The 144179-nt window shown below is 38.9% G+C and overlaps 2 protein-coding genes across 10 annotated transcripts in view; both read right to left on the reverse strand.

Annotated features, from left to right (window-relative positions):
* Positions 1–12572, reverse strand: part of gramd1bb (GRAM domain containing 1Bb) — a 108252-nt gene extending 95680 nt beyond the window's left edge. For 6 of the 8 annotated variants that reach the window (XM_077565654.1, XM_077565653.1, XM_077565651.1 and 3 more), the window contains exon 1: positions 12394–12571. The gene's annotated coding sequence lies outside the window, so the exon portion shown is untranslated. Of the gene's footprint in view, positions 1–12393 lie in introns of all 8 variants that reach the window. The other 2 variants (XM_077565648.1, XM_077565662.1) reach the window with 2 other exon arrangements.
* An 18008-nt stretch (positions 12573–30580) lies between these two features.
* clmpb (CXADR like membrane protein b) lies at positions 30581–115300 on the reverse strand. 2 transcript variants are annotated; one of them, XM_077566759.1, is made up of 7 exons: positions 114953–115300; positions 53927–54078; positions 46239–46443; positions 42145–42312; positions 39829–39951; positions 38121–38262; positions 30581–36162 (listed from the first exon to the last, which is right to left on the reverse strand). In XM_077566759.1, the coding sequence occupies exons 1-7, from the start codon at positions 114981–114983 to the stop codon at positions 35826–35828; spliced, it is 1158 nt and encodes a 385-aa protein (XP_077422885.1). In that variant the 5' UTR covers positions 114984–115300; the 3' UTR covers positions 30581–35825. The 2 variants fall into 2 exon arrangements, with proteins under 2 accessions (XP_077422885.1, XP_077422884.1); XM_077566758.1 differs by lacking the exon at positions 114953–115300 and adding an exon at positions 93321–93546.
* Positions 115301–144179: the final 28879 nt, after the last annotated feature.

Consider the following 144179-nt stretch of genomic DNA (forward strand, 5'->3'; position numbering starts at 1 on the left):
AACAATGTGGGAGGCCTGTCTGCCATTGCGTGCTGAAGTGAGTAATTGCGACTTTGTACACCCACTGAGTGTGGCTTTTTATGAATGCCACTTCTTCATTTCTATACAAAATTCAGACAATGTCACCATTGATGGAGAAGTGGCACAGAAACTTTCCAGTCAAACCAGAATTATTTGGCAATAAAACAGTTTTTTACTGGCAATATTTGGCTCACATAGGAAGAATGAACTTGTTTAAACCATTCAATAAATTCTCCTCCTGCCTTACTTACTGTGTTTTTTGTTTATTTTTTAAATCAAAACTTATATCAACACTATGTTTCCTCTTTTTGCAATTAACATACTATTTTATGTTGATTTATGTATGCACAGCTTCAGCTCCTTTTCAATCATCTGAGGTCTCACCAACCACTTCTGATTGCCTCATGCTACGCAATTAGCATATTTAGCATGGTTAGTGAGAGGCATCAGTCTATTGAGGGGCACGCTTTCTCATAATGACAACAACCTCAACTTACTCACAGACAAATACTACACTTCCTCTATCATTGGACTGCAGTTAGGCCTACCCAATAAATTACAGTGTGGGTCATTCATGAGAATAAATAAATGCCTCGCAACTCAAGCTAGTACTTTTTCTATGAATCACGTTACCACATGTCAGGTGCAGTCCACATGCAGAGCAGGCATGGCAACTGTAAAGCTTTTAGAGTGGAGTTATGCCATGTGTCCAGAATAAAAATGAGATTAAATAAAATAAAATACAAAATGAAACGACTTTGGAGCAGGCTTTGTTCTTTCAGACCCCACTCAGAGACATCGGGCCATTTAGACTGGACATTTAGAAAATGTGGAAATTACTACTGCTTGATGACAACCTCCAAGACCAAATCACACTTAACCTTGAAAAAGCCTTAATACCACACATTTTTAATTGATGGGCCCGTTTGACAGGCAAAAACATAACTTGCACATGGAGGACATTGAAACGATGTATGTGAGCTCCATTAAGGGAACGATTTCAAGTCATTCATTAATACAGACATGTTAAAAATGGAATTTTACAGTTGCTGGAGATGTGATTAAAACCACTGCAGCTTATCCTTACATCATAATAAGAATGGGATTGTTGACTTTTGCTCATGTTTACCCATTTGTTTTACGCTAAGCTAATTAATGTACAGTAGCTAATGTGTGATAAGAGTGCAGTTACAACAAGCATCTACTGTCAGGGAGAGGAATTCCGGGTAGATGGTGTGGTTGTAATGTGCAGTCACTGAGAGTAATTCATGGCACACACTCAGTAACTATGTCTGCCATTCAAAGGCATCACATTGCTGCCAAATGTGCTGCTTATAAAATCCCATCTCAGTTATTCATTAGCTCACATGAAAGGGTCACACACTTTACAACAAGATCATAAAGACTGACCCCAATTTCTCAGTGATCACTTTTCAATGACTAAATTACTATTTTCATCATCTGAACTGTGTGTGTACCATGTCATTATAAATATGGGGCAAACAAGTATTTAGTCTTTATTATTTACTTTTTATTTTGTTGGTTGTTCCTATTATACTGCTTATATTTAAAAAGCCCGAACCATGAAACAAATGAGAGAAAATTCGGATTCTTTATAAATACAGAGAGTCCTCAAGTTACCTATGCTGGCGATGTAACCCAAATTTCGATTTAAGTCAGATTTCCCTGTTAAAGTCGATATTTACATCAAGATAGTTTGTACAGTAATTTAAAAAACATATTTGGGCGACACGGAAGAGCCGGAACCAATATTTTGTGTTTCCGCATGGACATTCATTGCTGACGCAGAAATGTGACGCGCCTGATAACGTCCGTTGAGGGAGGTAACAACAACACAACTTTAAGTAACTTTAAAATGGCGTCATTACTGCGGGAATTTAACAAAAAAGAAGGTGCTACGGATGAGGCACGGGCGGCGTAAAGTCGAAACGACGTAGGTTGCGTACGATGTAACTCGAGGACTCCTTGTAGAGTAGTTATTGGTCATTATGAACAAACAAGCATTGTTGTTTTTTTTTTTTAAATCAACTTCCACATGCATGATTGATGCATCCGGTCACAATGCTTTAAATCCGTACATTTATAACTGTCAAAAATATAATAATAAAGTAAATAATATCGAACATATTAGTATTTCCAAAAATCAGAAAGAACATTTCCTACTATTAATAAGTCCAGGTGTCTCTCCTTTCTTAATTGGGGCGACCTTGCAAGGCAGCTAGAAAAGCCATCAGCTGGGTGATACTGCCCTCTAATGGATTATCCGTGCAATGCATGTGTCCAATCATACACGTCAGGGTTTTAATGGGAAAAAATATATTATACTCATGAATTAGAGGGCTTAAATTTTTTTTATTTAACATTATACGTTTGGCTGCATAGGGTTAATATGTGTATGTAGTGTATTCGTACTGCTGATGTAAAAAATTTAATTTTCCTCAAAGAATGAATACAATATCGATCCATTTGTCATCATCATTTAATAGCATCATGCCTTACTTTCTTGCAATATAGCACTACTCGATGATTAAATACACTGTAAAGGACTTACAGTACACCATACATTTAAGTTCTATCTCATCTCTGTAGCTATTGCCCAAGGCTCTCCTGGGCCCAGTGTGCAATGTTTCATGGCCTTGGATATAACATTGCTGCTGTGTTCTCCACACAGTAGGGAAGGAATCTCTAAGCAAAAACAGAAAAACGCAAGCTTTGGTTTCCAGGTAAAACAAGAAGAAATACAAGGTTTTCCTTTATTTCATATTCTCTGCGAACTGCTGCATGATTCCATGAACAAAAACCGAGTTGATGGTCCAATTCTGTAGCTGGCTGTAGAGAATGTCGGAGCACCATCAGCACCCACTGGTCACTGGTTATTATTTTCATATATTTACAGGTACTCAAGCGCCCCTAAAAAAGGACTAAATACACCTATGGTCTGCTCTAAGTTTGACAAACCCCTCGCTGAATCAGATCTAGCAGTTTCAAACAATAAAGCAAACGCTATGCCGCGAGTGTTCCGGTAAACAAACCAGATTACATTTTCACTTCATTGAATCACTTTCAGAAAAGGTGGAAAAGAAACTGGAAATGTCAAGAAAATGGACATAGAATGTGTGACAAATAGAAGATGTTGATGCAGTTTGAAAAAAGTCACATCCTCGTCATCTGCCATTTACTTTAAGATGCAACTCTATTCCGCCAGGCTGGATGATAAATAATGTGCGGATGTTATTTTCTGCTTCCTACACCCCTTTACTAATTCATGGAGAGACACATTGGTATAGGATTTGCCAACAAAGATTTGAGGTCACGAAAGAACAGTTCAAAGTGACAGCTCAGTTTCCACAGCAACGACAAGACATTTGCTCGCTTCTATATTTAATCTGCCTTAAGTCAAAGTTTCAAGTTCACCTCCTAAACTAATTGTGTTTGTTTTTTGGATGTAAATAGTCTGGCAAAACTGTAACAAAGTTAGATTTGCACATTAAAACTAGACTAAGTGCAATTTCTGTAGAAATTGCGTGGGAATGCTAAAAGCTGAATGCTAACAGCTGAATGCTAACAGCTAAATGCTAAATTGAATGCTTATGAAGGAAATTGAAAGATAGATTATGTGAAAATTACAAAGTATTAGTTGGAGTTGAAATGAATGAATAAATGAAATGAATAAAAATAACACCTGAACTGCAATCTGCCAAAAGTATACACCCCAATAGGTGTGAATTTTTGAAGCAAGTCGGAAGTATTATGTGGGATTTGTGATTATGATTATATTGGCACTTTATACTGTTTTTAATCATAGACTAATGTAGATTTTGGTTTTAGTTTGTATGGAAAATCAACTTTACCAAGACTGTCTGTACGTTATGATGAACTCTGCCTCATAACGGTCTAAACACAGCTCACATCCCTTCTTAGTGGGAGAACAGTCCAATGTTTAGTGAATTATGCTTTTTTTCTTTCGTCCGTTGATCAGTAGTTCCACCCCTAAGATTTAAACTGTATGAATTAATATGTCTGTCTGAGGTTTTAGAAGTGCTTCCCTAAAAGGGCGCAATCAGCTCTTCATTTGACGACTCTGTCACCCGGTGAATAAATCATTTTGTGGATTTTTGGGAGGGATTTCAATTTATGCTGAAAATGTTGCTGAATATGTTAAACTTTTATTCGTTTGTCTCCAGAGTCGCATACACAGAGAGACAAGCTGCTGTCTGCACAATGTTAAAAATATCCTTTAATAATTGGGTTGGAAGTCACATATCGAATGTGTAAAACTTGAATATATGACAGCAATTCCGACCTTATAACAAACTTTAAGAACAAATAACTCTCTAAATGACACGAGCAGCGAGAGCATGGATCAAAGCAAAATGAAGCAAAGATTTATACCAAGTTATTGACACCACAATCCACTGCGCATTCATTACAAGTATTCAGACAGAAAACAACCTCAGCAAGATGTCAGGCAATAAAGAACAACAAAGTAATTAATTGCTTGCTATTTATGGCATCAAAAATTTAACCCTCAATGTGCAGTCAGTGTCTGTACTTTACGATAATAAATGAGTCTCTCAAGTGTCTGACCTTCACAACTTGTCCTTGCTTTACTTGCCTTTATGATATCAATTACAATAATTAAGAAGCAGGATCTGCTCTCTGTATATGCACCGAATGAAGTCCATTCTAATTACAATTGCAATTAATAAGGCTTATACAGATTGGGTGCTAAGAGGGGTTCCCATCAGGCTCCTTCCCAGTTAGGAAAAACAAATCAGCGTTCAAACAGCTACAGGTAGTTAATTATTGTGCTGAGGCTTTCCATATGCAGCCTAGGAAAAAAGAGATTACATTTCTCTCAAAGGAAGTCACAGGTGGAGAAAGGATTGTGTTTTGACTGCAATGAATGTGCTCTGTTGAGTTTTTCTGAATCTTTTGGTTCTGTTATTATAGAACCATTCGTTAAATTGAACAAACTGCGCGATTGATTAATGGTTGATAAACAAACAAGACGTCAAGGACAAAGTTAGTTGAGAAGCGAGACGGAAGCCATTCATCATGTGAGTTACTTGCAGCATTTACTACCCGTAGTTATTGTTGGCTTTTGAAAAATGTATTTAAAGCTGTCCATAAAGCTTTCAATTTATCCAACATATCTGCACCCTTCTGATAAGTGTTTCAAACACGTGTAGTAAAAACAAGATTTTCATATATTTTGTGTTTTCTTCTGAATTGATCAATTTAACTGTCCATGCAAATGAGGCTTTTTGTAACATAACAAAAGTTTAGGGAAGCGTGAAAGTGGGTCTGTCAGTCATGATTGATGTCACGCACAGATGCAGCCTTGCTCAAAAAGCTTGCCTCCTGTTTTTGAAAGAATTTGCTTTCACTGTGGATTTTCATGTAGTCTACAATAAACTATCAACCAAGTGTTTATTTTTAAATTTCTCCAGTCAGCACGCACCTGCTTTTGGTTGCCGCACCAACAAATGCAATGAAATACGAAAGATGAAAAAAATGTAGGGTGTGTCAGAAACAGCTGGGAAAACAAGAATGATAAGATTAAAGCAAAAGTCTTTAGTAATTGTTTTTGTTGGTCTTGCCGCTACCCTCACCCCTATTTTTCGTTTTATTGTTTATGATCAGGTTGGCACGGTGGATGATGTGAGATCGAGTCCAGGTTTCGGCCTTCCTGGATGGAGTTTGCATGTTCTCCCCGTGCTTGCGTGGGTTTTCTCCGGGTACTCCGGTTTCCTCCTACATTCCAAAAACATGCATGGCAGGTTAATTGAACACTCCAAATTGTCCATAGGTGTGGATGGTTGTTTGTCTCTGTGTGTCCTGCGATTGGCTGGCAGCCTGTTCAGGGTGTACCCCGCCTACTGCCCGTAGCGAGTTGGGATAGGTTGCAGCGCCCCCGGTGACCCTTGTGAGGACAAGCGGTTAAGAAAATGGATGGATGTTTTCATGTTGTACACACATTGTGTTGATGAAGATGACCTCACACTAAGATTAGTACCATGGAAGTAAGGGATTGGGAGTCACCAGGGAAAACTCCCTTTAAAAGGAAAAAAATAGGTCGTTTTGAAAAGGTGCCAAATTACGACCATAAGTGTTACGTATTTTAGTTTAGCGACCTCTATCAGGCATGTTAAATAGTGCAAAAATCCAAAAGCAAGATTCGAACCCGGTCCGTCTGGTCCAAAGACAAGTGTTTATCTGACTGAGGTATTTGGCCAGTGATTGCTTAAGTATACTGTATAACCTCACTGAAGCATCATCCTAACCCATTAGTCCGTGACGGCGAATTGACATACATGTAAACAAAAACACGAATCTCATTACCAGGCTTTTGGCTCGGTGAGATAAACGTTTGTCTTCTGACCAGACGACCCAAGTTCGTTTCCCATTAATTTTTTTCGCTATTTAACATGCTACAACATGGCCGATACAGGTCGCTAAACTACAATACGTAACACTTGATCGTATTTTGTTGCATGGTAAAACGACCAATATGGTCGTTATTGTTGGAGGACATGTTGAAAAAAAAAAAGTGCTACTCATAGCTTGCACAGGTCTGCGAAAATACCAACACTTAATCTAGCCCGCTCATGTGCAGATTTAGACCACACCTCGTGCCGGACATGCACTGGGAACATAAATACAGTCAAAGACGGCCACAGACATTTTGGGGGCCAGGGGGCTAAAAAGATAAAAAGAAGACTAGTTGAAATGTATTCATAAATAAATAATAGGACGTCTCTGGCGTCAGGGTTCCAGATTATTTTTATGATTATTATTATGATTATTATGATGATGATGATTTTATTTTTATTTTATTTTATTTTATTTTATTAACTAGGAGCACAGTGGCCTCTATCCTGAAATTTTTGGGACAGAAGTAAAACATGTATGGCTTCACACTGTAAGCCAATTTGCAAAGTAAATATTCACTCCCCGCTTATTTGCATTATACTACTGAAGCGTGAAGCAGATGTTTATCAACCACATAAGAAATATTCAAGAGACAGAATAAAAAATAAATAATTCAGCAAATGTATTGGTTGTAGTCATACATGTGCAAGTACTTACATTGTCTCAATTTTTAGGAGCAAAATGCAACTATTTGGGGGCAGTCTGGTATTTGCCTTACATTTAATGAACCGTCCCACATTTTTGCATCAATTTTTTGGGAGAAATTCAAGCTATTTTTTTTTTAAATCGAGTACTAAATAACTCTTTTGTATTAATAGAGGTAAACCACACAGCAGAACGTGGTGAGTAATTATGGGGCACATGTAACCTGTCCAGTTAACGAAACAAGTTGCAATTATGGCCTTCAGCATGCATGAACATCTGCTGCACTTCCCCTTGAAGCAGCAGCATCTGGCCAGTTTAATGTTATTATGTTATGTTATTCTATAGCTCTCCCTGGCACACATTCAAAAAGCCAAGAGCTGGAGGTGACTAAATGAGCACCGTACATTATACATGTGTAATAGCTGTGTAATGGCTCTTAATAATCACAATTTACTTTCATTCAAAGTTCATGATGACAGAAACTAATTATGCATCACACTTGCTAGTTGTTTACACATTTCCCAGAAGCAAAGTAAACTCCAGTGCCAGAGCAAAGGGAGTACTGCTTGCATTTGCACCAAATTAAAGGATCGATCAGAAAAAGACCCATGCATGTTGATATAAAATATAACTTCTTAATACTTGGAAAGAATCAACTCTATATTTTATATCTGAATTCATGCCAATATGTCAGGGACTGTTGAGTCATAATGAAATTTATGACTAAAGCAAATCTCTAGGTCTGAACACAAAACTGGGTCAATGCGGCTTCCATTAACACCTTCTAATACCAGTAAAGTATGCCAAGTACGCTAAGCTTTTGTAGCCTTTTATTTTTATGAGGGGGTGGGCATGCAGGCGATTAGTGCAGGAATGTTAATAAAGGTTGTTTATTAACAGAGAGATTACTAAAGGGATCTACTTCGAACAGGCAGCTGGAGTGTTCGGCTCTATTAAACATTATGGAACCCAATGTGAGGAAAGACAAGATGACAAATTAGCACATACTCACAGTTTGACTCTTTTAGGCATACGAGAAAAAAGATATCTTGTTCACATGGTAATTGTATCAAGATAATGATAATATTTATATTGTTCCACAAATAAATAAATAATGATAATAATAATATTACATATGAAGATAAAAAAATAACCATGGTTTGATATGTCCTCATGTAACCTCTTATATAAGGATATGTTGTTGTCCTGAACTGTTGTACGAATCCAAGCGCCCAACAATTTGTAAATAAAGGGCGGAATCAGCCTGAGAACTCTTCCTTATTTATACTACAGCCTTCCCTGCTTCGCAAAACATGTTTTCGAAAGTGTCTGAGAGAGGGCTTGGCTAGCCCGGTTTCTCACATTAACGAATAAAAGACGGAGTGGCACACAGTCCGGTCAGAGTCAGCTGTGGGATAAGTACGATCGCCCAGCCGTTTTGCAGCTCGTTCTACCCGGACCGTGGCCTCTCCGGTCGAGTGTCAAGGTAAGCGCTGATGATGATCATATTATGCTGCTTACCGTTGAAGTGTGTTGATTGCTGTTTGCGGGAAATAAAAGGCACCATTATTCTAGCAAAGTGAGCTCTATTTATTGTTGTTTGCGGGGAATAAAAGGTACAATTATTCTAGCACAGCACAGGTGTTGATTACTGTTTGCGGGGAATAAAGCGTACGATTATTCTAGCAAAGTTCAGGTGTTGATTACTGTTTGCAGGGAATAAAACGTACGATTATTCTAGCAAAGTTCAGGTGTTGATCACTGTTTGCGGGGAATAAAAGGCACAATTATTCTAGCACAGTAAATCAGTTTCCGTGTATTCATTGTTACCGCCGATCACTCACGATCCTGCATAAAAATATAAAGGTGAAGTAGTGTTTTCCACAAAACACATATTAAAAAAAAATGTTTATGATGATTACATAATAATATATACTGACCAGACAATATTATGACCACTTGCACAATTGAATATGTCAGTGGTTTTCAACTTTTATTTAGGCAAGGCACCCATTTTAGAAAAGTGAAATCTCATAGCACACCCAAAAAAAGAAAAGAAAAGAAAAAATGAATACTAAAATTAATACTTAATTTATCCAATACTCAATTTACAAATATATATATATATATATATATATATATATATATATATATATATCAACTTGCATGGACACACGGTTTTATTACATTTTCTGCTACCTCAAGGAGGAGGATTAAATTTTTCTGGATGTCACTATATTTAGCTGGAATAGATAGACGAACAAAGGTATATTTGTAATTAATAAATATACATTTTCTTAAATAATTAAGTGAAATTGGATCATTCCTCCATTAATGCTACCCTAGTGGGCCATGGCACACTGGTCAGCACCCCACACAACACCTGGTCTATACATGAATTATTTGATTTCTAAATAGGAATCAGCTTATGGAACAAACTTAATAAAGAAATCAAAGAATCCAATTCAAAAATTACATTTAAAAGAATGAATAAATCCATTTTATTAAAGAAATGTGAACAAGATTAAGTTGGAAAATTATGCCATTGTCATTTTTGTTGTTACGAATGTCAAAAATCAAATTATAAAGCGAGTACAGAGACTGGCTATCACAATTTTATTTAGGTTTTTGTTAGTTTTTTTTTTAATTACTTTACCTTGTAACTGAACTCTGGGGAGAAATGGGGCAGAGACAAAACGACTTATTTCTGCTTCTTTTCATTCAACACTGAATATTCTTTTATTTTCTATTTTCTTTCTTTTTTAGATGAATAAAAATATTTTTTGAATTGAATTGAAATATGTTAACAGCAGGCATCAAATCCTCTGAATCAGTGTATTTGACTTATTTGTGAATTTATTTAGAAATCATCTTACTGGGAGGCACAGCTTTGCAAGGTGCACATGAACGATCGGGCGTGGGGGGGGGGGGGGGGCAGTCTCAAAACTCCAAGTGCATAACTAGTGTTCCGCGTTTATAGGGAGCCGCTTCGACTGGCCATAATTGAAGTCGGCCGTGACCACTTCCAGAGTGGCGAAGCCCTTCGTCTTCTTAGTCATCTGCGAATTACCAACAGCAGTCTAAACCGAGAGATACGCTGCACAACAACATTTAGTAGTACCCAAACAACAACACTTAAATGCTCTTTCATATGTGATTTGATGATCAAGGATGCAGAGGCGGAACTTCCGCCTAAATGTCTAACGGATTTCCACCATATGACTTTTTTTTTCTACTGTATGTGCATTGGTTCAATAAAGCAAACGTAACCTCATTATACGATATTTATCACAATATTATGGGGAGGTTGGCAATATTAAATATTAAAGGCTGTAGAAAACTCATGATAGGTCTATTGTTAAAAAAAGCTCATATTGAAAAAAAAAACTATATTGTATATATTTGCTGGCATTACTGATTTACGGTAGTGATAACCACCGCAGTTTGTCTGCATGGTTAGAACATAGTTTTGTCCATGTGAACAATAATCAGACCAGCTTTTCTCTTTCGACTATTTAATTTGCTTGTGTGCGTGTGGTTTCTAGAACAAAACACTTAAAATAAATTTGAACAGTTGCATGTAAATGTCTATGAAATGCCAATTAAATGAGGTCATACATAGTTCAAATAATACAGGTAACATTAAACTCAATGTCTAATAACACGTGACTTGAGACGCACATTGTGAATCCAGCCAATTTGTGGAGGAACACCAACGTGTTACTTTCCCTTCATCAGGCCATTAGCGCAGGTCTTAGGTGGCCAAAAACATGCCTGATTTAAATTAAATTACACTAATAAGATAACCACCAGAAGGTGCTGGAACTGCACAAATGGAATACAATCTTTTTTTTAAATAGATGTGCTGCTTTAAATGTCGTGACATGACAATGATGATATCGTGGCAATTTTAACCCCGGAGAACCCAAGAACCCTTTTCTTCTTTGGAAAATTATGACTTATACATTAAATGACTGCTATAAGTTCACTGAACACCAAAATATGTTTTTTTCAATTTTAACCCTTTTTTTTAAACTAGCTCAGAGTTGCTAATTTATCAATATATATATATATAACATACTCCTAGGCATTCTGCAACATGATATGAAATAGATTAACAAAAAAAAACAACACAATTTTACCATCTGATGGTTTGCTGATGTTTTTTTTTGGATTGATTTCCAGCTCAACAAAACAGCATGTTGCCAGCCATCTTGTCACCACCACTCTGGCTCATGTAAGTGCAATATTCATCCACTAGATGGCCCCATGCAGGGGTCAGAAGTGGCACTCTGGACTTATGAAGTTAAATTTGTAAAAAAAAAAAAAAAAAAAGGTCTTTGTTATTTGAGTAGCAGAATTTATAGGGGCCAAATTTGACCCCATGGGTTCTCCAGGGTTTAATATCACAATGTCGCAATATTTTCGCTATCATGTCATCACTACTGTACAGTAGAACTAATAACATATGTTGCAACCTAAAGGTGGGAAATCGCTTCAGAAACACCTTTCCTCCCTCCGATTAAAATGCTGACTTGTTAATCAGGTCAAATCAACATTCTGATTGAAGCTTTGTTATGAGGATCATGATAAGTATGTGTGCGTGTGCATGTCTGAGGACACGCTGTATTGTTTTGGGAGCAAACTTCCCTAGATTGAAAAAACTGTCCGATTTGTATTTTCTTAAGGAAATCAAACAATATGCGTCCAACCGTGTCCGATGTTTGGGAGAAGCTAGAACATTGTGTGGAGACTTTTATCAAAAGAAAGGATGGCCTGTATCCAAGTCACCTGATGCTAATCCTCAGTTACTAACAGAGCACAAAGTAGGGGGGGTTCATTCTTCTTTCAAGGCAAATCACATTTATAAAAGTAGACCCTCCATTATTTTTCTCCAAGTGCCAACTGTTGGTTAATGCACTGCAGAGGAAAACACCACTGACTTTATTTATGGCTGTTGGCAGGTGAGAAACACTGCACCCTTCATCTTTACCTCAGAATACCTGACTGCTTACGAGCACCTTTATCTCAAGCCTCCCGACAAGTCAAATAAGTGCACTCAGTTTAGGTGCTGATGAGGTGGTGATGGGGTCAAAGTACTTCCGAGCTATCGCATCCCTTCCTGACACTGCCTAAACATTGAATGAAAGCGTCACATTTGGCTTATTGGCTCATTCGCTCAAGCACATGCAAGCAGGACAAAATGTATGCGACATGCAGCTTTGTATTGTTATTAAAAAGCTGTCAACGGGAGGCGGCGTGATATGTTACCTTGCTGTGGAGTGGAGTCAAAGATCATACTGCCATCTGTCAAGCAGGTTTACAAAAGGAAGTCAGGCTACCTCTTCTTCCTCCGTCCCTTTACATGAGAGGAGAGAAGTGTACTTCCAGCTGAGGGTTTCCTCGTTCAGGCTGGAGACGAGACAGAAGGATGCTCTCCGTGAGGAATCACAACCTCCTCCTGCTCCCGTTGCTGCCCATGCACAATCACCCCCCCCACCCCCCCTCCCCTCACCATTCGTCTCCAGCCTCCTTTCTCAGCTCCCTCTCTCCCTCTACTTCCTCATCCTGCTCCACTTTGGACTGACTCACTCACTCATAGGCGTGCATTCACTGAGGCAACCACAGAGCAGCGCACTGTGCTGTACACACACACAATCATATGCAAATAGCAAAAGGCAGACAAAAACACTCCTGTTAGCTCAGTTATCTACAATCCTCTTGTACACTGGAACACGTGTTCGGGTTAAAATGGATGCCTGGAAATTTGGGATGGTTAAAAATTGCATACAATTTGAACAGAGCTTTATTTCATGTTTTGCATTTCCTTTTTTTTTGGTTCTTTTTTGGAGAGAGAGCTCAGTATTATTCATTCGGTAATCTTACCGATTCGACATGTCATCATCATTGCTCTCTCTCTTTTTTTTCTCTTTTTTTCTTTTTTTTGTATGTGCGTGAGTATGTTGCATGTGCGGGCGTGTGTGTGCGTATGTGCGTGCGTGTGAGTGTGTGCTCATTAATTCAACCTAAAACCTATTAACTCATTCACTGCCATTGACGGCTGGAGAAGTCAAAAAATTCATTTGAACTATTTCTATTAGTTTAACATTTTTTTCCCACTTTTCTTAACAAGAGTATGAAAATCTAGATTTTTTTTTGTACATTTAGAACAGATATAAAATGTGTGATTAATCGTGAGTTAACTATTAAAGTCATGCAATTAATTATAATTAAAAAAAAATGTATCGCCTGACGTGATTTAAAAAAATAAAAGATTATAAAAAATTTTTTATCGCAGTTGAATCACATTACTTCACTAGTTAACTCACGATTGATCACAAATTTTATATTTGTTCTAAATGAACAATAAGAAAAATTCTAGGTTTTCATACTCTTGTTAACAAAAGTGGAAAAAAAACTAATAGAAATAGTTCAAATTAATTTTTGACGTCTATAGCAGTCAATGGCAGTCAATGAGTTAAAAATCCCACACCGTTCATCTAAACCGAACACTTCGGAATCCAACTAGTCATGAGGTTGTCAGGAGACCCGAGGAAGGATCAAAGAAAAGAAAGAAAAGTGAAATCCAGCACCGACCAGACATCACCTACTACCCACCGGGTTACCAACCAGAATCTTTCACCAACCCCGTCCGTCCGTCCGTCTTCTTCCGCTTATCCGGGGTCGGGTCGCGGGGGCAGCAGCTTTAGCAGGGAAGCCCAGACTTCCCTCTCCCCAGCCACTTCAGCCAGCTCATCCGACGGGACCCCAAGGCGTTCCCAGGACAGCCGAGAGACATAGTCTCTCCAGCGTGTCCTGGGTCGTCCCCGGGGCCTCCTGCCGGTAGGACATGCCCGGAACACCTCCCCAGGGAGGCGTCCAGGAGGCATCCGAACCAGATGCCCGAGCCACCTCAACTGGTTCCTCTCAACGTGGAGGAGCCACCAACCCCAGAAACATCTAAATTCCAAAAAATTAGGGACACCTCAAGAGACCAAAGGAAAGACTGAGGAAAGGAAGGAAGGATAGATGAAGAATGTTTTGCATTTCCTGTGCAATTAGATTCTCAATGCGTGTGGAGGTATTGTGAGATGGCTCACCTCAAACAAAGCAGATGTTATGACTCATCTTTTATGAAAGAAGAATTCCCTGTGCTGGCACCAAAATGTGATACATTAGCCTATACGTCCGGAGCTGGTGTGTGTGCAAGATCGGATTGGATGCACTGTAAGGATGTGCTATTTTGAGCTGCTCAGTTGTGATGCATAAGCATAGAACGAGGAAATCTCCCCTAAAAGTACACCACTCACACCCTCCCTTTCACTCCCCCTCCACATCTCCACTGGCTTCACTTTTCGCTCCGTGCAGAAAATTTCCACTCTTTAAGGGGATAACAGCAGGAGGGAGCCGATGAGCGAGCGGTGGAGTTGTCTTGTAGATAAAAATAGTCATGCAGTGACCTGAGCCATTGGTTAGAGTCCACCTGGCAGCTTAATAACAGGTTGACTGAGAGCACTTTTTTTTTTTTAAATGAAGTTCAACACTTAAATGTTCAATTAACAAGCCGTTACATTCACGTTGGATGTTGAATTGTTGTAATTTAAATCTGACGTTTACTATAATGGCTATTAGATTAAACACTGTTGTATCCAGAGGTGGGCACATTAACTCATTCACTGCCATTGACGACTATAGACGTCAAAAATTATATTAGTTTAACTTTTTTTTTCATTTAATTTTTTATGAAAACATTTTGTATTGTACATTTTATAACAGATATAAAAATTTGTGATTAATCGTGAGTCAACTATTGAAGTCATGCGATTAATTACGATTACAAATTACAACGTCTGCCGCCCCTCATTTTTAATATTTTTTTTTAAAATTAGGGGCGTCAGGCGATTAAATTTTTTTTTAATTGTAATCAATCACATGACTTCACTAGTTAACTAACGATTAATCACAAATTGTATATCTGTTCTGAATGTACAATAAAAAAAAAAAAGGTTTTCATACTCTTGTTAGCAAAAGTGGAAACAAAATTTTAAACTAATAGAAATAGTTCAAATGAATTTTTGACGTCTATAGCCGTCCGTCAATGGCAGTGAATGAGTTAATGAATTTTGAACCTCTGTCATTCGCTAATCGTCAACAGTCGGGACACCCTTCCGTCATTTGAAATATTTCAAGCCGAATCAAACTGTATCGTCAATCTATCCATCCGTTATTTTAACTGGGCTTCCGTTATTGCTAAACGACCGCCGCTATTTTAGGGTTGCGGGTAAATTTCATGGCCGCAGTCCGTCAACAGTCATAAGCAAAACAGCTGCCCTTTAATCTGAGGATTATCTCAAGGTCACCTGTTGGCATTTTTACTGGCAAGAGTCTCAAAGCACATTAACATTCTGCTCAAATACTCATTGCCTCATTGGAATGATGAATAAAAGCATACAACCTGCAAGCTTCAGATTATTGGACTGAAGCTGATATCGGACATTAAATACCTTGTGTGAAGGCTGGATTCAATGAAAGAAAATGTCATACTTGAGTGGGACTTTATATCTTTTCAATATGATTTTCATTTTATGATGTGTCAGCAAGATGGACAGAATGTATTTTAAGAAGGAAATGTTAATATATACTTTCCCAAGAACGAGTTTCAGTTTTGCAATGGGCTTAGTCTATACATTAAGACGTCAATACTCCAAAAAAAAAAGGGGGGGTGGGATTTTTTTAGGGCTGCTTTTCTTTTGCTGGACCTGGGAAACTTTGCTTCGCCTTGTGTTTCTGGACAGAGCACTAAAATGCTTTTTAAATAGTTGTACAATGTACATTGTTGCAATACCACTGCTAAGTAATTAATTTAATTAATTAGTAATTAATAATTTTGTGATCGATTAGGTTTTTTTTCCATTGCCTATTCAAAATGAAGTTTTCACAATACATTTTGTAACTAATTAGCACAAATATAATTGATCTGGACGTGATATTTAGTTTTAAAATCCAAACAAATCAGACCACAACACAAAATGGTCTGTGTTTGTATTTAGTGGCTCCACTGTAAATTGAATATATTTGTCTGCCTGTTCACCCTCATAATTAACAAATTATCTGATTAATAATTTTCTGCTCCACTTGTGGGAGAGAAGGTCACCGTTGTCTACCGCTTGTCATCTCACATGCTTCATTATAATGTACTCTGTGTATTTAACCTTTAAAGTGCTGATGATAATGTGCCTCACTTTCACGCCAACGCATACATGAGGTCAAAGCAACAATAATGAGATAATTTTTCAAGATTTATATTTTGGAATATGATAATTAGATTGAAAGCAAAAAAATACTCAGCAATACCAAGTATGTTTGCCTATTATTTCACATTTCGACATGGTGTCCCATCTCAGAAAGCCATATATTGCAATAAAGAAGAAAAGAAAAGAACAAAAAGATTAGCATTGATTATTTTTTGAACCCCTATGTGGTGAACAATTTCAAGAATATTATATTTATATTCAATAAGTGCCAATTCTAATAGCATTGCTTGCTTCTGCCATTTTTTGTGTGCATATTTTTTTTGCTTAGAATCTGACAGGATTTTCAAACTGAGAATGTTAGTGACACGTTTGGCATTTGGACATTGAGCACATGCTGATATTTGCACTGAAAGCGTGTGCATAGATGATTTTTTAAAAGGTTACCACGAAGAACATTTTGCTTGCTTGAATCCACGTGAATGCGTCCACACACAAAAAAAAGTGGCATGACTTACTATTCTAGCCACAAAACCTCAGAGGCATATCAACTTGGATGGATGGATGAACTGTGAACTACTAATTACAAGTTATTATTAATTACTGTGTTCATATGAAAAGAACACGAGTATGGTTTGTTGCCAGTAAAGTTACGTCATTTTACAATGTGCATCCGTATTGAACTTAACAAAATAAAAGCACTCAACGTTGCGCGAAGGAGTCACTGTAGTGTAACACAATTTACAATGCATATATTTGTGGGGACTGGAGTCAAATTATGCTTTACAGTTTTTAAAATGTGCAGAATTTCCCAAGTTACTTCATGTTAAAAATTAGCTAGCTCTTAATATGAAAAGCAAAATAAGCATTGTCTTACAAACGCAATTATGCTATGTAGTGACAGCAAAATGACCAATACAAATCAATGTCACACGTTTTTTTTTACAGTAGAATACCTATTTTTAGTTTTTAACTTCTTTATGACTTGAAATTCCATTTAATTGTCAAATTATTATTAAATATTATAATTTTTACAAAAGAAAAAAAATGCCACTGTCCAAATACTTCTGAAAGAAACTGTAGGCTACGCCATCATTTGGGTTTTGTTCTAACATGATGACCAGATGAGATCATTTCCATTTAACGTCATTTGACTTAACCACTGCGTTACATCGATTAAATAAATGGGCTAGAACAGAATTATCCGCACACTATGTTTATTTGTCAAATAGAATATCTTAAAAGTACTGTAAGCTACACAAGCTAGAACTTTAATAATTACAATGTGTGCTTTTTCCTACCATAACATTTGCCATAAAATGTGTGCGTGTGTTCATGTTGAAACTGTAGTTGTGTTTCTTTTAGCAGTAAACAATGTGTTGTTTTTTGGAACTAAAATTTGAAATGAAATATGACATGTATGTCTAATAAGTTATTTCAACATGAAATGAGTTAAATTCAAAGATTAAATCATTGGAGCATTTTAAGGTTACTTCAACAAAGCAAGCCTTAAAGGAGATGAAGAGTAATGCTGTTGTGCCACCATGTGGACAAAAGTCTCCATCACAACAACAGGGTTTACATCAACATGCACAATTTCACTTACAACATAACAGTCCCTAATTTAGGACTTATTGTATACCTTACCTAATACCTTACCAGAAAAATGTTGGGGCAAATAACACAGAAGGGATGTGACACTATTTTTTTTATTGAATTCAATGTTTTATTTATACATTCAACTGAATATAATTGTAATAACTGCAAGGGAACACTGTGGTCAGAGTTAACAATCATCAGGCACTTTCGCAAAGTGCATCCTGTACTGTACTAACTTTGGTAAACTGATTTGACTGGTTTATAACAATTTATACTTGCCTTGCCATGTGGCACATAAGCAGATTTTTCAAGCACAGCATTGCCTCTACTCAATATGCTCACTAATTGGACTGGAGTCTACTTTTCATTGGTGGATAATTAATGTGGCACTTGAGTGTGAACTAAGGAAATAACTCTGGTGGGGCTTTGCTGAGCCGCGACCCAAGAGACTCTGTGGTTTATCTTGAGCCTGCATAGAAAAGGAGAAGGAGACTAAATCAATGTCCCTGCATTTGCTCATTAACCAAAGACCTTGGCAGGGTCAGCTTCTAAGGAGACACCCTTAGGGAGCCTGAGTTGTGCAGTGAGGCTGGAGATGCCCATATACTGTCCACTGTGGGCTATTTCAGGCTCTGAACTTTAGGTGGCTCAGCTCCTGAACAGAATGTCAAGTAACATTATATGCTGTACATGCATAAAACAATCCTTACTGAAATACTAGGGCTCTCACTATTGAATATTTTGAGAATCGATTAATCTATTGATTATTCGATTGATTAATCAATTGATTAATCTATTGATTATTCAATCGATTAATCGACTAATCATATTCATACATTTTTTTTATTTAAGTGTGTCACAAAAGCATTTTTTCCTTGACTACTGTTTATTAACCAGTGATTGGTGTTTATTTCGTACTTCATATTCGTAAAGTGATTTAAAAAGGGGGCGGGGTGGAGGATTGATTTATGTTGTACCATGTTACTGGTTCGGTCATTGTTTACCAAAGTCAAAACAGATGTTTGCAAATGTCTTATTTTGATTAAATACAGAAGATAATCACTCCTTTTCACGAAGGACTACAGGAATATGTTAACAATTACTGCTGATATGCTGAAATCAGAGGATATGGTAAATTAAAAAAAAATGTCTCTAAGCGATTACGCGATTATTAAAATAGGTTTCAATTAATTTGATAATCGATTACTTGTGGATTATTTGATTAATTTTGACAGCTCTATTTCAGCCTACATTTTAAAATTAGGTGAATAGTGCAACATTCTGCCAGCAAATATACAGTGGCAAAACTTACATACAATAAAGTAAATAAATGCCACATGCCAAATGGTCGCATCCTTTTTACCCCACTAGGAAAACCTAACCACCTGCCCCATCACGAGGCACGGGGTGAAATAAAATAAATGTAATAAAAATGATAATGTGTTAAATGAATTGATTTCTAAAATGATTCAGAGGGTTTGATACACACTGTTGTCATATTTATTAATTAAACGGTTACACTACCTGCGCCAATATCTAGACATGGTATTAGCAGGCATTAATTCAGCCTCTAAATTGTCAAGTGTGCCAGAGGCGTGCCAGGGGAAACGGAAAGGAAACTCAGTATGCCGGAACACCCAGAAAGTTGCAGACTTTCATACGGAAATGACAGTATTTCATTATAAATCCTTCCATCCACTTTTTGGTACCACTCGTCACTCGGTCGCAGATGAACTGGCGGCTATCTGAGCAGACTTGTAACATCATCTGATTATTTACAGTCAAATGAAAACAATAATGCCACTATTAATGCCTCTGACACACACACACGCGTGCACACATTTAGGGCTTTACTATGACATATGGCACAACATAATGCTGAATAACTTGCGATCTTTTGCGATCCAATAAAGAGCTCAATTTTATAATCTCTCAGTCTGCATTTTGTTAACTGGTCTGCCAGTTAGACGCCAACATTACACAGTAAATTCAAGCAGGATTATGGCTTTTGTTGTTTGGATTATATGAATCTAATTACCTTGCAGAGGGCTTAACTGACTCTGTGGCTTATCAGCTTGATTTCCTACGCTGTCACTGAATGCCAGGCCAATTGCTAGTTTCTTCAGAAAAGAGCAGATTAAAGCGAAAATGTAATTATTAAAAGGAAATTAATTTGACCCATAATAAAATCAAAATGGAAGAGCATAAATAAGTGTAGGTCCACTTGTCATAGGGACATAATAATAATAACCTTAGATTTGATGTTTGAGAGTGCAGTTAATTGGCTTTTTTTTTTTTAGCTTTTTTTTTTTATTTTTATTTTTTACAAATATTGGTATGTAATGCAATACAAACGAAAAAGATGAAAATTAAACATTTCAACTTCCATCACAATGTACTGTACAGTACTCAAGCAGCCATATTTAACTCATTCACTCCCAGCCATTTTCACTGAAGCAACCTCCTTCACTCCCAGCTGTTTTACTTGATTTTGACAGATTTTGCAAGGCCCACAGAATATTGTGTTCTATTGCTATAAAAAAACATCAAAAGACAGTTTAGAGTCTCTTCTTTAATCAGGAAAAAAAAGTATATTTCTATCTGTTTCTGTTTTGCAGCAATTAGCATTAGAATATAGCTAAGTTTCATCATTATTCACAAATCTGTTTCGAACGGTGGGTAAAAGAGCTTTTTTGCAACATGGCCCTGGTTAAGGTCTTATACTCTGCTGCCACCTGCTGGCTGTTTTTGTAATAACTACTATTGCTTGAAGCATTATCTTCAGTTCAGAGGCTGTATCAAAGCCTTCTGGATGCTCTAGCATACAAAAACATTTTTATTTTATTTTTTAAACATATAAATACGTCTTTGGGAGCATGGTAATATTTAATATAAAACATATTTATACGTTTTGGGGAACAAATGAGTGAAATGTTTTCCTAGAAATATGTTATAAGTAAATCAAATTAAATTATGCTACAAAATAAAAAACAAACAAACAAAGAAACAATAGCAACCGGGATATGTCCTTATTTAAGCATAACAAGACAACAACTCTTCACTTAATTTACATTACGATTACATTACACATAACGAATATGACTTGAAAATTCCTAATGTTGATTGGATGATTTTGGGTGCAACTGTATATAGAGCAGTGTTTCTTAACCCGGGCCTGATCGAACCCCAGGGGTTCGGTGAGTGAGTCACAGGAATTTGGCGGATGCCAAGACACACACCCGACTCAAATGAATCGTGATGATATGCCCTGTTTGGCCATCATTGGCTGCAGGTGACCACGCTACTTTCCTTGGCCTGTCTGTGCTGCAAATAATTTCAGTAGTCAACTTGTAGCTGTTGTGATGGTACCTCTTGTGAATGCTTTATTTCTGTAATCTTTTCATACTAACTATGTTAAGCAAAAAAAAGAAGAAGAAAGTGTTTGGACAAATAAGTGCAATATGATTTCACATGTATAATAAAATGTGTGGTGTTCTACAGGGTTCAATTCTGGGGCCTCTTCTGTTTTCGTTGTATTTGTGGCCCCTGGGTTCCATCTTAAGAAAACAGCAGTGGTTGTTTTAAAGTGATCTACAAATATTGAGTTGAGTGATGGGAGTCAGCGTCCTAACTGCATGATTTGCAATGCCAAGTCAAGCAATTCTACTTTAACACAACTAGCTATCTAGCTAAACTGAAAGGACACTTCTTTAAACTGCAACAATACAAGAAGTCAATGTTTTTTTAATTCAAGGTGAAAAGAGCTGGATTCCATGAAAAGGCGACTCTCCCTGTTCATTTTGTTCACCAATAAACCCTATACCTATGTCTAGAATTTGAAAAAATAAAGAATTCATATTTTATGTTTCAGTAGAGAAGGGTTCGATGAATGCACGTAGGAAAGTGTGGGGTTCAGTACCTCCAACAAGGTTAAGAACCACCCATACAGAGTATATAATGTTAATACAGTACATCAATATAATAAATGACTGCTGCATGTAAAAGGCCTACTGTCAATAAAGAAGTACAAATAATGTAACTTTTGTTTTCTTTACATGTTTTGAAATACACAAGTAGCAAAAACAAAATTGCATTTGTCATCATATTTTCAGTTAAACTCTTCTCTGTTCCCACAATAAACTGTTAACAAGTTTGTCAAACAATCCAGGACGCGGGAAAACCCGAAATGCATCATCAGACTTTCCTTTCTCAGCATGTTGGTGATCAGAGCTTTTGCAGGGATGAAAGGAAAAGACCAATTTCTCGACTGAGACGTGGCACTTCATTTAGTAGTCAGAGCTTTGACTTGAGTCCTCATTAGCGCGCTCATGCAGACGCAGTATTCACACCGTCATGCATGCACATTCACACACATGCAAGACAAGAGTGTCGGAATCAGCTGCGGTCGCAAACTGACACAAATGATTCAAACAACTCATTCGCTTGCCATATCAAATGTGGCCTGATTACAGACATTCACTACCTGCTTGTGTGGAGCTCAAAGGGACGTTTTCTTCTTGCCAACATTTCATCAGGACGGAACAAGAACATCGACTCAGTAAATTTGGACACTTTCTCAGCTGATTATGCGTTTCTGGCTTTTGAATGAATTTCTGCTGTTATTTCCAGCAAGGGAAGTATTTTATCAATTGCAAACAATGAATAATATATCACAGTTGTTCACTGTTTGTACCAACATCGTGCTACTGGAAGAAATTCAGTGGAATTAAACGCAAGAAGAAGAAGCAGAGAAGGTACCCTACTAAACTGCAGTACTAGTTATTGCTATGAATGTGTTGCTGCTCCATGTGTGTTAAAGTAGCAGGTGTAGGAAGGTTTCTATTTATCGTAAAGCTCAAGGGACAAACACACCAAATGGCAAAATTTAGGTGTGATGCTTCCCTTAAATCCTGAACAGGATAAGCGACCGATATAGAAAATGAATGAATGATTGTACAAGACTTTCTGATAACACAAAGTTGCTTTAAAACACCTAAATACAAATCTTTGTTGGGTCGGGAGGCGTGATGAGAAATGGTCGAGAAGCCGGTGAAGCACTGCTGCCTCCACTGGGACCCTCATCCATTTTTGGAGGCAATCAGCATCTTCTAACACCCCATATAGTATAAAACAAATTAAATGACATGCTATAGTCTAATTCAAAATGATGTGTGGTAGCAGCATGCAAGTCACAGCTGCTTATCAAAGATTGATTAACAGAAATCAATTGCGCTTGGCCTTAAAATGATAAGTTTATTGACTGTTTCATTTGGCGCACCTGTAAAAAAAACTAATCTAATGCTACCTAATGCAAGAACTGTACTATGATGTGTCGTGACTGAAAGTGGTAAAGAGTTGGCTTCCAAGTAAATTTCATCAAATGTAAAGACGGTTTTAAATAACATTCTTAATTGTAATAGAAAGGTAGTGATCCGTTTTTATAGTACAACAAAATAAGGATTAGAGGTTCGGAAAATGGATGGATGAATAGAAAGCTAGAATAAAAAAAAATAATTAAATAAAAAAGTACGTATTCTAGAAATCCCCTGAATCAAATTTGTCAGGATTCTACAATAGTTCCACTTTAAAAACAATGTGTCCTAACAGCCAATTATCAAAATGAAGTTTTCCTACTGATGATAAACATGGCTTCCAGATACTGCCAAATGGATTCACAGGCGTACATAATTGAATGTCTTTCCTCATTTCCATCCTCTGCATTTAAAAAAATAATATTTTCCCCCATTTTGCACATTAAAATACAATCCCCAAGCAGAACAAAGTATCCTCAGCCCAAAAGCTTTCTTTAGAAAGCACATGCTTTGTCAGATCGTTAGCCCCTTGAAGATACGGAACACCATCACTGAGCTGTGTAATCTGGCACTGACACAGTTGGCCAGGATCACAAGAGAACTCTCCAACATTGTCTGATAGGAGTTCAGAAGAGAAAGAGATATAGAAACCAAATCAGTACATCAGATACTTCGTATTAGGCTTCAATATGATTTTGATTGATTGTGTCAAGTCAACAGCTCAACAGTGCCACGCTATAGCATGTTTCTTCATTGAGGTGAATGCAAATTTTAATCAAAGCACAGTATTGCTGAAAACTGCTGTTTCAGAAATAAAAAAAAACTTCCTTTATTTTCTTTGGTCCTTCCTCGGGTCTCCTGACGGCCTCATGACTCTGGCTGGAAGTGTTCGGTTTAGGTGAACGGTATGGGATTTTTTAATAGGTTTTAGGTGAACTAATGAATACACACACACACACACTCGCACGCACGCACACACGCACATACACCAACTCACCCACATCCAAAAACAAAACAAAAAAAGAGAGCAATGATGATGACATGTCAAATCGGTAAAATTACTGAATGAACAATACTGAGCTCTCCAGAAAAAAAAAAAGAAAGAAAGAAAAAAAACTCAGGACTCTTTCACAAAAACATAATAACATTATTGGATTGTGAGAAGTGTACTCACACCCACTTAATTCCGGTGCTAAACGTGCTAGCCGTGCTAATCTTAGGTTTTCTTCGAAATTAGCATGTAGTTTATCTATGTATAGACTAGGTAACAATTACAGGTTCAGGCTAGACTACGAGAGCGGAGGAGGGCTCCTCTTTGTACTCTGACTGAAAAAAAACAAGTTTAAACACGGCTAGTCAATCTGCTGATGGGTGGTTGTGTTATTACTTGCTATCTTGGTTGACAGTTCAACAGCTGTACTTACCAGGTACACCAACTTCAGGCTTTTTTAAAATGCTTTATTTAAACTTTAAAAGATAAGGCAATTTAAAAATTTCTGAAAACAATTAAGCATGTTTTTATGATGTAGGTGGGCAGTCTCACTAATTTATTTTTGGCATTTGCAGTTCTGCATTTTACTGTCCACAATTTAGGTGTTCATGACAGCACAAGGTGAGTAAGGCCTATGTTTGACACCTACATCCATTTCTACAACATTCAGAGTAATCATCCTTAGCACTCACAATTTGCTACACGAGGTGGAACGAAAATATCTGTGTTGACCTGTCATAAGTATCTATCATCTTACACTGGGAGAACCCTTTACCGCCTGCTTGGAGGGCAATCCCCAGTTAAGTCAATACTCCTGATGACTCTTCCTACCTTCAGGGGAGGAATGAGAAAGTCTTGTCCTCAGCAATATATGTGCATCAGTAACAAAGTAGTACACACCTGACAACAATCATCCACAGGTGAATGTTCCCGCTGAGATGCAGAGCTGCTTTGTATGCACAGTTGCTCCCGACAACCCACACTACTTCCTTCTCTGATAAACCTACAGAGGGAGCTTCCAGCATGTCTTCACTTTTTTTTTTTGTATTGGTGAGAACATTTAAGCATTACTTTAGTATACTTTTCTGCTGCACTTGCATGACAGAGCTTAAGTTTTTCAAGCTGACTTCAATCCATGAGGAAAAATGAACTCAGATGGAGCTGCTAAAAGTGGAAGTTCCTCAAGTTGTACGGTTTGATTTTTATTTTTTATTTTTTGGAGGGAAAAGGCACCTCAAAAGTTGTGTAAAACTTTGGAACTGTCAGTGCAAGTAGCTTTCCTTAAGGGAGCTTGGTTAGCGAGAATTAAAGGAATGATGATTCTGTTTGTTTAGAATTTTTTTGGGTGTTCTTAGAAGAATGAATACAAGTTACATGGGTTAACTCGTTCGCTGCCATTGACGACTATAGACGTCAAAATTTCATTTGAAATATTTCTATTTAACATTTTTTCCACTTTTGTTAACAAAAGTATGAAAACCTAGATTTTTATTTATTTATTGTACATTTAGAACAGATATAAAATTTGCAATTAATTGTGAGTTAACTATTGAAGTCATGCGATTAATTACAATTAAAAACATTAAATTTAATTTTCTTATATTAATTAATCGCATGGCTTCACTAGTTAACTCACGATTAATCACAAATTTTATATCTGTTCTAAATGTACAATAAAAAAAATCCTAGGTTTTCATACTCTTGTTAACAAAGGTGGGAAAAAAATGTTAAACTAATAGAAATAGTTCAAATGAATTTTTGACATCTATAGCTGTCAAATGCAGTGAATAAGCAGACTGGTGTTCAAAGCAGTCATTTGCCAAAGGTAGAATGACTTATGATTGTAATGTTTTAAAGTTGTTCATTTAGATGCAATCCGGCAGCTATGGCGAACTAGTGGTCAGAACGTGTGTCACACTGTCGAGAGGTTCTGGGTTTGAATCTTGGATCAGGGAAGTTTTCCTCCCATATCCCCAAAATGTGCATGTTAGGTTAAAGGAAGACTCTAAATTGTCCATAGGTGTAAATGTGTTTGTGAATGGTTGATTGTTTGGATGCAGCCAGACTTGGCTGTGTTTTGCCGCTTACCAAAAGTCAGCTGTGATGGGAAAATGAATGTTTTCTTGAATTAGGCACATGTCAGAATGATAGCTGGTTTACAATTTAAGCATGAGAAAGCAGACCAGCTATTGCTCATCAGTGTGAAGAAAACTCAAGATTAAAAGTGGAAGTGCAGCAATGAAGGAATGTCAAAAATAGCATGCCATTAACTTCTCTGTGGATTCATGGCGACACCATAATTGGATAAGTTGTCAGAGTCAGATAGACTGACGACACGGATCACAGGGCAACATTCATTACATACCAAGTTCGGCTTTTCCATTTCAATGCCCGGAGGACAATAAACCATCAGGTTAGAAAATAAATTATTGAGTTTTAAACAAAGAGATTAGACATTTTGTTATGAAGATGTCAATCAACATTTTTAAATGAATACAAGCAGAACTTAATGGCATAGTCCAGTTGCATCATCAGGTTCCACCAGAGGGAGCTTTAAGCAAAGCCACTCTTGCACAGCTGAGTCCATTCACCTCAATGAGAGCCAAGCACAACAATGATCTGATGGAGACTCAATATAGCAGAAGAAATCACCTCGCAGTGGTTTGTCTTTAGTGGAAAGCGCAAACTGAGTTACCGTGTTCATTATCTTGAATTATTTATAATTAAGGCACCTCACTACAGGCTCCACTCATGTTGATGTTACCTCCAATAGGGAGCATTATTGTGTATTTTAAAATCTATTCGCAGCGCATAAAAAGTGTGCATTTAATTACGAGGTCCTAGAATAAATAAATATTAGAGGTGAATTTTTCATACTCTTATTTACATAAAAGTGGGAAGAAATGTTAACATAATAGAAATATGGTTGCATTTTTTAGTCATTGAATCAAAAATTTCATAACAATTCATATATATATATTTTTTTTTGTTTAATTAAAAATAGGTACTGTAAAAAACGAGTGTGACATGGATTTGTGTTGGTAATTTTCTGTCACTAAATGGCCTAATTGCGTTTGTAAGACAACGGTGACAGCTCAGTGCATTTTTCTTTTCATATTAAAAGCTAACTAATTTTTAACCTGAAGTAATGCACATTTTTAAAATTGTAAAATACAACTTGACGCTATTCACCGGTAGTATATGCATTATTATTTAATTTATTACAGCTAAATTGTGTTATCGTGACTTTGACCGACGTTGAACACTTTTATTTTAATACGTTCTCGGATGCGCATCGATTGTAAAGTGACTTCGCTTTACTGCTAGCTTAGCCAGAGCCGCTCTGCTGCTAACGAGCCAAGAAAGAGCTATTTTTTTTGAGTTGCTGAATAAAATACACCTCACATCTAAAGATCAAGTGGCTTGGGGTCACTCCAACTGACAAGACGGCTCTTGGCTCTTACATGGTTTGAGAGTGCCAAGGACACGTCTTGGAGAGCCGGAGCAACCTAGCTCGTTGCTAACGGCTAACCGAGTGCGTTCTTCAAAACAGGGAAGCTGCGGAAGTGCTACACAGTCCAAAGCGTCATGACTGGAATTCCCTTCAATCGAGGCTTTTTTATTTATTTTTCCAACACTTTCCAAATAAGGGGCAGTCGTTAATCGAGCGTTAATTAGTGCCGTTAACGGCACTTTAAGTTAACGCGAGTTGGAAAAAATAAATAAAATGGGCCTGTACAAAGGACACAAATGGAAAAAGGAAGCATTGAATAAATTTAATGTTCAACAGGACATACAACTTGAATATGAATCAGTATCAGTCCGTGGTGAATCTGGTCCTAGTCAATTTGACAAAAAAAAAAAAGGCGAAAAAACAGAAACCTATATTAAAAAAACAACAATGAAGAATACCCACCTCTGATGCTCACAGAACTGAGCAGCAGTATGACATGACAACAGGTCATAGAATTTGACCTCAAACATTTGGTATAACATTTAAGACATATTTTTTCCCATTCATTTTCGGTGTTAGTTTATAAATAAATATGTTGCTTCTACTGTAGCCTACTTATTGAGAGTGCAGCCCTGCTAAGAATTGATACATGTACTGTATCTTCACATTTGGATTAATTAGACTTTAATTCATAATTAATGAAAAATAATATCACCCCATTTGGTTAATGGTGAAATGATGACTGCAACAGTATTTTATATCGTCTAACATCCACAAAGCTAGCCAAAGTGTAAATAAAACACTATCCGCAATAAATTGGCAAACCGCAGCTGCCAGCAGACGATAACATTGCAGCATATGCATGCATTTATAGGTGTGTGGCTGGGTGTGTGTATGTGTTTGTGATGCTGTTGTCACACATGGCCAATCATGTGGAACAATGGAGGCCAGGAGCAGAGTGTATACGAATATAATCTGGTCTGTTTAAAACATACTGCAGTAAAAAAAAAAAAATCATATAGAAAACAGCATTGTTTTGTGGTATTTCTGCTTCAAATAAACACAACTAGATATGATCTAATCCTGCTAAACAGTCAACACAATACAATACAAAACAACACATTTGGAGGTTCTTGTGAGTACATTTTAGTGGATAAAGTACATTATTACTCCATTAAATTCAGTGTGTGTCATTTTTCGGTACTTTTTGGACTATGTCAAAATTTACCTGTGCTAAATGCATTCATTATTCTGCTAACAAGCGTGTTGATGATGTAGATTGCGGGGTGGGGGAAATAGTTTCCAGATGCAGAGATTATTCTTCTTTATTTGATTTTTTATTGAATCACAAAAGACTCAATTAAAACCGACACAAGAGTTAGAGGAACTACTGTAAAAAACAAAACAAAAAAAACCATTTAGCCTACAAATGGTCATAATATAGAATGATGAACACTTATTTGAGCATTAGAGTGTATACATTTAGTATGGTACTAATGATTTTATAAAAACTGAAATGTGTCAGGAAAAAAATCAAATGCATATTGGGAAACAAGTCTAGATAATTTTACCAATAATCTGTCACATCATATTATTGCACCTCTCGAGTTGAGATAACTACATGTCAAAAACACAACTGTAATAATATACAATGTGTACTTTGAAGTGTGCATTGCATCACGTGATATCAAACTGAAGCACACACAAAAGCAACAAAAAGACTTGTCTTTGCTTGCAAGCTATTAAATTAGCTTATTAGATAGAGTTACATGTTATCACTATTTTACAAACAATATTTACCAAATAGCTCAATAATGTATAGTGCATACCTAAACTCGAGCAGAAAGAAAGGGAATTTATACTAAATGCCTACGAGCTGTATATGTATAATCTATACATATATCGTATAGTTTATATCCATATATTCAGGGCCAAGCTAACGAAAGGGTAAATTTGGGATTATTTAGCTTTACTGAACCTTACCTCGATAAATTGTTTCAGATTGGACGGGGAATTCTTGCAGGCGGCTAGCTCGTGGACTTTAGGTTTACACAGGATACAATGCATTCGCCATGAATTGTTCTTCAAGCCGACCAAGGTGAACATTTCCCGCAGGTAAGGCCATGGGTGGGCGGACTTAGTAGCCAGCTGACTTGCTAGCTCTCTCAAAGTCGCGTCCATAATGTTGATAGTTTTAATCTCATTTCAACTTGGACACTCTTCATCGCGTCATCTCATAGGTTGAGATAGAGCCTATCACAACCGGGGGATGTTGGGGACCGTGTGTAACGCTTCATATGATTGGCTGAGCCAGGAACATTGACTGGAGTTTTCGCGCTCCTCTTTTTAATCGTTGTCGTGCACGTGAAACAAAAGTAACGACCCTCTGTTTTGAAAATGTATCGAGTAAAAAGTACAGATAATACTGTTTTTAAAATGTAACGGATAAAAGTCAAAAGTATTCTAAAAAATAAATACTGAATTATAAAGTAGTGGAAAAAACTACTCAAGTACAGTAACGAAGTATTTGTACTTTGTTACTTCCCATCTCTGGAGTTTATACATAAATGTTGTCTTTTTGGAAAAAAACAGTACTGTTTATTGTATTGTAAGCACTGATGACGGATTGGGTACACTGTTATAGGCTACTGTACAAAACAATATTTAGATTTTTGCTCTTGCTCTCAATAAATTGCATGTGTTTAAGTGTGTTTATATTATTTGTGTGTTTAAAGAAATTGTCAGTCCTGTCAGCCTTAGAATTGTGCGTAGGCCTTTTTGCACTAAAAAAAAGTTATATTATAGTATTTGTAACATTGTAACAGCCAAAAGAAGACACCAAAACTCCAAGTAGGTTGTCATTGAATATTTTATTTGCAAATGAAAGAGTAATAACTCATAAGTCGTAAAAATATACATTTTTAAAATTGTGATATTTACATGGATTGTTTTGTCATCAATCAAATGAAGAATTCTGCACGGTTACTCAAAATAGAACAATAGCAGAAACAAAATGAATGATTGCCAAAGGAAACCAAAGTGTTCTTGCATGTCCCCTTAAGTAACGCTGTGCCAAGCGTGTCTGCCCCTGACGCTTTTGCTATGTCGTCGAGGAGAAACAGCCGACAACACACATCCCACACGGACCCATGAGTGTAGCACACGCAAAAGTGCAAAGTACATGAATGGAAACTAAAAAAAAAAAAACGACAAAAATAAAGCTTCATGGATTTTTCTGTGAATATATTTACAATTGTAGAGTTTTTTTTTTAAATTCCTTATCCAAATACAGGTATGATACATCAAAGCAAAGCATTCTCATTCCTTTGCTCAGTTTCTTATGACATGCAGGTTCCTTCGCATCCCTTTTCCAGAGTGACTTCAGCACCGCCCGCCATTTTTTTGGGAAAATGCATCACATTCCGAGGCCCAAAAGCCCGAGCATCATTTCGCTCTGCCCTCAAATCAGAATAAAACACCTTAAAACAAACGTAAAAACATTGTGGCTATCACACAGCACAAGTTAACATAATACTTGAGTGTTGATGATGAGACAATACACATACACTGTCGATGGAATGCTGTTCTAAAAGATGATAGAGAGTGTGTGTGCGTGTGGTCTTTATTCCCCTACTGAGCTAATGGAAATCTGTTAAAAGAAAGCGCCGCACATGAGAGGGTGAAGTCAGGGACTTGCCGCCTGAGTCAAAGCGCTTGGAGGAGTTTTCACAGCTGGAAGACTCGCATCCATTCCAGCACCTCCACCGTTGCTGCCGCTATTGTCGCTTTCATCGGCGGCGGAGGGAATTTCAATGTCAAGAGCCTTGGCTCGATATCAATCGCGTTAAGAGAAGTGCCTGCTGATTCCCAGCGCTGCGGTGCTCTGACAGACTCTTGTGACAACCGATGTCTTGGAGGACGCGCCTTTGTTGAAGCATCATTGCTTCTGTTGGTTAATAAAATTCAAACCACCATACTGAAGTGTGTGTTAGCACCCGTGTGCTTGTGGAAATTAGGACTGGGTTTAAAAAAATGGAATAATCAATATTGAATCGATTTTCCTTTTTGAGCTCAATTGGGGGAAAAAACAATCAGTTTATTTAAATATCTGTTTTTTCCCTATGAATTCTTAATAAAATATAATTTTAAAAGCCAATTATTTTATATCTTAGTGTTTGTTTGAAATTTACTGTTCATATGAATTTAAAAGCATGTTCTTACATTTATGAAAGATTTATTGCACTCGAAGACAAAAAATTCAGTTATTTGGACAAAAGTAGCAGGACAGCAAGGAGAAGTTATAACCACTTCCAGTCTTCTGGTAACTTACACAGATTTCACAGTATCTCTGCCAGAAAAATAAGAATTTCCAATCTCAAGTGCACAGAGACACAATCGGAATTCCTCTCAAGTAATCTGATGCTACACTGTGAAAAATGTTTTCTGTTGTACTTGGACCATATTAGTCTTTTATGTACCTTTAGCTCATAGGCGTGCTTTTTGTTTGGCTTTGAGATCGGACATCAGGAGTTTCAAATGAGACATTTCTTACTTCCAAGCAGCATCAGATTGACAGGGATTTAAGAAGCGGAGCCCAATTTTGCTATTACATGAATTGATCAAGAGGTCGGCGACGTCCCATGACTTTTGTCCACATGCAAATTGCTTAATATAGTATTTGCATGTGCATAATATTCTCATGTATGTGCACCCATGGTCAAGTGTAAAAACATGAACGCCCAGTTATGAATTATGTACACGCTTGTCTCAACACACCCCTCCCCCACCAGCGAAAACATGGCTGCCGCTTGCGAGGCCAGCTTCGATTGACTTTGGAGTCCAAATGAAAATAAATACTGTCAGTCTGCATTCATGTCATTGTTAAATAAAGGCTACTTAGCCTGGCTCGATCCCCTCTCATTCACTGAATGGCTAACAGTAGAGCGTGTGGGTGTGGCCCGAGGGTTTATACTGTATTAACATGCACGCACCCCTCCACCGTACACACTCACACGCATATTCACATGCACACACACACTAGCTTCCCTGGTCAGATACGAACTGCTGTCTATAGTTTAATATAAAAGGCATCTCTCCCAAGTCAGATGGGAAGCCCCACGTGCGAAGTCAAAGTACATGTTTATTGATTTGGAACACAAAACATGTCTTGAATTCACCTTTGAGTTTTCCATTTGACTTTTAGCGGCGTAGGGAGCCAATCACCCCTCGCATACCCTAATTTATGAAATTAAATGACATCATGTGCATATATCTATCTGTATGTACAATACAAAACAATACTGATTACATAATGTACAGTACATTGTCCCGTGGCGTGGGATTGCTCTCTCACAATGGATAGTTTGCATTGCTCTCAAAGTCTCCACTTTGGGATGCCGGGGCGACTTATTGAAGCGGCATCGATATTTGCCGCAATTGACCTTCCGGGCCGTTGAGACGTGTGCTGAAGATAAGGAAAAGAAAGAAAGTGTGAAAAGGAATAAGGGATTGCAAAGGCACACTGATAGAAAAGCTACTTGCTCTATTTTAAGCTACGTTCAATCAAACTGCACTGGGTCTGTGACTATGTGACAAAAGGGGCATTGGCTGATAAACGATAACAATAACACACCAGCACCCGCTGATTCATTCAGACAGCCATTGAGTGCCGTTCCATTATTACGGAGTCCTGACAATGACACCATACATACATTTTCCCACTGAAGTGATCATACTGCACAGTCCTTTTATCTGGTTAAATTGAAACCAGACTTGCCTCTTCTTTGGGTTATCCTCACTAATCCACAGCATAATATAGTAAAATAGGTAAGGTATTGCACAGAAAGAAGGAAGCAGATGCATCAAGAAGCTGACAGAGGCAAAAGATTTAGTAGTAGGCTAGCTTGCTAACGTGCCTAACAACATAGTAGCATCTCAATTCCTGGCAATGAGTCTGATGCTTGTGCGAAAAAGTAGCTCCATGAAAATGAAAAACTGCTGAGGAAATTTTTTTCCATTAACATTTATCACGGGGTTTTACGTGGTCCCGAGTGCTGAAGCTCACAAATCTCTCATCATGTTAGGATCTGTCTATTTTCTTGATTTGGTGAGTTTTACTTGGAGGGCTTCACAGCAACCATACAAAGCAACGCACTCGGTTGCTGCCTGGTGTGCTAAGGCTAGCATGTCCTTAAATTGCCTCCCATAGCATCTTCCAAACTTTCAGGTGGTGTTTTTACCTGCTTTCATCAATGTGTCTACAGTATTACTTCTGATCTAATCAATACAGTGGAACTGTGCCGTCATACTTAGGGTGACCAGATTTTCAAAATTAAAAACAGACGGTTACATTTCAAATAAATGTCACCAAATTTAATCACTAGTCAATCTTCATTACCGGGGGCGGACGAGTGATGGGGTTTGGGCTGGGGGCTGTGGGCGATCGCTAATGCTAAATGCTACCTTGGCTGCTAAACAATCTATAAACTCACCATTATCCAATCTTTTGGCGGCCATAGTGGATAGTAGGACTACATTTCCCATGATTCTTCCGGTCAATGCTTATTTACCTGCTACCTAGTAGATCCGCAGGTAAATAGGAATACAATTAACAGTTACATTCCCTTTTAATGGGCTTATCATAGGAATCGCTATGGCAACTGTGTGATTGACAGACGCACGGCAAAAACACACAACGCAGGGACGAGACCTGCGCAATATCGGGACAAAACAATTGAGTTTGGTGAAATCCGCCGTTTTGCAAGAACCAAGGCTCAAAAACGGGATGTCTGGTCACCCTAATTATACTGAAAGACGTAACAATTATAAACAATAGAAAACTATAATGCTCAGTTCATCTTCGTTAGGAATCTCTTCATGTCTTACTACGAGTGAAAACAGGTAGCAGAAGTGAAGATAAACACCAGTAAGAGTGCACAAGCACCCCAAATTAGGCAAAGTTTTAAGCGCTTATTATTCAGTACTTTTCTGGGAATGAAAACAATGACATCCTCAGCATCAATCACACATTCATGGTGACACATTTTGGTTTGACTTCTAAAATGCAGCACGTAAACAGACAAACAAACAAGCAGAAAAACATAACCCCATTTTAGAGATTGACGACACCACTTATGACCACACTGTCTGTCAACCTTTCGGCCAGCTCGAATAAAAGAAACACATAAAACCGGGACGGAGAAAAAAATACTCAACTTGAGCTAATAGATGCTTATTCCCTATATTGAAAGCATGGTCTGTCTATAGGCGTAGAATATGTATTTAAAAGACGTAAGGTATTCAGAACCAGAAAAGAGGTGAAGACTCCACTGATGTGACTCCATTGTTAGTGCTACATCCTTATACCTGAAGTTTGCCCTGCTGGTGGTAAAGCAGATTGGCTGTTCAGTCAGATGAGTGAGTCTAAGTAGGTTCCTCGTGGGTTTCTCATGAAAGAGGCTGATGATAAACACACAAATACACACACACACACACACACGCACACACGCACACACTGAAATACTGTGCCTGTCCGCACGAATGGGCACAATTGGGTCAACCCACGGGTGGCAAATGGGTTCTGTGGTTTTGGATCTGGTGCTGGAAGAAGATGACATCACCCTCCTGCTGGAGAAGAAAATATCTGCAGTCGCCATCTCGTACATCTGATGGTGGGAGGGGGGGCTACTTCTACTATCACTCAGCTTTGAATGTTTCATCCGCGTTTTACCCCTTTGCTCCATTACATGCCTAAATTTTTGATTAGATAAATACTCGATAAGGGGGTCCCTCCAGCTTGCCGCACACAGTGCTTCCTTCCTTGAGTCACATGACACAAACAGTGCCTCGTCTCTGATGTTGTTTTTTTTCTTCCCTTTTATGCAATTCAGTAGAGGGCAAGCATTTCATATTTCCCTTTTAAGTATGCATTCATTAGAAGTAGTTTTGGACTTATAGTATTGAATTTTTAATTACATCCTTTTAACTAGTTGCATTTCTTTGTTTATGGAAGAGTCTTAGCCTTTGGGAAGGGGGTTCAAGGTTGTGGGGTAGGTATGGGAGTCTGGTATGGATGCAAGAAGGAGTTAATTGCAGTCCTACACAGTCTGAAAGGCCTTGGTCTGGGCGGGGACCATGAGGGTCGGGGGTGTCGGTCCAGACAAATTCCTGGAGTTGAATTTGGGAGTGGTAGGGGGCTCGGGGGTCTTGGACGGCACCGCTGTCGTGTAGGCCATAGGGGACTGGGGATAGCCCGGAGGGTGTCCGTTTTCCTTCAGTGCTGCAACTGCAGGTGGGCGGGGGCGGTGGCCGCGCTGGGCGCTGTTGTGTACCATTGACTGGGTGGAGGAGGCACCTGAGCGCGAGCTGCCAGAGCGGGACGAGGACAGGGAGTTGGGTTTTACCAGCTTTGCCTTTGGAGCCTCGGCATCCTCTCTGGACAAAAACACAGGCACATGACAAATATTGCAAATCTCACAAAATTCAGTACTTCTCTCACAACTTTGTAAATATCTTCTGAAGAAATGTGATATTTTCATACAATATAAAGTAAATAGTCAGTGTACAGCCTGTGTAAATGTGTAAATTTGCTGTCTCCTCAAAATACTGTAACTCAACACACACTCATTGATATCTACACCACTGGCAACAAAAGTGAGTACACCTCAAAGGGAAACTTTCCATGCTGACTTATTATATAGTCACAGGTATGAATGAGAAGCAGGTGTGTTAAATTTGGCGTTACACTCTGGGAATCGGAAAAAAAGTAATTGTTGCTCTACCTTAACTCATTCACTGCCATTGACGGCTATAGACGTCAAAAATTCATTTGAACTATTTCTGTTAGTTTAACATTTTTTCCACTTTTGTTAACAACAGTATGAAAACCTAGAATTTTTTTTATTGTACATTTAGAACAGATACAATTAATAATAATTAATCGTGAGTTAACTATTGAAGTTATGCGATTACAATTAAAAATTTTAATCACCTGACGTGATTTAAAAAAAGAGAAAAGATTATTAAAAATTTAACAGCGTCAGGCGATTATATTTTTTAATTGTAATTAATTGTATGACTTCACGAGTTAACTTGCGATTAATCAAAAATTTGATATCTGTTGTAAATGTACAATAAAAAAATTGTAGGTTTTCATACACTTGTTAACAAAACTGTAAAAAAAAAAAGTTAAACTAATAGAAATAGGTGAAATTAATATTTGACGTCTATAACCATCAATGGTAGTGAATGAGTTAAGATGGAGAAAAAAACTGAAACTTTGGAATTATCAGTCACTCAAGGGCAGTCTAATCATATGCATGGGTGGAGTTTTCTTTCTTTTGGTATTTTGCTGGACTAGCACAGATAGAAGAGGGCGTTTGCCACATTGGGCGCCGTTGTGGGAGGGAATGCAGCCGACTTCTGGCCAATTGATGCAGCTCCCCTCGTTCATACATTTAAATTCAGTGCACAGTCTACATGACGGAATTATCACGCCCATAGTCGGAGATCGTCGTGCGTAAAGTCAATTTACAATAAAAGGTACCGCAAGAAGATATCCTCTTGCGGATGGTGTAGTCGGGCGCGCATGTGACATTGTCACCCCGATCGTGCATCCGTGGGTGAGAAACAAATATAATATTTTAAATGTTTATCAGGCACTGACATCACATCAGCATTTGTGCGCATTGTGAGGCTCATTCGAGCATCTGTATCGTGCTTATGAGGGATTAGTGTCGGCTTTTCCACAGAAAGTCAAAAACCTCTCATGTATAAAACGTTGATGCAAAACATATCTGGAAAAAATCTTAGAAGCAGAAAAATATATAAATAAAGCAAAAGTAATGGCTTGGGTTTGTCATAAAGCTCACACCCAAGTGGTTGTGGTCTGTCTTAAGCACATTGCCACTTCTCACATGGCATACAAGTAGAAAACACTTCATCTCATCTGCATTATTTACTGAAAGCTGGCCCTCCAACATGCTACATTATTCATGGCTACATTAGTGAATGTGCACCTACACCGGCACAAATCAGTCACAAAAAAACAAATTTTTTTTTTAATGTCATTTGGTTTCTGCAGGCGGACACATCTGCAAAAGCTCCCTATCAATATTGACATAAACAGTGAAATTTATATTGTGTACAAATAACAAATACAATTGCCATACTTTTTCAGGCACTGTTTTGAGGTGTAGCTTTTTTTTTTTTTTAAGTGTACAACTTAAATTAAATACAATTAATTGGAAAATGTCTATTCGAACAGAGGTGACTATTTAAGGAAATACATTATATCCCCAATACTGTCATCATCAAAGCCCTCTATTGAACATGCCTGTTAGAACACACACACAAAGAGAAGTAAAAGTCAGTGAAAATGAGGAAGAACAAACCTTATCTCATTTGGAGTCTCCTCTTCCTCATACTTCTTCTTCTCTTTCGTTCGGAAGACAAGCCAGATAATTAATATGACGATGAGCACACCCAGGGAAATTCCCACTACTGCGCCAGCAACCTTGCCCATATCCCTCACATCTGCCAAAAAAACAAAACAAAACAGATTCCATTACAAACATTGGGTACCACTAATTCCTCAAGAATTAGATATTTTTAGGCCCAAAAAAAATCATCCAAAATGAGGGAGTATTAGCCATTAGTTTATGAGAAAAAAATAAATAAATTTGGCACAATGTATAGACTTTTATTGGTAGTTTAGGGTTACGAAAAGGGTGTATATTGATTATAATACGATATCTAATCAACGTTTAGCTTTAACATGGATGGGTAGTTTGTTCCACACGGGTTTTTGGAGCGCTGGACATCTTGGTTATTTCCTTTTTTTTATATCCTCGGAGCCTCTGTAGTTTTTCACTAAGTATGTTCCGTAAAGTGTGATAGACCTTACGTGCCACAATGCTGAAATTTGGCTACTTACCACCAAGAATCATGACAAGATCATGAGTGGATTTTTTCCAAATCATATCGGGTTAACTAGTAAAGAACTAGCAAATGGCCATAGAGAAAAATAAACAAGTTGTCTTGTTTTGTTAAAAATGGGTTCTCCAGACAACAAGAACTAGTATTTTTGTCAGCTCATTGATATTTCACAATGCTTATGCGGGTCTTTTTATTTATTTATTTTATTTTATTTTTTCGTTTTTTAAATTTTTTTTTAAGGAGAGCTTTTATTTATTTATTTATTTTCTTCTTTGTTTCATTCTTTGGAAGGCTCGAACCAACGTGCCTAAGTGGCGGCCATGTTAAGGAGTTTGACGTTCCCGTCAAGGCAATGCGTGGACATTTAATTGTTAAAATAGTTCTCCGTTTTATTAGGAACTGTCAGAGAGGTATTCATCTCGTTGTGATTATTTTTCAGTAGTAGGCTATAGAAGAGCACAGCATCATACAATACTTACAAATATTTGTGATATTTTCCCTCAACGAGTTAACATACACTTAAAAACAACCAAACCAAATTGCCATCAGTACAATTTCTATTCTCTTTTTATCAATTGACTGCAAACAGGCAATTATACTTTGCTGTATACCAGAGTTCACCAATTTCGGTCATTGAGGTCCGGAGTCATGCGGGTTATAGATGTTGCCGCCTACCAACACACCTGATACAAAGATCAGGATCGTTATCAGGCATGCTGATGAGCTGATTATATGAATCAGGTGTGCTCGTGAGCAGAAACATCTAAAACCTGCAGGACTCCGGACTTCGCGGACCGGGATTGGTGACCCCTGCTGTATACCCTTAAATCAAATTTACCATGATGTAAATCAAACAGTTTGCACAGAGCTACAAGACGTGTCAATTTGTTTACTTGTGACCTCAACCGCCCAGCTTCTCTAGAAATGTATTAGCGTGACAGTGAAACACAGGCGGCGACTAGTAACCACCGGTTCGTTCAGCGCAGTCCCCTGTGTTGGTGCATTGGGAACGTGTAAAGGGGGTGTGGAAACAGAGAGGGGGAAACAAATGTATTTCCATCTGCAGTTTGAAACAATAGCCATCAGTCAGTGTGACAGGTGGAGGTGAGGTGAATGCTGCAATGATTTGCCAGTTGAACCCCCTCTCACCCTTCAAACACTCACGTTGCATTGTGACTTCAATGGTGCAGTTCTCTTCGCCCACGTCATTGCTGGCTGTGCATCTGTAGACACCTGTGCTGTCCATGGTGAGGTTTCTCAGGGTCACCAGTTCAGGGTTCTTCAGATCTGGACAGAAGAGAATGGTACAAACCCATTTAAAAGTATTGCTTATGATCCGGAGTACCAAGTAAGTATGAAGTTGATCACATTGAGATATAGAATAATACCTGAAAGTTTGAAAATATCAGTTTAGACTAAAAGTTGCTAATGAAAAAAATAAATAAAATAAAATAAAAAGAGAGCAATGATGATGACATGTCAAATTGGTAAAATTACAGAATGAACAATACTGAGCTCTCCAGAATAAAAAAATAATAATAAAAAAAATAAAAATAAAATAAATAAATAAAAGTTGCTAATGACATTGGACTTTAACTCAATATAGCCTGCTCATTTTAATCCAGCATATGCTGATAACGTCGGCTCTGTAGCCTGCTACTCTTGCTAACAGAGGCAATAAAGTGGAGTCTTTAAGTTACGGCGGAGTTCCGTTCCTACGCTGGCGATGTAACCCGAATTTCGACTTAAGTCGAATTTAACCGTCAAAATACTTTGTACAGTAAGTTTAGAAAAACATATTTGCGCAACCCGGAAGATGCTGGAACCGATATTTCGTGTTTCCGCACCGACATTTATTGCTGACGTGCCTGATTTTGAGCCGACCTGCCAGATGGACAGCCGTTGCTGGAGGTAACAACAACACAACTTTAAATAACTTTAAAATGGCGGGAAATTAACGACAAAGAAGGTGCTACGGACGAGGCACGGGCGGCGTAAAGTCGAAACAACGTAGGTCGCGTACAACGTAACCCGAGGACTCCCTGTATTATTCTTTTTAAAAACCAAACCAATAAAAAAAAGAAAATTCAATAGTATGGGGATTCGTTCTATTTGTTTTTAAGGGGGGAAAACAGCAGCTTTCTTAAAGAAACAACAAAATATATTTTATATTGATTTATATATATATATATATATAAAAATATTTTTGTTTGAAAAGTGATTCTTTCTGTTACAGATGTCTAAAATCTTGACACATGTCAAGATGCTAAATTATCTCTGTCACGTAGCGCTGATGCTAAGTCCACAAGCTAGCAAAATGAGTAAAAAAAAACAACACACCAATTTAGAGAGAGCATATGACTAAGAATAAAGAGGAAGGTGCATTCACACACAATAACAAAATACCTACTGGAAATATATATTTATTTGATTCTTGATTTTGCATTATGTTGAGTTACCCTGTTTTTTTGTTACTTGTATCATTCATGTTAAGAGTTACCATAGCGGCCGTTATTGTTCCCTTTTTTATGGCGTTTGTGCTGCTATTATAGGTACATAAAACACACAGTGAATTTGCGTTTGTTGTTGTAGCATTTATTAATAAGCCCCCCGCCCCACCACCCCCACGTGGTTGCTGGTCCGTGAAAGTTATGGTCTTTTATGAACAGGTCCATGGTGGGAAAAAAGGTTGGGGAGCACTGTTATTATAGATGAATGCTATTAGGAGTTTGAAGAAAATCAATATTTGATTCCAGAGTCCAGCAAAAAAGAGCTTATCGACAGATGCTACAATGCGGGCCAACCCTCTCCCCCTCCTAAACAGTCAAGGAGGCTTGATTATAAGCAGACAATGTAGAAAGAAGTAACTGATGATTTGGGTTTATGCTGTAAAATATTTGTTTTGCTATTGAGTGGCATAGACGTTGTCTAGTTATTCTCCAATCCAGGATGAATGCCATGCAGTATCCACAGTATGTTAAATTAGCTCCTTTCAACTTAGTCTGTAAGCTTTCATGTATAATTCACTTGGACTATGAGCTATCGTATCAGTGCCATAGATATCTTCATTTGATCAAGACCAATCCTCATGTATATATAATTTGCTGCTGCGGATTACAAGTGGAAATCATCCTTGGGAGAAAAAAAAAAGTTCTGTATGCTTAATTTGAAGCACAGCTATTTTTTGTTATCAAGTGGGGGTAGGAGTAGTGCAAAGCCATGCAAAACATGTAAGTCATGCGGAATCAATGGCCTAATTGTGACAATTGAAATGCTCTGAGCTCAGCGCTGCATCTTATTATGAAGCCCTTGATGGCATTACAAACATTACTTGTAACGTATATGAAAGGATTAAAAAAAAAGGAGACTTCACTGGATAAATGGAGGCAGTAAAAAGCGCTGGCTGTTATGAAAATGGATCCTTATAGCACATCTCTGCAGACATCTTTAGTGGGGTTAAACGGTCATTATTTTTCTTACCTATCAGTGCCAGGTTTGGCAGTTTGCCCAGGCTCTTGCCTTTGTCTAGCACTCGCTCCCACTTGTAGTTGATGGGGTCAGTACCGTCGCTAGACTTGCAGTGCAGTTTGACGTCGCTACCTTCTAGGAGGTCGCCGTCCATCCAACATTTGGGCGTTGAGGGTTTCACTGGAAGAATGGCAAAGGGACAACTGGTATGACAAACATCAGATGTAGCAAGATGGAGTTGATATAAGTGTTTGATATTAATATAATTTTTTCATTAGAGGGTGTTGCTGAAATTGCCAATATGTGCTGATGTGAATCTGTGATCACAATCTCTATCTGCATTTTTTTATTAGAGTGTATATTTTTAAGTTATATACAGTATATCCAATGGTGCATCATCCAGTTCAATTTATTCATTCCTAGAGGGTGTGGCCTCAACCAGGTCACTGGTGAGCTGGATTTACCACCATTTCTTTCCGTGTGGGAGAAAGGCGGAGCACACAGAGAAAACCCACACAAGCACAGGTAAAACATGCAACTTCTACACAAGAATGCATGAGCCGAGCATTGTAATATTAATCTGGTAATATTAATAAATAACAGAAGGTCCTGTGCAATCCATCAAGTTTCTACTATACTGTACTTAATTCAATTAATAAAGGACATCCAGCATATTTAAAAAATTCTATATCCTGCTTCGTACCAATGAATTAAATTATATAAATATAATAATAAAAAAGAAAACCCTGAATGCTACTCATATTATTAATTTAGTAGGGGAAAAAAACAAAACAAAACAAAGAAACAAAAAAAAAAAGAAGAATAATATGAAGAAAAAAACACCTGGTGATATTTCATGATATTTAAATTTAAAATTATCTCATAGTGTCACTGTTCAATAAAAAACAAGGCAGATTTTTCTTAACATTAAATAAAACATAATGTTTCACCAATTGTTTATACAAAAATAAATAAACAAACAAATAAATCATAACATTTGGTACATGTACTCTAATTCTGATTGGTGACCTATATGTTCATCAACCAAACTTAGAAATTGATATTTATTTTTAGCTGCAGCAGCCAGGTCCTCTTGTTGCCTCTTGTTGACATATTTGGCAGCTGAAAACAGATACAACATAACTCAAAAATGTAACACCATTTATGTACTGTTATAAACCTGTAAAATGTCAACATCTTCCAAATAAAACTGAAACTTATTGTTCCTCTGCGGATACATTTTTGTGGAAGCATCAAGACTATAGTCCAACGTATCTATCGGTGGTAAAAGTGAAGCAGTACACATTTTACTCATTGTGGTGACCCGGCACCGACCCATTTCCCAGGCTGCCTTGTGAGCTGATCAGAATGCTTGCAGTTACTCTCATCGCTTGAGCTCTATTTTTTTCCACTCGCACAAAACCCATAGATATATAAATAGCATGGGTGGAAGCCAAGGAGTTTAAATATGTAACAAACAGTTTGACTTTGTCAATATTTATCCATAAATGAGGAATAGAAGGGCTCAGTTGGAGACTACAGAGAATTTAAGCAGAGTCTATAGAGACTTGTTCAACGTGACTGCTAAGCTGGCTGTGAATGTCCTTTTCTATTTTTTTTCTTCCTGCCACAGCTCAAAGGTTTCAGTCCAGCAGCTCAACACAGAGAACACAGAAGAGAAATGCTGGATGCTGCTGAAACGTGCACTGCCTCTCCGTCTTTAAACACGCCTGATGGCTTTGCTGAGCTATAAAAAAAAAACGAAAATAGCTTGGCTTCCATCCCAGCAGTGTATTTTTAGATCAGTGGCAAGCTATTTTTAAACGGCCCTTTTCTATTTTGTCGTAGTCGCAGTGTCGGCTTTTCTGCGTTTGGCTGGGGCTGATTGTCTGCAGAGCTGCAGCATGTCGCTAAAGGGAGTATGTCGACTCTTTGTCTGTTTTCGATAGGGTTGTTTACATTACACTGAAAACACAACAATTTGAAAGTGGTCAAATAGTGAATGTTTTTACTTAGCATTTTCCAAGTAATCAATTTTTCAATTAATTTTTTTCAATGAACAATCAATTTCCAAAATAATTGATAATCGCATCTATTGAAGGGTACTTAAACAGCTGGACACCAGATAATAACAGGGCATATAGAGAAACAGACAAGCATTTACAGTCACATTCACACAATTTATTTTACCCATCTATCAATTCCACATACTGCTTGTGCTCATTAGGCTTACAGGTGAGCATTTGGGTTGAATAATCTTTTATAGCCTACGCTTCAGTCTTGGGGAGTAACGAATTATGTCATGGGATTTTGTAATCTTATTACATAATTTATGAAACTGTAATCTGTTAAATTACAAAGCAAACTTTTTATAATTACAATTGAATTTACATTTGAATAATCGCCCCCAAAACTCTGACCATGATTCTTTTTTTTCTTCCTTTTTTTTTAATCTTCTGCTTTTGCCCCTTCTAAAGCAGAAGCTTCTGAATCACAAGTTGTGATTGGCTGTCCCTGGTCATGTGCCATTATGCCGCTCCTCTTAATCGACTTGTTATGGTTACAACAGTCACCTGCAAGTTTGCAACACTGAGTTGAAAATACAGTAAGCACTTCAGAGAGAAAAAAGATAAGAAGCCCGAACTTATAGCAGTGCAAAGACGGTTTGTCGGCAGTAGAGGTGCTACGGTGCCTCAGAGAGACCACATTTCGCAAAACCTAGCAAGGACTAGCTGGAGTGGCTAACAAGAGTGCAGTGTTGCCAACTTCCCAATAAGGAAAGTAGCTATTGGCAACCTAAAAATCGCTAGAAGATGCTAAATAAAGTAATTGCCTAATTTTTATAATTGGCAATTTGCATGTAATAGTTAGTAATGGGCGCCGTAGGAGAGAGGAATAACGTTGTGAGAGAGGCAAAAAGTGAGTTAAAAAAAACACACTAAAGCACACCAGAAAAAAAAGTCACTAGATTTGTCGCTAGTTGCTTTTGGGGAAAAAAATGTCACCAAGAGTTTTTGTAAAGTTACCAGATCTAAAGGAAAAAGTCGTTAATTTGGCAACACTGGCAGTAATCCCAGTTGCACATACACATGCATCTACTACTGAACGGCTCACAACATACAGGACATGCATGCACTCACGTTTCAACATTTAAATCCACAATAAGGTTTGCTTTTGGAAACTGGCTCATACAAACAAGCATTCACAATTCACAGAAGGCAGGTGCATAAACAACCTGCTGGCACCCAGCCTAATATCTTGGGGAGCCAAATGCAAATGTCCGTCTCTCTCAAAATCGAAAGTGTCACCACAAAAGCTGAGGGCAATTTGTAAAAACAGAGGCACTAACTCACTGAAATGTCTTTATGGAAGAGAGATGAGAGCGAGAGGATTAACAGACTGTTCTATTAGAAAACCAATAACCGCGGGCCAAACTAATCTCCCATGATGTTTTAATAAATCGCCAGCTTTTTCGTCACTGAGATGATCTCACACTTCCCGCCGGACTTTGTGCTTGGCTTGAGTGGTAGGCCTGCTACCCCCTTTTTGCCAATCGTCCTTCAGAATTGTTTTGCTATGAGCAGGCAAGAATGAACATTTTCACTGAGCTAGCGCTAAAGCTTGTTGGATAAACGAGGAAAATAAAAATAATGAAAAATAGAGGGATGAAATAGACAATAATGAATTCGCTGAGGATTAGGAGGCCAAAACAAGCATGCATAAATTGTGTAAATAATTTTCCTAAGAAGCTTATGTGGGGGTTTAAGGGAAGTCAGTTGTAATTATAGACTTTCGCCTTAAACATAGGGCACATTTTCCTCAAAAGCACACACAATGCATACACTTGCAAAGTTACATTTGTTGAAAATCAAACTCATAAATCAGTTGCATGTTTCTGGTCTCACCTCATCAACGAGCTAAAAGAAGAATCCAATCAGTCAGTCTGAATCAAATTGAATCATTAAATCAGTCAGCATGGCAGAGGAAATGTGTTAGGCTAATGACCCATTGGTGAGGTCTGTGTGTGTACAGCCAGCAACATCAGCGTCTGAGAGTGTGTGTGTGTGTGTGTGTGTTTGCGTGTGCGTGTGTGTTAGGACCCTTACCCAGCACATTGAGGTTGACTTGGCTCCAGTGGTACTTCCCTCCAGTCTTGACCTTGCAGTAGTATTCCCCGGAGTCAGTCAGCAGCAGGTCACTGATCAGCAGGGAGGCGTCACCCCCCAGGTACTCCCCAGCAAAGGACAGGCGGCTGGCATCAGTGCTCGTCGCCTCGTAGGTGAACACGTTGCCGCCGAAGAATGTAATGATCTAGAAATATTGAAGAGAGACGCATCAGAGAGTGTCATTAATGTTGCTTAGTGAGCTGTGTTCGAGGCTTCGCAAGCAAATTTAGCTAAATGGTCCCCAACCACTGACCATACATACGGAACGTCCTCATCTTCATTTTTGCATTTTAGGTCTATGGGAGTTTTTAAGGGATTTTATTTGGAGTGAGATCATCTAACCATTGGTGTTTTTCATTTTGTCACTGTTTTAATGCCGGATAAATTAAGCCCCAAAAAAGTTACTTAGGGACGGAATTTCGGAACAGATTGTTGGTGGGCATGTTGTACGTGATTTACTCGAACTGTAATCTTTTACTAAGATCCCAAACAGTGGTTGCTAAATTGCATGTGACCTGCATGATGTTGGCAAAACAAAACAGTGGATATGTAATACAAAATTTAACAGCACAATATTCACTGTTATTTTTCTCCTTTTTGTGTTGAGTTCAAATAACGCTTCTGACAAGCAACGAATTCTTCTGGGGATGACCGAGATCTTTTTATCCTTAAAACCACTTAATCAGGAATTATAAATCAGGAAGAGCCCAGCTTGTTGTCTCCGTGGTGAGTGTTTTGCACACGCGAATCCTGACAGCACATATCCCATATTAAAAAAAAAAAAAACTAAATATGGCAGCACGGTGGCTGACTGGTTAGCACGTCCGCCTCCCAGTGCAGAGGACGTGAGATCGAGTCCGGGCTTCGGCCTTCCTGGGTGGAGTTTGCATGTTCTCCCCGTGCTTGCGTGGGTTTTCACCGGGTACTCCGGTTTCCTCCCACATTCCAAAGACATGCATGGCAGGTTAATTGAACACTCCAAGTTGTCCATAGGTGTGATTGTGAGTATGGTTGTTCGTCTCTGTGTGTGCCCCTGCGATTGGCTGGCAACCAGTTCAGGGTGTACCCCGCCTACTGCCCGAAGCCAGCTGGGATAGGCTCCAGCACCCCCCGCGACCCTTGTGAGGAAAAGCGGTCAAGAAAATGGATGGACAACTAAATATTTAAAATTGTCCACGATGGAACATTTGGGAGAAAACCTCCAGTGCAAAATATTTGATGTGATGGAATTGGAAGTGTTAGTGGAAGAGGCCTACCTAATCAACTGATCGCTACTAAAATGTCCGGGAAGCCTGCTATGGGGTGGATGCCACGGAGAATGCTGAACTTCCGACTTCCTGGTTCTCACACATCAGCTTTGTGGGCCGCGTCCCAGTTCTTGCGCTCCCGTCTTTGTGCCCCTCGGTTGCGCGTTCCCGTCGACGAGTGCGAGTGTGTAGTGTGTCTGTCACAGTTGTCCGATTCATTTCAGAGCGTTGAGATGCCCTGCGCGCTCCCGCCGATGGGCGGGAACGCTAAGTTGGGAGGCGTAAGGGTGGGGGTGCGAGTGTTGGAACTCGGCCATCCGTGGCCTGAAAAGACACTGATGTGCGAAACCCGGAAGTTGGAAGTCCGTGGCATCTACCTCATAGGATGGAAGCCGTGCTTTGTTTCAATGAATTCGCCCTGCGTGCTTGGCAATTGGATGTCACTGTACAGATATGGGGCCAACCTGCGTAACAGTGTTTGAAACTTGGAACTTTATTGTCACAATGCGCTAAAATGACCAATGCAGACGCACGAAAATGCAGAGTTGAAAGGAATCTTGTCGGGGTATATGGTCATACACAGTAGGAAAAAAATTGATAAAGGTTGTATGGCATGACTGCTGACTGTGACTGCTCGCCTTTAGAACATTCACAAGGTTAAAAATTGTATTATTAAATACATAAAAATGCTGTTGTGTAGGCATGATGACACATTTTCGGCACTCAAAGAGAGTTCTGCTATGTCAGTGTTATGATGTCCTGTCTGACTTGTAAGGCTTTGTTCGCACCTGTACTCGTCATCCTGTTCCCTGTGTTATCCAATCATCTCCCCCAGCCACTTGTGTCTTGTCCAGGTGTCTCTCGTTGTCTCGTCAGTTGGCTTGTATTTATTTCCCTGGTTTTGTTCAGTCTTTGTTGGATCATTGTCGCTGTCACCACTCTTGTGTTTTGCTGTTACTTTGATTTTTTGGTCTTTTTAGAACTTTGTTGGTTTTGTTTACCCAGTACTCCTGGTAGTGTTTTTATTAAAATAAATTGTTTTCAGTATAACATGCATCCCTGCCGTGGTTCTCCTGCCTCCCTGCATTTGGGTCCTCCAACTCGAACCGTGACAGTTAGAGTGCCAAATACCGGTCGAAATGCTGAATACCAATCAAAATGCTTCCATGTGTGCTAATTTGAAAAATGCAATTCCTTAACAGTAAACACAAACGTGAAGCTCCAGGAATAAAGATGAATCGTTAAAGCTGGGGAAATCAGTTTAATCTGAGATAGGAGTACCTTGTACCTGTTTTTTAAATTTTTTTATTTACTCGATATTCAGACCCAGAGGCTACTTCCACTCTTTTCTTTTTTCTTTTTTTTTTATCTGACTGTCAACTTTAAGCCATAACTTTTGTATGTATCACGTTGAATACAAAAATTGTTAATATGAATAAAAGTTGCCTTTACATTTCAACTGTTGAAGTTCAAAGAAAAGTGACAATTTCCTTCTCTCTATCTCTATCTGCTGTAAATCTCTCCAAGTCTCTCCTTCTGGCTGCATGCATGGCCACAAACACAAACACAGCTGTCACAGTGGCCTATTACTCAGGGCGAGTGAGAGCCTGCAGATGGGACCCACTAAGTGCCGGTGCCACAGCGCATCACTTGCGACCAAACAGGCGCCACCTGCCGTAACCACAGGTGACGACTGGCCGCTTGTATCCACCGAATGCCCAAGAAAATACGCACACTAAAAATCAGACCCTGGATACAAATTGGTGTACTGTACATTACAGAGTCACAGTTTCACAGACACAACGACCAATAAGCATATCGTATGCCTCTTGTTTATTTTATGGCTCCTGCACATTTACTGCTCACAGGCGTCTGAAAAAAATTATTTACTATCTTTGTGCACAGATGTAAAGATACATACTATAGAAAGCGAGAACATCAAAGTGCCATTTAAGGGAATTTTTGCAAAATGGCTACAGGCTGTTGTTTTACAGCTGCAATGACGACATGCTGACATGGAGGGTTTACGTCCTTTGCAGGCTTTTTCAACATTTTTAGAGGACGTATTTACTTGGGAAAAAAATACAGAAATGTAATTCATTTAAATTAATGCAGATATTTAGCCTTTAAATTTATAGAGAAATGAAATGCTTATGCAAAAAATAAAATAACAAATAATATATAATAATAATAATAATAAACACATATATTTAGTCACACTAAAAAGTACAATTACAAAAATGTAAAAACAACTGAAATTCATTTTACAATAATAGTAATCAGTTAACTCAGAAAATTAAGAGACATAGTTACAATGTAGTAATGCAAAACAAAACCCCAAAAAAAACATTTTAATAATTGCATATTACAACAAATATGCCCCTCCCTTTTAAAGTTAGGATTTTCCAAAACTGTACTAAAGTACAATGGTTTCTACTAGGGGTGCAACGATTGATCGGCTGGCCGATTTCCTTAGTTTTGGGGGATCGGGGATCGGTTGATCCCTTAAATATAAACCAATCTTTTCCACCGATTTCATCTCCCTCCTCAGATGTCTGAAAAGTCAGCCACTGTCCTTTTCTGCTGAGATGACAATAGGCTTTTCATTTTTATTTCAGAGAACTACTTACTTTGCAGTTAAAACAACTCGTTTGTATTATTTCACAGATGTTTTCCAATTAAATAAGATTGGAACTCTGGAGGTGTATGATGCTTGTTATGAAAAAAATCTAAATCGGCCAAAATCTGGATTAGCAGGTCAGAATTTTCTAAAGATCAGAGATCGGCCAGAAAATTGTGATCGGTGCACCCTTAGTTTCTCCTCAATATGCAAATATTATTCTTGTTGTAATACAATAACATTAGTAAATTGGAAAATAAACAAAAAACAATTATTGTAATAATGTGAAAAGTTCTCCAATACTACAGAATTAAATACATTTCAGTTCTTCCTCAAAAGGTTCATTAAAATAGACTTTATTTTGTATTTTATTTTGTTTTAATTTACCAGCTTTTTTGTTGCAATATCTAGACTATATATGGTTATTATTATTTTCATTTTAGCTTGTTTCTAATAGTTTTTAAAAATATAATTTGAATGAATGTGCATCTCGGAATATTCATAATGACCTCTAAATCTATACTGAATGTATAAGACTAGGTTATGTCAATGGTTTTAAAATTTTAATATTGCTTGAAATGTTGTTTTGATGATGACACTTCATGGGGTACACGTACAAAATATAAATATGCTCATTGATTGCCACTGTCTGAGAGTAGTAGTATTTCTGTAAATATTAATTTATGTTTTATTGTTATTGTGGTTTTCAGTGGTGTAAAACTGCCTTGCATTATACTAAGAACATTTAGCAATATTATGTAGCTGGAGGCACTTCTTTTCCAGTGCAAACTACAACCCCGACAACAAATTGAAATAAACTGATACAGCTCTTATATTTGATTATGCACACCTAATGTTGTGATCGATGAGTGTATTTTAGTGAGTGAGAGCGTGACCTTGAGCCTGTGGTCTGGCCCCTCAATGATCCGAACAAATGTAACCTGCACAATAGCTAAGAGGGGCTAAATGTTGCAGAATGCACTTTCTCTCTCTGACAATACAAAAGGATGATTTATTCATTCGGCTACAGGCGCAGTCTCTTCAACCTAATCAAATTTTCAGATGTTTGATTTTAATTAATGGCGCCTTCAATGTTATCTTCCCGTTAAATATTCATCGCAATGTGGCAGCCCCCCCCTCACCCTGAATCATTAAAGCTTCAGACAGACGCTTTCATTCGACAACTCTGTTCCCTCCTTCCTGTTCTCTTCCTGCTCTTTTCTTTCTCACCGTGTTGCACTTCCATGTGCTAACGCATCAGGACACAAACAAACGACTTCCAAATGGAGTATAGAAGAAATCACCTCAATTCCTCCACAAGACAGCCAGTAAGATTTCACACACTGATGTTGTGTTTAGTTTGTGTGCAGAGGGTTTCTAAACTCAGGACTGCTCAGGTTCTTTAAGATAAAACAAACCATTGTGTCATTGCTCAAGGTTGGAAGATATCAGACCCTATACTGTAGTATTAATCTTTTTTTTTAACTGCTTTTTGGCCATGCACAGCAGAATACATTCCGTTCTATGATACAGCACAAAAACAAGTAATTTCCTTCAGACTCAAACATGTTCCCACTATTAAGTCTCTCAATGTAAAACACATATAATTGTCACGAGTCAACAAATTACTAATAAAAGACCTAATTTTGAAATCATTCTTACGTGACAGGTAGACTACAAGGTGGTTCATCGACACCCTTCCTGTGACATTTTGGATATTTCAAGATGTCACACAAGGCATCAATACACGTGAGTAAAATTTGACATAAATGCCTTATTTTGTTAAAATGTTTGCAACATATCAAGATGCGTGCATGTGCTGCAAGAAGAACAGCAGAATAAATCAGACTGATGAAATCATTGCCTGGAGACAGCGTTTGGGTCTCAGCACATCCATTATGATTCTATTATGATATGTTCGTACATACTAACAAGGGTCAAAATGTCACCAACATTGAAGCTCATGTTGATGTTTGGCCTGCAGCATAAACAAAAATGTTTTATAAGCCCACTAGAAATGAAATCAAGTTTGTTTTCAAGTCATTAACAGTCACTCTTCAGCACTCGTACTTTTTTCCGATACAGATTCCTCTCCAGACTCGGGGTAGTGAACTGTCCCTCACCTGCAATGCACCTTTATGATATTAACATTATAATACTGCTGCCTCTCCCAATATTTAAATGTCACAAAGTGGCTCCATTGACAACAGTCTTTCATTACTTATGCAAAACAAACAAAGGAATACGATAACTGTTATTTGCATTTTTGCATTCATTTTGACAGCAAAAATCTATATTTGGCAGCCAAGTCATTTCTCCCAGCACGTAGATATTTATTGATTAATTTTATGAACTGCAAATCCTCACTAGGGTCACAGGTGTGCTGGAGCCTATCCCAGCTGACTTTGGACATGAAGTGGGGTACACACTGAACTGGGCACCAGCCAATCATGTCATATATAGACAAATAAGCATTTGTACTCATATTCACACGTACGGACAATTTAGAGTTTGGAATTAAACCACCGTGTTTTTGGAATGTGGGAGAAAAGTGGATATTTAATGATATATAAACTCAGTCATAATCGGTTTGTGGTGTACTGTACTTAGCTTTTTTTTGGAGTGTGATTTTTTTTAAATGGCATTGTGCCACAATGTTTACAGATAGAAATTGAAATAGACAATACATAAATGAATCCAAATAAGAAATCATGTATCAAATCGTCCATTCTATAATTTAATTGTGGAATCTAATATTGATATTAGGCCTTCATCTATTTAAATAGTATTTGCATTTTTATTATATTTAAAGGGATCAACCCACCCCCAAAAAATATTGACAATAATATGTTTTATGCAGCCCCAAATACGGTATTTTGGTTAATATTGTGTTAGTGGAATACAAGGTTATTTTAGTTAACTAAAACTAACGAAAAAACTAAAACAAAAATGAAAAAAACTATTTCGTTAACAAAAAAAACTATTTCGTTAACAAAAAAAACTAAACGAAAATACTAAAAAAAAAAAAAAAAAAATTACTGAAACTACATTTTATGTTTACAAATCTAACTAAAAGTAACTATAATTATAGCAAAAATCTCCTTCGTTTTAGTCTTTGGTAATAAATGTAATGCATGAGCCTTTGGGGATGATTTTAAATCAGATTTTAAGTAGATTTATTTTGATATTAACCGGAAGAAGGACGTTTGAAAGTGTGTCACACAAAAGTGACGTCATCTAGCAGCAGCCAATAGAAAAGCCCCTTCAGATGACGTAGCTCCCATGGTGTTTTTTAAATATTGTACACAAGTAATACACATAAAAAAAAACAATACTAAAACTAACTAAAACTAAGGTAAAACAAAGCATTTATGATATAACTAAAACTAATAAAAACTAACAGAACCACCTTGAAAACTAATTAAAACTAACTAAATTTAAAAGCCAAAACTCAAAATGAAATAAAAACTAACTAAAATGAAAAATTGTAAACTATAATAACCCATGTGGAATATGAGTTAAGCAGCAAAATCCAGCTGTTTTTATCCATATCAGAAGGCGGCCATTTTGCCACTTGATAGATAAAAACGGCTGGAATTTGCTGCATAACTCATATTCCACACATGTAATATTAATCAGAATGGCATGTTTAGACCAGTGAAGTCACAAATAACATATTATTGTCAAGAAATGTTTAAGGTTGACTTCCGCATTCTGTGCTAAATTGTGAAAAAGAACGGATGGTAAATATGTCTTCTCACCACTTTCTGTTTGGAGTTTGGTTTCTGCAGGAGCCACTCAATGTCAATGGAGCCAGATGATTGGAACTGGTAGTGGCAAGGTAAAGTGGCGTTGTCCCCGACTACCTTCTTCATCTCGGTCTGGGCACCTCCTGACAGTGGACAGAGGAGAACTGGAGGCAGAGAGGGAAAAAGAAGAGGCAAACGTCAGCTAGCTCACAAAGTGGAAGACACGACACAGAGCTTGCAAATTGGATCGAAAAAGCTTGCATTCAGGGAAAACGGTGACAGAAGGCACACGGAGAGTTGAGACGTCGGATCTCAATTACTGTCAGGAAGAAGCTGAAATGTGGAAAAAGATGACAAAATGCAATTGTTTTCACATAGCCATTTAGGCAGTCATATGTAAGCATTAAAGCAAAAGTAATTTGATTTATTTTTCTACAGCACTCCACTCAAGCGTCATTAACTTCAACATATATTTGTAAAACGCCAAAAAAAAGGTCCAAAAGTACAAGAAGAAGACAGTGAATAAAAGACACACAGTATGGCATGCTCACCAGGAAAAGAAAAAAAAAAAAGTATGGCATGCTTCGCAGTTTCCAGGTACAATTCCGAATAATTTGCAGGAAAGAATCACCCATTGAAATGAATAAGCCACAGATCCTGATGCTAACGATGGTTAGCACTTGATTGGGGATTTCCAGATCCCAGATGTTCAGGATCAAGAAACAAACACCGAAGCTGGCTTTTCCCCACATTCATGACTTTTCTTGGCGTGTCATCAAAATTAATTAATTCAACTAAATCCAAGGAATACTTTGAACAGCAACGTGACCATTTTTGTGGTATTTAGCAGTGGAACTTAATTGGTGGATATTTTTCAGCTGAAAGATGTCAGCTAATCGAAGACGGTGTTCGCCGAGTAGCAGACAAAAATAAAGGATCAATTGTAGTTGTGAACATCCGTACAACAATGGGAAAGTTGACAGAAAATGTTGCCTTTGTGGATGAGTAATCACACTATTGATAGGTTTCAGTGTAGTCCTTGAAATTTATAGCAATTGATATGCAAAATCTCATTTGGATCATACATAGAAATGAGTGATTTATATAGTCCATCCATTTAAATAAAACTTTTATGCTAATTATGTTAATTAATGTCTTTAAATGAGAATTGTCATAAGAAACATGTTCAAAATGCAAAATAATGAAGTTGTACTGTTTTATTCTAATTTGTAAGTGTTTTTTGAACAGATTTTCAATATAACACAAACATGTTCCCCACACAAAAACTCAATTTCTCTGGAACCCTTCGCCTGATTTTCAAAATTGTTGGCAAGTTGTATTCAAGTTAACCCTGGAGAACCCAAGAACCCTTTTCTTCTTTGGAAAATTATGAATTATACATTAAATGACTGCTATAAATTCACTGAACACCAAAATATATGTTTTTTTAAATTTTAACCCTTTATTCTCTAATTTAGGATTAGAGCGAAATTTGACCCTTTTCGGATTTAAGGGTATCATTTTGAAAAATCTGAATAACAAAAACTGTCAGTAAACTATTTAGAATTTAAGAAAATAATCAATTAAATACACAGCTACATTGAACAATATAATTTTTTTGTTTTATTTGTTGCATTTTAGAACTGGATTTTGAATGTACAAACACACTTTGGCCAATGGAAACAAGAACACGGGGACAACACTACTGCTGGAAAAAAAAAAAAGGTCCTTGTTCTTTGAGTAGCAGAATTTATAGGGGCCAAATTTGACCCCGTGGGTTCTCCAGGGTTTTAAAGTGGCCATTTCCAATCAGATTTTGCATGGCAGATTTTTATTTTCCTACTTTAAACCAAAGTCCTAGATAAGCTTTATTTTCTCACTTAATACAAATAAAACAAACCCCAGGCTACTCTGTGAAGTGCTCACGTTGCAGTAAAAAACAAACGTCTCTATAAATACGCGTGTGTGTGTGTTTAATGAGTGACTGTGGGCACCGGCCAGGTTGTCGCGTCGCAAGTCTCTGTCAGGGAGCAGCAGTTCTAATTTACAACAGAACGTGGGACTGCATGGTGTGCTTCAATAGAATTAGCCAGAGGCCTCACAGAGGTGTGTTGAAAATCGTTTTTGTGCATCCAGAGGGTGCGTCCCACCACTGAGATAGTGGACTACTAACACCTGGTAGCCTATAAAGATTGTTAAAATCATGCAGAGCTCCAGCGGGCTCACGCTCTAAAATGCGACAAGATATTTTTGTCTCTTCAACATTTAACTTAACTACCTGCCTTTAATTTAATTGCAGTGTGAGTCAACAGTTTGTGGGGCTTGTGAGCGCTTAAAATAAAGTTATCCGCCCGAGCAGATGATCATTTGGTTTCAGGCTGTATGTGTTGAGTATAAGCAGCTTCTTTTTTCATTAATATGCTGATTAATGGTTCCTCCTGTTGGCAAAGAACAAATAAACAAGGAGGAGGAAAAACTGCTTGAAACATTGTATGTCTTGCTAATTTTGCTCTATGGCCAGAATTCCTTACAAGCTGCACAGTGCAGAAATGTTATTTTAAAAAAAAATGCATTTATCAATTTCCACTAGCAAAAGTTGTAAAAAGTATAGGAATTCAGTAAACCAAGAGTTAACATTGTGCCCCCCCAAGAACCACATACGTTGCAGTAAAAAATAAATAAATAAAATGTCAGCAGTGATTGCACATTATTTCCTTGGAATGTTTTAAAAGAGATTTACAGAAATTAAATGTCGCATATTAATATTTATCTGTTTCCTTACATTACTTTGGGAAACCATTAACATGGTCATGTGTTTCCATACTCCCCCCCCCCCAAGGTTCTTATTGTTACTTACCCCTTTAAAGGAGCCCAGATTGGGCCTTGTTTTTCTCCCCTACCTTCTTCCTCAAGTTTCCATTTTCTTACATCCAAGAAACTCGGGCCACTAATTAGCGAACCGCCAGGCTTCCCCTTCCGTCTCCCTCCGTTGGTCATTGCTATTTTTGTGGTTGTTATGGTGAAGACAAATTCTTGTGTGTTTTCGTATACTTAGCCAATGAATCCACCTTTTTCCAAATTGTACGATTGGATCGGTAAATCATGACCGAGCTTCTCTTGCTGTGTTTGTTGGAAGTAGCATCAAATCTGTCAGCTTCTTAGTTAGCCATCATAGCAGCATGATAGTGTGCATTGAACTTGTCAATAACTTGAACAAAGAAGATCTCACACCTATGACGGAAACCATGCTTGATGTAAAACTGTCAAAGAGCCAATGTGGTCTGAGAACGCTTCAGGACCCAACGGGCACCTGTCCACTCGAGCAGTCCCACAAGTGAGCTCTGGCCCAATGAAAATGTCAGCTCAGTGCTGCGAAGCCAAAGTGTCAGCGCTGACGCAGGACACAAAGGAGAAGAGCAGCCGCCCATAAACAGCTTCTTCAAGCATGCGCATGCCATCGTTTGCTTGCTTTCAGCAGTTTTTCGAGTTTTGTTGCATCTCTGTTTGCTTTTTTTTTTGCAGTACAGTCACTGTCAATCCAGCTGAAAAGAGAAAGAATACTTGACAGCGGAGACTTTTTTTTGTCTCTCTTGACAGGAACAGTTTCTGATGTCCTGCTGTTATTGGACCTTTAAATTACCAGTCAGCAGAAAATATGGGACATCCATTCCCTGTGTGGATGTCTATGACTTTTTGATGCGGTGTCATTCCTCCTCTGGGTTTCGGGTTCCTATATTTCTAAAAATATGGGTTTATGTGTGTGCGGTGGATTGAACATAACAGTAGAGGTTAATGGTTGATGGTGGGGGTCTCGATGCTGTGTCGACTGTCTTCCCTTGACTCCTCAGTCTGTAATCAGCCGAGTACGTCAGGGACTCAGTGCGGAATCCCGCAGTGTGCCAAAGGCCTGATAAGAGCCCTCTGTGCCCCCTTTTCACCTCCCGCTCTGACTGTAGGCTCTGTATTATCCAGAAGTCTCCCAATAGATATGCCATGGTTGACTGGATAAAGCGGGGGTATGGTAATCTTTTTCCAACGTGACAGTAAAACAATTTCCCTGAACCAACTTTTCAAAAGGGCCTCAAACTAGAACAATCAAGGTCAGCTCCTTCACGGTCATTTTAAAATTGCATTGACCATAACATTAAACACAGCTGCAAAATCCAATTGAACCCAACAGCAGATCTGTATCAAAACGTTTGCTTTTCAAATGTAATATTTACTCACTTTAAACAAATTATCCACAAAACCTTGGCTGTAGATGACCACACCCAATGCTTGATACTTAGTTTTGTTCAGAATTGATCATCAACTGAATTTTCATCGAATTCAACACCTTATTGATACGTGAATGTTGTCTTTGAGATTCGCTAGTCAATATGAAATTAACCCTGGAGAACCCAAGAACCCTTTTCTTCTTTGGAAAATTATGAATTATACATTAAATGACTGCTATAAGTTCACTGAACACCAAAATATATGTTTTTTCAATTTTAACCATTTATTCCCTAATTTAGGATTAGGGCGAAATTTGACCCTTTGGGATTTAGGGATATCATTTCAAAAAATCTGAATAACAAAAACTGTCAGTAAACTACTTAGAATTTAAGAAAATAATCAATCAAATACACAGCTACATTGAACAATACAATTTTTTTGTTTTATTTGTTTCATTTTAGAACTGGATTTTGAATGTACAAACACACTTTGGCCAATGGAAACAAGAACACAGGGACAAAATCACTGCTAGAAAAAAAAGAAGGTCTTTGTTATTTGAGTAGCAGAATTTATAGGGGCCAAATTTGACCCCGTGGGTTCTCCAGGGTTAAGGCAATTGTTCCAAAGTTTTGTGCAGCATTAAAAGCAAGCATCCACATCTATCCACTCCTTCAAAATTGTTTACAGAAACCTGGTCAGCTAGCTTAATTGTGAAATCAAAAGCTGACAGACAATCTAAATAGCATGGAAATGAACATGTCTGAGAGGAAAATAGAGCAGTTCGGTTATTTTAAAGACAAGGTTTTTGTTTGATACAGCTCATGTATTAGCTGTCATTATCTGCTGTATCCACTGCATGTTGATGCCGAAAATAATTTTTGACAGAAAGAAATCACACTATTTGCCAGGGGGAGTTGGCAGACAAGTGAGAAGTGAGGGGGTTTGGTCGGTATATAATCACCTCTCCCCAGTTTGCCAGTTATTTATGGTGGGGAGGGAGGGAGGCTTTTGTGCTGTGGAATGACTGACGCCACACTGCCAAAATAAGCTCGCTTTGATGCGAGTTTGCGCTCACTTTGGCCTCTTTCATAGTGTACACAGCTGGGACAGTTGGACTGCTGGACCCCATCATTTGTGTCAACAGCACTTGATGCTGAATTTCCCCGTTGTGACATCTTTGCGCACACAGTATATCAAACTATGACAGCTTTCGAAAACAGTAGTCTCTAGGAAACCCAAAAACAGTAGCAACCTGAAACACACTCAGTAGTTTGTACTGTGTATTTCCTGTAAGGTGTAATGATTGTGGTATACATGTAACTGTTTAAAAAAAATAAGAAGTTTTTAGTATACAGTACTTTGTTACATGCTACAGAAGTGCAATGTTATTCATTGAAAGTAACAACAGCAACATGGTTGAAATACAATCAGCTCTTTTTGTGGCTTGCACAGCAACACTTCATAGTCACATTTGACCTTTACAACCTGGCCAATGTAGAGGCGATACAGGACTGTACCAGGGGCAAATAGTCATATGATGGAACTGATTCCCATATATTTATTGATGATGTGACTGCTGACGAAAGCAGAAGGATGAATTCGGAAGTGTTTCAAGCAATATTATATGCTTGTATTCAGCCTAAAGCTTCAGAACTTATTGGATGGCGCTTCACAGTGCAGATGGACAATGATCCGAAGGGTACTATGGAAGCAACCAGAGTTTGTTTTAAGACAAACAAATGGAGTTTTATGCATTGGACAAGTCAATCACCTGATCTGAATCCGATGTATTTCACTTGCTGAAGACAAAACTGAAGTGAAAATGCCTTAAGAACGAGCTTCTGGTGATGTTTATACGTTTCAGACTTCAGGTTGTAATTGACTCCAAAGGATTTGCAACCAAGTATTAAAAAAAAGTAAGTTTGCGTTATTAAGTATTATTTCATCCCATTGCTTTTGATTTCTTAAAGAGTGGAAGGCATATAATGTCACTGTCAGCAGGAAATGCTGTATTTTATCCAAATATGATCAATTTCACATTTTGCTTCACAAATCAATACAATTGGTCTGTCCTCACATTGTGTACTATTTGTAACAAAAAACAAATCTCTTAACATTCTTGAATGTCAAAATGTCTAAATTTGATGTCAGCCCAAAGATGTTAGCACAAAGTTAACTAGGATACGTTTTTTTATTTATTATTATTATTATTTTTAAAGCTGTCTTCTTTTCCCTTCGGCTTGTCCTGTTAGGGGTCGCCAATGAATGATTCTTTTTCCTCCTCTTCTGCAACACAAACTGTCGTCATGTTTTCCCTCACTATATCTATCAACCTTCTCTTAAGTCTTTCTTCAGCTCTTTTGCCTGGCAACTCTAACCTCACTATCATCTACTGTAAATCTGCTCTCTCTTGTCTGTCCCCAAAACATCTAACCTTGGTCGTCCCTCTGATGAGCTCATTTCTAATCCTGTCCAGCTCAGCCTCATGTTTTTTTGAACGTAACTTTCAATTTATGACAATATTATAGCCTCCAAATTGTAATGTGCGACACTGCTTCTGTTCACTTTGATTTACTTTCGCCAAAACAACCATAAAACAGACATTTAACTTTAATGCACTCACGCTCGTGCTGATGATGACGGGAGCGCAACAGATTGCAAATGATACAAAAATTATAGACTGAACTTTGTACCTTATTATGAATTTATATAATGATTATTTAATTGTAAAACGTTTATTTCCAATCCTCCTGATAGTCATTTTTAGAAAATGCCTTTTAACCAAACAGCCCATTTCTTTATTTTTCTTTTTTTTTTGGGGAGAGCTCAGCATTGTTCATTCGGTAATTTTACCGATTTGACATGTCATCATCATTGCTCTCTTTTTTTTTTGTTGTTGTATGTGGGTGAATATGTGTATGTGCGTGTGTGCGTGCGGGTGTGTGTGTATTCATTAGGTCACCTAAAACCTATTAAAAAATCCCATACCGTTCACCTAAACCGAACACTTCCAGCCAGAGTCGTGAGGCCGTCAGGAGACCCGAGGAAGGACCAAAGAAAAGAAAGGAAAGTGAAATCCAGCACCGACCAGACACCACCCACCAGGCCACCAACCAGAGTCCTTCACCAACCCCAGAGACATCTAAATTCCAACAAATCAGGGAGACCTCAAGAGACCAAAGGAGAGACTGAGGAAAGGAAGGAAGGACAGACAAAACAGCCCATTTCTGTCATCACAACCATCATGCTGTTATAAATGGATGACATCTAATGATGCATCTACATTGAGTGAATATCAAGTCTACAGTATACGGAAAATAGAAAGGCTTGACTTAAATATCATATATCACAGTGTGAAATGGAACAAAAAGATGCAAAATGAGTAAAAGACCAGCCGGGCGTTTTAAATGGGCTGTAAAAAGAGGACATATCTTACAGAAAAGACAATGCCTCGTTACCAGATTAAAATGCAATAACTTAGATTGTAAAGCATATAACATTACTTAAATATTATTAGTAAGGATTTAAATATGTTAACGCAGAAAACCATTTGTTACAGAAATTGCGTGTACAGCTCTTTATCAAAACTTAATGTGATTTTTTTCGTTGTTATATTATAATCAGCCCCCCAAGATTACATGAGTTGCTATCAGATACTACATAGAGCTTCTCTCAGCTTGTCTCAGCAAACAACAGGCTACCTCCAACTGTTTCTCTCCTTGATTCAACTCATTATTCCAATAGGCACCAACATGTAATGGGGTTACTTGCCACCTTTCCACAGCCTTTTATGAAAATCAGTGATGTAGTTTGCGTGTGATCCTGCTAATTTAACCAGCTAACCATTACCAGTACCATTTATTTTAAAACATAATGTAGTCATCGTCATGTTAGGGAATTTGCATGTCTTTATCAGATTCCACAAGGACAAGTAAAAGTTCAACTAAATGGATGTGGTTATGGTGAGGGAGAAAGTTAAATGTCGAGAAGAGTTGTGAATACTTCCATGTCCCAAGATATGTCTACTTAAACTATGGTTCAGATTAGAATGGCCATTTAAGTCCGAGATTAGGATTTCCTAACAATAAATTAGGAACAGTCGCAAACAACAACGGAAAACTGCTTCTATGCACAAGGTTTGCAAAGAGCGAGAGAAAGGGGAATAGACACAAAGGGTGGAAAAAGGGAGGAACCGACTTCTATGAATAGGCCCTAGGGGGAGTTGTGCTCCAGTAAATCTGCCTCACAGAGCCCTGCAATCTTATTATAGTGTGACCAGAGAGACAGACAGACAGACGGAATGACAGGGCAGGCCTGGATCTTTCACACTGCCTAAAGTCAAGCTCCATATCCCCTCAGTCAGCAGCGAGTGGACGCGGCCCGCGCCAACTCCAAAGCTCGTGACCTCTGGTGCGCTCGTACATCAAAGACGGCGAGCTACCGGGAGGAGGGTGGATGGTGCAAGGTCTGACTTCCTGCAGACCTTTTCAAAGTCACAAGTGTGGAGGGAGAATTCCTCCATCACAGAGGGAAGATTTGGACACAGGTTAGCAGACACAAAAGGAGGAATGGGACAAAGGCGTCATGCGTGACAACACTTAGGCGTCAGAAAGACTTTTCCTGCCTATCTGCATAATGGAAACGTAAGGGGTAAAACAGCGCCTTCGCCACTGTATTCCGTGATTTAGAGTGCAGCTGTCACATTTGCACAATTCACTTTTCTCATCTCCTTCCATCAGCACCTCCATGCTTGTTAGCAGAGAGGAGACATTTGGAAAGGCTGCCTTCATCAAAAAGTCTACCGTGACCTAAATTAGACATTCAAAGGGCAAACATTAGGTCCTATAAATACCGCTATTGTGGCTGCAAGTTACACCTTCCATCATCCCGTTCCCTCTTTCGCTGCTGCTATCTTCACGGGATTTCAGACAGCACTGCTTGAAAGGCAGAAAAGTCTTTAGATGTCTCAGCAGACAGCAGGCTGCCTCCAGTTGTTAGTGTGCACTGCAAAACCAAGCCGCATGCTCGTTCTGTAAGACTTCTCCTTTTTCATCTGGGCTCTGCTTCTTTTTTTAATTAGAGCTTCTAAAAGGTTAAGTCTCTTAAATGTACTCGGTTACTGTGCACCATTAAAACACATGTTTTGCATACGACCTGCTACTTGTTGCTCCGTGATTCAACTTGTGAGATTGCTTCAGTAAAAAATCAAACGTTTTCTATTTCCTTCATTGGAGACTGGCTCGTTGATGAGATCAGGTCTGAAAACCCTCCCTGCCTAGCTAGCGCTAGCTGTTGGCATCCACCTTTTGTCGTTAACAACATATAAAGTCTCAAACAATGAATGGACAGGTCAAAATGAACAGATAACACCTGTTATTAATGAATCAGTTAAATTCCAAATTACAACGCACACAATAAATTTAATAGAGGAAATTTTACTCTAAAAAGGCTTTATTCGGTCCCACTCTAAACAGAGTTTACACTTGGAAGAGAGTAAAATAATAATTAAAAAAACACAACAAAAACACTCTCAAGGATCGAGGATTGATCTCACAACCTTCAGCATGGAAGACAGCCACTCTACCACCTGAGCCATGTGAGATGTATTGTTATTTTACATATTGCTGATGTGTTCAAAATGAGACCAAAAATGGATGTACGAGGATTCCACCTGACACCTGTGATATATTGACACAGAGCAGGAGTGGAATGGGACAGTGGTTAGATTGGCTAGCTCCCAACCTGAAGGTTCTGTCATCGTTCCTCAACTGTTGAGTTTTTAAAAATATATATATTTTACTCTCTTCAGAGTATAAAGTTTACTGTTTACCGAATATAGTCTTTTTCAGAGTAAAATGTACTCGACAAAATTTACTATGTAATTCTTACAACATTGTGACTTAATTCTTGCAATATTTTCATAAACAAACGGCCTCGTGAGGGGCGTAAAAATAGCCTCATCGTCATTTTCATGCAAGTGTGCGCGTCACAATTTGTGGATGGAGTGTCCCACATAGATACACCATCGCGGTGCAAGGCAGTCTCCAATTTTCCATGTCACAAGATCTTGCCGTTTATCTGTATAAACAAATTTTGCATGCCATCGCTCATGTATGTACATATACCCCCCCCCAGTGAGTCTTGGGTCTGTGATGTCAAGGACTGATATTAATGGGAATGTGCGGAGCTGCTTCGATTGGTCGGCTGCGTTTCATCTCAGAACGGCCCACAACTGCACAAAACACCCGATTCTATCTGTGCTAGTCAAGCAAAATACCCCCCCAAAAAGAAAACTCCACCCATATGCACAGTTATATTCTCTTGACTTTCGCTGGGCATGAAAATAGGGCCCCTCATTTTCACAAGGAAAAAAACCCTCCAGATATTACTCTTGTTAAACAATGTAAATAAATGCTATTCATCAGAGTGAGATAACAGGTATACTACAGTAGGGCGGGTGAGTTTTTGACCCAACCAAATCAATACACGTACCTCAACGGACTATTAGAGTCAGAAGTAACAGTTTCTTCCTTTCCAGCGTCAAAATGGAACAAGTGTGTTCTCAAGCTGTAGAAGTCAAGTGTCAAGGGTATAAAAGTAGTACCACTATGCTTCCAGCACTTAAAGGTACACTTCATACAATTTTCAAATTATATGTGAAAAAATATCTTCCAAGTGCAGGCTTTCCCTCCTCATATTAACCTTAGCTCAGACATTTCTCAGAGCTGTGACTAGAGAGGAAAATAAGGAATGCAATCATTCTCAAGATAATCCCTTGAAACGGGAAGAAAGAGGTGCAGGTGAAAGGGAAAAGCCAAGAAAGACCATTGGGAATGGGAAAAAAAGGCGGGGATGAAACACCTCAGATGCCGGAATAATGTGAGATGTTCACCTTGCGTTGCTCTCGTGCCTTCATTAGCATCGCTTTCAAGCTGCGGCAGCGCTGTAATGTTGTGCGAGAGCAACGCCTTCCCGTCCTCACATTCCCACACTGGATACAAAATTAGTTCCACGACAGCCATTTTTATTGTGCCCCGAGTATTCAGCTTTTTTTCTCTTTGCAAATTAGGGGAATGCAGGAATAAGATGGCGAAGGGAAGTTAATTACACCATTCCCCATGGGAGGGAAGGGCAGTAAAAGCTGCTTACAGGGCTATACACATTGTATCAGCACTGTATCTGCTGGAGCCTCCCACACTCTTGGGTGGAGCTGTCCAAAATGCTACAGCTGCTCCATAAATCTTCTGCTTTTAGACTTTTTTCCCCTTTTGCGTAATGGTCCAAAAACACAATTGAAATAGATGATATTTTAAGTTTCTGATAAATTGGTTCTTCAATTAATCCTGCAAATTCAAGTTAACTTGGGTTCATTTTAGTGAATTTTTACAACTTTTTTGTAGTAATGTTGAAGTAAAACATGCAGAAGCAGAGAAAACGAAAGTAAGGATGAAAGAAAAAAGTGAAAATAAAATCACCCTTTAAAAAAAGCTACTTACATTTTTATGTCAAGTGGTTTCATGCAATTTCATTTTGCTAGTTTAATCTTAATTGAAAATGAACAGTTTCGTGGAACAGCTTGACATAAAATATAGTAAGTAAAGCCAGCTTTTTTTTTGACTGAATAAAGTAGTAATATTCTGATAAAAATGCACTGTAACAAATTGACTGTAGAATTTACAGGAAATAACTGGCAAAAAAGTTGCCAGCTAATTCTTGTAAAATCTCAGTACATTACTGTATTTTTATATATTTTTTTACAAGTATTTACTGTACACAAATTACAGTTACTTACTGTGTTTACTTTTACAGCAATTCACTGTAAACTGGTTTACAAGCGTTTCTTGTATTCTACGTAATTGACAGTAATTTACTGGCAACTTTAGTTCCATTTTCTTAACTGCTCTTTCCTCAAAAGAGTCGCTGGAGCCTATCCCAGCTGGCTTTGCGCAGTAGGCGGGGTACACCATGAACTGGTTGCCAGCCAATCGCAGGGCACACAGAGACGAACAACCATTCACACTCACAATCACACCTGCTGTTTTTTCTAGGATTGTAATTGACAACATTAACCACACTTCTTCCATTTACTTGGTCACAATACTTCAAACATTTGATTGGTCTGGCCATTGTGAAGATTGTCTCTTGGCCAAAATCATGTCTCCATTTTTCAATCCCAGATGGATTTATGCATTTATTTATTTATTCTTCTTCCCTTCAATGAGGCTGCATGATTAGCGGGCTGTTCAATGGTCTGTTTTGCAGCAGATAACATTTCTCACTTTCATGGAGCACGATTGGTATAGTATTTTGAATGGATGTTAAATAGAGGACATATGAAACTATGAACATATTTTAATGTATATAAAGCAAAAGAAAATATATCCGTCTGTCCGTCTTCAATTCGGCTTATCCAGGGTCGGGTCGCGGGGGTAGCAGCTTTAGCAGGGAAGCCCAGACTTCCCTCTCCCCAGCCACTTCACCCAACTCCTCCGACGGGATCCCAAGGCGTTCCCAGGCCAGCCGAGAGACGTAGTCTCTCCAGCGTGTCCTGGGTCGTCCCCGGGGCCTCCCGCCGGTAGGACATGCCCGGAGCACCTCCCCAGGGAGGCGTCCAGGAGGCATCCGAACCAGATGCCCGAGCCACCTCAACTGGTTCGTTTTAACGTGGAGGAGTAGCGGCAAAAGAAGATATATATTTTTACAAATTCAACTGAGACTCTGGCAGGTAAACATTCATTGGGTTTCAGAAGTTTTTATCTAAACATCTCCAAATCCCATGAAGGAAATATATTTACAACATATAGAAAATTTGGTTCACTTTTGCCAAAATAACATTCCTTATACTCCTGCTCGGTGTGTTTTCCGTATCCATAAGTATTCAATAAGGCTGAGCTAATTTCTCGGTCTGAGTGGCATGAAGTTCTTTTTGTTGGTAAGGGTTTAAGAGTAAGGGAAAATATTCGTCATGTAACTCTTGAACAAAAGCCGCAGTGTGCAACTTTTAAACCCTGAGAAAAGTTGCTCTTTTTGGAGAGTAAATTTTTTTGTTCAACCCTGCATGCCCGACAGATGGTACAGTGCAAAAGAATGTGAGCAGTATTCATTAACGCACGCTAGAAGACAGCTTTGCCTGCTGCTGATCAGCTTAAATCTATCCTGTTGGGCATCAATATATAGGGTGTACATCAGCAAAGCGCTGCCGGTGGGCGGGACAGATGGTGCCCGCTCAGATATAAGCAGCCGTAATGCTCGCAAAAGCGCATGCAAACAACCTTCCTCCTCAGGTAAAGTACAGATCAGGACACGACGCAACTTCTCGAAATACCGCCCCACCGCCCCCCTCCCCACGCTCATTATTTATGTGTTCTAATCACAATTTGTGGCTGGCAAGCATTAGAGTGAAGCCCTCTCACGTTGTTGGCACACACCGAGACATGGGCACTGACCTCAGCGGATCAATACTTAATAAACTTTTGTTCTGCCAAGTCCATTTTGCTGCAATCCGCAATTTTTTTTTTTTTTATGTCCATTAGGTCGAAAATAGAGCTGACTAGGTGTATGACCACAGGAAGTGGAAGGCAGCGTTTTCACCCACATTCTCGCTCATGATGGATGCTTCACAATAGCGTGGGATAAATGAAAAGTTTGAATTCTCGCCACCTCATGCGCTATAAAGGCATTACATGCCTGATTTATTAAGTGTAATGCAATACACTACTCCATTTGAGGGGTTCAAATAAACATTTAACAGCCTGTGTAAAAACTACAAAGTGTACATGGTTACATTTGAGAGTACATGAGGAAGAAGGAGTGATGGTGCAATAGCAAGCAAGCCCAGAGTGCTTCATGTGGTTCGAGGCTCGTCTCAGGTGGTAATAGGCTGCATGTTAATCAGATTCTTATAAAAACACTCCACCATAATAACAAGTAAGAACCGCTTCTAGTTAATAGGTGACATTTGGCTCCACATTCTGGACTCTGAATCCGTGGAATGTAGTCAATTGTCCGAGGTTGCAAGAACAAATCATAGTTTGTTTTGTTTTTTAAATTAATGACATATGAGGCCCTATTTTTATTTTATTTTTTATTTTTTTGCCTAAGTCTAGCACAAAGAGCAGTCTAACAATGTCCATGAGTGGAGTTTTCTTTCTTTTGGTATGGTCGCAAATTGGCCCAGAGAGATGAAATTGGTGCGTACAAAGTACATTTGTCTTGCCTTAAAGGCTTTTTACATATGAATAAGTTCGTCCCTTTAAATAATAATGCTCAAAATATGTCTATGGCATTACAAATGTTTTTTCTAATTGTTTGGATGGATGATTAAAATGTTATTTACATTTAAAGAAAAATTTGGCTTTGCCAAAAAATGTCCGCCTATATCGAGCAGTATGGAAAATGTTATCCAGTGTCATCCACTTTTAATTATCAGGCAGGAATGCATTAAGTTTCATTTTATTATACTTTATACATATGAGTATGGACATTAATTTCAATAGTTTAGGTTTGTTTGCAATGGTGCTACAGTGTATGTAAGAGATTGACTTTATTTTTGTATTTACAATTTTCACCACATGCTTATGAAGACAATTTAACACGCTGCAACTAGGGTCTTCATTTGTGGTTTATGTCGGTGTCACTGAGATCTCAGTTGAAAACACTACAGCGTTTATACAGGTAAACTGTAAGTTCTCCCCTTGCGGATGTTGTAGGTGTTTGTGCATGTGATGTGGGGAATAGGAAACTCCTACCCACCACCCCGGTTGTGAAGGGCGGTTGGGTGGATGATTAAAATATTTTTAAGATGATAATGATTATAATTTCTTCAATGAACTGATTTCTACAATGATTCAGAGGGATTGTCCCACGCTGTTGTCATATTTTTGAATGAAATACGCTGACATCCACCACACACGTTCCAAAATCACGTTCTTCCATCTGCACCATAAGTTAGACGTGGTTTTACCCAGTCTAAAATCTAGAGGCGCAACACAGCCCCATAGCGGCAGACTACACTTGTGCCTCAAAATGAAAATGAAAAATGAAAAGTTATGCGCATTTTTACACTGAGCGCACGGGCGCCAGTCTACCAAAATAGGGCCCATAGTGTCAGCATTCCTAACTATGTCATGCTAGTATGCTCTAACACTAATTACAAAATCAATTACACACAATAACTTGTCTCTGTTTGTCTTGTCTTTGTTATTTCTGAAAAAACAACAGCAGAGAATGTCATCATGCCTTCCTCGCCTGGTTTAAATTCCATTGTTGACGTCAGCATGAATATTCGCCACTATCACATGAAAAACACGTATCGCCGATTTCCATCAATTTGGTGAGTTTTCATTTCAGCCGAAAATCCCCAAGCACCTACCAAACAAACAATACTGCACTTGTGTTACGTTTTGATAGTAACAATCAATCTTCTTCATGTCTTCCCCGGCTCTCTGCACACATGGATTTGATTCCATTTCATAGGTCAGTGTGATTATTCGTCACTCTCCAAAGTCGTACTTCAACTGGGCTCGGACGGTGAAGACCGTCTCTCTAATTTACTTCCCTGAATCCACGTGAGAGATGGAACCGAATACGGCAGAGCAGCTCCCATGTTGAACATTTCAGCAGCTAATTGAAAACAGACGGGACGCCGCTCCACCTCGCCATCCGCCCAGCTCTGCTGCTCACTGCATCAATGACATATTAGCGACGTCGCCCATCTAATGGCATGCATATGACGTTTCATACCAATACCAATGGAGCCTACCACGGGAATGAGAGCATTCTCTTGTTACAGCTGTGTCACACTGCAGCTGCGGAGGACAAAGAGGTAACCTATCTATCTGGGAAAAAAACTGAATGATGGCTGTACCATTTCCCCAGAGGTGAGCGGATGCCATGTGTGTTTTGGCAGCTGTGTACTGAGAGGTGTTGACTTGTGGGCTAGCTGACAGAGTGGCAGTGGCTACATGACGGCTGCGGAGGTCAAACTGGGCTGCAAAGCTTCCAGGAAAGGCATCACCTTGACTCATTTAGCGGGGCTAATGGAGCAACCACCATCTGTCCTTTTGTTTTGTCCATCCACACAGGACTCTCGTTTATTCACCTGCAAGATGTATGGGGAATAAATATGGATCACTGCTTTAGTCAAGGGGAGTGTTCAGCTGTATATCTTGTAAATCATAGAGGAGAACTCTAAGTGATTGTGGTTTTTATTTATAACCTAAGGAACTACAGCTGTTACTAGGAAAATTGTAAGCATTGCATATTACTAGTTACTAGAGGTGTAAAAAAAGAAATGGTTTGGACAGGAAAATCGTTTTTGATTCAAAGGATGCGAGTGCAACGAACTGAACCAAATCAAATTGTTCCGCTTTGAAATATATTGAGATGCGTATCAAATTGTCTTTTATTGGAAAGATATAGCTTATTAGGAATTGGCACTTTAACGGTACTGACAAGTTAATTCAACTGTATGTAAAATGACAACAAAAAAAATAGGAGTGGAACCGCAAAATCGTATTGTGATTTAAAAGATGTGAGGCCATCGAATTGAGCCAAATCGTTCCACTTTGAAATATATACATATTGAATCGTCTTTTGTTGGAGAGATATATTTGATACATTTACAGTACTGAAAAGTTCATTTGAATATATGTAGCCCCTTCAGACCCGCATTTTTTTATGTTGAGCAAAATGTATTTATTTTTACTGATTTTGACTCGTATCCCACCTAAGAACATTATGGAAATGTTTTTTGGGAAGTTAGCTCATGTTGTTATAGTGGACGACGGGATAATATGGCTGTAGCGTGTTGTAATCCTATAAGTTTATATGCAACATTCTTAACATGAACATCATGCAAATCAACTTGCGATTGTGATTGGTTATGTACGATCCAATCATGAACTAGAGGTGTTGACGTCATCCAAAGTATGCGTTTTATTGGTTTAGACATGTGACTATGTTATGTCCACTGGAACATGGCATATGAGTCTGAAGGGGACAACGAGAAAGTAATTTCATCATACCCTCTCGAACTGAGCCGTACCATATCAAATCGAATTGTACTCCCACTGAGTCGCACCGTCCTTGAATCGTTTTGCACCCCATGTATCAAAAACCGTATCGAATAATCTTTTGTGGAGAGATAAACGTGCCTACTAGTTACCCTCTTTTGAAAGTAATTAGTTATACACTAAACCCAGTCTATTTGCTGGGGATAAGTATTGATCCTTGCTGTAAATAAAAAAAAAAAAAAATCAATTATGTTTATAATTTACTATATTAATGGTTGAATCTGTGAAAAAAAGAAGAAGTATGAAACAAATCCGAGAAAGAAACACTCATTCAAACATACATACGCTTGTCCTTTGAGTCCTAGCCTGCACAAACACACACCCACACACACGCGCACACATCTCCAGAGTCTAGAAAAGGAATGTCCACATGGCCTCATCGCAAGGGTGGAAAGAAGATTGAAACCAGATGAATGGAGCTCTGGCACAGCCTGCTCACCGGGCCCATATTTCACTCCCCAAAGTCTGATTAAAACGAGGCGAGGCACGAGCTGGGCCAAGGCGGCTTATTGTGGCTCTGAGAAGGACAATTGCTTGCAGTGACACCACGGGCAGAAGAAACAGGCCGAAGGTCACACCTTAAGTCCGCACAATTTGTTCACATTGTCCAAATAGAGGTTTCCTTAGTAAAGCAAAACTCTCATATAACATCAACAAACAGAACCTCCTTTAAACGTCAACTTGAGGTTTAAAGGAAGAATTGGTTGTATTCATTTTGGGGCTTAAGCAGCGGAGAAGGTCTAATTAGGACAGTGATCTGGAAACTGTTAACTGGAGTAGCAAAGAAAATGAGGGCAAACCACAAGAAAACATTGTTGCAGTGCACATACAGTACACCAGTCCAAACATAACCATTACACTACATTACAGTATATTACCCACATAAATCGTCATCGATTACATATTTTTGTGGTAATTTCACTTTCAAAAATTATTCCATGTTTTATTCATTGATTAAACTGATTTAGGATTCATCAAGATTGTATCCAATTTTGAATGACATGACATTTTTATGTGCAACACTGAATCTTAGATCATGTTTGTGTGTGTTTGTGCTCATTAAGCAAAACATGGAGAAGTTAGTTTGAAATTTGCACTACATCGAGAGTTAGTTCTAATATTAAGACTCCTTCACATGAACATCACAGTAGCGAGTGCAAACCTCTATCACATAAGAGATCTGTATAGAGCATGGTAGCCCTCCTGTGTCCATGTTCATGGGTCACTGTGACCCGTTCTAATGTTTAATCATTAACTCATTCACTCCCAGCCATTTTCACTAAAGTTTGTAAGGTAAACTAAACCCTTTCACTCCTGGCTGTTTTTTACTGGATTTTGACTGATTTTGCAAGAATATTGTCTTATATTGCTATAAAAAAATGGAACCTACCTAAAGAAAGATTAGAGTCTCTTGTTTCATCAGGAAAAAAAAAAGTAGATTTGTATCCGTTTCCGTTTTGCAGAAATTAGCATTAGAATATAGCTAAGTATCATCATTATTCACAAACTTGTTCAAAACACTGGCAAAAAAAAGCTTGTTGCAACATGGCCTTAGTTGATCTCTTATTCTCTGCTGACACCTGCTGGCCGTTTTTTGTAATAACTACCATTGCTTTAAGCGACCTCTTCAGGTCAGAAGCTGCACCAAAGCTTTCTGTATGCTCTAGCATCAGAAACATTAAAAAAAGGTTTAAAAAAAATGTTTTTGGGACCATGGCAATATTTAAAATATAACTTTTTAATACATTTTTAGGAGCAAATGAGTTAAAAAAAAAAATCACATAACGCAATGCAAAGTTTCCAATATTTAAAAAACAAAAATAGAAAAACCGAAGGCCAGCAAGTTTTTTCTATATTTCCGAAAAGGTCATTTTGACCTGCAACATCACAGGAGGGTTAAGAAAATAGTATTATGTTGTCATGCGTTGATCTGTGCAGATGAAAAGATTGCATAGCGTTAAATGACTCCCTCCTGTCTTAACTTATTAGTAGGCTGCCAGGCTCATCGGACGTGTGGCATCTCGCCATGGGTGGTGTCACAGGTCATGTGACATGTTTGCGAGTGTGTGCACTGGTGGGGGTGTCATTTGCGCGCTTTGGATATGTATATAGGGACAAGCCTTGAGGGAGTCTGGCTACTTTGAGTGTGTGAAGCCTAACACATGTGCAAGTGTGACTGAGAGATTAGCGGTGTTTTCATTGACTGTCTGTGTGCCGTCTGTCGTGCGTATGAACTCTTGGTCTGTTCGCAGCTGATTTGCCCTGCATGCCTCTGTGCCAAATATATTCCTCATCTACATCCCCTTGACATTTTGGCTATGTTACAATCACAAGAAGTTGTGGTACAAGTAAATAAAAGTCAGTTCATTCCATTGCCCATTTTGGTCAACGGGAGGTTAATCTCATTAACCGTGTGCTAAACGGCATGCTTGGGCATCATCTGACAAGATGCAGGCAAGTTAATTAAAAGAGAAACTAAAAAGAAGAAAATGATTTTGTGGAGAGCAGAGTTCTGCTGTAGCACGTGACTAATAACAAAACCACAAGTGTTTCAAACTAACCTACGGCAACAGTTGTGGTTTACTAACAATGAAAGGCCTTATTAAAACAAGCCTTGGCACACAATTGCTGTTTGTCAACAAGCAGAGTAATTGCTTTTCAAACAAAGCTAAATAACAGAGCATGTGAACAAAACACTGTCTATGCAAATGTGTCAGGACAAAATTGTACAATATCAAATTGGTAATAACATCTTATTTTTGTGTGACATACAACTGTTAAAATTTTTAGAAGTGGTGTCTAAATTATTAATGACATAATAAACTCTTGGGTATATATATATATATATATATATATATATATATATATATATATATATATTTATATGAAGTAATGAGCAGATTTAATCGTGTTTTTATTATAGTTACTTATTATAGTTACTTTAGCTAATTACTAAACCTGTGAGTGGCTGGTGATCAGTTCAGGGCGTATTCCACCTCTCAACCAAAGTCAGCTGAGACAACTCCAGAAAAGTAATGTATGGATATAATATAATTACTATTGTGCTTATTAAGGCGGTTAAACCAAGACATGATCATTTTATAACTTATTGTTTTATTATACTTACTCATTTTATAATAGGGATGGGCGCGTACCAATACCAGGTACTCACGAAGGGGCCTCTTTAATTAGTAATTAGAAGAAAGAAAATTGCCATTAGTTTTATGCAATTTTAAGAAAATTGCTATATTAGGATGTATAGGTCTTTCTTTAAAATTAACTGTCATTGTTTTGGGGAGAATTTTATGTACAATCAGTATCAGTATTTGGTATTGGTCTGAAGAAAAGTGGTATTGAAGATCCCTACTAAATAATGAATGAAGTTACTCTTATTGCAAAGTATTTTCACAGTGTGTGTCTTGGAGAAGCTGGGTTAAGGCAAATAATAGTCATGGAAATAAATTATATAATACAATGGAAAAAAAAGTACCCAATTATTTGATTAACATTATGTGCTATTGTTACATGTACACTGGCCCACCACATAAAGATGAAACATATCTTCTAGTTTAAGCAGTTAATATACTTCAAGCACGTCAAAGGGCATACAAGTTGAGGCGGTGGAAACATTTGTAATTCAGATGACGACAAAACATTTCAGCTTCATCCACCCCCTCTAAAAACATTTAAATACAGTACACAGCGTGACGTAGGATTTGCATCAACAAGACTTACGGCCTGAAACGTGTAATGTGAACGTACAAGAACGCTACCTCCGCATCATCTCCGTGCGCATACAAGGAGGCGAAGTAGCTGTGCAAGTAGCCTGCTAGCTGCCTACCCTGTGGGCACCACTGGCGGCTGCGGCCTCCCTCCAGATGAATCATAAACAACTCCCTCGGCCTCCGTGACTTAATCCCCTGTGACATCGCCACAGGGAAACGGCAGAAACGAGAGAGGGGAGAAAAGAAAACAATGCCCATGCTAACTTTCAAGTGAATTAGACATTGGAATGAATGTGTATGAGGTGTATCCGAGGATATGTCACGGAGGTGAGGTCGTAATTTAACAGATGATAGCGTATGGTTGCAGGGGTGGACATTTGGAGTTTAATTTTGGCCTTAATAAAAGCAGGAGTCACTTCATGTCATGCTCTACCTTCCCGCCTCGTCTCTTTGTTCATGTGTGCATTATGTAAATGAGGCTTTCATTTAAATATGGCCACACAGCTTGAATTTGTGAAAGAGACAGAGGGTGGCAGCTAAGGCCATCATCAGAAATCGTGCTTCTTCATCCCCTGAAGAAAGCAGCTAATTGATTTATTTTAGGAAGCAGAATCTGGAATCTTCTGGTTAGACATGCTATGTTTTATCCTCCAGGCTTCTTCTTCAGCACACAGGCAACTTTTTTTTTTTTAAGAGAATGAAATCAAGGATCAGAAATAGGCAGCTTGCTTGAACCAAGCCAAGGTGCCGCACTTGTGTTCTCTGAAAGTTTCCAAAATGATTTGCTAGCACTTTTTCGGCTTGTGCTGATACAAGGAGCTTTTGTGTTTGAGATTAATGAAAGATGTTTTGCTCTTTGGCATTTTAGATCCCACGCAAAGGTTAAAAACAGCCCCCGACCAGCAAAAGGTTTATGTGACGTGCCGCCGACAAGGTTCTGCTCACTACGAGAAACAATTCTGTCTTGTAAAGCTCTGCTGTATTTTGTAGGTTATGATTTTTTTTTTCCAATTACATCTGTCTCTGTATTTCTGCTGGAGACAAGGTTCATTTCAGTCTGCACAATAAAAGCCACCTGATGAAATGTTACAGTACGTATAAAGCATTTTACTGTTTCTGCGGGTGGCTGCAAGGTTTTGGAGCGCTCATGTGGTAAATAAGAAGAAGCGTTTTTTATATATGTATTTATGCCAACTGGTGCGTCACAACTGCATGTTGTTAATGGAACACAAGGCCATGACCCCACATTTTACTGCACATCCAAATCTACACCTATATATATATGGCCGGTACTTATATTTATAAATATAGAAAAGAACACTACAGTAAGGGATCTACCATGGGTCTACAACTTCCATTTTTTTTATTTTTTATTATTCTTCTATATTTAGTTTGATGAGTGATGTTGGCCAATTGGAGTTTATAGGCCTCATCTGTTAGTTCACATGTTTAGGTGAGTTTTTAGTTCTAGGAAGTTGAATTGTGCAAGATTTACACTGCTTTTGAGTAACCATTTTTCGCACCGCTTATCCTCATAGGTTCATGATTGCCCTGGAGCCTTTCAAATTTGACTTTGGGTGACAGGGAGGATACACCTAGAATTGATCCCCAGACAATCACAGTGTCCATGTAGCCTACAAAACAACCATTCACCCCAACATTCACAATTTATATAGATTAGATTAGATTGACACTGCTACTTAACGCAGCTTTCATTTCATTAAAAGTTTATATATTTATTTTTTGTAAGACGCTGCTCATGATTACCACAAGCATTGTCATGATGCGCGTGTGATACTTCTACCCCCATGTTGGAATGTGGTGGTCATGACAGGTGTGGTCTCATAATATTTAATAGCATAAAATAATGGTGTGGGATTAGTCAAAATAGCATGTGCATAACTTACTCCCTGTACTGAATGGCTTCGGTGGGGAAAAACACATCAACTGCATGCCCGTCACACAGAATGCCTCTTGCCTGCTTGTCTGAGAATCCACAATGCTATGATGCCAAAAATGCTTGGACCATCCCGGCATGATGACAGTATTCTTCTGTAAATCATTTCAATACACGCACAAAACATTTGGCTCAAAAGAGTGTGGTCTTAAAAAAATTATCATTCTTCTAAATTGGTATAACATTTTGGATGGAACAGAAGTTATATGACATTAGTTAGCTCACATTCAAGGGATCACCCTCATATAATGTGCTATTAAAGTTAAGGCACATTTACAGTTGACAATTAAGAATGTTGCAAAGTCAGATGCATGATGTGCATCTGCGACATCACACATCAATACCAGTGCAAACTACACCAAAGTAACAATACCACTCGAGCTTTTGATACATAAAATTGACAAATATTTTTTAAGAAAGACCTATACAAATTGAAACTAATAATCCAGTGGCCAGAACAAATCATATTCAAAATATATGGTTGTGCATCTTAATGGGCATTTGTCAGACAAGTATACCTTTAGTTCCTGATTGTAAAAAGGCTACAAGAGGGCAGCCAATACTGGTATTGACTGCCATCGTGAGTTACCGTTAAGGCCGGGTATCGAACCGGATACCAACACCTGCAATCAGTACACACCCATTCCTAATTCATCCCACCCTCCATTATTCCATCCATCCATCCAACCATTATCTGAACCTTTCGATCTCAATTAATTCTGATGTGAAATGTTAACCTGGTGGTAAACTAGCACCTTGGAATGTCTTCAACCATTGATAGGTTTAACCGCATATTATGGCCACCTTTGCCAAACAAGTGTCACCTGACCTACGATCAAGGTCAAGGTGCAACTTATTTTATAGCTGTGATAAGATTTACCAAAAAGAAGGAAAAAAACAGCAAGAAAGCCACATGCTGAACGACACCAGTGAACCTCGAATAGGGTCCATTTTTGACAATATGTACAAGAAACATGAAATATTGTAGAGCGCGTTGACCTCATATGTGTCTGTGGTTCAAAAATAAGTTTCAAATATAAGATTTAAAACAAATACTGGACTCCTTTTTAACTGTCAAGTCGATGCTCTAGACTAAACACAGCAGTGGAAAAAAAATCAGTCCCCTGCATCGTACATTCATTTGTAACGGTTTATTCCGCCCAGTGTAGCCAGTCAGGTAGAATTTGTCTCCTGTCATCCTTTCCGGATTAGCCACTAATCAGTATGCCGAGTAAAGAGGTCAAAAGAAAGATTTTCTTTGTCATCTTGCTCATATTAATACTTTCATTAGGAATGCCTGCCTGTCAGTGATGCAGCGTGACACTTATGGCTCCGCATGAGAAGCCAGGCTAATAATGGGATAAAGGGAAAGGTTAAATTGGAGAGAGCCAGAGCTGCCACGTATTCTCAGTGCATTTGTGTACAAACACTATACAGAGCAATATGTTGAGTGTCTTTTCTATGACCATACAGGAAAAGTGCTGCCCCCTAATGTAATCGAGTGAGTCAGCAGTACATTGAGGAAGGCAATGTATGATGATTATGTGATGGAGAAAATATTTCTTTTTGCTTTAATGAGCAGAAGAGTTTAGCCTGGAGCGAGGTCTTTCGGAGAATTGCACAATGTCCTCTTCGCTTTCCCCATACCCCAACATACTTAATTACACACCGGGAAGCACTAGCGTAGACATTGCTGAGATTATGCATGTCTAGCACATTCCTGACACACACACACACACACACACACGTGTGCACGCACGCTTGCACGAGGGAGTAATGCTCGCCTAAGCATTGTGCCACCACCTCGACGGCCGCGACCTTCAAGCCCCAATGTTCTTCGTCCCTGAGGTGTCCTTGATGACTCCCAGTGCAGAGTGAGAGGGGGCGGAAGGAGCATCCGCATGATAGTCGGGATTTAACGGGAGAATGGGTGGAGCGAGGTGAGAGGGGGGCGGGGCGGGGGTTCTCACATCCTAGCTTGCCATACTGAAAATACCAAGTGTCCTCTGGCTCTGATGTTGCAGCTCTACTGAGAATTAAGCGAACGCATCTCACATGTTAATGTTCTCGGTAATACAGCTAATTTAGATTCCGAACACAGCCCTTTCATCCGCTAGCTACCCAATACAGTATATGTCGATTACCTCAGTAGCAAAGAAACAAATGAAGGGAAAAGCCTAATGACATTTGAAAGGCCGAAGCCAGTGAATTCTTGAAAAACCTTGCAGATTAAAAGACGGTCAGTGAACGTCTGCGCTCCAGTTGGCTGATTGATGCTGTAGCGCTACTGGGCTTTAGCGCTGCTGAGTTTTAGCGGGAATTAGCTATAATGCTATTCTGTATGCTAACCAGAATGTCAGTAGCATTTCATTGGCCGAATCCTGTGATGGCTATGTTATTCTGTAGCTAGGAATGACTTGATGTAACATTGCATGCTGAAAACATCCATAAGCTTTTGCATTTGATTATATAATGACTGGACTGATGGTTGATTTTCAGGTGGACTGTACTATTATTCATAGAGTGACCAGATGTCCCGTTTAAATGGGTCAATCCCGATTTTGAGCCTTGTGTCCCGGGTCCCACAATTTTGTTACACCGTGTCCCGATATTTTTTTCTTCTTCTTTTTTTTTTAGTCCAGTCAGCAAGTCAATTGTTTGGGCCTATGTATGCCAATGACACCGTTGTCATAACAATTAATATGATAGTCCAATTAAAACCAATTAAAACTGAATTAACTGTGAAATTCCTTCCTATTTACTTTCACATTCACATTTGCGTCACACCGGAACTAGCTTTCGTGTTTAAGAATCATGGGAAATGTCAGACTGAATGCGAGCTGAACGTTTCTGGCGGCACGTTTCCAATGTTACGATGTGGGAGATATATTGTGCTAATGTAATTATCCCTGAAATAAAATTGCATCCCTTTGCAAAAAAAAGTACTTATATTCAATGATCGATAGCTGCATGGAGAAGAAAATGAAACCAAGTATTGTCCTCACTCACATTCGGCAGTTGACTCTAGGTGTGTTCAATGACCACTCACACAGTAGGACATCTCAAACATATATAGAAATACTCATTGAATGCACCACCTGGGAACAGCAAAAATCGGGATTGACATGTCAGGCTTTTTAAAAATCGGTAGGGCTGGACTGGCTAGCTAACATACCGGGCAGATGCCCGGTGGGCCAGCATCTTTTGGAGCCAAAGCAGTGCTTTTTAAGTTATTATTTGCCTCCATTTTAGCCCAAGAGACTGGCCCACAATTTAGAGGGACTATCCCATTAATCAATTTTGAATATAGACAGCAAACTGAGCCAACATCAGTCAATATCTGTGGCAGAACAATGTGTTAGACAGGTACGGTCAGGAATCGGGCCGGGCCGGTGGGCATAAGTCAAAATGCCAGGGCCAATTTTTTTGTGCCAGTATAGCCCTGAAAACCAAGGATCGGTGCTGAGCCATAAAATTGTGATTGGTGTACCCCTAGTCACCAGACTGACTAGCGATGAAATTTGATATAAATAGTACCTAGTGTGAATTTATTGCATAATTAATTTTCTGATAAATTGTAGTGTCCCGGTTTTTAATTTTGAAAATCTGGTCACCCTAACTATTCACAACTTCCTCTTTGCTAGAAAACATGAATAATTTCCTTCTGTACCCATGCACCATTAGTGACTCAAACAGTGAAGAGTTAAAATAATATCATGTTTTCACACAGACAAGGCCTCCACAGAAGTGCAAAGAGGCCAAATGTCTGTGCTAACTAACACATCAACCAACAAAAGCACATCATGTAAGCAATACAAGAATTCCTACTTGAAACAGACATTTTAATTTGTTTAGTGTCATGTTTCATAGCTGGATTCCAACAGTGGCTGTCGGACTGATTTCCACCTAATAGCCCATTCACATCAAGTTGAATGGAATAGGGTGCCGTTCTTTTGTCAGCCTGGACAGGATAACTGGCATAGAAAACAGGGATAATGATGCTACTTATAATGATTTTTATATGATTATTATAGTTAACTTTTCATACATAATCCTGCTCAATTCTCATGACAACAGTATTCTGGATGTCAAATGGTTGATTGTGCCAATTTTGGGATACAGCTACGGTACGCTGGCAAAAGACTGAGTTTGAGCATGTGCCGTTGTAAATGGACCGTCCTCTGCTGCTAATGGACTGCTCCACTGCTCCAAAGTTTCATTACTGCCACGAGTTCTACTTAATGAAGAGGAAGGAAAAGTGCACAGTGGATAAAAGTGCATCTTTCACCTCCCAAAAATGTTGTTTTCATTATTATCACATATAAAAAGCCTTTCTGCAGTCCACTTCAAAGTTTTATAGCCCTCCAGTGGTGCAATCCCAGCTGACATGGGATGCATTATGTATTTGTATTTCCTCTGCAATACAATCAAGAAAGCATCAGTCTATGGAGGCAAAAGGTGGCGCCTGGGGATTTAGCCCGAGAATAAAATATTCAGAGGTTAGAGGTCAAATCAGTCACAGCTGCTCTAGAGTCCATGGTCGATGGGCTCGTGGGACACGTGGACACTAACCAGACACGCACATTCGTTCTCTTTCAAACACATACATACTCATACAAAGCCAAAAAGGGGCATTTTATGCAGCACGCATGATGTAAAGCAATCAACAAAGTGAATGAATTAAAGTAGGCTACAAAGAGTTATAGTCATCCTGCTGTGTTAAGTTGCTATCGCTATGTTCCCTGTGGCTACAGATTCTTGCATGGGTGCATTTAGCATTTAGCATAAACACAAAGACAGACTTTACTTACCAAGCTTTTTCATATCTTATACCATCAAATTCATTCAGGTAGCTATTTGATGATAATACAAAGTGAGATAAGTATCAAGTGATTGCTCTTAAAAAAGACAGATTTCACATATGAGTGATATACCTGAGTCAGGGTAAGACTCCAATGAAGCCACTTTGGTTTAATATTCCTCACGGGATAAATATATCATCCATCCATTAATCTCGACTTTACTCACTTACTGTTAATTTCCCACTTCAGAAGAAACGGAGAAAACTATTCAACACATTCAACGGCTGGATCACATTCACACTAAAATCAATGCAAGAGAAAGAGGTTCTACTGTATTCACCTTGTAGCATGCGACTGGCTGTAAGAAAATAAACCCCCGCAGCAAAGTGGAGAATGTTGTAGACTATAAAACTGCGCTAGATCGCCACAGCAACAGATCAAGATAACATTAGGTATATGTATATAACATGTATATTATTGTCATTGCTCGCCGTTGATTATTAAAAGTTACAATATTGAATCAGCCTGAACAATAAACAATCAGCAGTGGTTTGTGTTGTTCATATGGTATTGAGTCATTATGCTTGGAACCCTGGCTAAGCAGGTATTTTATATAGTTAGGCGGATTGGTGCAAGTAGATTATAATAGCATGACATTTGGCACATAGTTAGAAAACAGAGGAATAATTCTAGCTATAGGACCATTGCAGATTTTACTCCTGACCCAAATGGCAGCCATTAAAAAAAAAAGATTGTATTCTTTGGTTTACAGTCCATCTCCAGTTTAGGATTTTATATCCAAACATATGTTTTCCGACCCAAATATTAAAATAAAGCCAATGTTAAAAAATATATTTACAATTCTTTATCAGCATTGTAGGTGAAGTAAACATTCAGATGTTAGAAAATATGACGTTTCTGGAGGCCATTTAGGAAAATGGCTGCTCGGCCAACGGTCAAATTTGCAACGACCCTACAGTTGAACCTTCCCTATAGGATTTGTTCTATGTTTACACAAAATGTCATGCTTTTATAATCAAATGAGCTTTTTTTTTTTTTTTTAGGAACCTGCGTAGCTAGTAGTACCTGGTAGTGTGGTGGTGACCCATCAGATCAAATGGAGATAGAAAATATTTGTGATGTGTGGCTGTTGACATGATTTTTCATTTCATCACTTTAAGAGAACATGCTATCCTAGTATTTTTAGCATGTTGGAGGATGCAAACTGACTTTGCACCAACCTTTAATCTATTTTTTTTTATATAATTACCAACTAGATCAGAAAAATGCTGAAAAGTGTCAACTGGATACTTTTGGATTTTATAGTTGTTGTTTTTTTGTCAGCTGACTGTGAAATGTGCACTCACTGGAAAATGCAGAAGATGCTGAAGCCTGGTTACAGACAGCCTATAAGCCTCCCTTTGGCTTAGGCCAACAGTCAAGTTTCCAAACCTCTGGTGCAAAATTTTCAACAATCATTCGGAGGAAACAGCAGCTCCGCTGTCAGCGGTTAGACAGATGCTACAGGAATCTGAAGAAAGAGCCAAACGGGAATGTGTTGTTCAAATGGAGTGGATTAAAAAAAAAAAAAGAAACAGTATATGAGGTTTCCACTTTCAGGAAATGAAATGGTTGTTTTTGTAAACAGACCTCCGAGTCTCACAGGAAACATTCGAGTGCTTCAATTGCAGACACATGCGGACAAAATGCAGTGGTGCTTTTCTTTCTCTTGCACACGCACGCACACTCACACACACAGACACACGACCTCCCCCCTGTCATCCTGGTTGACCCTTTGCATCTATGACCAACAGTGACATTCCTCACTCGGGCTGTCTGAGCTCTGTTTGGATTAGCTGAGAGGGAGCAGAACCCCCATTCAGTCTCATTGGCTGGAGCACACCGCACGTCCGCACACACATACACAGATCCCCAAACCTCATGTGCACGCCACAGAGGTGAGTACATCTCAGAAGTCCATGTATATACACACACAACCGCTCACACTCGGACGGGCTAGTCATGTGGCCTTATACAGGCATGGCGGCGACCCATTGCCTTTCATGGGAGCTGACTCCATGACATCCACTCCTCAGGCAATGTGTTCACTGCAGGGGTGGGGGTGTGGAGATAAAAAGCTGGATGAGGGCGAGCGAATAAAGGAGAGAGAGAGAGAGAATGGGATCGGGAATGTGATGAAAGCAAGAAGGAAGCAAAGGGGATGAAGTGTACTCTCACACTGTTTAGGTTGCGGACGTCTGGCACTCGACTCTTCTCGCAAAGCTCTCGCTTCACCTGCGAAACTCATGCTGAATGACGACAGCGGAATATACAGCTCAGCTTCTAAAAGCTTAACCTAATGCACAACTAAATCCTGTCTCCGTCTTCATAAACACGCTGTCCTCCATTCACAGGCGAGCGCCGTTTGACACGTACATACATAGGATGGGTTGTTTTGCACGTAAGCAGTCACATTGTAATGCAGGATAAGAGAACAAAAAAACAAAAAAAAAAGATTTACACTGACAGTCATGAAGCAGCAATTAGACCTGGCACTTGTAGCTCTAACATGAAACAATAAACGACAAATAGGAGCTAATCAGCAACTTGTTAAAACCATCCAGCCTGTTTAAAAATGCCAATAACGACTAAAGTAATGGGGGTAATTGATGACAGTTACAAAGAATGCTGATGCTAGATCATTCCAAATAATTAAAAAGATGGTAAAATCTGCTAATCTACGCATGGATCTGTACTTTAATGCCTTTGACAACATTGATGGACCAGAATGTGAAGTTTACAATGAGATAAGAGCGATGTCACATGATTTCGGACCCGTCGGCATGGTTGGCATTGGGGGTCTGTGCTCGCCCTGGCTGTGAGGTCTCGCCAACTATCTATTCTTCATTGTACTATAATGTGTGTATGTTGTTGGTTTTCACTGTTTTGTTTTTGTACCGCTTAGTGGTATGTTTAAATTTTTCTGTAAGCCTGTAAGCTTCATTTGTTAATAAAGGGAAAAAAAAACTTAAACTTTTGCTAATGGGGTAGATGCCACAGACTTCCGACTTCCGGGTTTTACACATCAGCGGCGTTTCTAATAATAATAATGCAACTTAAAAGTTGCAAATTTGCATATTTCTGGATTTTCTTCTTTTTTTCAAAATTATTTTGGTCTTGTGTGTATATATATATATATATATAAAACATGTATACAACATATATATAAGTTGACCTTCCCTGTCAATAAAAACACACCCTGAAATGTTTCAATGGTGCAAAGTTTGGAGATTCAACCCTATTACAAAATCTAACGTATATATTTATAAAAAAAAAAGCAAAAAAGACTTGCTTAGTGATGATAACATGCAAAATAAATGCACATTTAGGAAAAAAACTTTCTTTGTAGAAAAAAAGTGTGAAAATATGAAGAGACTCTTTCCTGACAATAAACACACTAATTCATTTAACTTGGTTCTCAATAAATCAACGTTTGCCGCTACACTAAGCAGTACTAAATTACATAAGCATAGAAAAGATATTCATCATTAAACAGGATTGTTACGTTGTGAATTAATGTGAAATATTAGCCACTTTTGAACTCCAATTTCATTATAATTATTACATGACTCAAAAAGGCATTAATAAGGAAGGCTATGAGTATACTGCACAAAAAAGTCACCTATCAATATGTGCATTTTATCTGTGAGCAATGATAATGTTAGACTGTTGTTGAATGTTAAAAAATCGCCCATGTATATCTTATTAAATTTTCCTTAATTATAGTATCTAAAAACGTGCACCCACATCTTTTTCATGCTTGCCGGTGCTGAATTTACATCAGAACTACACACACGTTTATAATTAGAATGGTGCCACTTCAGAGCACAATCCTTATGGTTCCGTGTTAAAGAAAGATTTTTATGATTGCATATCCTTGTTTTGCGGCTCCGACAAGGAGATTTTGGTTGAATAAACAGTAAGACTCAGGTCCTCCCGCATGACTCAGGGGAGTCATCTCCGCCTCATAACAAATGAATGAGCGGGGCTAAGGCTGGAGCACATATGCACAACACGACAGGGACGCTGCTAACAGTGGAGCAAGGTTGGAGGAATTCACAGTCTTTAATATTGATTCTAAGTTTAAGCATTAGAACGCGCGTTTAAAGAGTTGCTCATGGAGGAGAAAAGTACATTGCTGACCACAGTGTTGCATATGTATGATGCATAACAGACAGCCAAGTGGGTGTGAGATGACGTCCCAAATGAGTCACCGGACAGGGTGGAGCTGTTCTGAATGCTGTGGCGGAGGATAAGCGTTGTCCAGCTCAAACAGCTGCCAATACCCTCCCCATTTGCTGTCAAGAGCCCAGATGATAACAGTGACTGGAATAAATAGCGAGGTCATAACTTGGGGTTGCAGGACAACCATTCTAAAGTGCAACCATCTTTGTAGCACGGGCCGCTCTCCAGCGTACCGGCGTTATACTTCACGCTGAGCTCTTTGCCGGCCAAGCCCTCCAGGAAAATAATGCATGTTTCCATCAGTAATGCTACACTGCAGTGCTCTGCGCCCACCAGCACCAGTATCCACCTCCCCCCACTGCTTCAATGCACCCAAGACCCAATCCATCATTCCCGAGTATGTTGGCCTCAAGGCACTGCCTGAGAGCTCTCACAACCCCTCCCTCGCTGCTTCTCCCAAATGTAATGAGTGGGAGATACAAAAAGAGGAGAAGTCAAATGGGGTGCCAAGCAGAGGAGGAGGTGAGTCATGGACACAACCACAAGGTGATGGACTGTGAAGGAGACAGGAGGGTGTGGTGCAATGGGGTGACGGGAGGCCAACACTGCTCAGCTCATGTCATGACCAACTACTTTTACATTTGCAGTTTTGTTTTCAATCTCAAAGTAGTGTATGGCTGCTCTAAAAGTGTGCATATGTTTCCTATCGGTACCTCTACCAAGTCCATATCCATATCTTCATTTCAATTTAAAAAAAAAATCCAGGGACACCACTTGTTTTCAGACCGATACCAGTATGAGTACTCAACTCTTGAGTAGTCACAGATACTAGTACCAATACCACAAGTATTTTTGATATATAAAATTTCCCCCCCAAAAAACACAATGCCAGAAAATTTTAAGAAAGACTCATATAGCTCAATATAGCATTTTCCTTAAAATTTCAGGAAATTAATGGCAATTATGGTCCTGATCGTGACTAAATAGCCACCCAGTATCAGCCACCTTTGCAACTGCCAAATAAGTACCGCAATATCTCGCCCACCCCTACTTTTTACACAGATGTATGTAGCAAACTAGTCAGGAAATTGAATCAACAGAGTCCTGTCTGCTGACTAATCATATAATAATTGCACGACGATTCGTGTACTCTTGCTAAAGAATTCATATTATTTTTGTTGTCTTTTTGAGTCACGATTGAATTAATAACTGAATTGAATTAATCACTTCTTCTCCAGCATGCTAGCAAAAATATACTATGGGGCTACAATTAAAATCCAAGTGCCATGCTCTTTCACTTTTTCTTCTTTTTCATATACAAACAAAAGTCAATGAACATATTTTCTCCTTTTACTCGAAGAATAATAAAATTTCATAATCTTATGTCACTCTCCGTGTATACAATGATTAATAAAGTACATTACTGCTTATTGTTGATGTTGACGACGAGTCCTCAAAAGTCAACACAGGGAGTCCTCGAGTTACGAACGAGTTCCGTTCCTACGCTGACGATGCAACCCGAATTTCGACTTCGGTCAGATTTCACAGTTAAAAACGATATTTACATCAAAATACTTTGTACAGTAATTTAAAAAAACACATTTGTGCCACCAGGAAGATGCCATAAAATTTTTTTTATGTATCTGCGTGGACATTCATTGCTGACAGACAGCAAAGCGGAGCTAATGGAAACTTAAACACGGAAACGTGACGTGCCTGATGGCGAGCCGACCTGCTTGATGGACGCCCGTTGCTGGAGATAACAACAACACAACTTTAAATAACTTTAAAATGGCGTCGTAACTCGAGGGCTCCCTCTACTGTACATACCTGCCTTGTTAGTTTCAAATCATGTTGATAGCATACATTTCTCCTTGCCACAATTACTGGCAAGATTTTCTTACTCTTCTTAACAGTTAAGTATTGGGTGAGGTCCACATTCTTCTCATTCTTTGATTTTGTTCTACCCCCCCCCCCCCCTATTGACTCCACATTTTCTACTTCCTATTTGTCTTTACTGTTACTCCTCCAATAGTGCCTCCCTTCTCTCATTAGTACACCCCCCCCCCCCTTCCCCGTTATCAACTCTCAGCCTTTTATCTATCCCCCGTTCCACTTGCTCCCCTCCACTGTCTCATTAGCTGACAGCTACTACAGGACTCCTATGAGAGGACAGATGAGACCCATATAGTACGGTGACCTTCGTTTCACACGGGGGCCACTATCAGTGACAAGCAATCAGACGTATTGCCAACCAACGTGTGTACACACATACAAACTTGAAGCAAAAACTATACGTAGCACAACGCTGTCCCACACACACATGCGTTCCGAAACCTCATGGTGTGTGTCAGGAGCCTTCAACCAGCTATTGGCCAGGGTTAGAGGTGACACATCCAGTGGAAAAGAAATCACAGCCATCTTGGCCTCCACCCTGCTTTCTGCCCCGTTTGATCACATGGCCTTTTACACAGATGAAGGGGAGGGCTTTCCGAGGCCAGGAGTCCTTGAGACGCATGCACACATAACACACACTCTTGGGCCATGCAGTAAATAACGCCCATCAACCTGTGTTTTAATCAGCCTCAGGGACGCATGGCTGCACCAGGCCATCCGCCATTGACGCGGTGCGTGCTGTCAAACACGACCCAGAAAGTCAGCGATCAGACCCTTGGGTTGACCCTCCGAGGCATGATTGTGGCAAGTTAGCAAAATGCCAGCCCATAAACCCTGGGCATGAAATAAGCAGCGGTCGAGAGGAGTCACAACCTTGCGAGTGGACATATTTGCAAGATGAATGCGGGCAGTGGACCCTCTCGATCTATCCTCGGCAGATCAATTGCTGGAAGTCAAACTACTACCTCTTACCACTGTCTACCTGCGATTTAGTTGAATCAGCACAATAAGATGGATGGCACAATAAGGCTTCACAACAACCTCTGCTGAGATGAAATGCCGGATTTGGAAGGAAGCTGCAGACAAGATGATGATTGCTAATTGTCATGATTGGCTTTCCTGCTTTATAACAAGGCTGCAAGTTTAACATAGCAAAAATTACAACCTACTCTGGCTAATGTGGTGATTCCATTTTAGTAAGAAAATATGTTTTGTGCATCACAGCACAAGGGAAAAAATGGACAAATAGGAGGAGGAGATACATGGCAAGTGTGGTTAAACATAACGCCATCAAGGGAACATTTGATATCTTTGGTTTTGGGGTAGTGGGACTGAGATTAAGGTTGCACACATGTACAGTGTGCCAAAGAGAGACGAGTCTTGGCTGTGCCAAGCAGTCTCACATCTTGCTGCACGCTGCAAGGGCCAGACATGCCATATTCCTTGCATGTCACCAAACATCTGGCGCCCAAATGCATCGCAACTCATCAGCGTCTGAGAAACCTGATTCCTCCAGCCCATCGCCTCTCTCTCATCTAATTCTCAGCAGCACCAAATTAATCGGACAGTTCTTAAAATTATTTCAGGACACTTCTTTATCGAAAAAAAAAAAAGTGTGATTCCACACACCCAAATTCAAGACATAGGTATAGGCTTTACTACTGAACACAATGAACAGGAAGAGGAGCCTTTTCGTCTAATCTGGCTCTCTTCAGTTTAAATTCAGAAATAATTGTGTTCTTGTATTCCCCATCTCCATGCACCTTAAGGAATTGTTCATTTAGTTTTGTTGGAAAGCTTGTGCTGGACTAGAATTGCTCAACTTGGCATTGCAATTCATGCAGTTAAGACACTGACTCCCATCATTCAACTCAACTTTATATTTACAGTATACAGCACTTTAAAACAACCACCGCTGTTTTCTTTTAGATGGAACCCGGGACAGCAGATACAATAAACAGCAGAGGCCCCAGGATTGAACTTTGTGGAACACCGTACGTTCCGCTATACAATTTATAACTCAGTGAAATTATGATTCAATTTTCAACTTTTTTTGCTGTCATTATACGTACATTTGAAGGAACTTGTCAGTACTTGAAAAGTACAATTTCCTTCTAAGATGTATCTCCAATAAAATACGATTTGATACGTATCTCGATATGTTTCAAAGCGGAACGATTAGATTTGGTTGAGTTTGATGTCCTTGCATCTTTTAAATCATTTTTTTCTGTTCCACTCCTACATTTTACACTATCATTGAGTAAATCTGATTAGATTAACAAATGAAAAGCTTGGGAGATGGTGTTGAGCTCTCAGAAAAAAAGTACAACCTGCAGATTAAAAACCATGTATGTTTGACCACGTCATGATGTCATGTGGCTGGTTTACCACTCACTCCACCCTGGCCGGCAAAATAAAAAAGGAAGGCAATCGAGTTATTGCTGACCGCCATTTCTCAGCTTCTCCAATCCTCTGATCTCTGGCCGGCCTCTCAATAAATAACAGAACACGCCTTGAGGTTTACAGACTCTCCGACTCCTTCCTCACAGAGAGGCATGGATGGAAGCTGAAAGGCTCGTCTTCGATGGCTCTCTCGGTGAGTCAAGAACACGCACAACAAAAATCATCCTATTATCAGTCATGTCTGATCCTAAGGCTGAGCTGTCATTGTCAATTTGCATTCCTTGCCATTTCACCAAGACAAGCTAACAACGCAATATATGCAAAAAACTGGGCTGTTATCATCTTTTGTTAATTAACTATAGAGGTTCTGACATTTAAAAAAATGATTTAGCTATTTACAAAAGATCTGTGTTGTCTAACGAGCCCTTCTGTGCATGAGCCAGCCCCGCTCTGACCTGTCTATGACCAGCATGACAGTGTGAGGATGCCAGGCTCAATCTGAGGGTAATAGGGGGGGAGGTGTCTCTCTTGCTCGAATGGATCATCGCGCTCCAGCTCCCCGGATGAGGCGAGAAATAATTTGTAGGGACAGGCAGAGTCTCAAAGAAGACAAAGATTCAATTGGATGGCCGGCGTCCCAAACAGATGAAATTTAACTCGTTGGGAAACGTCACGACTCCTTTCTAAAGAGTCGAAAACCCACAAGAAATCATCTCACGGGTCCAATTCATTAGCTAATTGCATTGCTGAAAATTCAACACACAGTCACCTCTGTCTTAACTACCTGTGATCATTTGTAGCCAGCAGGATCCAAAGACGCACATTCTGTTGAAGGCAGAGCAAAAGAGGTCGGGCAGCTGTTAAACAAGCTAATTAACATAAACTCTAATAGGCCAGAAGGATGTGCGGGGAGACGAGGATTAACACTTTAAACCATTAAAGCCCTCTGTCATTAGTGTTCACTGCCTCTTGCTTTACCGTGCTGGTGATTATGCTCCTTCGGGTTACAGCTAAGTATAGCCGAGTGATGGATGGATGGATCGACAACAAGAACAATGCATCATCATCACAGTCATCTACAATCCACATAAAGGAAATACATGTGCACTGGCACTAAGCACCCAATAACACACACTGTTTTTACCGCCAGCAAGGTCAAAAGCAAAAAGTACAGTATTTTCTTTGGATTGCTGTTTGTTTGATTGGATTACTCAAAAACAACAAAACAGATTTACATTAAACTTTATGGAGCTTTACCACAATTGGCGTGTAGATTAGATCTGTTTGCTGTATTTCCTCAAATCGTGTCCGTCCCTCTATTAGATATATCTAGAAAGTAGACCATCCGACAATGCATGTCCCAATTTGTCGGTTGGTGCGTCTTCTGATGAAGACAAGTAAATGCTTCCCTCAAATAACAAATTTTCCCCCCAGGACAAAACTAGCAGATAAACACTTGTTTTTGCATATAAATGTCAAACAATCACAGGTGATGAAACTCTTATACTGTATTGGTAATTTGGTACGATTCCTGCATCTCGGGAATGATTATTGTTTTGTTCTCATCTCTGAATAAACCTTAATACGGAGAAACCATGGGTGGGCAGCAGCAATAGACGGAAGGAAACAGTACGTGAAAATTTCATCGACCAAGGCCAGGAACATGAGTTGGATTGGAATTAAGGTCGGAAGAAGAAAAAAAAATGTCAGCAGTTTCTTTCTGAAAACAACCAGAATCAATGGGAAATTAATCATTACTACTGCATCTAAACAAAACAATGGAGAAAAAAAATCTCTTAAATAAAGTGCAGATCAGTCTGTACAGTACCTTAATAAAGTTTGTTTTCTAATGCATGTCATCATGTTAGTGTTGGCCATAGAGAGAACTCACTTGGGTTCACACAATCATTTTTAAAGTGTAAACGTGAACACACACACACACACACATTGACAATTCAATTACAGACCCTCTTCCCTGATGATATTAAGCCTCACTTAATGTGATCGAGGGTCTCCAGGTATTTTAATTGTGCTCATTTGGTGTGACTCATTGGGAGATTATGAATTACCCTTAAACAGCGACATGTCTGCTAATGTTTCCTTTTTTGAATCTGCTGTCAATGTGTCTTTTTTGAAGGACACATACAAGGCCATCTGTCTGTCTGTCTGTCTATAAATCTCTTCGATTATTTACATTTTCCAATGGTAACATACAATATTCCAAGCAAATCACAATGTCCCATCACTGGTGAACTATTATTGGACCAGGCACGGCCACGGACACAACTGTGGTGTTTCCTGTTGTACCCTGTTTTGTTTTTTCTTTATTAAAGACAGAATGTGTTAACGCGCCATTTAGTGGTGAACTAATGAATTATTCATTCATTTTAGAAGCTATTGATTTCAATAATATGCAAAAAATTACATCAACGTACTTAAAAAAGATATATATATATATATATATATATTAAAAAAAAAAAAAAAATATATATATATATATATATATATATATATAATCGTAGGTTGTAGGTTACATAGGTCGCACAGCGCCTAAGAAGAGGCTGAAAAGTTTCACCATCATCTTTCTGCTCGACGGAGAAGAATTTTGCAAATATAGTAATTGGTGGTAGGTTTGCAAAATGTGGTCTACCGTACCGCACCGTAGTGCACATACTTCAGAATGCACTCATTTTGAACTTAGGTCGCTGTATTTTACTAGTTCACCATTAGACGGCACAAAATTCTAAACACTGTACCATTAAGGACGGTAAGTTCAAGAAGTATGTCCAAAAATTGTTATCTTGCACACCGGAACTCAACCTCAATAGATTCCTGGGATATTATGGAACACCTCATTAGACATCATCACCACTAAACAACGATGTGCCATGTAAGGCACGTAATTGCTCACGTTTGCTCAAATCACTTTTGTATAAAATCTTTGGCGCATCTGTCCACCCTTCCTGCGGTCGTAAATAACTCATCTCTTCGAAGGAAGGGACGGGCTAATGAAGTCAACTGTAAGCCACTGCACTGCGTAACTCACTGAAGCTGGCTTGCCGGCCGCAGCACAGGACTGCTACTCACCACGGTGCTCTGTGCTTGGCTTTGGCTTATACCGCAGCGGCGTAGATCCGTTCATGAATCAGTCAGATCATGCTGCTTTTAACTTGCGTGCTCGCCTCTGCCTCACGCTCACTCTTCACGCAGCAGAGCTTGCTTGCCAACGCAGTCATTAGAAGACTGTTGATAGGACTTGGAGGTAAAATGCAATGGACATTAAGCAGGCGGATAACAGGAGCCTCCGCAGTGTAAGGTCCCGCCTTCTTAACGCATGCCACACTATCATCTTGATGTCTTTGTGCCATAACATTGTTCCCTAGTTTGGAAAGTGAGGTAAATCGGATTCAGAAAACAAGTGGATTAACTTAATCACCCCTCGGCTTTGACAATGACCTTCGCTTCAGAGGCATAATAAGGATTAGTTAGAAGTGCAAGGACATATGCCACGCAGAAGAAAAAGATTAGAGTTCTCCCGTGACAGCGTGATTGAAATGTGCTATTCACCATTCCTTCATTGTGAGGGGCTGTGATAAAAGGGCAGCAGGAGATGCATCATAATCGCAAACGGCTATGATCTCCAAACGGGATATTTGTAAGCGAGACAATGAAACGCTGTCAACGGTGTCATCTCTGATAAGATATCAAATGTTAGCATACATAAATTTAGCCAGACAAACCATAATAGCATCACATAAAGACGAAAGGGAGGAAGTTTACATTAGCGCGATTGATTCTAGGCTTTCTGACGTATATCCTCTGTTTCTGTCATTACCGCAAGCAAATGGCCTAATATTTCTTATAAGCCTTGCTACTTTATTGATCAGCTGAACAGGAAGGAAGTTATTCTTGGGATGGTATGAAAGACAACACTAGCAAGCCGCTGCACGGTGCACGGTTCAATAGGGCATTATCATAGACAAGGTTATGTAAATTGATAACATGCGGTAACCTTCGGTATGACTTCTGGGAAAGGTGAGGTCAGGGAATATGAGGTCGCGGCAGGCAAATGAAGCAAACAAGATCTCCAATGGATGACGGCCAATGATCGCCAATTACTAGGCCGGCTGATCAGTCAGTCACACACTTGAGGAAGTGATCAAACCGTCTGAGAAAGATATGTTTTTTTGTTTTTAACAAAATATCGCCTGGGAAAACAAGCGTGCAATGTGTTGAGGTGGATTCACTGTGGGACATAGTTGTCCATCACTGCTAGGATCAGGATTCATGCTAGTTACAGAAGGAAAATGATGCATCTGTGTGTGCACCTGATGTATCAGTAGATACAGAATGTGTGCAGATTGTAAACCCGGAAAGATTCCAAACTGTTTCACCTGCAGATAGGGGTGCAGCAGGAGGCTGCAGATACTGAAAGTTGCAATCTCTTAAATGCACACATTGCTTTGCGTATTCCACTTCCTGTCAGATCCAGACTTTCTCTCTTCTTACCCTTTATGCTTCGTTTTCTCTTCTTTTTGTATCGCTGCCTCTGTCCTTACCCCTGGAGACTAAAGTTTCACTTTCAGAGGAATGACATTAAAATATGGTGACTGCGGTTACATAACGGGAAAGGGTTACTTGAGCAACGCCTTCATCTGTTTATGTGAATATCAGCTCCAAGAGTCTCTGCTTATGTGCAAGGTACCTATGAGTGTGAACTCTGGTTAGCTTGGCTGAATTTGGTATTAGCTGATCAACTGGGATTCCAAACCATAGTCAGGGAGAGTCCTCATTAACTCAAAAGCTAACGTTATCTTTTCTTGCTGCTGTGTCTTAGCTCAGGCCACTACATAAGTGCACTCCACAGTCTCTGATTGATGCTGTGACCCTTAGTATGGCCAGGAATAAATTGTGTACCTTGTCTTTGGCAAATACTGTAACCATGTTCGAATAAATACAGGAAAAACTTGTTCTCCTTCATCTTGTTTTTGAAGTGTTTTCCACTTTTTTGTGATGCTACTTTAATGTAGATAACCAACTGCAACAAACGAGGCGAGCCAATGGGAAACGGTCTTGGGGCATGCTTATTAATCAATTAGTTAATCAATCAGGTTTGGGCTAGATGCTTTAGCTACTACTCTGACAATAAAAAAAATGTTTATTATTATTATTATATTTATTTTTTATTTTAACTTTCTACGTTCAATAAGTCATATTTATGTCATTCATCACGCAAAATAAAGTAGTCAGTTTCCTCCCCGCTCCAAAAGTGTGGTTCTTTGTTACGTCGTCATGATTGTTTACATCTGCTAGAGTATTTCCGGTGGGTTGCACACCAGATGCACGGACGTATATACACATATATACAGTATGTGTTTATAGATATACACAGTGGCATTTTCACCGTAGAGAAAGATAACATAAAAACGTCATGGAGAAATAAAAATTCAGATGAGTATTCAAATGAGACTTATTTAGCATGCGGGATGGCGCCGCACACACAAGTGGTTTCCGTACTAAAAAGACCAAGATTCCTTGTGAATAGAAGTGAGTGAAGAAGAAGAAGAATAGAGCATGCACAGAAGATAAAACAATGTCCTGTTCAATTGTGGTATTCTGAATGCATTTAGATGAACAAGAATTCCGGTTACGAAAGGCGTAAGCCAGGGCCAGGGATCTTATTTGTTTTGTTTTTTTAAAAACCTGAATAATGATTTTTTAATAGGTTTGAGGTGAACTAATGAATACACACACACTCTCACGCACACACGCACATACACATACTCACCCACATACAAAAAAAAAAAAGGTGAGCAATGATGATGACATGTCAAATCGGTAGAATTACACACATTGAACAATACTGAGCTCTCCAGAAAAAAATAAAAATAAAAAACCTGAATAAGAGCATATTTGCACACATTTAGATGGCCTTTCAAAACTTTAATATTGGCAATATTCTGAGTTTAAAAGGGTTACTGACTGCATGTAAACTTACTCAGTGATGCATCTAACTGTTAAACATATTTCAAATGCTGCCTCTCAAACCGGCAATGAGGGAGAAAGCTGCACTGTTAGTTGCGACGGCAGCACAAACAAATCAACATTTGTAATTTTCTTTCCGTCTACTGCACTTCCTCCTCTCATTCATTTCCATTGCTCCTGTATGATTGAACGTTTATTACTCTGCATTTTCCACTTGGCAATAGCACCTTTCACTTGGACGCAATCCTGTACAGCAATATCTGTACTATCTGTTGAAAACCTGTCTCTCTCAAGACGCACACCTCAGCAGAGGCTCAACGGCAATGAGTTAACTTTCTTGAAAGAGCAATGTAAACAGATTGATCGGACCGCTACTGCACAATGCTGACTCGCCCTGTATCTTACCAGCAAGATAGGGATACCAAATTGGCGGCCACAAGACGCTCATAAAGGGGTCCCATCTGTACCTTTCTCTTATATGGGCTGCTTCTCCCTAAGTCTCTATGTCAGTGCAAGGTCATCCAGCAAGAGGAAGCGGGTATCGGAGAAGCAATGATGGGGGTTGAGAAGGTGAAAGCTCACCTGAAGCAGCTTCACTAAATGATTGTGAACAAACAAGGACCCTAGAGTAGAGGGCTGGATGTGATTAGTAATCTGTCCCCATGGAGATGGCGTGTAGAGATGATGGTGAGGATTGTTACTGGATATTGAAGGCAGCAGGTGACGTGCATCAGAAAGACTTGAGGGTGTGGATAAAACCTTTTTTTTTTTTTGCCCAAAACAAGCCCAATGTTACCATGACAGAGCTGTTGTGAGGGTTCTGTGGGACACTGGGGAGGATGATGGATGAAACGGCCTCTCCTGCCTCATCATTGTACACACATACACACACGTACCCTATAGCTGAAGTATGCAGTGGGACTTCCCATGCTAGGTGAACACTATATGTTGTGTTGCCCAGTGTGTAAGAAAAAAAAAAGTTTGAATATTGTCAATCTAGTGATCGTGGTTGTGTTGACTGGTATATGTTATCTTGGTTGACAATTCAACAGCTGTAAACAAGACAATCCACTCACCAGATATGCCAACTTCCACGCTTCCCATTCCCCAAGCCTGCTCCTTTTTAGTTTGGTCCTAGCATTGGAAGCTGGCTGTGTTGCACACCTCTCGGTCCCACAGACCACAATGAAATTGTCCCAAATTGGTCTTTAATTCCCCAAGCTGTGTGTGTGTGTGTGTGTGTGTTTTAAACTTTATTTAGTGTGTATCTGCTTGTGCTGCTCCTACGAGTGATGTAGTAGTTCATTCTCAATGCTGATTGGCTGTCGGCGAGCACCACTGCCAAAAGATCACATGAGCAAACCACAGAGAATTTGGTGAAGGAGCACAATTTTTGCATCGCCCAGCACACAATCACACGTAACCATGCACACTACACTGACTATATTTGGAAGTGCGCCACCAGAATTGCCCAGCTCGTTTTCGGTCATTTGTATAATGGTGGTTTGAACTCTGAAGATTTTTTTGACACTGTAGTGCACCTGAATGCTTTGACAGTCGTATGATAATAAACCTGTACAGTTAATATAGGTGTGGGAAAAAACTGTATTCCACTGTATCCATAAAAAAATTACATAATGACAAGGCTTGTTCTTCAATGTCCTCACATTAGTGTTTGTGGATGCATGTGGCAGCACGTGTGCAGAGACTCCACACACACATACAAGGATGTGCTCACATGAGGCCATATGGGGATAAACCAATAAAGGTATGCTCACACGTGCTTTCAGTGATTTATTGGTGTCTACGTGTGTTATAATTAATCAGGGGCATAAGCACTCCAGATGCAGATATTTGCATGTTTTTTTTCTACACACACTCAAAGAACACACAGTCCTGGCTTCATTATGACTGCAGCCCAGGCTAATGCCACAAGATCAATGACAGAGCCGCTCTCTCCTCTTATTTCTGTGACCCAAAAGCATGAAAGTGCTTCCATGCAGAGCACCCTGCAGCGCTTATTCCTTCCATGACAGAGCAGCAGACTCGGGGAAAAAAAAGCCCCTCAGGTCCTTCTACTGTTAACGCCCTGTCCATCGACGACTTCCCCACCAACCAACATACCATTGATCATTACACCAGTCGTTAGAGCTAGTAGGATTACAGGCAATTATATAAACAGTTGATGATGGGAAAAAAAATATGTAACCAGCATCTAAGAATAGTAAATTTCCACACTTCAGTGAAGCAATCTGGCTCATTTTAATTTTAATCAGTGATTTTGCACCTTCAATAAGCTGAATGCCACGTTGGCAAAGCAATGTAATAAGTTAAACGCAAGCTCTTAAGCATCTGGGATCTGATTACGACATATTTACAGTAACTGTAAAAGATTACAGATGTCCTCTTTTTGGGTAGAATCAGATTACTGTAATTCCATTACATCTAATCAAATATTCCTCCTCGGGCCCTGCTGAGCACACTGAAAAGTTCACTCTTGACTTTCCTCATGCAGATGCAGGCCTATGTGGGCAGTGAAGGAGAAATATGGTCGATCTCTGGTGAGCAAAGCACGTATAGCTGAGTGGCCATCCATCACGACCCTGAGGCGGAGAGCTACAGTATACACGCCCCGCCCGCTCAGACCTCTCATCTCATCCGAGGACGAGGGGATCGGGGAGGTGGAGGACAGTAAGAGGAAGGGTGAATTCCTTCGGGATAAGAAGAAGGGTGTCATGAAAAAGCCAAAGTGGGAAAGGGGAGAATGTCTGACCAGTGAGATTGATGAACTACGCTTTTGCACTTGTATTTGTTTTTCCTGGAGCACAATACACAGCTGTACATTGCTATGATTACTTGTAGTCAAGCCAAGACTGGGAGTCACAATATTAGGATGAATGACCATGCAGGTGGGTCCTCTGAAACATAATTCATACCTCTATTACCTCTCAATATGTCACCAAATAATGACCAGATGAGGTGCAAACAAATGAAGCAAGTCAATAAGTGGGATGATTTCAGAGTCAGTCTTTCATACCAAATGTCTGGTCAGGTATTTCTTGACTTTATTTGTACCCGGGATCAGAAAAGGCCCTTCTCAAACTCTTTCCACAAATTTGTCATTCAAGTAATCATCCAAAATGTCTTGGTAAAATCAACAATGTTCAGTGGACCCTACGTCCCCAAAAATATGATGAGTCCCTATGTTCAACAAAAAAACATCAAAAAAAAAAAATCTTGAAATCGGCTGTTCTCATCACCAACCTTTCACATGACATGACTTCCATTTAATGTCACTTCAGCATTACACTTTTCTGAATGCTGTCATGAGGCCATAAGTGATTAAAAAACACACATACAAAATGTCCAGGGCAACGATACAGCAAAAATGGTGGGGGCTGCACTTACATTAAACTTTGACATCAAGTAAGGGCCCGCAACAGATTATCCTGAGGGCCACAAATGGCCCCTGAGCCGTGAGTTTGAGATGAATGTTGACACAGTATCTCACATAACCTTAACTGTGAGAATCAAAGGCTTAACTTGTTTTGATTTTTCTCCAGCTTTTTTTGTATATATTTACTTTAATAATGTGATGCCACAACATAAGATAGGAAATATGAAGATCCAGAAATTGAACTTGCTCTAAGTAGGAAAGTGGTAGGCATGACTCTGTCTTGGCTATTCAGCATAATATGACAGTCAAGTCAACCATTTGTTGAAAACAAAAATAACAGCTATTTAGCTTCTTTTTTTTTTTTTTAAATATATATATATATATTACTGGACCATTGCTCTTACCGCCAGGACAATGCATCAAGCCCACAACACCAGACGCTTGCCATCTGCCCCACTGGCATAGCTTCTCTGCGGTTAAGGCAGAGACTCTGCCTCTCCAAATTTGCCATGTGGTATCTGTCTCGGCTTCTTGCCTGGATTCTTCTTTTAACCTTTGCGTGCTCATCACCACATTTGTTGTGGCTCATCAAGGGGTGATAACAGATATTCTTTTTCTTTATCTGTCTGATTATTTTTTAGAGTGTTTGATTTGTGTTTAGACTTGACAGTATATGATGATAGCATCATCGCATCTCATTCAGTGTAATTTGACAGAAAAAAAAAGCATGTGGAATGACATGTTGTGTCTCTGGTTATTTCAGCCAGTGGCGGACAAACAGGCTCAACTGCCCGTGCAGCTCTTTTTGCTGCATGTGCACTTTTTCCAGTGTCCTTGCCACTGTGCATCTTTTGTGTCCTGGAACTGAAAACTGTCAGCTCTGTCATTCTGCCTCTTCAGAAACATCCACACAAAGAGCAAATGTAATCCCCTCATATTGATCTGGTCATGTGGCAAAGTCGAACACTGGGATGTGGGGGAAAGAAATTACAAAAGTGATGAACCAGGTGTGCAGTGTGATGTCATTAATTGTGGCAGCCACATACTGTAGCTCAAGTTTCAGGAGACTGGCATTGATTTCGGGCAAATCTGTCCAGACATCTCCTCTTTCCGGTTCAGTACACTTTTCCTTAGCTAATGAGCGTCCGCCTTCATTGCCTGTCGAGTGAGACGTTCTTTTTCATGCCACGTGTCAGAAAACACTGCTGATACATTACCAGGGAGGAGAGATGAAGGTGGGAGGATGTGAAGGGGAGAAAAGTATGATGACTAAGCCTGAGCTTTAAGAAAGACAACGATGTCCCCTAATCCTTTCTGAGCAGCCATAAGCCTTCCGTTATCACTCGTTAGAATTGTGCATCCCTTAAACACATTAATGCAGGCCTTAATACTACCCTCTTTTGTACAGCATGGTTGGCTGCTTATTGGCTATAAAGAAATGACATGCACGGTGATGTCATTTTATTGTCTAAGTTTTGCAGTGAGTCTCCTCAATCCCTGCTGGTATAATATAGACTGACAGAAACAAAGATGATTACTAAAAAGATATGTTAAAAAAAATGTTTTCTCTCTTGTATGACTAGGATTACATCACTCTCAAGCTGCAGCGTACGCCGCCTTGATGGCTGGCCTTCAGCAGCCCTACATCCTCTCAGTCTGTCAACCAGCAAAAGCTCTTTTAGCACTATGAATAACTTATAACATAAAATAAACACTGTAAATACCCAGGTCAACAAGACACATAGGCAAAGAAATGAAAGTGGCTCAATCCTGGAAATGTAACCAAGTACTGCAAGCGTATTTCCACTTTGCAGTTTCGAGCTTATTAAATGGGCAATGTAATTTAAAGAAGGGCCCTACTGTGCTTGCATGAGTTATTGCAAATAATGCACACATAATGCAAGTATATAATACTGTACAAAGACAACACTAGCATTCATGTTTTTAGGACAATCCATTGTTCTATAGGGTTCCATATAATTCTGTTTATTTCAAGGCGGGTTCTGTCCATCCACCCATTTTCTACACCGCTGATATACCATCGATTTTCTACACCGGGCCGGAGGAGCTGTAGCTTATCTTCGATGACTTTGGGTGAAAGGCAGACTACACCCTGATTTGGACAGCAGTCAATCAAAGGACACAGAGGCAGACAACCATTCACACTCACACCGTCACTGAGCAGGAACTGAATCCACGCAGCCTGCACGGATGTCAGATGCACCACTACACCGTTAGGGACTGAGAAGCAGGATATCCAAATTTTTAGATAGATAGATAGATAGATAGATAGATAGATAGATAGATAGATAGATAGATAGATAGATAGATAGATAGATAGATAGATAGATAGATAGATATTAGTTTACTTTATTTCAAAGTATTGGTGTAATTCAGCCGATACCATGTGGCCCTTTTATAATCAGAATAGAAAATCTCCATTTCATGCAATTTTAAGGAAACATGCCATACAGGGATATTTAAGTATTTCTTTAAAAGTATCGGTGACTTGGGTACTCGTACTGGTATTAGTCTGAAAAAAGAAAGTGGCATAAAATATCCCTAATGTACAGTACAGTATAGTACTACAGTATATACAGTGTATATATATATATATATATATATATATATATATATTAGAGATGCGCCTTTATATTAAAATAAATGATTATGGAATCTATTTTACTGTCTCTATAATCTATCTATCCATTGTTTCTTATAGGATTAAATTGCTCAAACATCGTGATGCACAACACTGTTGATGCCCACCAATTGCCACTATTGTTTTTCTCCACTCCTGTCGGTAGTGACCAAGTATACACGGTATACATTTGTTCAATTGTTACACTGACTAGATGGAAGTATAGCCACTGGGCCACCACAACAGCATAAAAGGGCAGGGGGGGTCTTGTTCTGCATTCTTACTGCAGAATGGTGAAGATGCTTGCTGTTTGCTGAGACAGCAGATGACTTGACTTGCTCTTTCAGCCATTCACTGAACCAAAGCAGGATAGACTTAATTGCCTCATTAGCAAAAGGGGCCAGTGAGGAGTCGGCATCTTCCACACGGTTCAATGTTAAACGTGCAACTGAGAGGATGAGGTCAAAAGCGTACGTAGCATGTGTTGTTCTTAGATGTGGAAGAATGTTGTTTTACTTTATGACAGGTAACCATTTATTATATATTTTTCATTTGTTTTTAATTCTAAAATGCAACACATCATGCGCTTGCTCTGAGGTTAACTCCCCAAATGGTCTATTTTTAAGCTTGAATCCATCTAGAAAGCAGTGTCATCATGCCAACAAATTATTTTAAGAGCTTGATTGTGCAGACTGTTACAGTATTTTCTCCTACACAGCATATTTGGGCTGTGGACAGTAAATCAAACCAAACGTTAACACTCCGGATTCCCCTCTTAAAAACGACATACAAAATAAAAATGATGTCCATGGCTGGGAGGAAATGTGAAGTCATTTTTGTTTAAATATTTTTGAGCGAGACATGAAATACAGTATAGGAATAGAGCCCGGTTTCCAAAAACAGTCCAGCATAATACTTCTATTTCAGTGACTAGCAAAAAAGTCATTAAATCTAAAAGGTCAAACTGTGAGTGGCATGTTGTATGTTGTCTCCAGCTCTTGCCTGTCTGATACGGTGAAAATTATCTGACAAGCTCCAGGATTGCCCAGTTATAGTTTAGTAGGCTTCTGTGGGTGATTTGTCACCTGGCTTGGTCTTAGAATGTTACATGTATCGAACTTGATATAAAAACTTGCAGTATTATGAAATTTTAGAAATGATTTCAAATGAACAATTTTTAATTTTTAATTCATGAACAGAAAAAAAGTGTAAAGATTTAATTTTGTCTCACTGCCAGCCGAGTTAAAACGGATCTTTGACATCTATAGCTGTCAATGTCAATGAATGTAACTGAAAAAATGTTTTTTATGTAAATGGTCTCTTAGCGAAGAGTCTGATTAAAGATCAAATTAATCTAAAATATTTTCATGTAATAGCTATGCACTGGTGCCTTCCTCTACTTGAGAAAATGAGACTTCCCTCAGTAAAAGTGTCATGTAAGATATCATATGTAACATCCCTAAGGTGTGTACTTAAAGCCTGCGGACTGTACAGTCATCACCGCAAGGCTACATTTAAAAAATGCACAGCTACACATCTGCATGGGCAGTATAGCGTTAAGACTCCATTTCATCAACCAGTCATGTCTAACGAGTTGGAAAATCCAAAGGTGTTTGCGCCATCTGTTCCGAAGCACTTTGCTGGAAAGAAGGGAAAAAGATACAGTGTATGACCAAACTCTGCACTCCCAAATAAATTACTTTTATCTCCTACACAAACATACTGCTCATTCTTAACCTCATTGCTGTCAGAAGAGCATTGAACTCCTGACTGTGTAACACCGAGGGAAGGACCGCAATCATTGGTATTACCTACCTAATAATTGAGTCTTGTAATTAATCACTGACAGCCAGTTAACAAGGTTTATGCTGTGGTATGATAGGCCAAATTGCTGGCATTGTGGTTAGCTAATTAAACCGTCCATCCATCAAATACTGTACCTTGCACACTCTGAGAGAGCAAGGCTTTACCACCAATTGGACTACTTCACAGTTCTCTAATGTCAAATGTGTGAGGTGCGCTTATGGTGACTTTTTCAAATCAGTGATTAATAAAAATAACCCCATATACGGTACAGCCATCACCTTCAAATAGCAGCGTGGGAGAACTGGACTAAAGAGTCATCTATATTAAGCAACTATTGTAACTGTTGCGCAAAACATGCATTTGTTATTTGACAAAGAGTGGTGGGAAGAATACAAAGAAACAGTGTATCATATTTGGAAATAAATATTGACAGATTGTTTTAGTGTGTGCAGGGATGGAGTGGCCATCGGGAATTTGGAAAGTTCCTCAAATGGCCAGGCCATTTTAGGTCAGTTGCGCCCCGATAAATATTAATTAATTATTAAATGGGGAGTGCCCAATAGTAATCGCTGGTCGGCTGCCCTGTGGACAAGATTTGTTGTGGGCGGAAATATAAATTGGACACTACAGAGTTATTTTACAAAGCCACTGTACATATTCCTAAGTTATGACAGCATAAACTCTTTTTCCACAAAGCAAAATTCTTCAAACAGAAAACACAATCCTGCCTCATACTTAATACAAATACTTGTATCCAAACTTAACCGATGACCAAGTCTTGCCATGTTGTTTTAAGTCTTGTGCATATAACTGGTTGTTTAAGCCTTACGCAGGTAACTGGCTTATCTTCCGGCTCCGCCACACTAATCAATGACTACTGAACGCCTTCCACCGCCTATCAGACACCATCAATCTTACAGTCCTTCCTTTGCTGCGGCCGAGGATAAATGTCTGAAGGGCGGAAAGGTTTCTCCTGATTAAAGCCATAAATGCTTTAGGCAAGAGTGGCAAGCAAAGGAGGAAATGGAGTGAGACAATGGAGCAAACAGGGTTCAAAACACCTAATGGAGTGTCCTGCTTGCTGGGCTAATAGACTGCTTCAAATTGAAAGGAACAGCAGGCGCCTAAACAGAGCGCCGTGGAACATTTCCTCCAGTTCATTCAGCCACAAACCAATTGGAAAAGCAAAAGGAGAGGAAAAAGACACGCCTGGGTTGCTATTGTTTGGTGCAGTACTGGTTGCTTTGATTGTTCTGCAATCAATCCTGGCCATTGACTAACATCCGAATAGACAGAAAAGCCAATGGAGCCAAAATGGAGTGAATGCATTTTAAAATGTATTCTGTCTCCATTATCATGCTTCAAGACTAATGGTTGAAGACCCCCTGTGGTCCCTGCCTGGCTGCAGGCGATGATCTCTTGCTGATTTGTATCCCAGCAGCTCGCTTTAATATCCACATGGATATCTGGACATGATAATCAATAATCACAGCATGGAACCAGCCTCCCCACCGGCCGGAGTCTGACAGGTGCGCCTCATAACCAATTAAAAGTGCTTAGCTGCTCGTAAAAAAAACATAAACTATTGGCAGATTGGTTACTGGTGTTAGTGCACCCTGTCACTCATTGGAAAAGGGCAGGAGTACCGACAGGGATTTGGGACCCATGAAATAAAATATTACTTTGGGTCCCACCATTTCATGCAGCAAATTGAAAATAGCCTCCAATTTTCTTGGATTCCTGTCAGTCACGGCCCTTAGAATCGTAATCATTTTTTCTCCCCCTTAGAGCGCCACTGGGAACTTGTACCCAGCAAACATGGAGTTCAGGCTCTTATGGTGATGTAAACATAGAATTGATTGTGTCCTGAAGCAATTGGGGCATAAATAGAGTAGACTACCTGGCTGCTACCAGTAAGGGTGCTGTTAATTCAGTCACAACTAGTTTGCAATCGAAAGAAGAACGGGATGTTAAGCTACATTCAGTCATTCACAATGATTTTCTGCATGAAATGATCTACACTGGTGGGCTTTTAACAATAATGCTGACATTTCAACAAGCTGTTTTATGTTTTGGAGATACAAACCCATATTTTTGCACAAGCTACTATACAGTAGATGCGGTATTTGGATTTTTCCCTCATTAGCTTGTTGTCTCCATGATGTCCCCACAATACAGCATCTCATAGACTCCAAGCTCACTGTGAGCAATAAAGATTTATCCTTTTAAACGGTTTATTCTCCAGCACAGTTGGATTGCACAATTAACTGCACTGAGAATAGATTCAAAGAGATTTACAGCGAACATACATTAGATGAAAATGCTGCGTTTGCATTAGCAGTTATTACTGAGAAAGTTCTTAAGAGTTTTGTGATTACGATGTGTTTATATTTATAAAGAAATTGCTATAAAATACATATTATGCAAGGTGTTTACAACTGGTATCAACTTAGCTGCTTCAGGCAAAGAGCACTTTAGTTGTGTTGGTCAAAGATTGAATGTTGTTTACTGCAATGTCAATAACTGGGAGCAAATCCACGGTGGGGTGAATCAGCACAAGACAATTCCATGCTCCGCTTCACAGACTGCAACAGCATTTATTCATGATTTGATCTTAGTATTGCTTACATAAAACAATCAATAGACCTTGATTAAAATCGGAATAAAACAAAAACAACACATTTTCCCTGTAAATCCAAGTACATGTTGACTGTGAAGCATAACCTCATGGTTGTATAGGAATTAGATGGAACACAGTCAACCCTTGCTTAGATTGTGTCTGCCAGAAAAGCAATAAAAGAAAGGTTGAATTGATTTTATTTGTAATTGATGTTTGCTTAATGCATAAGTAGCGCTACCAAATGTACTGTTGACTGATACGTGCTACATCTACCACATCTGTCTTCTGATTTGTATCCACCACGTCAGGCTGGTTGCCTGTCACTGGTTCATCAGTCTTGATCTATAAATCCCACAGGATCTTGGCCTGGTTGTTCGCAACCACCTTCAGTGGTACACTATGCCTGCTTGTTATGCCACACTATGTACGCCTTCTGCAAGCATTTACACCCTGCTGTGATATGCTGCACTGTCTCTGGGGCTTCTTTGCACAACTTGCACCTGGGGTCCTGTCTAATGTGGTAGACCCCAGCCACTGGCATGTTTTCTTGATGTCAGCCACTTCTTTAATCTGTTGGTGGCACATGCCATGCAGGGGCTTGTCATGCCATAACAGTCCATCTGGCTCCTTCTCCTTACTGGGCTTCTGTAGCCTGAGGCATTTAGCAGGGGTTGTGCCTTGGGGCCATCATCGTGAAGTAATCTTGAAGGTCTGTTGTTTCATCCTTCATAGTGTCCATAATCCTCACTAGTGCACGGCATCCCTCTTTCCACTGCGTACAGGCTCAGGATGCTGGACTTGGGGTGTCTTGATATCAGTGTCTTGTATCTATTTCGGTGGCCAGGGTATTATGCCAACGGGGTATCTGATCTGGATCTTATTTTGCCGTTCTTGGTGGCGTTCAAATCCTGGTCAGGGCAAAGGGTAACTTCCAGGTGCGTCCATACATGTGAGTCCTCAGGTAGGATCCTTCATGCTGTATGCTAATATCTCGGATGAGTGATATAAATAATGATTGAGTCATCCCGGCTTGAACGTTGTACAGCAATTACTAGTACTACACCAACAACAACGCCTACAACTACTACTACTACTACTACCAGTAGTGATAGTGGCAGTAGTAAGAGAAGTAATAGTCGAAGTGATACATTCATTCTTTGATAAGCATTGCCACAGTGTTAGCATGTATTTCAAGGATAAGTTGAAAGGAAAATCTCAAGTGCCACTTTCCAATATTTATGGCCTCGAGCAGATGACCTCACATTTTTTCAAGAAAATAGAAGGCCATATTTGCATTTGCTCCATTGAATTTCATGGCTATTCTCTACTGCAAATAAATCAAAATGCCTCCTTGTGGAGGGAGTGTCCGGGTCTATAAAGCTTATATGGAACTGGGGCCCTATATTTCTATAGGGCTGTTTAACGGGTCATGTGCACTCATTTTAAGTTATTCGGCTCTGAACCTGCATAGGCAGTTTCTTATTCCAAGTGGTTGATGATGAAAAGATTTATTTAGATTTTCTGAGACCAAATAATAAACTCATGTATGCTGTGTTTGTCTACTGGATTCTATCAAAACTGTAATTAGCAAGACGTATAAATGGAGTGGGACTTTAACAAATTTTGCTATCACTTATTTAAAAAAAAAAAAGTCTTTACCAGACTGATCTGCTACATTGACTTTTATGTTGTCAGTGATGGTAATTCTTGGTCTGGGTTGGATTTTGGTGTCAAATGTGGCATCGACAGTATGTTTGTGGCCCCAGTATGGAAGTAGAAAGGCATTATTTAAGTTTTTGAAATAAATAACAAGCTGAAGTTAGCTTCTATTTGGATTTCAACAAATAACTTCATACACCATCTCCAAAGACTTTAGTGCACATTATGAAACCTTTTGGGCGTCTGTTTATTTTTTGTATTTTGTGTACTTCCAATGGGAAAAATTACTGTCAAATATATATATCGTCTCTGGACAGATCATGGTCAATATAAGAGCTACCACTGTAACACTATCTTGATTAGTGCTGTTAATGAGTTCGGGTTGGTAGTCTATTGATTTGCTGACCAAAAATAAACCTTTTTTTTTTTAATTGTTTATATCATTTAATATCATCTGTTGTAACAACCACAACATCTGCCTGGCTTCATCATCACTCCTTTATTTACAAACTCTTTACTGGAGGACAGACAGGATCAGGCTGTTAGAGAAGGAGAAACCACTAGTCTCTCAATATGTGTATATATTTCTTATAAAGAACCTATCCTGGATTGTTTGTGTACAGCATAACAGCATTCTAGTGAGGTGATGTCATGTGTGGCCTGCACACATGCGGCCCATTGAATGTGAATGCAAGTCTCCCCAGAACATCTGTCAAAGATTAGCAGTGAAGTGAAATAGGCAGTTCCTGTTCTTACGTTTTGGAATAATCTGGCAGTCATTTTCCGAGTGAAGGATGAAAAAGCCTGGCAAGTTTATCAGTCAGAAACATAGCAGCAACCCAACTCTGTTAATGCGTGTTCCTTGTGTTTTACAAGCGCCGAGTGACAAAGGGCCAACACAGATGAGGAGCTGGGAGAACTTGATTAGGGGGCTGTTGAACACCCCAGCAAAACATGTTGAGAAAATGTCAAAAACAAGATTGTATACAGACGACAAATTCACTATATACTAACTCCACCGTCGTGACCTTTATTATTACCTCCCATGTCTCTAATCGTGGCAAGACCTTCAGCTTGCACAAGTAAAAACACTAACTGAACAAAAGGTGCATTTCAACTTAATCATGGGAGCCGGCTTGCAGCGACAGAATAAAGAGGACAGACCTTCGGACTAAAAGCACCACAATCAATGAAACATGAAGAAGCCCTCAGGTACAGAAAATTCATCTGTAAGGCTCTTCAGTCACCCTTGATGAAGAGCGGTTCCTAGTCCACATTTCCGTGCCCTTGCAGAGACCTTCAGATGTGACACTTTTACACTGAGTACGACAATCCTCACATAATAATATCTGCTTTACACGGTGCCCTGCATGTTATATGATCTAGAAAAGTGGTTCTTAGCCTTGTTGGAGGAGTGAACCCAACCAGTTTCCTATGCACATTGACCGAACCCTTCATTATTAGAAAATAAAGTAAGTACTTTTTTTTTCTTCAAAATTCAAGATATAGGTATAGGGTTTACTGGTTAACAAAATGAGCATTTCACCTAAAACCTATTAAAAAATCCCATACCGTTCACCTAAACCGAACACTTCCAGCCAGAGTCGTGAGGCTGTCAGGAGACCCGAGGAAGGACTAAAGAAAAGAAAGGAAAGAGAAATCCAGCACCGACCAGACACCACCCACCAGGCCACCAACCAGAGTCCTTCACCAACCCCAGAGACATCTAAATTCCAACAAATCAGGGAGATCTCAAGAGACCAAAGGAGAGACTGAGGAAAGGAAGGAAGGACAGACAAAGCAGAGTGAGATCCACAGACACCAGCCTCCACCGATGACAATGACCCGAGGAAGAAGCAGATTGTGTCTGAGTTTCGATAGATGCTGGTGTGGTGGATCTGGCATGCATGAAAATCTCCACCAAAGAGGGGAGCCGTCGACCCCTGCCAGGATTTCATTGAATCTGACTCTCTTTACCTTGAATTCAGAAAGAATTGTGTTCATGTATTAGCCATCTCTATGCAGCTTAAAGAAGTGTTCCTGGAGTTTTGCTAGATAGCTCGTTGTGCTGGACTAGAATTGCTCAACTTGACATTTCAATTCATGCAGTTAGGATGCTGACTCGCACCACTCAACTCAACTCTACATTTAAAGAGAACTTTAAAACAACCACTGCTGTGTTCTTAAGATGGAACCCAAGGACAACAGATGCAATGAAAACAACAGATGCCCTCGAATTGAACCCTGTGGAACGCCATACGTTCCGTTTCGATGCGAATTCAAATTCAGTCAAAAGCCGACTACAAATTACTTGCTGCACAGATAAGCCAAACCCCTGAGACCACTGGGGTTCAACGAACCGCTGATGTACAAAGAAAGACTGGAAAGAATGTATTTTAACCGATTGGTGCAATATAAGCACAGCTGTTGCCCTGTTTCTCCATCTTTATCTGCATTGCACTACACGCTCCTGGATGAAAACACAGGATATTGATTCTTGGGATGATTTGCATTGTCTGTTCATTGTGTATGTGAGTGTGTGTGTGAGATTTGCCTCTGCATCATCAAGTGCAAATTAATTGTGCCTGCCAATTAAAGTGAGAGTGGAAGCCATTTGAGGGTTTACGCTACTGCAACGTGATATGAAGGTTAATTCCATTTCCATTTAGCTCGCCACCTGACTGACAAATGCCTTAAATATCTTACAGCGTGCGTCTTACGAAGCATATCTGGCAAATTCTACACCTAGTGGCGATTTTTCAAAGCATATTCAGCACATAAGAAGTTCCGCAGTGTCCAACGCTAAATGATCAAAACAGAACCCCTAATGCTTGTTAACTAGATGTCAAAAAGCTGTGGTTTTGTGGAAATGTCAGACGTCAGCGGCCGTGTGTGTGTATGTGTGGGAGTGTGATTCAGGCGCAAACACATCAAGATGTCACTTCATAACCTCTGGCTCAGGAGGCTCCTGTCATCTTCACATTTCTGATATCCTCGGCCTAGCCCTGCAGACACGCTAAATATAGAATGGGGACAAAATTTGCTGTTTGTAGCCACTGCTGTGCTCATCTGCATCCAACACAAGCTGTGTGCCTTGACACCGCCATCTTCCCGAAGAGTCATGCATGCAGACAAGATCTTCCCAGGCCACTAATTCTAACAGGGATGTTCGTAACTATTTGTTTTCAGACCGATACCGAGACAAGTATTCAACTCTTCAACACTTCAATCCCTGAGAAAACAATGTAAATCAAATGAATAAATTCCAAATTCCAATTTTAGGGGTGCACAGATTACAATCTTCTGGCCGATCACCGATCTTCAATCTTTTAAAAAGTCTGACCTGCCGATCCCGATTTTTTTTTTCATAACAAGCAGTATACACATTCAGAGTTCCAATCTTATTTTATTGGAAAACATTGAAAAAAATCTGTGAAATAATATAAACGGGTTGTTTTAACTGCACATTAAGTAGTTCTCTCAAATAAAAATGAAAAACCTATTAGTCATCTAAGCAAAATAGGACAGTGGATTATTTTATTTTTTATAGACCTCTGAGGAGGGAGATGAGATCGGTGGAAAAGATCGGTTTATATTTAAGGGATCGGCCAATCATCGATCCCCCAAAATTAAGGAAATTGGGGCCGATAAATTGGACGACCAATCAATCAATGTGCCGTTATAAAATTTCCAAAACATTGACAGATATTTTTTAAGAAAGACCCAAATACCCCAAAAGAGCCTTTTCCTTAAAACTGCATAAAATTAATTGAACTTTTTTATTGTTCTTGATCATAGCCACAAGAGGGTTGCCGATACTGGTATCGGTTGATGTCACCAGTACCGATACCATAAAATAAGGCCTGGTATAACCCGATTGCAGGCACTGGATCTCCTTAAAAGATCGACACACGCATCTCATTTTTCCCAATTACATTTCTGTCAAGTGTGTTATAGAGTGTTATTATGTCTTGGAAAGTCGTTCCCTCATTCCCAATCAGTCGCTGGAGGACAGATGGCAACTCCATTGTCGGTCCGCTTTACCTGCGCGAGTCAAGCCCTGCAGCGGGTGGAGTTACTTGATTTGACCTTGTTTCGCATTTTGTATGTGCCAAAATACAAGAGGGAGTTATAGAGCCTGCTGAGGCAATTAATTGCAATGATTATCTATAATGGCACCAGTGGAAATTACATCGGCAACAGATATTAAATAAAGGAAATTTTGCTACTCGCAAGGATGTAGCCAAATAGAAAAGGAAAGAACCCTGATTAATGAAAATTGATTCTGTTAAACTTCATCTCCTTGCATGGCCTCTTAGTTGAGCTTTAAATGCATTCATGCTGATACTATTACAGGCGGGGGAAAAAAAATCACAGCAAAGCATATGTAGTTCGATATATCACTTCAGTCAGGAAAAAATATGTTTTTGCTGACATGCTTGAATGTGAGACACATAAAGTAAGATGGAACTTTACTGTACTTTTGGGCTCATAAAATCCCCAAGGAGTAGAATTGTCACACTGAAAAAAAGAAGAAAAAATAGGAGAAAAAAAGTTGTCTAATATGACTATATGGGGGTGTGTTACGAAAATCCGTCCATCCGAACCACTTATTCCTCACAAGGGTCGTGGGTGTTAAGAAAATAATTATAAAATAAAAAATATATACACGTGGTATGATCCCAAACACTCATCAGTTTAGTTTATGTTCAGAATATTACAACTTTATTGTGGTAAAAATGATTTCTTAATTTTGGTCAATTATTCTCATAAAATTAAGTAAACGTCATTCTTAAGATTTCATTCTTGTAATATTTTTGACTTTTTGTAAAATTACTACTTTAATAAATGATGTGTTGCCACATTAATGTTATTATTAAATATGATGACTTTCTTTTCATTAAATTCCAAACAATTTTTTTAAGCTGTAACTTTCTTTCTTGTAGAATTCTGTCAACATTTTCATACATTTGTAAATTTACTTAACTTTATTTAATATTACTATCACATTATTATGACTTTAAACCAGTTATAATATCATTTTAAAACTGAATTCTCTCATGTAATTCAATGTTACAGTTGTAGTAATGTGGGGATTTGCACTACCATCAGTGAAGCCCTATTTTTTTTTCAAAAAGGGAGATGAAGCCGCAATATATTTCTATAAAAAAAGAGTGTGCCATCAGGTGTTATCATGTTCTCATCAGTAGGTCACTATGATCACCGTTAAGTTGAGCTACAATCCCCTAATAGCCAAACATAACAGGCCTGATGAGGTCAACCAAGAAAATGTGCTTGTATGCAAAGTGTACAAGCAGAGTCAGCTCCTGCCGTTAAAGTGCAGTCCCGGCGACCATCTCCACTGGACACGCTTGGGAGCATGCGAAAGCCTCAGCACGTCACCACATGTACAGTTCTATTGCCTTCAATTACAGCTTCTCTTTATCTCCTCATCTCTCATAAGTAATTGCAACCAAACCCACATTGCGTCCATTGTGAGTAACTGAGCATAATGCATGTACAGTATAAACATAGCTAATTTACAGCAACAATCAAAAATAAACAAAGCATTCACTGTACAACTAAACTAAAGGTATGAAATTTTAAACACAAAGCCTGCGGTCTATTGATTCCTCTCCAAACTGCAAGTGTCCCACACTCCAGCAAGACTTTTGGAGTCCGACCAGAAAAAATAAGCCTGCAGAACTTCGGTGGTCTAACAGAAAACACACAGGGGATTACAAACTTTTGCACGAACAAAGAAACCCTGTCTTGTTCATACACCGGTGTTGCATAGTTTTAGGTTTAAATCACGGCAATTCCCAAATTGGGACTTTCTTCTCATTTGACTGCAGGTGATGAAACAGAAATGGGAGGAGGTATGAGACATCTTACTGGAAGTCAGTTTTTACACTGTCTCACTGGGCTACATTAACTCCCAGCCAGAAGAGTCATAGTGGAATTAAAGAGTCCTTAATTGAGTTCAGAGCCTGCTGGATACTCTTCTTCTTAGTGTATTACTACAATGAGTAGTAGTGTTCATGTACAGTGGAAGAGCAGTGTTGTTGTTGTTTTTTTTAATGTAGCCATATTGCATTGAGAAAGAACAAAGAGACTGGAATTAGTTTGTGATCAGTATAATTAAGAATATACCTAACCAGGAAAACTGTCATAAAACTGACCATACCTCAATATATATATTTTTTTTCTTGTCTGGGAAAACGGGGTTCAAACTACATAAAATGGCACAAATGGGCAAACCAAATTATCATTTTTAGCCAGTAAAAAGACACTGTCATTATATCAAAAATGAATTTACAAGGGAGGGGTCAAGCTAACTTTTTCGGGGGCTCCACTAATTGTGTGTTTCCATCACTCAAATACTGTATATTTGTACTCTTACTACGGAAATAGAAGGCACACGGCACAAGAAACATAATTATTTATATTTTCAGTGACATCATTTGTCTGGTGCCAGATGTGTTGTCAAGGACTCGCTTATTATACAAAGAGAAATAATTGAACAAAATCACGACATGCACGAGGAGAATATTCCGTTTCGCCTTTGTCTCATTAAATAGTAAATAAAAGAACAAGGTGAAGCGACTTACCCAGAAACAAATAGCGAAATGTTGCAGACATCGCGGCTGGAAATCCCACATACAAGAAAAGGAGGTGGAAACAATGCGCTGAGGACGCCGTCACATTCACACGCGAATGGCGAATTAGACGAGAGCGAATGTCGGCAAAAGAGCACAAAAATGTTGACACGGGGACATCATGTGTCTCCGCCAGCCTTCGATGTCATCATTCTCATGCACGCGCACACACACTTGGCCCCCGATCAAAGTTGTTCCCTCTCCCGCAATCGGAAAAGCTGCGTGGTGGTTGTGGCGTGGGACGTGTCGTATGCGAGGTCTGCTCGGTCTCCTCCTCACACGAGGCTCTCCTCCTTTGGCTCCTCCGCTGCACAAAATACCAGCGAGGAGGAGGAGGAGGAGGAGGGCGAAAAGGTGCATGATGATGCTGAAGGATGCATGGAGACCTCTAGAGTCTGAACTTCTCTACGACGCATCCTGCACAACTGGATATCATGTTGGCTGTTTTGAGGGTTGTTGAATTATTAGAGTGGCTTGTAATGTAAACTTATTAAGTGATGGGACCGGCTTTATTTAGAAAAATATCATTAAACAATATGTAGATTATTTCACCTGATTGTGGTAGTAGCAGGGGTGAAAGGGGTTAGAATTTCTTGCCGGAACTGCCTGACTGACTGATTTATTTATTTATTTTAAGGTTGGGCTTGGGGTTCAGTTTAATTGCTCCTCAAACCACCGACATGCAAAAATAAAATCCTTCACAACAGGTCTTACACATGCATTAGGCTACTGTAATATGATTGTAACAAGGCATACATAAGAAACTGATTTTCATTTAAAAAAAAATATATAATAATTCAATGATGTGAAAAATATCAGTTAACAGTAAACACCACTAACCCCAATCTCCATCTCCTAATAATATTTTCCCTCACATCTAAATGCAAAACCTCCATTTGAATTACGTTACAACGTAAATGAAGAACATAAGAGGCACATTAAAATGGAAGATTATGTAAACATGGACTTTTTAATAATAATAATTATAATAAGGATTTAAATAAGTAACATAATTTAATAAACATAAGTCAAAATGACTCTTACACATGTTAATAAAATAAAATTTGAAGATAAAGTAAACATTGACTTGTTTTAAATGATAAGGAAATAAATAAGTAGGCTGACATAAATAACAAATAAGTCAAAATGCGCACATTGACATGGAAGATCTTCTGAACCTCCCCATCAAAGCAAAAATAAAATAAAATAAATAAATAAATAATAAAAAACACACACATTCACACACATTCATTCAAATCCTTTTTGTGTAAGTGGTAAAAAAAAATTGGTCAATTTTCCGTTGCATTTTCTTTTTCTATCGCATTAGTTCAACAAGTTGTTCTCGTTTGTTTGTTTTTTTCCCAGAAACAAAACACCTTGTGCATTCGAACCAAGCAGAGCTCAGCAACTATCCATGCTGAAATAATATAAACGGGTTGTTTTAACTGCACATTAAGTAGTTCTCTCAAATAAAAATGAAAAACCTATTAGTCATCTAAGCAAAAAAGGACAGTGGCTGATTTTTTTTTTTTTAGACCTCTGAGGAGGGAGATGAGATCGGTGGAAAAGATCGGTTTAAACAAAACACCTTGTGCATTCGAACCAATCAGAGCTCAGCAACTATCCATGCTGATCACGTGTCATTCTGTTAGTCAATTGAGTGTGGTGGTTTGCTGTGCACACACGCATGCAGACGTCGACAAAGACAAGATCGCAGATGGGCCACATAAATGCTGGAGGACCAACACTCTTCCTAACTAGATGTTTAACAAAAATGCCATTTTAAATACGTACAATTGCATGCTCTTAATAGATTTCATTTTGCATCATACATACTTCAAAGTATGTATAAAATATCTACTTTCCTAACTCAACAACAAAGAGTTTGAAGCAAACAATACTTTTTTCCCCCAGTGCATGGCTCCCTTACACGAAAATTAGCATTCAAGGACTGCACAAAACTGCTGAACAACAAACCAACTTTAAGTGCAAGAACTCATTATGTGCATTTATCTCATTCACATTTGTAATATTGTTTTAGGTAGCCCATGTTTGTCCTGCTATCATTCCCCCAAAAATATTCGGTCTACTCACATTGTACTACAGAGCGCAGTTTTTTTTACCTTATTTGAAGTTATGTCTTCATTTGTTAACTGTGGCTGTTGCTTTAAGATCCCGCACGTACACGCACGCGCAACATGAACAAGCCGGACACAGATGCTGCAGTTACGCTTTGGGCTAGAGGTGGCAGACATGAGTAAAAAAGTGACAAACTGCACAAAGATCCTTTAAGTAGATGCATATAATATACTTTTGTGTAGGGTGTTTGGGCGTCCGGGGTTTATATAAATTCATGAAAATGTGCGGTTGGCATCGCGTGACTAATAGGAAAGTACACTGGGTAACTGCGACCGGTACCACAATTTCAAGGCCGTGGCAAGTGTACTCTTTTTTTGGGGAAATGGAAATATGGTCACCCTACTTTAGTGGGTCATGTGAAATGATGTGATAGGCAGGATCTATGTTAAGCAAACAGCAAACAATAACCTTCACTTTTAATTGGCACTGTGAGGAAGCTATCATTTAAAAAAAAAAAAAAGTTTTTTATTGTAGGTGTTGGTAGTGGTGGAAAATTAAACTTCCTGAGAGCAAATATGTGAAAAAAAATTATTACGTGTCATACCAAGATAAGTGGCGGTATTGATTGATGCCATCCGTGAAGTCTTACTAATGAGTGAATTTAGCTAAATGAGCATCGACCCTAGCTCGATTACGGTTCATCAAAAAAACAAAACATAAATGTTCCCTTATTATTCATAATCATAATTATTTTGATCGAAATTTTGCTAAATGAGTGAATGTAAATTGCCGTTATGTACCGTATAAATGTTTTTCCATCTAATTCTGTTACTTGTTTTGAAAGAGTGTAATAGCATGGGATTCAACCTCAGTTTTACTCCACTTGTATTTTTAAATTGTTAAATCCCAACAGAAGCAATCTCAAGGTACTTACAGAATGGATCAAGAGTAGTAACCACATTAAAGAGACCCAACAGATCTCCCGCATGAGCAGCCAATTTGGTAACAGAGGCAGTTCTTTAAAAGAACAATAATAATTCAACATGGGAAAGCCATTTCTCTCGACTAGCCTCGTCGTTGTTGTTTGTTGTGAAAGAGACAGCCCTTATGCTAAGCTCATGATGACAAATTGATACATGATCAAACAATAACATGTGGGGGATGTAAAAGATTTTCTCTGTGACATTGACGCCATATTATGGCTAGAGATCAGAAAATGCACTTACAAATGTGATTGTTATATTACCATCCTTACATGATAGTCACCCGGTAACTTTTTTTCAACCATCCATTATCTGCCGCTTATTCGGGCCCTTTTTTTTTTTTTAATTTGTTGTATAAAATGGTTGAGGCACTCAGTTACTGTATAAGTATACATGTACCTACATGAGATACAGTCTAAGGCAAGATAACATTTATCAGTCCCACAATGGGGACATTTGTAATAAATAATTTATATAATATATATAATAATATTGTAGTATAGGCCTATGTATCAAATACGTAGATATACTGTATGTAAAATATTTCCGTACAGCATAATAAATGTGAGGATACTCACATGGCTGCTTGGCTTTTTTGTGCATCATAAATTGCCTCTTTATATATTCATTTATTTATTTACTTGTTTAGTCATTTAAATCAGAGAAGATTAACCAAAAAAACGTTGCATGTTCTAATTTCAAACGGCTCCATATATTCTCCAGGGCTATTTATAGTTTACAAGCTAAGATGACGCATGCTTGTGATCAAAGGCATTTTAATATATCTGTTTGAAACCAGGTTGTATTTTTATGTTTATTTAAAAAAAAAAATTGTCTCATTTTGGGATGATCAATCCTCCCATTTACAAAAAAATTACACATTTTATCTGCTTCGTCCTCTCACCAACTCGTTTAATGATTTCAAAAAGAGAAAAAAAGGGGTCAATGGAAATAATCTAATCTAGGTAGAGAAATGTTCTCTACTCTCAGAACTTGAAAGAATTTAATCCCCCTCTACAGTTTCCCAACAATCGACAGAAATAACAAAAGGCTCCTCACTCCCCGGTGGCCTCTCTTCTGCTTCTCTCTCTCTTTCTCTCCCTCCTCAAGTGGCCTGCTCTGACCAGCCTTCCTCCATTCCCTTCCGTTCCAATAACTAGATAGCTTGAAACAACGTCTTGTGTGCGCTCGCTCACAAAGCACACAAAGCAACGTGCGCACAGACATCACTTGATGGGAGACAGAGCGACAAATACGCAACATAATTCAAGGTGTCGTAGCAAGAGGAAGATAAGATGCAGCAAAGTGGTGTCTTCGGTCCTGCATACCACTGACAACACACTCCTCTGTGTAACCCCCCCTCCTCTTACCCCCCGCCTTCTCTTTGGTTGATTTTTCTGTGGATTTCTGTGGATTTAAAAAGGTCACAGCAAAAAACCTGTATCAAAGTGTAGTAAAGCAACAGAACTACTTCAGAACTGATGTCAAAAGATGATGGATGACCCATTTTAAAAGACGTTTGTCCTGCAATTGTAACTGTTATGAAGGTTCCAATCAAAAACAAAAGCAAACACCTAAATGAAAATTGTTTTTTGCAATGTTTCCCTTAAAGCAGCAGACTCATAGTAAAGTACGGCAAATCTCCAAATGTGTACTTTAAAAAGTTATACAGTTTAGCAACAAAGCCAATGTGAAGGGAGAAATATGCCTCAAAATTCTGACAAATAATATAAGGTTTAATTTTCAACATGCATTGTTAGTGACATTGTACGGAAGCGTATCGCATTCACTTGAAAAAAAAAAACGTCCTGTTTTTCTGACTAATTTTTTGGGGGGAGCGTTGTTTTTTTGAATATTTTTTCCCCCTGTTTTTTGAATATTTTTTTTGGTTTGTTTTTTTAAAAAAAAAAATCCTCTGTTTTTCTGAATATTTTTTTTTCTGTTTTTCTGAATAATTTTTTGGACCCCCCAAAAAAATTCAGTAAAACTGAAAAAAATATTCTGAAAAACAGAAAGAAAAAAAATACTCAAAAAAACAAAGCAACCCCAAAAAATTAGTCAGAAAAACAGGAGGTTTTTTTTTCCAAGTGAATGCAATACGCTTCCGTAACATTGTGAAAAAATACTAATTTTATTTTTCAATAACAAAGGGTTCGTGAATGCGCATAGGAAACTGATGATGTTCAGTACCTTCAACAAGGTTAAGAGCCACTGCGTTAGATCATGACTGCTCTTTTAAAAGATGACCTCACTTGAGTGAAAATGGACGGCAGGTGGACATGGAACATGACACCAGCTCATTGTCGATTGTAGCTTATTGTAGTTGAGCCGCATATATCACTTGCAGTCCAGTTGGTGCCATGAGAGGCAACCTGTCTATGTTTGGTGGCTTGGCCTTAGTGTATGATATAGCACCCCAATGCAGATGGCATCACAGATGGCTGATATTTATACCACAGGGCTTTGAAAAGTCACTAGTGTGAAAACTGCTCTTTCTCCCAGCACAACACGCTCGGACTGCTTATTGCATTCTGCAGTGGAAATGAAAATCCATTCATGAGACACTCAAGGATAACGTTTTAGTTACAATAGTTTACCTAATGACTTTTTCGGTTTTTAGGTGAGTTCTGACTGACCACCTACTTGTGGTAATTTGTCTATGATATTGGGGGACACATGGTTCCATCCGTGTATATGCGCAACTTGTTTCTGCATTCAAAAAAACGTGCAAGAGAATGGCAAAGGGGAACTTTAAATGCTCTTCAATGTGTATATATTTTAACATAAGAAGTCATAACAATACAACCGAAGTTGACAATAGCCTAGGTTTAGGCGTTGTTCGTGGAATCATTGAGCTGGTTGAAGAGAAAATGCTATTGGCAAATTAAGTTCCATGGTTACTTTCAAGTGTTGAGCTGATATTTAAACCCTTTGCTGTCAAGTTCTTGGGAAAAAAATCCCAAATCCAAAATGGCTTACAGTTTAGCTAAGAGCGTTCCTGCTTTTTGTTGTTTCAATGGATTTGCAATTGGGTTCACAGCAACAAAAGGGCCGGCACTTCATCCAGTGTTTTTGTGGTGCAGAGTAGCAGTATCTGCCTCATGATGACATCATGTGGATGTGTTAGCGCTTTGCTGATCCGCCCTACAAACACACACACATAGCACATTAGGATATCTGGCCTCGGCCACCTCCCTGCACCGGCCTCAGGGAACGAGAAATGGATAGTTAAAAGGATTCTTGAGTAACAACATGGATGTGGAAGAACATTGTTTTGTTTCGGCCGTCCCTATTTTTAGGCACCAGTGTGATGCGTCACCGTTAGTGTTTCGTGGCTCACAGATCCTTCATAATTTGATGAGGGAGAGGGCGGGCCCCACAAGAGATTTATGGCGAGCATCTAGATGCAACATTGACCACTTGGCTTATAGATTCAAATTGGATGTTTGTTTATGGGGTAGTAAGGCAGCTTCCCTCGCTCGTAGCACCAAGCCCTACTAAAAAAAACATTCACACTGTCATTGAGCCAAACAAAGAAATTAACTTCTGGTCACTGTTCTTTTTTCGTTTTTTGTTTCTCTTTAAAAATGACAGATTGATGCACAGCCACACACCACAAAGATCTTAGATGTTTTTATTAACTCATTCACTGCCATTGACGGCTATAGACATCAAAAATTCATTTTAACATTTCTATTAGTTTAACATTTTTCCCACTTTTGTTAACAAGGGTATGAAAATGAAAACCTAGATTTTTTTTAATTGTATTAGAACAGATATAAAATTTGTGATTAATCGTGAGTTAACTAGTGAAGTCATGTGATTAATTACGATTAAAAATGGTAATCACCTGACGCCCCTAATTTTTAATAATTGATTATTTAAAAAAAAAAGATTATTAAAAATGGGGGAAAAAATATTGCAATTATTTTATTTTATTTTTTTAAAGAAAAAAATATTAAAAATGCAGGTGATTAAAAAAATTGTATCTTAATTAATCGCATGACTCCACTAGTTAACTCATGATTAATCACAAATTTTATATCTGTTCTAAATGAACAAAAAAAAATCTAAATTGTCAACAAAAGTGGAAAAAAAATGTTAAACTAAAAGAAATAGTTCAAATGAATTTATGACGTCTATAGTCGTCAATGGCAGTGAATGAGTTAAGCACAGACTGTTACATTGTAATGGAAATGAATTGTTTGAGAATGTAGATAACCTAATTGTGTCTCTCTGGGCATCTTCCCATTGATTTTACTGCATATGTAGTCTACAGTATATTGTATAGGTAAAGTACCGTAATTAAGGGCGGTCAAAAACCTTCACGCTCCTGGTACAGTCTCTCAGGACCTGAAGTGGGACACCAACATCAACTCCATCCTTAAAAACGCCCAACAGACCATGTACTTCCTGTGGCTTCTGCGGCAGCACGGCCTGCCACAGGAGCTAACTGAGACAGTTCTACACAGCAGTCATTGCATCAGTCCTGTGTTCCTTCATCACAGTGTGGTTTGATGCTGCCACAAAAAAAGGAAGAAAAAAATCAAACTCCATCAGACAGTTAGGTCTACCGAAAAATATCATTAGTGCCCCCCTACTCACTCTTGAGAACTTGTATGCCGCAAGAAAAAAGACAACGGCAGACAAATCCTCTTGGACCCTCCACATCCGGGTCACTACCTCTTCCACCTCCTTCCCTCAGGTAAAAATATGAACACTAAAACCAGCAGAGATTCTTCCCTCTTTCCATCAATTCCTTAAACAGTTGACTAAAAATTCCATGGTGACACCTTGCAACCGTTTGCCAATTTTGCACTTCTCTTTGTGACAGTTTTACTACATTGATTATTGTAGCTTTGGCTCACTGCAAATTTATATAACTGTCATCGATCAATATTCCACAGTACAGTCCTTGAGGCGGCCGTGGCTTAGGGTGTAGAGACGGTCGTTCAGTAACCAAAAGGTCGGCTGTTTGATCCCCGCTCTCCCCAAGTCATGTGTTGTTGTGTCCTTGGGCAAGGCACTTTACACACATTGTCTCTAGTGCTACTCTCACTGGTGTATAAAAGGTGCGAATGTTCAGTGGCGGTCGGAGGGGCCATAGGCGCACACTGGCAGCCACGCTTCTGTCAGCCTGCCCCAGGGCAGCTGTGGCTACTTAAGTAGCTTTCCGCCACCACAGTGTGAATGTTTGAGTGCATAAATAATGTATCCATTGTAAAACGTTTTTGAGTGTCTCTTCTTTCATCAGGAAAAAAAAAGTATATTTCTATCCGTTTCCGTTTTGCAGAAATTAGCATTAGAATATAGCTAAGTTGCATCATTAATCACAAATCTGTTTGGAACTGTGGGTAAATGAGCTTTTTTTCAACGTGGTCACTGGTTGATCTATTTTGCTCTACTGCCACCTGCTGACCGTTTTTGTAATAAATACAATAGAAAAGCGCTTTATAAATCTGATGCATTATTATTATTATTATTTATTATTAATCCTAGAAACTTTAATGTGCTCGAGGAATTAATAATCATTGCTCATTAAAATTTGTATAACAATTACTGCACTACTGGTCACTTTATCTCTGCATCGTTTGCACAGCTGTCATTGGTTAGTACTACAGCACTAACGGTACCCTTAGACTATGTAAAGACACTTCGTGCTTATGTGTCACATCTTTCTTTACATATGTGGCAAAATAAAGATTAATTCATTTTGCGGTTGTTTTAACCAGAGTGCATTTCTGGCATGAAGGTGTATGAATGACAAACTATGTGGATGAAAATTGTATTGTACTCTTTACAAACGTTCCATGGAAGAAATTATCACAATGTAATAATGCTGTAAACGTTGCTTTTTAAATGACTCGTTGACAACATTGCATATCAAATTGAAAAAAAATGAAAAAAAATGATCATTTTTGCTGTTCCTGAAAAAGAAAAGGGGCTTTTGCCCGTTTTAGACAACTTCCTGTCATGTCCTGTTTCACATGATCCAGTGAGCGCAGCACTCGTCTTCTTGTACTGCAAAGCCCAGCAAGTTCAAAAGTGGATGTTCCCCTTCAATTTATTTATGAGTGTTTCGTTGGGAACATGAGGTAGGGGGAAGATAAGACTTTAGAAATGTTTTATCGTGCTCTAATTAGAGACGAGACCCGACTGAATTGAATTCAGGAAACCAACAGTGCATAGTTCCCGTGTACATCCGTGTGTGTCTGGGGCGAGTTGGCAAATGATGAGCTGAGAGGGGATGATTGAGCAGTTCAGCAAGTAAATGAATTTATCAACCCAAGTGAGAGTAAATGGTTGAGTAAACCAAACACACCTGGATGCGACATATGACTGATCGTTGTTTATCTTAAATTGCATGACTGTCTTTGGGAAAGGTGATAATGTTAAATTGTGACCTAGCCCGATCGAGGATAAACAGATCAATCATGTTGGAATGCAATTTCCACCACCTTGCATGCTGCATTAGAATGCATTGCCTCAATACCAGCAGGAGTTGGAAAATGCTGTATGCTACTGAATCTGTAGCTTTGGTAAAAATAAATAAATTTAAAAAGTCAAATGGATTTTTAATGAAATGTGAGTGAGTGGTCAAAATGAAGACATCCAAGTACTGAAATCTAACAGGGCTGATACCATCCATCCAACCATCAATTTATGGATTCTTTTCAGGGTCACAGATGAGCTGGAGTTGATAATAGAGTGTACAGAGAGAGTGTAGTTCAGAAAACATCTACATATCCTGGTTTAAGCCAGATACTTACTACTCATACCACAACTGTATTGTATATCACTTGAAAGCAGCAAATTTGAGTAACATGAATTCACATGTTACGGAATGTTTGGTGTTCCACAGGGTTCAATTGTGGAGCCTCGGCTGTTTTCATTGTATCTGCTGCCCCTCGGTTAAATCTTAAGAAAGCACAGGTGGTTGTTTTAAAGTGCTCTATAAATATAGAGTTGAGTTTAGTTGAGTTGAGTAGCAATTTTAATCCAGCACAGATAGCTTTCTAGCGAAACTAAAGGAGCTGTAGAAAACTTCCTTGAGCTCCATAGAGATGGGGAATAGAAGAACACAACGCTTTCTCATTTAAAAGTGAAGAGAGACAGATTCCATGAAAAGGCTGCTCTCCCTGCTCATTTTGTTCACCAAAAATCAGATTGTATTTTTCAATGAACAAGGGCTTGGAAACTGGTGGGGTTCAGTGCCTCCAACATGGTTAGGAAGTGATGCACTGATAAGGCTAGGAGAAGTGCTTTATGCACATTTAATCGATCTATGGCACCTATGCGTAGATAGTCGGCCATATTTGTTTGCTAACTAAGTAAGAAATTGCCCATAAATCGCCTTTCTAATGTCATGCACATTCTTCGCTGGGTGATTCTTTGGTCAGGTTTACCTCAGAAATACACTTGATGGCAACTGTGACTGCCTAGCCTTAAACACCTTTTTTGAATTTTGCCATTCAACGTTAGTTAAAGTACCCCTGATTGACACACACCTAGGTGCGGCAAAATTCTTTCTCTGCATTTGACCCATCCCCTGAGGAAGTGGTGAGCAGCAGCAGGGGCCGCTGTAATCGTTTGGTGATCTAACATCCCAATTCCAACCCTTAATGTTGAGTGTCAAGCAGGTTTTTGGTATGACCCGGCTGGGGACTGAAACCACGACCTCCCAGTCTCAGAGCGGACACTCTAACGCTAGTCCACTGAGCTGCCTTTAGCAAAATGTTAAAACAAAAAACAGAAATAAGTTAAAATGGTAAAATTATTTATCAATTGCTAATTATAATATAATTCATTATTAGCTATTGCAGATTGTAGTGCACCTTAAGTTAATCCTGAAGTTTGACCCAAAAGCCATAATTTTTGTGAGAAGTGTTTGTAAACTGTCATATTGAAAATGGGTCACTTAAAAAGAAAATAAATCAGAATTGATGCCTGTAGTGTTAATCCTAGCTACCGATTTTTCACAGCAAAAGGTGCTGATTGGTATGCCCGACAAGTTAGAAGCTTGTCAAGATGGATCTGTGTGATTATTCTCATGGCTCCAGCTACTTAGCAGGGTAAGGGGATTTTACGCAACCACTCAGAACCAAGAAAAATAGATGATTTGTCTTTGATTTAAAACGTAAATTGAAGGCCTCCTATGTTATTGATTGCTTTGCCTCTTCAGGTTTATCAGCAAGGGGTGGGGAGCTTGTGACCCCTGCTTGTTAGGAAAACAAAGACAAGTCGATTAGCACAGAAGACAGGCTGGACAAGAGGGTAAGTTTCTCAGGGTAATTGGTTTTAGGGTTCATTCCATCTAATATTTCTAGTACTACTCTTTACTTGATACTCTTTTTGAATTATCAACAGATTGCGTACCATTTCTCAACTAGCAATGGATCAAGGTGAGAACATCATTCAACATACTTTTGTAATAAAATTAAATAATGTTATGTAAAGAATATTCCTGTTCTGAAAAAAAACACATCATAGAACATTCTGTGATTGTTTTACTTTTGTCATTAACAAAATATTGAATTTCAATTTTGAAGTTGTTCTGTAAATAGTTTTCAAATAAACAATAAATGTAGCAACTAATCAATCCATGTCAAATTCAGATTTAAAATAATATACCGATTTAAGCCCTCACCCGTTTCTGGTTAAACAACGCCCACTTCTGGTTTATGCCCCGCCCACTTAGATAGGTGACTTTTAAAGGACAATCTCTGTTTGAGGGAATATAGCAGTAATTCTTGGATAAAAACTGACAGTAGAGCCTGCACTCGAATATTACATAGAGTACATTCAATTAATAACACATACTGTAGCCCAGAATTTTGTTCCAAAATGATACTGTATTAACGGTTGGCTTTTGTCCTTCAACAAAGCTGTTTCATTTGTCTGCTAAAGACTGAAGGATGCTTCCCACTCCCCTAAGGACCTCTCAGGCAGCAGAGCTTGCAAGGTCAAATATGTCATTACATGTATTATTCTCACCAAGCATATCACTTTATTTCAATTTATAGGCATGAAATGATCTATTATGGAAGAGGCCTAATGTCTTACATAGACAATTACGCACTTGTGACAGGAAAAAAAGCAGTTATATCACAACACTCTCAAAGACAATGATGAAAAATCATTACCACATGTTTATCTATATCTCAATTTCTCTATACTATAATATAATACTGCAGGAACATGGAATGTGTTAATAGGGTTTTAACAGGTATTTTCATGAACAAATCCTTTTCAAAAAAGAAATGGGGGAAACAGTATTGGTCACAGCTTTTTCTACACTCAAAGCTGGGGACTATAGTAAAGCCCAGCCAATTTTCCAGACCGACTATGTGCTGAGGCGTGACCGATGCAGCCGCCAGTGAAGCATGATCATTTCTTTGACAAGTCCTAGCAAGAAAGAATGACAAGAAATGAAAAATTCAACACAAAGGAAGGTGGGCCCTATTGGGTATTATGGATCATGTGACACACATCTATCTGGCTGTGTAAGGGTGTTTCATTTTTTCTTTTTTTTCTTTTTTGAATCAAGATCACAGGAAGTTACCCTGATGAAATGTCAGTGATGCAGAAATGCCTCAGTGTCTTCGTGCAGTGGCCGTATTATTTAATGAAGAAAATGACATTAGGCATAATACTGAAGATTGCCAGGAGCTTTAAATTAAAACTTGAACACAGAGATAATAATATAACACCCATTCATTTTTCATACCATTTATTATGTTCAGGGGATGGAGCACACCTGCACAGTCACAGGAAGAAAGCCGGACCACACCCTGTGACTGCCACTGTACATGAGCCACACTACACAACCAACGACTTTCACATATACTGTACAATTTAGTTGTGTAATGTCATTCAAACTGTAGGAAGCTTAAACATATTTTCTTGGTGGAAGGTTTTTACAAAGCTCAGAGTGCTTTAGAGCAGTGATTCAAAAATGACTGTGACAGGGGAACATTATGTGCTGTGAGAAATCATCAAGTATACCGCTGGAAATTATCCAATTTCACTTCGTCACTTCACTGTCACTTTTGTGACGTGAGTCACGTGGCACATTTCACACCTGAGAGAGAAATTGAGAGGCAAACACCTACTACTTTTCTCGTCATTGCCTACATTTTCACATTTTAAATGTACTTTTGTTTTTCCTTTTTTGACACTCGAAGTGAAGAAGCGCAAATTTTGAGGCAAAGCTGCGAGCTTTGGCCGCATCACCTCTCAGACACCAGCTAAGCTTTTCAGCTGTTTGGCTTTCCCATTTCCTTTGCATCCAAAGCATATTATAAAATACACCCCATAGCATGGTTGTGCTTGGCCAATTAGCCCATTTAGAATTAGCCCTAAGCAGCTTGCTAATCACGGCAGCCCCGTATCTAGTCGCAATCCACCTCGGTCTACTGGACGATGCCACACTTTAGTCATAGGCGACTCCATCACAGCTGAGTGAGGCGTTTCTATGGAGGATTCTGCATTGACCAACTGGGCATGAGACACTGAGGTTAGTACGAACCAACATTGTACAGCACCATAATATACGTTACATGTAAATGTTGCCAACTTGGCCTGGCCAACCTGAACAAATTCAAAGTCAAACTTCCCAAAGATTCTTATTTTATTTTTTCACCAACTTGGTTTTTGAGTTTTTCCTTGCCTAGTTGACAGTTTAGACCAAAGGATGGTGCCGATCATTGACAATTGTGGGCCTGTAAAGCCCATTGATGCTCTTGTGACTAAATAAAGTTGACTTGACTTCTCATCTATCTATTCTCTATTCCGCATATCCTTATTAGGGTCTCGGTTTTACTGCATCCTATCACCTGACTTTGGGAAAGAGGCGGGATACCACGCGCCCTGAACTGGATGACAGCCAATCACAATCCAATTTCACCTAATTGATCAAAATAAATAAATAAATACATTGAGATGAGGTCATCATCATTTCAGTATGTATACTATTTGTGACATGTTTTGTTTGGTGATGTGCCTTGAGATTTTTCTAATGTAAAATCTGTGCCACTCACTGTCCAATAAAGATGGAGGGGGAAAAAAAGACCAAAACCATAGAAAAAAAGATGACATCATATGACACCAGTCAAATAAATGTTGAAAGTCAACATGTTCAAATAAGTTCATACACACTCTACTTCTAACAACATTAGCCACACATTGAACAAAGAACAACCCAAACCTAAGCCCTCGATCTTTTCATAAACAGTCGATTGTCTATCAAAACATAAACATACAGTACATAAGCCATCAGCTCTGACATATGCAAATGAACGTATTTATTTTTTTAGGCAGGTTATGCACTTCTGGAGCAAAGGCAAGTTCAACCTAAAATGTTGTATTGGACAAGTTGGTGAGGTCAAAGTGGGAAGTGTGGCATTAAGGCTACAAAGCATTCTCATGACGCTCACAGTAGAATAAAAATGAAAAATGGAACGCAAAGGCACAAGGTGAAGACATGAATCATGTTAACTGTCTCACAGCACACACATCTCCACCTTTATCCTTAGCTTTCGGACAAATACCAGTTTTCATTTGTCACTGGAGCTGGAGATGGATCTCTGCGGATCAGTCTTCTCTGATGAAAGCGCAAACACGTTTCATCCTAGCTGGCCATTTAAGGAAAATCACAATAACTTCAGCTCAAGGCCTTGGAGGTGCTTTTCTTACGTCTGTCTTGATTCTCTGCCTCCTTCCTCACTGAAAACGTTATTCATGGTGGTCTTAAGTTGTTCTGATGGGATCCAGCATCGTGCGCAACCAATCACAGCTTGGTTCCGAGTGAGTCACGATGAGAGATGTTCCACCTGAAACTAACTAGCTTGAGCAGAGAAGCACACTTAACTGCTGGTCTCCTGGGAAGGCATCGCCGCATGGGCGCTAGATGGGCCAACTTGCAACTGCGGTTTCCAATAACACAGGTAATGAATATGATAATAGAAGTCTCAAGTGTCAATCATGTCTGGATCAGGTAATATGACGACTATGTGGAAGCTATCAAGCCGACTGAGTTGATGCAAACGCTCCAGAGAGGTGCACTGATGAACACAATCAAACACAGCTACCAGTTCCCGCATCCTCTGGGATGCCTTGCAGCTACTCGAAATAAAGATTGTCTCCAACCTCTTGCGACAAAAATAGTTTGCAATTTCCATTTATTCAAATGCGCTAGCCTCACAGAAATCTAACAGAATGCATTTACTTCACATGCAAGCATATTTTGGAGAAGATGGTGGTCTCTGAAATAGCTATAGCCTATCCGAAGGGGGATAGAATCGGTTTTAGAGATTGTGTGGAACAGACTTCAAGCACGATTACACAAATGATTGTACCAATTTAGCCGTAGTGGCAATAAGGACCTCCTTGCAATAGCAAAGTTCATGGGGAACAAATATGGTAGCAAACAATAGCTAAACATACATCATTTCAGAACTTTTACACATTTAACTTCAAAGACAAAAAAAGGACTAAATCTATTTGTCATCTGTCCACCACCATAACCCCAAGAGCAAAATAAAATGTAAAAAAAAAAAGTATACTGCAAATAACATAAAAAAATGCACACACACGTACGGAAGCATGGAAGTGCCAAAGTAAAGTTTTTGACTATTTGACTACTTATTTATTTGACGTGTCTATATATATATGTTCAAGTTTGCAAATACGTTCGAATGTAGTACGTTTGAAAATGAAGTCAGTAAACATTGTTTATTCATAATTTTTATGCTTTATTATTATGTCTGCAGTGCATGATTTCCATTCGGCACCCCCCCCCATAATGTCACAGCATATGTGAATGTGAATGTTAATACCCCTTGGTAATATAGGAAAAAAAATGCTGACGGGAAATGATGCATTAATTAACATAATCAAGATTTTTTTTTTTTTTTTACTTTTACAGATTTTTTGTGTAGTTCTGTGGATCCCTCCACTCTACTCAACTGTTGCTTCTAGTACGACGTCATGTGTGCGCAACTGAAGTGACACCAACATCAAATTGTTCCATGAGAGCATTAGTCAGTTTTGCTGTGTCTGTGTTATGCTGAATTTGGAGGCTTTAGACTTTAGGAAGTTAGCATTTCATTTGTACACTATTGTGCGACATTCTAATTAAAGATTTGCATTTCAACCAAACAGTTTATATAAAGGATGAACAAAACTTCATGTGTCTGGGACTTGTATCTGTACTTTATTTTGGACAGGAAGTCAGTTTGGGACAATCACCTCTGACCATAAGACAACATTTTATTTAAAAAAAAATGTAACCCCCATCCCCATTATCATCATCCAGGGATTGCAGTTGTAGAATTCTATTCATTAGTATGTAAAAGTATAACAAAGTCGACATTGGCCTCAGTGAATCTTTTTAATATTTAAATATGTGTCAATGAAATCTGACCCAAGGAAAATGAATAGAATACAATTAAAGTATAGCTTTTAAGTTGAACGCAATGTGGGCGGTGTGAGTCCGACATTATGATAGTTTTAACTTAAACGTCCGCAGTGGTGTTGTACAAGACATGACATCACACTAGATAGTGCTGCTTTGCACAGACATGATTGCATTGTGCGTTAGACTGGAGGTGCTGTGTGCTCAACACCAATGTATACTTAGCAATAAAATACAGCTTTTGACGCATTCTCACATTTAATGAGCTTGGACACTAAAGTGAGTTTTCGTAAGAAACAAATTACAAGCTAGCATGCAGCTGTCACTTTGTTTTAGTCAGGATGGCCACCCACTAAATATCAAGCAGCTCATTACAGCACCGAGAACTGCTGAACATGAAATAAATAGATTTAATGTACTGCAAATAATTCTGGTCTCTATTGGATATTTATGTTACATTGAAGGATGTGTAAAGGTTTTGATGTGGCAGCGTGCATAATGCCGATACTCCTACATTATACAGTAATATGCTGTTATTGTCGATGTCATATTTTATGGTGCGCCTCTATTTTATGTTGAAATTCAGTTTTCTCAATGCAGTCTGATAAGATAAGGTTAAACATTTTTTATTTTCCTTTTTTTTTTTTTTTTAAATACATGACATGCCTGGTGGGGGTGGTTGCCATTTACGCATGACTGAACCGGTCCGCTCAACGTAGAGTCAGCTTCTGTGCTGAAGGTGGATAACTGGGCTCCATTTAATGATTCTCACACAAGAAGCCAAACAAGTAAATTAAAAGGCAAAAAAAGGTTCTCTGTATCTGCGTTGTGCTGCAATTCAATTTGATCCTCTTCCAAGTCTGCGAGTGCTTCGCGGACATTTTATTGCAAACACAAGTTTTAAGTTCCGACGTGAATAAGACTGCATGATTTGTTAGTCTTGCTAAATGAATTTGTTGGGTTGATTCCAGCTGCGTGTCCGCTCGCTCTTTGCACAATGTCACATTTTCAAGCTCTCCATTTTCAGTACGGTTATAATTATCTGCTCTCTCTCTCTCTCTCTTTTGCTGTGTGCATGAGTACATCCACTGCTAGACTGTAAAAGATGAAGGTGACTCTACAGGTCACAAGCATCTCTTTTTATGGACATGCACATTTCAGGAATGCTGCATTTACACTGCAAGACTAAAGCTGGGGTTACAATATATGGTTGACTGGGCACAATTGTGTTTTGTCTTTTTGCTCCCGAGAAGAACAATACAAAAATGTGTCATGGCATGGTAAAGAGAAAAATAATGTCTGAAAGCGGATAACCTGATCTTAGACTCAGTTTTAAAATGTGAATAAAAATTGGACATGAATCATATAGACATATCGGTAGCAGGCTTTCTTCCGATGTGGATAAAATTTGATATAAATCTGTACTGTACTTTATCTGCCAATGCAGCTGCACCATAAACAGATCAGATATACCATTTTCAATGGTCTGATGCCACACACCCATTTTTTTCAACTTCTACGTAATAAATAGTCCACTTCAACAAAAGCATAGAGTGTCTAAATATGGTACATTAAAGGTGCACAGACTACTAAAGAAGAACAAAATGACTGCTGATGGCAGTCAGTGGAGAAATCCCGACATTACAAGCAGTTAAAGTATCCAGGATACGTCAAATTAGGCCAAATAAACGGCCTGTAAAGTGTATGAAATGGCCCAGTAATAATCAGATGTATGCAATAAATCTTGGAATTAATCCATCCTGAATGTGTGCATGAAATGAATGTATTTTTTTTAAATGAAATTAAAAAAATACATAAAATGTAAAATTTATTTCAAAATAATAATTGGAGCAGAAAAAAAAATGTTTGAGTGATTAACAGTTGTGCTAGTTTTAGAAACAAAGGGATTTAAATAAAACACATTCAGCTGCACAGCCTGGCTTCAAATAGTAGCCATGACAACAGGAATAAAACAAGACAAACAAGATCAACCCTCCATTTTCATTTTGTATTTTCTAGCTAACAGTTTCACGACATTGTTACCAGTGTGACAGCCCCCAAAGAGTTTTTTGAGTAACAACAATCACAAGGTTCTATTGTTCATGTGTGGCAGCCTCTCATCACATGTCCTAAAAAACAATTCTATTAAGCAAACCGGGATTTTTAATCAGGCTGATTATGATTCAAAGTGAAAAAAAGCCACTCCGTTTCTTTTCTCATCCTTTGATTGGATAGAGAAGAGTCAGGGGTCAAAGAGAAATGAAAATATATGAAAAGTGCTTTTACAAAACAATACGTGTGAAGACGGAGGTTTGAAAGGAGGAATTCTTTCAGGCATGTGAGAGAGAGGAGGCAGCTGCTTGTAGTGCTGGACGCTGCTGGTGGTGCTTGCTCAGAGCAAGAGGTGCACTTCTCTCATCTGCATTAACGCCGCAATGTCAGTGAGGACTACATCACTGAGTGTATGAAAGTAGCTCTTCATCGTTCATGCAAGAAACTATTTCACAGACTGGCGACGCAGCTTTTTTTTTTTTTTTTTATCTTCTGCCTGAGCATAGCGTTGCTGTCCTGTGAAAAACACTTATGTCCATTTTTGTCGTTTTATTTGTTTTGATTTTTTACATTTTTTATTTTTTTTAAGAAGCTGAACGCAGACATCTCAAAAAATGTAAAAATAAAATAAAAATGGACATACTTGTTTTTCACATAGGATCGTTACCACTCTTGTGGAAATTTAACCAAAAAACTGATTGCATCCTAACTACACTTTTTCTGCTCTTGATTGATACAATGGTCGCACCTGAGATGGGGGGCTATGCATCTTAAGTCAGGCAAAAAAGGCATACATAACGCAAAGAAAGATATCATCATATTGTGTTGAAAGCAGTAAAACTCAATATGTCATATGCTTTGTCACTTGTTATCAAAGTTAAGGTAATTGACCTTGACTTGAAAGCGCTTTCCTACCTTAAAGGTACTCAAAATGCTTTTACTCAGTCACTTCATTCACACAGTCAAACAATGATTCATGGAATTTAAAGTCGCGAAAAAGAACACTGAAATTGCAGCGCCAGGAGGAAGGACACGAACTTCAATTGTATGCTCCACTATTGCCAGTGGTGAACTTCTTTCAATGACCTGTTAATAAAAATAAATGGTCAATTGAAACACCAAAGAGAAGTGCGTTGAGTGTTGACAATGTTTTCATTGGTGTATTAATGTGTGGATTGTCATCAGCTTAGCTTTTTGGGATTCCTCTTGAAAAAAAAAAAAACCTATGCATTACATGGAGAAAAAAATAGCAGCATCAAAAATTGCTGACAAACCATGGCACACAATCAAAAATGGTACAAATGGATGGATAACGAAAAATAAGCTCCTTGACAGAGGTAACAATACATAGGAGGAGGAGGCAAAACATAGGATCAAGGCCTAGCACCAGCTGTTAAAAATAGCTGCCCTTCCTGGCATGTTCCATACCTTCCAGCAGTTCACTTCCTAATAATAGTAAATATACACACACATGGCTGAGGGCCACTGCAAACATGGTGTGGAGAGAGAGCGGTAGAGCAACATGCCCGGAGGACAGTAGACGCTAGGGTTATGGTAATTCTTTTGGAAGACAAGCTTCCTCCTCAGGACATGCCGCTCACTTCTCGCAGTCCCTTAGTCGTGTTTAATGAGCTCCAACAGACAGGAATTGAGTGCAAGGAGAGGAGGCACGAGGCAAAAGATGGCATGGTGATAGATCGCCCGCTTGCCCACTGCAAACAAAAACCCTTTCCAGAAACAATATAAAAAGTAGATTGTCAGCATTTAACAATGCAAGCGTCCAAATGATGGGAGGAACACCAAAATGGGGTGTTGGGGGGTGTAGGGGGGGGGGGGTCAGTAAGCACAGCATCTGCCAATTAGGTCTCCTAATTGGTGTGCTGTGCAACTACAGTGGAGCCGAGTTTAAAGTGTACACAACTCGTTTTGCAATACCAGTTGACCTCTGGTTGTTGTCAGATGGGAATGAGTGGAAATTAAAATAAACTATTTCATTTTTTTTTTCTGGAGAGCTCAGTATTGTTCATTCGGTAATTTTACCGATTTGACATGTCATCATCATTGCTCTCTTTTTTTTTTTTGTATGTGGGTGAGAATGTGTATGTGCGTGTGTGTGTGTGTGTATTCATTAGTTCACCTAAAACCTATTAAAAAATCCCATACCGTTCACCTAAACCGAACACTTCCAGCCAGAGTCGTGAGGCCGTCAGGAGACCCGAGGAAGGACCAAAGAAAAGAAAGGAAAGTGAAATAAATCTATTTCAGAGTTAAATTGTTTCCATCATTAGACTTTTAATTGCATTATTGATTATATTAACAATAATCATAATGTATCAATGATTATTATATTGGAACACAAAAACAATTGGGGCCTTGTTGGTAGTCCGTGCGCATGGGTGGAGTTTTTTTTTCTTTTGGTACGGTATGCTCGTAGATGGGTGCAGGTAAGAAAGGGGTGTTCTGTTCTGGGTTTCCCGGCCAATGGAAACAGTTCCCCTCATTCCCTTTGACATTGTGGAAGCAGAAATAGGCTCGCTGGAGCCCATACAGAGGATTAAAGTACGGTTATAAAGGAACTGCAAGCAAACCTCCTCTACATATCTGTGCCAAGGCTCAGTGTGGTGTTTCAGTATAATTAAGATGATGATAATAATAATAATTTATTCAATTAATTGATTTCTACAATGATGGCTAGGGTTTGACGCAAGCTGTTGTCATCTATATGAATGCAATACACCACACCTGTTTGCCTCCGCCTTGATCAAATTCACCAAAATCATTAGTTCCACTGTACTCTTATTACTCGCATTGAAAAGCATAAGTATTGCGGCAGTCGTGATCAAGGTGACACAGACGGAAAAGTCCACTAAATGATTGATGATTGTGGCAACAATGGGTGCAATGGCACATAGACCTTTTATATTCATTAAATACTTCCCTTACTTAGGATAAGCTGTTTTCTTGCCAGAGTCATTATACTTGCAGATCACTGGCATCGTGCATGCAGAAACCCATTTTACATATCTGGCCGCTGTGGCGGAATATCCTCTGTTGCTTGATGTTTGTGATAAATATGTAGTGTGTTGGCTTTTTTTTTCCCCCTGTGCAAAAAAGTCTGAACATGATAAACATGAGAGTTGTGCTTGAAGGGTCATTGTCTTCCAGATCTAACCTGAGTGATGCTCCTTGAAGTCACAGTGGCTTTTGTGTGATTCAGCAAACAAATTACTCAAAATGTGACAGGACGAAAACAAAAAGGATGAGGTCCTATCAGAGCAAAGAATGGAGGCGCTCAGACAAATGGGCTTCGATTCGCTACTTGGAAGCAAAGAGCATCATTCAAGCACAACGGATGAGTTCTGGAATGTAGTAGAAAACCAATACAGCCCATGATATGGTTTGCTATGCTAGCATGCTATGTTAGCATGAAACGATATAGCGCCTTATGTCATTGTGAGATCATGCAGGAGGATATCCAATGTTAAATTAAGACTATACTGTATTGTTGTGGTCTCACAAACGCTTTATCATTCTGTTTGCATTCTTTCTCATATTAATTACAAAAAATTGGCATCACTATATGATCACAGTGGGAGGGGAGGCAAGTGTATGTCTTCTAAGGAGGTTTGCATTGTTGGAATTCTACCCAAAATCCAACACGTTATGGAATATGGAATATTTCTGCGTATAGTTGGAATCAACCCACCACCATCTCCCCCCAGTGCCCATGTCATAATCCAGTCAATTCAAGTGGCTAATTGGCCAAAAAAAGCATCAGAATATTGAATAGTGGCCGTGTCAAACTTTGGAATGGGAAAGGGGGTCAAGTGGAAAAGTCATCTTGACGCACGCACCAATAGGGCCGCTTTAAAAGTGATTATTCCCATATCATTTCTTCCTGTGCTAAGATGTGGTCAGTCACCAGAACCACGCTAATGACCGAGTTAAACTCCGGAACAAATATGAGGAGTGTCTCAGCATTCCAAATATAGACACACAAGATTGTAACATGGAACCTAGAAACTAATTAAAGTTTGCCCAAGTGACATGCGGCGCTATGAAAGCATCCAAGTGAGACATTTTCTCCTCATTATGCCGTGAGGGGGGGGGGGGGGGGGGGTTCCACTATTAGCTGCACTTTGTGTCTCATTGTATTGGACCAACGCCAGACACAATAGCTTGTCTTTATCTAGGATTTTGTTTGACATCTGAGGAGGAAGCGAGCCGAAGAGACATTGCAAAGTAAACCAAATCTCTTTAGAAAATCAAGGCTGCTTGACTTTCTTGTGGCTCAGATGCTGGCTAAAGGGGGCTGATGTTTAAAAATAACACCTTGCCAGACTCGTGACCCATATTTTCCTCAAAAATAACTCCCTATAAGACCCGAAATTGAGAACATGGGAGTTAGAAATCAAATCGGTTTTGCATCTCAGTCACAGTCTGAAATGCCTCACCCTGCAGTCAAGAAAGAAAGAGTTTTATCAGATATTTTTAATTAGCCATTGTGCCCCCTGATTTATGGGGTTATTATAAAACGACCCTCATCACACTATAAATCTGAAGTCTCTGTTTATTTTTTACTGTTGATCTTTAAAGTTCCTGCTTGACCTTTCTACCTGTAAGAATTTACATATGAGGCAGTTTCTGTAACACTTGAGTAGCTTTTCTTTATTAGACAGTAGTATAGTTACAGCCATCACCTTCATAATTACTGTAGTACACCATGTAAACACCTCTCTGTCATTTCAATTAACTACACATAATGCCATCAAACTGCTAATGAATGTCACCAGAATGAAAAGGTGTTCATGAGGGAATGATAAATACTTCACGTAGGAAAAAATCCTGGCAGGTGAGGACTTAGAAAAGAATACTGCATGCACTAATAAATGCACATCTCGTTCCATTTCTCAATCTGTCCAGCAAGAATGGAGCTGAAGGCACTGCCTTGGTTTGCTATCCTATGCATGCATGTGTGCAGCAGGATTAGATTTCTACTTGGTTGGGAACTTCTTGACTACATTTTTTTAAATGATGGATAGCGATTCTTCCCATCCATTTTCTACAGTGCTGATTAGGGTCACTGTGCTGCCATTCTTCCAAACATATTCAAATTACATTATGGATAGAAGACATTTATTCTTATTCATTTTGTATGCCGTGTCCATGTTGTGTAATTGTATGAATAAAAGTGCACCGTATACATCCAATCCTTAAGTCTCATGCCACTGTTCAATGAAAAGTGTCATGGCCAGGTTTATTGCACCTTCTGCCATCTAATTGTTTTTTGTTTTTTTGTTTTTTTCTGGACACACTCACACGCACGCACGCACACACCCACATACACGTTCTCACCCACATACAAAATAAATAAAAAATAAATAAAAAAAGAGAGAGCAATGATGACATGTCTAATCGGTAAAATTACCGAATGAACAATACTGAGCTCTCCAGAAAAAAAAAAAAAAGAGCATCTAATTGTTTTACCTGTTTTACCTTTTACCAGATGAACAAAAGTATATTTGTAATACATAATAATTTCCTGACAAGTGAAATTATCTTATGGTTCAATAGAGTGGCAGAGCAAAAAAATTGGAAATCATCCTGGTCTATGGGATGTGCTAGGCTAAGTTGGTGCATCCACGTTCATATTTTGTTTGGCAGCAGTCCAAATTAGCCACAGCCCTTAATTGTCTGTTGCTTGGAAAGCGATATCCCTATTGTTTATAATTGCAAACAATATCTTTGTGAAATCTTATCTGAGCTGATATTGATGCAGGAGCCAAAAGTTGTCATAACACCACTTTCGTTTTAATCTGTTCCAGATTTTGCAGCTGGCAGCGGTTTCAAATTAGCATGGGAAATCCCATTTAACATGTTTAGATGCTTATATCTTGGCCAAATTTCCTTTCAGTGGGTTGTAACTGGCAATAATTTATATACAGTGGTGCCTTGAGATACAAGTTTAATTTGTACCATCCCGCTCGTAATGCAAAACACCCGTATCATGTTTCCCATGTATCATGTTTTGTGTTAGCAAATGAGAAAAATACCACTGTATAATAGGGTGACCATATTTCCAAAAAAAAGGAGGAAACTTGCCTCGACCTTGAAATGGTGGTACCAGTCGCAGTTACACCTCATATTAGTCACGCAATGCCAACCGGACATTTTCATGAATTTATTTATTTATTTATTTAAAAAAAAAAAAAATCTGGAGAGCTCAGTATTCATTCGATTTGACATGTCATTTATGTCATGTAATTTATTTTATTTTTTTTGTATGTGGGTGAGTATGTGTATGTGCGTACGTGCGTGCGAGTGTGTGTGTATTCATTAGTTCACCTAAAACCTATTAAAAAAAATCCCATACCGTTCACCTAAACCAAACACTTCATTCAAAACAATTTCATGAATTTATAAAACCCCCGGACGTAAGAAATCGGCCTGCCCTCTCAAACGTCCTCCCAAAAGAGCAGGTTTGGTGACCCTACTGTATAATATTATTCTTAACAAAAAAAATACATTAGTGGCATAATTGAATTGAATTAAAAATGATTCAACCGTTTTTGTCACACTTCCTTGTTGTGAAATGAGTTGAATCCTCTGCCATCATACGGAGCTCTCAACTTTGCGCTTGTAAGCAAAACAAAACAAAACAACAACAAAAAAAAGCAGCGACCCGGATTTCAAAAATGTGCAAATCAGGTCACAGGTTTCTCAAGGCACCACTGTATTCCTAGAACATTTTATGGCCTTTGATTTATGAAACAATCCTTAAATCTATTTGAATTTGGTTTCAACAGTCATTGTAACAGTCGAAATTTCATCTTGTTGCCCAAAACTCAGCACAGCAAACTACTTTGGAATTAGAATTTGGAAACAGTTCGTTCAAACAATGTATGGCCATCTTTAGGGAGTCCCCTACACCTGTTTGGTATAAGACCCAAGAGAAAACATCCCAGCTACAAGTAGAGCACAGACTTATGTGATGTATCTACCGTGAGTACGTATAGGGATTGAAAGCATGTTCAGTGCGCTGCGTTATGTAAATGATTCCTTGTGGGCTGCTGCATGTCACATCTAATATTGAAATAGTGACAAACATAATCCTGTTGCTACAATGGCAATAACGCTGCGGATGACAAATGAAAAAGACGTCCGGCACATTCAGTGTTTTACATGCAGGTGAATACAGACAGAGTGGCAGTTCTTACAATTAAACATCCAAGAAAAGAGAGCGAAAAAACTACCAACAAAGCCACAAAACCCCCGCAGACACAATATGTGCAGCCTGTCATGAGACCAGCGCTGAATTCACTGCTTTCAGATACCTGAACGAATTGCTGAGAAGCAGCTCGCTGGCGTTTGAGCCGTATCTTCACTCTGCAGTACCCCCGACGACACGCCGAGCCAACTTAGAGATTTCAGTAAGCGGGTCACTTGCTAATGAGAGCTGCCGGCACCGGACACTTATATAAACGCCTGGAGGCGTTTAGGAGATCAAAAGGTAAACAAAACAGATGAGTTTGACACGCTGAAAAGAAAATCACAAGCCACTTTATTAGGTTCCACAGAAATCACTGGTTAACACCTTGTCATCTCAATTGTTAATGAGCTACTATATACTGTATGTTTTAAGAACAATATTCATGTATTGCCACCGTTGGTTTCTACGGTATGTAACATTGGAACATGGTTTGACAACATGCTGTACATGAGTGAAATGTGGCTGAATTCTGCTCATACACAATGCAGTCCCTATACTCTCGCCACCAGCTTTGAACAGGCTGCTTACTGTATATTAATGCTCTTTGATATGCAAGTATTCCACACAACACTGTGTGCACGCCAGTACCAAGTCAGCAGAAGGTCATATTCTTGTTATACATTCAAACATGACGGCGAAACATAATGACATGCAGGATATGACAGTTGAGTAAACATTACATGAATTGAAAATAATTCATCCATATCAATACCATTAAGAAAAATAAATGGACGTGAACTTTTCATTCAACCTTATTTCTGTGGTAAAACTATGACTCCGTCATTTTATTTATTTGATTGATGTCTGTCAGTGATGAACATAGTTTTACTACTTACCATTACTACTACTATTGGTTAACAGAGCTTTGGAGTGCCAAGTCGTTAAGATCGTTGCTTGTTGCTTGGGAGCCCGATTCAAGTCGTGTTGCTGTCATTTATGAAAAGTAAGATGAAATATATTCATCAACTAGTCGTGAGGGAGGCTAAACAAGACATAAAGAAAATGCTGGTCACTTGACGATAACGATAATTAAATCTATTGTGCCATATGATATGATATGATAGGATATGATGTGGTAAAAATTATCTTCTTTTTCATTCACGAATGTCACAAAATTGCTTCTACTCAGCTCATTCACCTGTCAAAGTGTGGCAGTTTTGACTTCTGTACCTGCATTTGCCACCTTTGCTAAAATGTCATCAGTTGTCTTTGACTGTTGTTAAAATGTTATCACTTTTTGTTACTAAAAATAGTCATGGACAATACTGACTAAAATAAGACTAAAATGATTAGACTTTCAGTCGGCGAAGACCTGACTAGACTTGACATGAACATGACTAAACCTGATAAAAACTCAAATGACAGTTTGACACAAGGACTACTAGACTAAAATTAAAATAGGCGGCCAAAACAACACTATAGTTTTAAACCACTGACCAGCAGCAAAAAAGTGACGGGAAAAAATAATAAAAAATAAAATAAACAATCAAAGTACCCGTCACAGCAAGAGGACTAGGCCTACATAATAAAAATATTTTTTAAAAAGCTGCAAAAAGGTGACTTTTTATTTCTTCACATTTGATGTATTCAGTCACATTATTTGGTCAAATTCTGAACCATGTGATTATACGACAGGTGGTTCAACATCAGAAGCTCCCCCGTGTATTTTCTACAAATGACTCTACGCGTGAAATTTTCAGCTGAGTTTTCCGAACACCTCTCCCTCCAACCGACTCCATCATACCTCCAGCGGCCAGCCAATCAACTTCCTGCATTCTACAATGTCACTGTTATCATATTTCCCCCTCTTGAAATTGTCACTTTTAACCTGCCTCTCCCTCAATGGTGTCAACCCAGAACAACCACTCAGTGCTCGGTTTACACTCTACTGAGCCGATGTCATCACTCTTGCATATCTTGCCAGGTAGAATTGGCCTCTTTTTCTCCTTCCTGTTGTTCAACCGCTAAAAATAAAGCCCCCTTTTGTGGAACTGCCACAAGGCTCCAGTCTGGTCCTCCACAGGGCTTAGAACCTCACTTCCTGACAAACACAATCCACTTGCAGGAGTTAGTCATGTGCAGATGTACAAACATGTCAGACACACTGCTGTTTTTGAGAGTGTGCAAGTAAGAGAAAACACAAGCTTGCGTGACAAAGACATTTTTTTTTTCTTTGGGACATCCTGGGTCCAAAAACTACATCTATAACTCAACAACGAATATTTGAATTCGACAAGTCTGTAAGGCTAGGGCTAACAGTTAGAATATAGGGTCACACTTTACATACTGATGCACTACCCACTGTGCTTATTACTGAGGTATTACTGTGTAATAACGCCCAGATATTTACAGTAACAGCCTCTCGCCACACCTAGTCACTCAAAATACAATACAGGTCCTAGACAACGCAATCTTATTATTATTATGACTATGAATACCATAGGGGCAAATGGAATTTAAAAAAAAGAAAAAAGGGCAATCAGCCCATTCTAATGAAAATCGGTCTCATGAATATTACATCACTCCTCTAAAAAAACCTTGTTAGTTAATGACCTTATCAGGGACCATAACCTTAATGTGTGTCTAAAACCAAATGAGTTATTACGACTAAACGAGTTGTTTCCTCCAAACTTTGTAAGTTCACATGTAGTATGACTAATTTCTGAACCTGCTTTTAAACATAGCTCTAGCTCTAACATTGACTTCAAAATATCTGAGGTTGTCATTATGCATCAATGCTGTTTTGTCTCGCAGTTATCTACCGTCCCACTGGTCCTTACTGTGGCATTTTAAATGAATTTCTAACATGACTCACACAGATACTTTATTAATCATGGGTGTCTTCAATATTCATTTTAACTCCTCATCCGAACATTTTAGCACGGTGTTTCAAACAATAATTGATACTTTCATTTTCACGCCGCTAACAGATGAACCGACTCATAATGGTAATACTTTAGATTCGGTACTAACCCTGAGGCATCTCAACCTCAAATGTAATGGTGCTGTTGTATTGTATGCCACTGTAATGACTGACTATTACGTCATCAAATTTGAAGTCTTGGCCCATTGTCATCATTCTGACCGCAACCAATGCTATAATTGCACTCTCTGAGCTATTGCCTTTGCCAACTGCTTCTTTTCCTTCTTATTTTAGTCTGATTGATAATCTCAAGAATGATTTCAATGTTGCTCTGTGTAACGCTATGGACTCTGTAGCATAATTAAAACTTAAAACCTGTCCTAAAAGACTTACTCCATGGTTCATAGATGAAGCCCAAGCACTTTCTCCAGGATAATCTGTCAATAAAAATAACCCAAAATACTTATTTGATACAGTAGCAATGCTGCCGACTTTCAATAGCTCCACCATTTAACTGA

The sequence above is a fragment of the Vanacampus margaritifer genome, chromosome 5 (assembly GCF_051991255.1).
Source record: "Vanacampus margaritifer isolate UIUO_Vmar chromosome 5, RoL_Vmar_1.0, whole genome shotgun sequence".
In the NCBI taxonomy this organism is placed as follows: Eukaryota; Metazoa; Chordata; class Actinopteri; order Syngnathiformes; family Syngnathidae; genus Vanacampus; species Vanacampus margaritifer.

Bases quoted from the DNA above. Each gene is read 5' to 3' on its own strand.
- clmpb (XM_077566758.1), bottom strand. From the start codon at position 93,375: ATGAACGGATCTACGCCGCTGCGGTATAAGCCAAAGCCAAGCACAGAG. The intron at 39,952-42,144 runs GTAAGAAAAATA...TCTTCTGTCCAG, and splicing joins GCCAAACCTGGCACTGATAG to ATCTGAAGAACCCTGAACTG. The intron at 38,263-39,828 runs GTGAGTGTTTGA...TTTTTTTGGCAG, and splicing joins CATTGAAGTCACAATGCAAC to ATGTGAGGGATATGGGCAAG.